Source organism: Setaria viridis, chromosome 2 (genome assembly GCF_005286985.2).
Source record: "Setaria viridis chromosome 2, Setaria_viridis_v4.0, whole genome shotgun sequence".
Lineage (NCBI taxonomy): Eukaryota > Viridiplantae > Streptophyta > Magnoliopsida > Poales > Poaceae > Setaria > Setaria viridis.
In genome coordinates, this window is record NC_048264.2 from 30,537,856 (window position 1) to 30,678,631 (window position 140,776).

The window sequence follows — 140,776 nt, forward strand, 5'->3', positions numbered from 1 at the left end:
TATGTGCCTGCAACCGCCGGTCTTGTCGATCATGGCGCGGCAGCTCGGGCAGCGCGTCCAATTCCGCCCATCGGCGAGCCGGGACATCACGCAACCTTCGCCGCCGTGGCGCTCGTCCCACGGCCCCTCGCACTGCAGGCAGAACGCGCGCGAGCAGGTGGGGCACCTCGCCTCGGTCACGGCGGCATCGGCGGCGTCGAGCACCAGCAGCTCGCCGCAGCCCCGGTAGGGGCACCGCGCGCGGGCCGGCCCGACGGCGCGCTCGCAGAGCGCGACGCACCAGGCGTCGAAGACGTCGATGTCGAGCAGCTTCTTGCACGCCTCCGGGTGCATGGCGCCGTCGCGGCACCCGGGCTCCGGGCAGGGCACGGGCACCGCGCCGTCCGCGACGCGCCCCTCGATGTAGTGGACGACGCACTCGATGCAGAACTCGTGCGCGCAGCCGGCGCGGAACCGGTCGAACACGAGCCTTGTCTCCATGCAGATCCCGCAGCTGAACCAGCCGATCTCGTCGTCGGTGAGCGGAGCCACGCGCGGGCGCGACGACGACGGGCCTGGCACGGATCCGCGGATGAGCTCCTGCAGGTACGCGTCGTCGTCGGCGCCGCGCCCTCCCGCCGCGTTCGCCATGGAATGGGAGTGACCGAGAGGTGGGTGGGGGGGAAAGGCGAGGTGGATCGGCGAAAGACGAAAAGGCAGTGGTGGACTCGTGCAAGTCCTCGTCAGTCGTCACTCGTCAGTTGCGAACGTGCGGTGTGAGCAGTTTTCCGGGTTCCTGGTTCCAGCAATATAGAATTTTTTTCAGAAAAATATTTAATGAAGTCGAAACCAAATCCAACGACTTAACGGCAAACATCAACGCCAAGACAAAAGGAAAAAAACGTTCAGAAAAATATTTAATGAAGTCGAAACCAAATCCAACGACTTAACGGCAAACATCAACGCCAAGACAAAAGGAAAAAAACGAAAATGAACTTAACACTAGCCGCATACATCAACGTCAAATTAAGATATTGGCCAACTGTCACAAACAAAATTACTAAGAATCAACGCTTACATAAAATATTTACATGAAGAAATCATATCTACCGAAGATGTGCACACCAACACCTAACAAAGATCTATGTAACACAAGCGTGCACAATATAACCTAACGAGAGTAAGTAGGGAGATCGAGAAGAGTTAGGAAAAACTAGGGAGGAACCAATTCTCCGTAGCCTTACAACGACAGCGATGTGCTAACCCTAACGCAACAAACCGCAGGGTAAAAAGAGAGAGCTGAGCTAAGGCAACACAAATAAGAAGTGCGGGCGGTAACCCTAGTGCTGGGGAGTGGGTAGTAGTCGCTCACACAACCGGGCTACATGGTACGTACTGCGCAAATTAGACCCAACAAAATGTGCAAGTGAAAGGAGAGAGAGTTGCGAGCGGCAAACCTAGTTCTTATTTGCTTCGCGGTAAACCTAGTGCTGGTGAGTGGGTAGTAGTCACACACACAATTGGGCTATAGGTACAGGCTGCGCAAATCAGGCCCAACAAAATGTGCATACCACACTTAAAAGTGCAAATCATGCCTAATAACATGTGCATGCCACACTTAGCCACTTAGGTAGCCTTCGTTGTTTACAAACACATTTCATTTGTATTTCTCGATAGCTAGGCTAGCGACCTCCTTTTGCATTTCATGGGTTAGATAGGGTGGGGGTTGATCACATGACCTAACATGTTCGAGTTTTTTATTCCTTGCATTTTCCACTTAAATCCCTATTTTTCAGCAACATTGAAATTTTTTAGGGAGATATGTTTAATGAAGTTCAAACCAAATCAAACTACTTAAACTGCAAAAATCAACGGCAAGATAGGAAAAACACGAAATCGAACTCAACACTAGCCGCATCCACCAACGTCAAGTTAAGATATTCACAAAATCAAATTATAAATCTAGTTAGTAGACCTCACAAATAAAATCAACAAGTAAAAGAATCAACGCCCACATATGATATTCACAAAGAAGAAACCAGATCTACACAAGATGTGCACACCAAAACCTAAAAAAATCTATGCAACAATGCAACACAAGGTGTGCACAACATGACCTAACGAGAGCAAGTAGGGAGATTGAAAGGAGTTAGGGAAACTTAGGGAGGAACCAATTCTCCTGCATCCTCCCTACCTGCAAATACAGGGAGGAAGGCAGGGCCACTTCCCGTAGCCTTGTAATGACGACGATGTGGCGGCGCCCTAACCTAGCGCAACAGTCGCGAGGTGAGAGGAGAGAGCTAAGCTGAGGCGGCACAACTAAGAAATGCGGGAGGTAACCCTAGTGCCTAGGGAGGAGGGGTAGTTATTGTCTGCACAACTAGGCTATGGGTATGGGATGCTCAAATCCAGCCCAACAACATGTGCATGCAACACTTAAGGTATAGCTTGTATTATTTAGAAACACAGTCCATCCATGTTTTTGGCTAACTAGGCCCACGACCTCCTTTTGCATTGCGTGGGCCAGGCTAGGGTGAGGTGGCCACAAAACCAAACATGTCCATGGTGCCAGGCAAATGCACGAGTACCCAGTGACAACTTGATGATTTTATCCGAGTTGTCACCCAAATTTCTAACAAATCATAACCAACACGACATATTACTAGTCAGAATTGTATGGACTAGCGGTCAATATTCGGGTGAAAAATAGCTTGTGATTTCACTCAAATTCTTTGCTGGGATTCAATGCAATGGGATAACAAATGCTAATGGAAAATGTAAAGCATTTTTTAATTAACCAACCTGCAATGGTCCTCAATACCCTTTTCTGCATAGACTCGTAGATCTTTGTCAGCTTGCATTGCTACCTAGAGTGAAAAGGCTGCTATATTGAATTTCATTCTAAACATAAGACACATTTTTTCTCACTTTCTTGATTCCTTTAACTGTAAAAAGCTGCAAATTATGTGCTTCTTGATTCATGTCAAGACGGAAGCATTCTCTTTGTGGTTGGATCATATATGTGCATACCGTTTCCCCTAGCTAGAGGACACACTTGATAAGTCTTGAAAACCATTAGATAATACAAATAAATAAATATTAAACGAAAAATGATATATATATTTTTAAAAAATCTAGGGGATGGGAATACAACTTGACTTGGAGACAAAAAATATGAGTGATAAAAAGTACAAACAAGATATAGGGCCTAGCTCTTGCTGCAAAGATGAGCCAAATTAATAAGCCGCATGAAAAAAAAGGAAGATGGGTAAATTTTCCACAAAGAGTATTCCTACAAGAAAACAACAAGCAATCTTCGTCATATATGGGGACAAGATAATATTCTTTAAAAATCCACAATGGTAGAATACGATATGAGGAGAGAATGCAAAATAAGGAATATAGAAGAAATACATCATCAGGAAAAAATGCAATCAAACCACTAGAAATAAATATGAGGAAAAAATTAACGAAACAAGAAATATAAAAAAACATCGGGGAACAAATCCTTAAACCAAACCTTGTCATCGACTACATCAGTCATCACCAATAAAAACCTTAACATGTTTGGTTCAAGGGTTGAAGTGGGTTGGGACGGATCCGACCTAGATGGATCTGTGTTTGGTAGAAAAGTGAAGTGAGTTGAGTCCATCCTTGAGGGGAATATTCCCCTCAGATCTAGGTCTAATCCATCTCTCCAAAACGAAGGAATGGACTCGACCCACTTGAACGGCGTCTCCTCTCTCCCTCTTCGTTCCTCTGCATTGCCTGTTCCTATGCACTCGAGGATGTGTGGCCGTGGCGGGGAGGATGTGTGGTGGCTGGGGCTTGCGCAGCCATGGCGGGGAGGAGCGGGCGGCCACGGAGGGGAAGATGTGCGGTGCTGGCGGGGGAATGTGCTGAGCAGGGAGAGGACGACGGGCAAAGGAGGAGGACGACGTCCGACGCGGCACGGGGCTTGCGCGAAGGAGGAGGGCGACGGCCGGCATGGCGTGGGGCCTGCGTAAAGGAGGAGGGCGGGTGCAAGCGCGAGGGCTCGACTGACGGGGGAAGGCCTGCCGCCGGCTGGCACGGCGTGGCGCGGAGGAGGAGGGCAGGTCATGGCTCCACTGGGGCTCGGCTGGCGGGCGGGCGGTGTGGCACGATGTGAAGGAGGAGGGCGGTGACGGCCGTGTGAGGGAGGCGCAAGGAGCCTGAGGAAGAAGATCCGCAGAAGAAGAAAAAAAAGAGAGGCTGACGGGTGGGCCCCACGGATGACAGGTGGGGCCGCTGAAAATTATTGCTAATGTTAAATTGGCATCCATCCCACATCTCTCAACCCCTCCAACCAAACAAAAAACTGGGTCGAACCCAACCCTCTCAACCAAACACGAGATGGGTCCAACCCAACCCAAAAAAGTGGGACGGAGCCAACCCAACCCACTTGATCCCAAACCAAACATATGCTTAAACATCCGACCATTGGCTCAGTCAAGTGTAATCTAAGTAGTACTACTACTAATAATTTTGTACCATCAGGCGTCAGCATCCACCGCTCCGCTCCGTCTTACGTCCAGTCATAACCCCATACCCTATTGATCTGCCACCGCGTGTGCCACCTCCACTCCCTCTCGATCGTGGCGGCAACGACTGCAGAACCATGACCCCGTACCCTATCGTCAACCCCTCTCACCCGCCAAATGTTCCGCTACCTCTCACCCTCACCTCCATTCTCGGGCAGACACACTGCCTGGAGCCCTCATATGATCGATAGTGGCAACGGCTGCATGTTGTGTGCGGTCCTCCTCGGAGTTGTCCTCCACGCGCCCTCTTTCCCCGGCCAGGTCCAGCGATGCCATGGCCGCATCTCCCCGCACCTGTGCCACATGTCCAGGTGGGCCTGCCACCCTGCCGCACTAGCTGCGTTGGCACTTGGCACCCACCTACGCCACAGCCCGCTCGCTAGCCGAGCCGCTGATTTAGACCTTGTTTGGAGACCGCAACTAAAATTTAGCTGGCTAAAAATTAGCTTTAGGGACTCCAAATGGGTGATGAACTAAACTTTAGTTCTACCCTAACTAAAATTTAGTTCATTATTCCACAAAACCCATCTAATTCCAGCTAAAAGTAGCTAATATGTAGCAAAAGTCACTTTTACCCACCCCACCATCCCATCCCTCCCCTTTCTCTCTTCTCTCCTACTCAAGGGTAAATGGATTTTATGCATCTCCTAGTTGCCTTTTAATCCTAGATCCAAACAGGATAGCTAAACTTTAGTCATCTAAAAGTATTGGCTACTTTTAGCCAACTAAACTTTAGTCCCAACTAAAAATTACTTTTAGATGATCCAAACATGACCTTAATTTGCCCCAAGGAGGAGCTCGTGGTGTTGCTCTCGTGCTTGGCTGGAAGCTGCGGCTGGCTGCTTGTGCGCTTGCTGTTGCTGATTTGGGAAGTGGGAGCAGAGAAGTGGAGCTGCAGTGGATTGAGCTGCAGTGGATTGAGGAATCGAGCAGGAAGAAGGATTGGGAGGAGCTAGCGCTTGTGCACTGGTGCTTCACTGCTTGGCGATGGATTGCTGCTTGGTTGCCTTGGAGAACAAGAACAGACGGAGAATGCTCACGTGCGTTTGAGGGAGAGAAAGCGAGACACCAAAGTGCGTTTGAGGGAGAGACCAAAGTGTTTGGGAGACGGAGAGAAAGATAGAGTAGAGAAAGCACGTACCTTTTCTCGTACAACCATTAAAAAAATATGTTAAAACAGCTATTACTGTTTATATGTAAAATTGTTAATTTGGTAGTTCCAAGATATGAATAATATAGATATGAGTGAAAAAGATAGGAATGAAAATGAGAGTTTGTTAGGGTGCGCAGAAAAGTAGAGAATTGGAATGTGGATGAATGACCCTCATATGGAGGAGTTTAGGAATAGGAACTCGGATCTGAGAGATCGGTTGGAATTGCTCGTACTAAGTTCTTACATATGAAATTAATTTTGATAAAAGACACTATTTAAAATAGTGATGTAAGGGGTGGGCTTGTAGATCGTCCTAAAGTATGATGATTTGTATTGACATAAATACCTGAATTAACTATTAAGTTATGTTTTGCCTGTAGGAAAGCACATATATTTATCTAGTAGTCTACAAACACCAATAACTATAAGTCTCCAAACACCAATAATCAAGAAAGCACATATATTTATCTAGTAGTCTCCGAACACCAATAAGTCTCCAAACACCAATAGTCAACTATGGATATCAGAAATCGAGGACAGAGAAAGTCTAAACTTGTCCCCCAGCAACAATAGAGATGATTATGTGCAAAATGGAGTGATGATTAGGTGAGGAGTCCGGCATTGGATGTGGCGAGGCCCCTACTTTGTGTTTTCATGGTTGCGACTGCAAGACAACCTTGAGTGATCCGGATCTGATGGATTTCTTTGGTCAATTTGGGAGTTGATTTTGCAGCAGCACTACAGCGACGATTTCCTGCATGGTGGCGACCTTTCTCACCATGGCGCGGTCTACTTCTCCTTCGATTTCTGATGTTGTGAAGCCATATCTGGGGTTTTCGACGACTACATGTGTGTGACCTGTGGAGGAGGATGATCTGGTGCTATGATGGCGATTGGCTTTGCATAGTAACGGCCATCTCGACGACCGGCGGGCTGGTGTTATGGTTATTTGGGAGGTACTCCATTTTTGGCGCTCGATATTTCAATACAAGCTCGACATGTTGTGGCGACTAGCGATGATAGAGTTATAGAGTCTTGAGTTTTTTGGTGCCGTGACTTAGTGTTTTTTTTTCTGTTCCTGATTAGAGCCTCTCTTAGAGTTGTATTCTTGTAAACTCTTCTTTTATCAATGAATTTAGCACAGTCCCGTTCGTTAAAAAAAAGAAGATCAGAAAAAAAGGAAGTGAGCTGAGTCATCACACTCATTGATTTTCTATCTCCAGTAAATGGATCGTTCCTAGAACAAGTACCTGCAAATCCGCGCAATAGTAGCTACTGTGCACATAGAGAGAAGCAGAAAAATCTGCGAAGAAACTTTAGCTCAGCGTAGGAGAGATGAGGGTCAAATATGTATTGGGCTTGAAAAATCAACATAAATTGGCCCACAACACACATAGGTGGACTAATAAATTATTTCCCCACCCACAACACGAATCTAGAAACAATCACAGCCATCCAAAACTAAGTGAAATTGTAAAGAAAAAAAACACCATGATATGTAAAAATACCTATGTCGAATTTTTGTACGAACAACTAAGAACAAAGTTTATGTTTAACTAGCTTTAAAACTACCTTGAGGATCGAAAGATAAAAATACCCAAAAAATCAGCTTTAGGATATAAACATAGTATTTTTACATGTAGAACAAAGTTTACGTTTAACTAGCTTTAGGATTGAAAGATAAAAATCCCAAAAGGTGAACATAAATACTAACTAACAAGAGGTGCAAATATCACCAACATGACAAGTAGCATGTCTAACTTTAAAACCACCAAAATATATGTCAATATCACTTAATTAAATACTGCACAATGAACCAATAGTCTTATGCGCACATCTCCTGACAAATTGACCAAGTATTCTTCCAAGCACTCATCAGGATGAGGCAAAGGAAGAACACACAGAACAAAAACAGTTTACCAAATTGACCACCAAATAGAAGTGCTGAAATTAAACGGACAGATACAAGACTTGCTAATCCAGCAAGCCACCACAACATGACATAGGTAAAGCAACCTTGAATTCAAGGCAAGCGACGAAGCTGTCACAAATCCATCAGATTCCTGATGCACGTCGGCTGCCCTTCCTTCTCAGCTCCGGCGAGTCGATGTTGGGGGTTGCGCAGCTTTACTCTTGCCTGATCGCCTGGGTGGGGGGAGCATCAATGGACGTTGCGGCACCGGCACAACTCGGCTCCATCCTGCAATGGCATCATTGAGCGCCCGCAATCGTAGCAGAAGACAGTATGGCACCTGCGGATGGCATCGAAACGATTATTGAGAATTAGAGATTATCTCTGGGCCAAGTACCGAAGACTGAATGACTGATACATCAAATGAGTAGAATTGATAGAAGAAATAAAATGGCATGCATAGACTGGGTGTATGTAAACATATATTGGGATTTAAATTGTATCTCTAAGGTAGAGAACAGCAACTGAAGGCAGGTGAAAAGAAAAAAGCACAGCTAGAAAACAGAGGGAAGGACCTGATTGTTTAACATTTTGCATATTACAACTAAGAAGAGAGTCTAAAGTATAAGTTAGCCATGGCATTGGACCATCATCGATCCCAACCTTCCCTAGTTTCAATAGCAGGAAAGCTTTTATTTTATTTTAGTCTATATATACGACAACTGCTTCATGTTCCAATCTTGCAAAATTCAAGTAGGACTCCTAGGCATAGTATTGGCTTTTTATGTAATGAAAGGACAACTTTTTACACATACCTAAATACTACTTATAAACCATTTACAAAATCAACTTATGCTACCGCATAAATAGTTTCCTCCCCCGAAAACAGGATAAATAATTGGTAGGATGGGAAGTAACAGCCATCAAATAAAGTAGACTTGATAGAAGAAATAAAATGGCATGCACAATCTAAGTCTATGTATCTCTAACATCTGCGCCTATATGAACCTCTAAGGTGGAGAATATCAACTGAAAGCAGGTGAAAAGAAGAAAAAAAAGCACCCAGAAAATAGAGGAAGGGCCTGATTGTTTAGTTTTTGCATATCATAACTACAGACTGTGCTAGGATGTTTGGAATGACATTGAGTCATCACAACCTTTGACAAATATATTAAGCCCTAGTTTAGAAAGCAGCAAAATTTTCTTTTATCTGCTTATGCGACAAGCTGACGATGGTTTCATGTCCAAATCCTACAAAATTCAAGAGGGATTCCAGGCAGTATTGGATTTTATGAAATGAAAGGACAATTTTTTCATACATTAAGAAACTATCCTGCAAAATCAACTTATGCTAGTGCTAGATATGCTCTACCATTTGCATGAAGCTATATGCTAATAGAATCAGGTATATTGATGTTGAAACATATATGGAAAGGTATGAAGATCTAAAACAACAACTAAAATTTCAAAATGCTGGTATTGTGCAGTGCATTTTCAGGTGAGATGAAGTAATGATCTTTTCCCTTAAAATACCATAGGATAAACTAGGCAGTAATCCAGCTAATTAAAGCCTTAACATTGTGTTAATGAAAGCTATTGATAGATGGAGCATGTAATTGAGCAAACACAAGAACTTGAGACAGGTAAACATAATAGAAGAATACCAGGCATAGTATTTTATTTTTATGTAATGAAAGGGCAATTTTACATGCACTAAAATTTATCCTATTTATCAAGCATACGCAAAATCAACTTATGCTAGAACTGGTTAGTCATTTTTATCCCCCAAAACGAGCATAAATAGTTCCAAATGAGTGCAATGTTCTACCATTTACATGAAGCTATATGTTAACAGAATCAAGTATATTATTAATGTTAAAACATATACGTCAAGGTGTACAAAACCAAACAACAATTTCCAAAATGCTATTATGCACTGCATCATCAGGTTTGAGTAATATGCAAATCCTTCAAAATGCAAGAAGGATTCCAGGCGTGGTATTGGCTTTTTATGTAATGAAATGACAATTTTTACATACATTAAACAATATCTTATTTATGAACCATATGCATAATAAGAAAAGAGAGAATAAACAGTTCCAAATAAGTAACAAATATTGTACCATTTAGATGAACCCATACACTAACAAAATCAGGTATATTCATGTTGAAACATATATGGAAATGTATACAGATCCAAACCAACAATTAAAATTTCAAAAATGCTAGTATTATGCTGCGCATTGTCAGGTGAAATGAAGTAATGATGTTCCCCATAAAATACTAGAAGATAAAATTTCAGACACCCCTGTGTTTGATAGGTAGGAGTTGACCAAACTAATTCCTTAAACATTGCATAAAGGAGAGATGTTCATAGACGGTGCATAAATAGTTCTAATAATTGCAATGTTCTACCATTTACATGAAGCTATATGTTATCAAAATCTCTTATACTATTAATGTTAAAACACATATGGCAAGGTGTACAAAATCTAAAACAACAGTTTCCAAAATGCTATATATTATGCACTGCATGATCAGGTGTGAGTAATGTGCAGATCCATCAAAATTCAAGAAGGATTTCCAGGCATGGTATTGGATTTTATGTAATGAAAGGATAATTTTTTACATACTAAAAATAACCTATTTATCAACCATATGCAAAACCAACTTATGCTAGCGCTAGATAGTTCTTTTTATCCCCCGAAAGAGCATAAATAGTTCCAAATAATTACAAATGTTCTACCATTTATGAAGCTATATGCTAAAAGAATGAGGTATATTAATGTTGAGACATATATGGCAATGTATCATATATATCCATAGGATAAAATGTCAGACACCCCTCTGTTTGATAGGCAGGAGTTGAGCAAATACAACAATTAATTGAGATAGGTAAACATGATAAGGCAGAGGTCAATATGTACCTGCAGGTCATCACATCGCAGCCCATGTTCTTCTCCACCAACATCCTGCACCTGGGGCATTGCTTCCACTTGCGCTCGGAGGCGAGCTTCTTCACGAGCATGGCCTCTGCCCCCTCAGCACAGTCGTGCTGGTCGCTACTATCGATGCTCCAGTACAGGCCACACGCCTTGCACATAATGCTGTTGCACGCCGGGCACGACGCCTTGGATGGTGTCTTGTTCGTGCAGGTGGACTCGAGCATGATCCTGCACTCACGGTTGGGGCAATAGATGCGCAGGCTCGGTGGGATAGCGTTCTCAGTGAGCTGGTCACTCCAGCTACAGAACACGGCGAAGTCGATGGACTTCTTGCAGTCCTCCGGGTGCAGGACACCACCGCCATTTCCCTCCTCCTTGCACGCTGGGTCCGGGCACGGGATCGGCACCTCACCGGCACGGGTCCTGCCCTCAATGTAGGTGTCCATGCACCGAGCACAGAACTTGTGGGGGCACGGCATGCCGTGGAAGAGGTCAAAGATGGGAAGCGTCTCGAGACAGATACCACAAGTGAACTTGGCAACCTCGTCGTCAGTGAGAGGGGCCACCCTTGGCTGCCTTGTTGATGGTCCAGGTTCACCTGGGCCAAACTCGGATGGGTGGAGGCCCCATATCTTGCTGATGTCTTGTAGGGACAGCTCAGGGATGTCTTCTTTGGTCGAGGGATGGTGGTTGTTGGGCTCCTCCTTAGCGAGTGCCTCCGATTTGGAAAGTTGTAGCAGCGGGGATGATATTCCGTCGAGTCCTGGATCCTCCATATCCATCCCCTCCATCCCTTTTGTCAAATCCATCCCTTCCATCCCCTCCATCTCTTCCATCCTTTGAGCATCACGGACGATGGAGTCATACCAGCCATTGTCATCCCCTTCCACCATGCCGGCGAAGACGGCTCGGGAGTCAGCACTGGTGAGTAGAGCCTGCCTTGTTGAGTTGAGAGGATCATTGTTGGAAGAGGTTGGCCTCAGTAGCGCTGGTGCTTGAGTCCTTGTTTCCCAAGGGACTGCTCTGAGATGATCATTGTTGGAAGAGGTTGGCCTCAGGAGCTTTGGTGCTTGAGTCCTCGTTTCCCAAGGGACTGCTCTAAGTTGACCATTGTTGGAAGAGGTTGGCCTCAGGAGCGCTGGTGCTTGAGTCCTTGTTTCCCAAGGGTCTGCTCTGGTTTGGTTGCGCCTTAGCAGGGCCATGGCAGTATCTTGGTTGATATAGTCCTCATCGTCAGATTCGAAGAAGCCATTGGCGCCTTGTTCTGCCTCGGCATCATAAGGGTCTGCTGTTGTGGTGTCAGTATTGTTCCCGCGGAAGTGGTGCATCCACTGTTCTAGGGTTATCACCGGCGGAAGGCGCTCCACGATAACCTGATGTTCCACAACCTCCTCCTCCTGCTGCATGATGGCATCTTGCATGTCCGCCTCGAATATGTCTGCTAGGAGCCGCTCTATGTCATCCTCCTCCTCCTCCTCCTCCTCCTGCATGGTGGCGTCCTGCATACCCACCTCCACAATGTCCACTGTAGTGGAGGCATCACGGACGGCTGTTTCTTCCTTCAAATTTGGTGCAGCCACGAGCTCTTGTGTGTTGTTGTGGGCATCCTGCATGCCAGCCTCCTCCATGTCCATGTCCATGACATGGTGGACGACACCTTCCTCCTTTGACTGTTTCTGGTAGCCCACCATGAGATTGTGTTTTTCTTCGTCCATAACACCTCACCAGATTTGGGTTTCAGCAGGCGTTAATTCCTAGACCTTGAGCTGCATAATAATAGAGAAAATCACCAAACTTTCTATAAAAGTTTTTTTTTAATTTTTTTAAATATAAAGAAATGGTATGTCTCTTCTTCAAGCGAAATGGTTTCTTATTTGTAAGTCAAATTTCATAGCAATTGAATCTAGACAAACCATCACATATTAGTTTCCTTTAACCTATCTCTCCATCTCCTCTAACATATCTTTTTTTCCTTTTGATGCCGCCACCCTAACAAATCGAAAAATTGCAGGCCCCTCCCCATCCTTCCACTCCACCTCCAATCGCCCCCTTTGTCAGACATGTAGCTGGTGAGGCCTACCGGTGACCTTACTCCTCCTGTCCCATGCGCCTCTTCTACCCTCGACCAATCAACAACGTCTTCTTCCACTCCAGAATGAGTGGCGCAACTTCATCGCCTTCCACCCAAATCTGACAGCACAACTTCCATCAAGGCCATCACCGTCCACTATCGGTGCCACTACTCAATCGGTGAAAGATACACTGTTGGTAGCCTAATACCCATTGGATGTCCTCCACGATCTCATGGTGGATGCCATTCTCACTGCCTCGCTGTCTTGCTCCGCAATACCACCTATTGGCAAACCTCCTAGGTGCTCCCTCTACTTCGATCGACATGGGTAAGCCTCCAACTCGCGCCGCCACCCCCTCCGAAACTCTAACCCTAACCAAAAATCCCCATCCCTCATCACAAATTCTTGTATAGATCTTGAGAGAGAGAGAGGGAAGAGGAGGATGAAAAGGAAAATCGAAACCAAAATTCATGCTTAAACTCATCCAGAGAGAGAGAGAGAGAGGGAGAGGAGAGAGATCACCTCACTGCTAGCTCCGAAGAAGAGCACGCCACCCGCACCCGTGCAGATCTATCCAGAGAGCGAGGGAGAGGTGGGAGAGACAAATAGGGCAACACTGCCCTCCCCAGCCGCCCACGCCAGTTGTTGTGGTTTAGCAGTCTGCCCACCGATTCATCTCTATGTCTCCCCAATCCATCTCTCTATCTATCTCACTCCTAATATTAATTAAGTGTATATCCCCAGTCAAGATAGGGTCACGAGGACTGTGAAACGAGGGGACAATGGGAAATGACAAGGACAATGATGTGTCAAGGATGGACCGATGGGGAAAAGGAGGGTAGGGTATCAAGTAGGTCCCATGTTTTTTATGCCATCACAACAAAATATTGTGCGAGGGTAGTCTCATGACCACTGACCCTTTAGTAATGAATTTCACCATCCGACCCTACTTGGCAAGCTGCCAATATGCATGGTGACACGTTGAGAACTGCTCAAAGTAGAAACTTTACTTTACTTCATCTAACTCATTTCAATGGTATAGATGCATCTTATATGTCAATATTTTTTTAAAAAAAATCCATGTACAAGCAAAACTAAAAACTAGCTTACCGCCTAAAAGTTAATGCTCGAATACGAGGATTATTCACAACAAGGACATGGTCCTCAGCAAGATAAATGAGTATCGAAGAAGGAATAATGATAACAAACATAATGAGGATAAGTGGAGGTTGTATGTTAGAGGGATGCAATGAGGAAGCCATTTAATCTCAATGGTGGAGACAATAAGAAAAGGGGATAAAAATATGTTGGTGCCGGGGTGTTAGTAGCCATGCAGTAGAAGTTTGTATATATAGAGCAACTACTTAAGGGTGTGAGGTTTACGAGCTATTTCATACAATCTGGCTCTTCTGATAGCATCCAATACTTGAGAGGTAGGAAGTTTAATGTGAGGAACCACCCTAATTAAATTATTATTGCATACAAACTAGATCTGGATCATCATACTTGCAAGAGTTATCCATAGCACTATACATTGAGTGGATGCAAGGAGCTCGTAAAATTTTAAAGTTAAGCAAAGTAATTTGCAAGGGCATTTAAGGAAATAACATAATAAAAAAGACATAGCACCTATAGTTTCAACATAACATACCAACCATTTGTGAAACTTTCGGGAGTACTAGCAATGGCAGCCTAGGTTCACACCCCACTAGTCAAGATCGGAGCAGACTAATACATAGTGCTTGTATTTGGTTGGCACTTGCAAATGAGATGATAAAGGCATTTGATTATGGATCCAATTCTATGATTAAAGGGACTTGCTCCCGACTAATAAATTGATGATGATATTGGGACCCCCTGGCTACATCGGTGGATGGACTTATGAATGACCGTGGACTGCTAGCTTGTATAGGTGCTAGTGTGTTCAAAGCTCCAGTTAAACCATGGCCATGGTTTGAGCTGGCAGATTGTGTTTGGTAAAAGTTTTCATACCTATGCAGGGTATTTGAAACTCTATAGCTATATGTGGTTCATGGTCATGAGCCCACTTTGTTAAAACCATTACTAAAAACAAATTTGCCCTGCAGGGTATTTGAAACTCTATAGCTATATGTGGTTCATGGTCATGAGCCCACTTTGTTAAAACCATTACTAAAAACAAATTTGTAGGCGCGCCCTGATTTTTTTCAGGGACGGCCCAAAAGGTCACCCACCCCTATAAAAGGAGCGGGGTTACTATAGCTTTCGGCCTGCCCCTGGAAAAGCATTTGCAGGGCCGGGCCATGTGTGAGCCGCACGTGGAAATAGGGTCATTTCTAGGGGTAGACAATGGTGTCATTTTCAGGGGCGGGTTATCCCATCATCCGCCCCTGAAAATGGAAACCATTTCTTGGAGCGGCTCCCAAAAATGATTTCTAGGGGCGGGTGATGGCATAGCCCACCCGTCTCACGCAAATAAATACATAACTTTTTCATATGATATCAGATGAACACACTTTATATCAAAATTGTAGAGCTCGATGAGGTCCAAAACTTTGTAGTTGATAACTTTTCCATTTAAGATAATTCAATAGTCCAAAAAATTTATTATATGTTCTCTAATTTTGAAATCTATTTTTAATTTTCCAAATAACCTTAGATGTAAAGCAGCTCTATATCAAAGTTGTAGTGGTAAATGAGATCTAAGTTCATACATTTTTATAGTCACAAGATGTTTTGCTTGTTGTTCCTCCTGATAAATAAGAGTTGTGTGATAATGATTCAGTCGTTCATTTGTCTCAACTAGTTCATACACATGATATCATTTCATTGCAACTATATTCTTGTGCTGAAAATAATGTGTTTATTCCTATTACTAGTGCACATGATGAACTGAAATTGTTATCTTCTTTAAATACTTTGGGTTATATTGAATCTAAGTTATTTGGAGGAGAGAATTTTTGCACATTCTAAATTACCATGCTTGACTAGGAATACGTATCACTTCATTGGCAAATATAATTGTAGAGGAGAATATATGCTACATCGAGTTTATATTTTTTCAAATCTAAATTCTCCTTTTGTTGTACAAGAATGCAAGCAACTAGAGGGTTGCCATAACAATAATATTATCAACCTTGTGATGCCAGGTTCCTCTAGTTTTGTTTTAAAGAAACATGTTAAATCACAAGAAGAGGAACATTGTTGGTCATTATCTATGACATATTCTACAACTACAGTCAAACTGAGGATGGTTTGCTTTCAAGAAGGGGAGAATGATGAGGTCATGACACGCTTAGATACGACCATTCATGCTAATGCTAAAGATAAGGTGAGCTCATTCCTATGTATTCTTTTTAGTTATTTTGAGAATAGATTGGTACCTAAAGATATTATTATAATTAGGAGCTATGGAGAAGACTATGAAATACCTAAAGAGAGGCATGGAGGTGGAGAGGACCAGCAAGGGACGTCCAAGCCAAGTTGGAGGCCAAAACTGATGTGAACCCGTGGGGTTGAATCCCGATCTTTCGATGAGAGAAGGTGAATAACTCGATTTGGGGATGGAGATGACGTTCACGGTCCGACTACAACCATCCAAAGATGCTGCACCTTAGCAACCGATACACCACCTCCAATGGTTGCCGCGATCTTGTGGAGTACGATCAACCAAACCACTAGGGTAATTCCTGCAAGCAATTGAGGAACAAGCAATAACAAGTAGAACAAGCAACTCAATTGCAAATACGGAGATAAAAACCAATCTGGAGTCACAAAATTGAGGTTCTAAATCGAGTAGAATGGATGGTGTAGTCGACACACGCGTCTATAAATAAAATTCTAGTGTTCCTGGTGGCGGCTAAGGTGTATCTTTGAATCAAAAGTGGCCAATATGGTTGTATCCGAGTAGGTAATATCCTCATCAAAAACTATATCAAGTTCGAGTCCGCCTCGGAGTCTAGGAGCAGTCCGCCTTAGAATTCATGCCTAGATCACATACAGAGGGAACATTTTACATATGCATGGAAATCTGAGAAGATACACCTTCCAATGGAATTGGTTTCATGTCAAAATTCCTTCTACGTCAACAGCAAACTTCAAAACAAGTGGGCATACGGAATCTGCCAATAGAGTGTTGTGTCACATTTTATTGGGCCTTGGGGCTTGTAATTTTGCTTGGGACCTAGGCACATGTTCTTGTGCGCTCCGACCAGGAGGAGAACATCTCAATTATGCCGTAGGTCGTCCTCCCCCTTGGCCACCTCCTCTTTGCTATATAAACTTAGTAGCCGCCACCCTATACGCTTGGGTTTTGCTCGGATTGATCTGTGTTTGAACAATTTTGCCGTTTATCGGTTTGTGAGACCCAACTCGTGTCTTTCATATCATTAGCAATATTTCCATTGCATCTACCTTGTTCTTTTTTGTGTTCTTTGATTCGTAGGTAGGGATAATTAGCCTTCGTGGTGAGGTCCTGCGCACGGTTGATAACTAGAGATGAAGTGGTGGTGCGATTGTGGGGTTCGGATCTTGCTGATCGGAATTCGGATCTTGAGTATTATTTCTCCACCAAATTGAGAATTATCCTCACCTGACGGAAGATCGGGCACTTTAGTTCCCATCATGTTGTACTCTATAGTATGATTGTAGTATAAGTGAATGCGAAGTGTTGTACATATGTATTACGATTGTGATATTTTGACCATTTGAAAAAATACTTGAGCTATGTGAAATATATCTTGTGTGAGTATATATAGATATATGTCTATATTTTAAAAGAAAAAAATTAAAAATAAAAATGGAGAAATAATTGTAGTGGCAGGTGACGACGTCACCAGCTCCTAGAAAATTATTTCGAGGGGCGAGCCATGGCATCACCCACTCCTAACTATGTGGTGTGGTGGAGAGGAGAGTACGTGCGAGGCCTAAGGTATGCGGTTCGAACCTCGGTAAATACAAGTGTGCATATTTCGTCCAAAAATTGTACCACCATAGCTGTAGGGATTGTTCGTGGTGTTGCCATGACCGCCCCAAGGCTGGACATGTTACCCGCCCCTACAAACTGCTATTTATAGCTGCGAAAAGGAAGAGCGGGTAACGCACTGCCCTTGCAAATGGTGTTTCATCCAACCAAACCTTTTTGCAGCAGTGAACATTCACGATTAGGTTTTTAAACCTTTCCTTAAAACAACGGATAGTTTTGGAAATGAGCTTGATGCTGTGATGGAGTTAAACTGGTGAGCTATGGCTACACTGACCAACAGTGTTCCAGCAGCCGGATGAGAGAGAGTTGAGCGGTCACCTTCTTAATTGGACCTCCCAAGTGATCTCAAATTCACACAAGCTTTTCAACGAGGTAATAAATAATTAAGAAATGCTCTAAGCATTTGCCCTTGACTGTTGTGACCAAGGACAAGGAGACATACAAAGAAATATAAATGTGTTCCACACCTCCGATCCACACCTCTCTCACAGGCAAAATCTGTTGCAGCAGCCATATAGATCATGGCAGGACGCAGAAGTAGGAGTCCAGGAGATCAGCTGTGGCTACAAGTAGAGAATGCCACAAAAAAAAGCAACTAGGTTCAAGCTGGTCCACAGTTTGAGGCAAACAAAGCAACTAAGTCCAAGCAACCGATGAAGAAGCAGCCGGATGTGTTCTTCATACTTCTGGTACGGTACACGTACGCATCAGCTGTTGTCCTTCCCTCTCAATGGCGGCAGGCGAGATGTGGCGCGCAGCTTACTGGTGTTCATGGGCATGCTCCTGTACAGCTTGGAAGGTGTTGTGGCAGTGACACAGTTCTGCCCCTACCTCCATCCCCATTTGTCGTCCCGTCGGGAGCCCGCAGGCGTAGCAGAAGATGAATTTGCACCTAATTAAAGACAGCACCAGAACATTAGCGCAAGGGGATATAGGGTCATGCAGGAAGTATTTAAGACACGGATAGATCAGTATCAAAATGTTAAAAGTACAGAAAACATGACAAGCTATAGGAACCAGAGAAACTAACTAGCTTTCAGATCAAAATTCAGGATTTTTGATAAGGGATTAATCTAAAACACTCAACCAATCTAAAGCATCAATATGTAAATGAAAAAAAATATGCACTCAAATTCGAGTAGAAGATGACTCCAACATGACTGGTGAGAGTGATCCCATGACTTAAAACTGATATTGTGCACTATAGCATCGGGTGATCAGATGATGTGAAAATCAATAAAGTATGTTGAGAAATCGGCGCACAAACCTTGACATCGACTCACTAGAAGTGGCACCAAGGTGGTGTGACACCACTTCTTCTGTGGATCTTATCCCCACACTACTCTGAGGAGACCTTCACACCGGCACCAACATGAGAGACCAACTCTCTACAACGAAACTCAAATATTTTATTCACCTACTCACAACTTGATACAACACTCACTCTTACATTCTTTATGTGGCTACCCTACCATGACACCACTCCACTACATGGTAACCTTATCATCTTTTCACTTATGGCTCACATGCCACTCTATGCCATGGTATGGCTAGGAGGGAGGGGAGCACCTCTATTTATAGGTGCTCATGATCATTGTGGTGTTGCCATATGGCAACTTTCACACTCTTCTATACAAAATATCCTACCTCTAGAACCTCCTCATCCTTATTTAGTTTCTTATATTTCTACCATGCTAAAATATCTAGTTTTAAAGTATTCTAGACTTCACCATAAAGCATGGTAACTATGGTTCATGCATTTTCTTCAATTTTTTAGAACCTTCTTACCTTGCCATGATCTTATTCTTATACATGACAAAGTTAGTCTCTTGAGGTCTCCACAATCTTCTGGAATGTTCCAAGTATGTATTGCATATTTCAACAAAGTATGACTTAACAAAAAAAGAATTGTATGCCTTGCCAACCAGTTTTCTCAAAAAGTGAGGACCAATAAAGCATGGAGCAGCAAAGATTTTGTATACCCTGTTGGAGTTATTGGCAGCAATACATTTAATTACGCTCCCAGATTCAAATATTGGATTGGCCTGGTCCAGTTTTGTAAGAACAATCACTAATTACCACGATTTATACTAACTAAACTAAGCAAACACAAAGTGGTCATGACGGAATAATTAATTTGCATAAACAAAATGGTTAACTTGAGGCAAATAAACAGGAGAAGATCGAGCGCCATACCTGCAACGCATGACATTGCACCCATAGATCTTCTCAACAAGCATTTTGCATCTTGGGCACTGCTTCCATCGACGCCCCTCAGCGAGCTTCTTCACGAGGGCGGCACTCGGCCCCTCAAAGCAGTCGTGCTGGCCGCTGTCATCCTTGCTCCAATCCACGCCGCATGTGGCACACATCGGGTGGCTGCACACCGGGCAGAATGCCATGACCGGGGTCTTACCACCTGTGGCCTCCAGCATCACCCCACACTGGCGGTTCGGGCAGTAGGCGCGCCGGTTCTGCGGGATGGCGCTCTCGGTCAGGCGGTAACCCCAGCTGACGAACGCGGCGAAGTCGATGGATTTCTTGCACTCCTCGGGGTGCAGGACGAGGCTGTCCTCCCCCAGCTCCCTGCACGCCGGGTCCGGGCACGGGATCGGCACCTCGCAGTCGTGGATCCTACCCTCGATGTACGTGGCCATGCACTCCACGCAGAACCTGTGCTCGCACTGCATGCCGTGGAAGAGGTCCAGGATAGGGAGGGTCTCCATGCAGATGCCGCACTTGAACTTGGGCACTTCATCGTCGGCGAGAGGGGGCACCCTGGCCGGCCTCACCATCGACGGGCCGGGCTCGTCGGGGTCGAGATCAGACGCGATGAAGCCCAATCCCTCGGTGGAGTTGTAGTTCAAGGGTTCCTCTCTGGGCTCCTGCTGGGGGCGTGGAAGTTGTGTCTGGAAATAAGATACCTCATAGAGTCCCGGCTCCTCCTCCATCTGCTCCATCCTCTGGGCTTCGCGGCGGATGGACTCGTACCATCTGTTGTCGTGCTCTTCCTCCATGCCGGCGAGGACGACCGGGGAGGAACCATCGCCGAGCACGGCCTGCCTTGCCGAGATGACAGCATCTGCCCGTTTCCTTATTTCCAAACGGATGGTTACGGCTTCGACGCGCCAACGGGCTGGCCATGGCGCGTCGTCTGGTTGAAGGCTCTGGGGCCGCCTCTTGCCGGGGCGGCAAGCTGGTTGTTGGCGTTGGCCTCGGCGGCGGCGAAGAATTGCAGATCCTCCATAGCAGCGACGTGGTCGGCGAGCTCCTGCATGTCGATGCCGCCTCCTGCAGGAGGAGCTAAGACTACCCTGTTCGCGTTAGCCTGGGCGGCGGCGGCGGCGGAGCTGTCGAAGACGCGCGGCCCTCCTGCGAACTGATGATGGAAGGCCTGTCCCGCCGGCGCGGCGCGGACGGCCGCCGGTCCTTCAGCGCCGGCAAAGACGCCGGCGGGGAGCTGCGGATCCTCGAGCTCGAAGCGGCGCAGGTCCCAGTCCTCCACCTGCACGAGCTCCTCCATGTACATGGCTAGCTTGCGCCATGGTCTCGTCCTGCGCGATGGCGGCGTCGAGATCGAGATCCACCCGATCTGCGCCAGCGCCAACCTCCTCCGCGGCCACGACCTCCTCCTTCCATGCGTCCGCGGCGGCCCGCGCCTGCGCTGCCTCCTCCCATGCGTGCGCGGCCTCCTCCCATGGGTTCGCGGCGGCATCGCGGACTGCTTCCTCCTCTGACTGACGCTTGTGACGACCATGGTTGGGTTTTTCTCCTTCCATTGCAGCCTCTCGAGATTATTAGGGTCGCAGGCGACGTTAATCCTGCGTAAAAATAGGAAAGGAGACGCGTCTGAGACCGTGTAAGAGCAACTCCAAGAGTATCTAAAAAATTCTTTCCCAAAATTATATATTAGGGGTTCTTCAAAAAAATTTCCCCCAAAAACATATCAGTCCACAGCAGATCGCTAATAAATAGCTCCTAATATTTCAAACACAGGTCACGTCATCGTATTGGGCCCATCGGAAGGGACGCGCGGGCGTGCGGGATTCAGGATGGGGGGAGGAACGCCAACGCTAAAATATACGCGGTGGTAGGCTGTTTTTTAGTGTCACTAAAAAATTGGGGAAGGTTTAGGTGGATTGTTGAAGTTCATTTTCTCTCTCTTTTTTCCTAAAAAAGTATTAGGGGTAAGATTAGCAGCCTCTTGAAGCTGCTCTAAGGTGTTACGAGTGTGCGGCAGAATACGAGTACGAGATGGTCGGAAAAAAAGAAGAAGAGGAAGAATACGAGTAGGAGTACGAGAGACGCCAACACAAACGTTCCTCTAAATCGTGGTCGGTGGTAACACAGAGAAAACACACGTCGTTATACGAAACAAAAATGTCAAATGTGACAACAACTAATAAAGAAGTTTATTTTCATTCCACAAGTGTATCTTACATACATTTTGATCCAATAATTCTAGTTTTTCTCTACCTTCATTGGCTTTCAGCGATTGGATGAGAATCCAATGGCCTATAGCGTGAAGATGTGCTCGTCATGACCTACGTGGCGTCCCCGCCGCCATCATCTTATTCTCATGCTAACTTAGACTTTTTCTTGCCCACGCACCAACTCTTACGGTCTTACCAACAGACGCTCCCCAAAGCCGGTGCCGCACCCATCAACCAGCCACCGCCCACCACCAACTAGGTCTCCCTTCATCCCAGACAACCTTCTCTGATGCCGGTAATGGTGAACCCCCTCCCTCTTTCCCACCCAAAAAACATAAATCTTCATATCCAATCGACAACATATATGTCTAGATAGATTTATTCCCAAAAATAAAATCGAATTCCTCACCTCACAATCGATGACGATATTCATCAGGACTCCTCCTACTACATTTCTATTGTTCTCCATGAAGTTCGACAAGATTTTTAGGGTTAAGGTTTGGTTTTGGATTCGACTTGGGATCTGGGATTTAGGAACTTTTCTTTGCGCCTTTCGAGGCCATTGGCTTGGTGGCGGCGGCGGCGGCGGCGGGTGGATAGGTGGGTGGGATTGGTGGCCGGGGTCAGGCTTTATATTGTGGTTAGCGAGGAGGGTGTCATCTTAACCTAGAAGCAAGGAAATTCCAACACGGAAGGAAAGTGGCAGCAGTAGTCGGATGTTTGTGGGTCTAGGTCATACCGCATTGGGAAAGTAGCGGCTATCGACCAAATCAAGCTAGAAGGGGGTACAGAGGTAAGTCGTGGATCCTCATCTGACGGTCCCAAATCTGGCTGATTTTGAGGAAGGTAATGGTTAGTGGACATAATATTTTTTGTGTTCACAGAACATTTGGAAATTGTGTGTTCACACTATTATTGTGAATATGCAATACAGTTTTTAGACACTGTGCTTGAAAATATTAGTCAATGAAGGAAATAATTTATCGTACGTTTATCCCACTAAATTTGTATGGTGGAACCAATTGTTATAAATATCGTTTTGTTTGGAATGAGATGTTTTCCTCCATTTTTGTGTGGGGACCAGATTGTAGCATGTGAAATCCTGCAAAACTCCAATAAAATTTCCGGCCTCCAAAATTGTCAATACACGGCACAACTACACAACTATCATGAATGTTTATTTGAAATTAGTTTTTTTATATTGGAACCTGTGATTTGAAAAAAAAAGAGTGAAACCCCTCTTTCCTCCATTGAGCCCTCAAAGAAAAAAGTAATTTGAGCACGGACAATCAACAAGGTAACTAATGATTAAAACCTATGTAAAAATGTAAACACATTATAGATAAATCTTGTAAGCTCATGCACTACTCACTCCGTCCCAAAATATAAAATCTGATTTGGCATGGTCTCCATAACTAGCCTTTGATTCTAAATTTTTCCTGCTATATTACAATGTTTATAGCAAAAAAAATCATATTCATATAAAAAATATTTTTAAATGCCAATCCAATGATATTATTTTTCTCAAAATGTTACACTACGTGAGGCTAATGATTAGCCAATAATTATAAATCTGAATTCTGGGATGGAAGGAGTAATTATTTCGGACAAAGATATTCCTGCTATTAGTAAATGTATCACATTCTAGAAAGCATGGAAACCAAACATCTGAATTTAACTATTGGTTTAAGAAAAAGTTAGATCGGCCATTTCAACAAAGTATTGTACGTATTAGTTGTGTGGATGCTATATTTTAATAATTCGATAATTTCTCAAATCATTTAACCATTTTGCATATTGAAGGCCACGTTGATGTCCATAATATCATATTTTTACAAATGATGGGACTATTTCTAGATTTCGGATCACCTGTGCAAAAGAAAAGGTGTGGAGGTTGAATAATCATTATGCGCAACTGTAATCATAGTCTCATATATGGGTCTGTTTAGAACACAGATGTTTAAAGTAACTTTGAACAAAACATTTTAATCCGATCCAATTAAAAAAATACATTGTTTCAAACATAGGCTACATTAGTCAATACTAGTGTCGCACACTATAGGCCGGATGACAAAGCCGAGCAGCCACCTCATCTGCGTAGCTGCCCGTCCAAGTGATGCTCCATCTTCTCTCTCAAGGATCTCAGATTCACACAAACTTTTCACGAAAGGAATAAAGGCAAGTGAAGTATTTGCACGAGGCTTGCGACCAAGGAGAAGGGGAGGAGCCCATGCTTCCCCTCGCTTTGTGTGCAAACGAAAACATATATATGCATCTCGCTCCTCTGATCCATGCCTACTCGACGATCCCGCCGGCAAACTGCTGCCGTAGCTAGCCATGGATCTTGGTGCCAGCAGCCGCAGCAGCAGGCGAGGGCACAGCAGCTACAAGGCGAGCAGCCATGGCCACTGGCACCATCCACACTCCGCCAGATGCCTCTGCCTCTACCTTCTCCTCTCGGTCACCCTCCTGATCGCCGTCGCCGCCGTGCTCCTCGTCGTCTTCGTCACGAGGCTCAAGAAGCCGGCGTTCTACCTGCAGTCCGTCCAGATGGACCGGTCCTTCAGCCTCCGGTTGCCGTCGTCATCGGCGGCGTCGAACCGCAGCGCGAACGCGACAATGGCAGCGCCGTGCGCGGTGGCGTCGCTGGTGTTCGCCGCGCAGAACCTGAACGGCCTCGGGATACGGTACGGCGCGGCGGTGCTGGGCGTGTCGTACGCGAACGAGTCGGTCGGCGCCATGGACGTGCCGGCGTTCTACCAGCCGCCGCGGAGCGGCAACGTGACGGTGATCGTGCACGCCGCGCTCGCGGAGCGGAACGTGACGCGGCTCCTCGTGCGCGAGCTGTCGGCGCAGCGGAGCTACATGGAGGTCAGGGTCACCGGGAGCATCGACGCCCGGACGCACGTCATGAACTTCCCGCTGCCAAAAGTTCAGGTTCGTCAGACTCCACCACAGTTGTGGTCTTACTTCCGAATTGCAGTGATTCTTGCTTGCTGTGGCTTAAGACTCTCTGAAGTCAGAACAGTGATTCTTGCTTGCTTGTTTGTTTTTTAACAAAAGTTGGTTATGTTTCAGAAATTCTGAAATTCGATCGTATTTTGGGGGTGCAGTTTTCGCTGGATTGCAGGTTTGGAACCAACTACACCGACATTGTGCTGCGGGAAGGAATCGAGTCCATGATGACACGCAAGGTATTTGCCTATTGTACGTTCAGACGCGCATGCTTCCGTCAGACGATTGATGTTAAATTTTCGTGGCTCCTTGTGCAGGCTCTCCTTGTATCTTCACTGCCTCACCTCTCACAGAAGTGCTCTATCAAGATTGACTTGAGGTCCAGACGAAAGAGGGCTAGTCTTGACGATCTAGGATGCTGGTAGTCTCACAGATTCAGATTCTTTTACCTTTGTGAAAATTTTTACCTTAGGCAAAAGAATTCCTTTCACGTGTCCCCAAGATGTAAATACAGTCGACTTAGCCAATCGTGTATGTTCATCTGCATCTAGTAAAATGATTAGTCTTTTTTTAATGAAAAAGGACATAAGCACTGCCATTCGATTAAGAAAACGTACATAACGTGGAACATCACCACACCAAGTCTGGGAAGGATATACTCTCTCCGTTTCAAATTGTAGATCATTTTGATATTTTTAGATTCATAAATGTTACTATGCATCTAGTTATATACTTATGGCTAGATACATAGCCGACTTTTTTATTTTGTAGTCCTTTTTTGAAAGATTCTCACAAATAGGTCCCTGACGAAACATTACAGAATCTGGACCCTTAGCTTGGCGCCAGCATGGATGGCGCAAAACTTACACGTCTCGGCACCAGCATACCTTCTGACGTCTAGGTCGCTGCGCAGCTGGTGACGTGGCTGCTGACTAACACATAAAAGTTAAAATAATCATCAGAGAGAAGCACTAGACGAAAAAAGCATACCTTCTCCACATATACCTCAGGGAGTCCACATTGTATCTTCTGTTCAAGTAAAGTAAGCTCTGCATCATGAAGATTTTTAACTTGCAGTCCATGCAATGGCCGTATGACCTTTCTGCATAACAGACAGTTCATTCTATTCAGAACCGTCGGGAAAAAAACACGTGGCACGTCAACAAACCACAAGGTGATTAAATTACCTAATATAAAAATGAACTCATGCTGCGGCTCAATTAGTGATCAGTAGTGAAAAGGTGCAAATAAGTATCATAATACATACTTGAAGTCTTTAAAATGCTGCAAACACTTCAACACAATGAAACTTGGAAGAAAAGGGTTCCTTTTTTGTCATAGAAGTTCATTCCAATTACATTTCCATCAAAATCCATCACAGGGCTGCCAACACCTCTCTGCAATGTTGAACTGATCATTTGTAAGAAAAGCAGGTACCAATGTAGGAAAGATGTATGATACAAATACAGAATTTTGTTGATTTTCAGCAACATGCGGTGTGGGCAGTAGATTTTGACAGTGCCACTGAGTGGAAGATTAGGAAAAATGAGCACTTTGAGAAGATGATTGGATCTAGACTAAATGAGAAAATGGCACATGTTGTTGTTGAAGTAGTTGATAAGGCTGGATATCAACCACTGCATAGTTCAACTTGGTCCAAAGCCAGTTCTGGTGTAACTAGTCATGCTGATCCAGTATGTCCTCCATCTCATGCTGAAGGTGCAGATGACATATTTACCTCTACATAAGAGTTAGAATAGATAGCTGAACTTGTTGATTGGAGTCAATTGACTATTATCCCTGATCCTGATCAAGATGGAGAACCTTCTGTGTTGGCTTGGCTAATGAGGAAACTGTATTTGAAGCAATGGGATTCAAAGTAGCAGATGAGAGAGCAGCACAAGCAGTTGAGCAAGTTGCTATTCCAGTCATTCCAGAAGACCTTCTATATGATATGAATGAGGCAGGTATTGATGTACATGACAATGAGCATTCAAATCCAGTGTTGGATTGGGATAGGGACAACCTAAAGATGGCAATGGGTACTGTATATCCTTGCATGGTTGATTTCAGATTTGTTAGATTTCTCTGTTCCAAGCTCAAATAAACGACAAGGATCACAAGTGTGCTTCAAGAAGCAGAGTGTGTGGCACAATAGCCAGCCAAGCTTGGATTGCTAAAAGGGCAATTCCCCTTTTGAAGAGGAAGCCAAATTTGGGTGCTAAAGAAGTGAAGGAGGCTTTGGAGGACAAGTACAGAATCCAGATTAACTATCAGACAGTGTGGTATGGGAGAAAGAGAGCGGCAGATAAACTTTTTTGTAAGTGGGATGATTCATTTGACTGGTTGTATAGGTTCAAAGCAGAGGTGGAATTGAGAGCACCTAGTAGTGTAGTTGAGATAGACAGTGTTGAAATTGGCAACAAGAGTGTTGACGGTCCTTATGTCGGAAATCCGACTGTCACACTACTCAAAGAATAAAGGAAAACTAACATTTCTTACTCGTATATTTGTTATCAATAACCTAGCTCCACATGTATTGGCAAATAAGTTATTTCAGGGACACAAGTCTGTACAAGAGAGGAAACGTGCGCAAACGCGGATGAAATACACAGAACAACACTAAATGTGTACACGACAGACAAGAGGGCCCACGTGCCAGAGCAAACTAGCCCAATCCAGCATGGGTCCACAAGGGAAAGCGCCAAGGCCCAACTAGCAGCCCACCAAACAAAGGCGGTAGTGAGGAGGCCTAGCCCAGGGTCGGCCGAACCTGGACAGGTCCCCTCGCCCTTATCTTCCACGTGGCGGTCGCTGGTGGACTCCCTATGGCGGTTGGGGAAGATTCCACGAAGCCTCTCTCCTTCTCTCTATTGCTACTCTTGTAATCCTTAGACTAGTGGAGCTAGGCTAGAGCTGAACAGATTGTTTTGCAGGAAAAGAACCAAGAAGAGCATTGTCAAGGCTTGAAGGAAAAAGGCCAAGAAAGACTCTTCTTCAGAGACAATGTTAACAACTCCTAGGACAAGAGCAGCAGCAGCTAGGGAAGCAGAAGCAACAACCAAGGAAGCAGAAGCAACAACGTCAATACAATCCGCTAAGAGGTAATACTTGTTACATGTCACATACTAAAACCTGTTGTTAATTCTTTCTGTTCCATACTAAAACCTACTGTTAACTCTTTTTGTTCCATACTAACACTTGCCCAGGAGGCTAGCTTTTGGAGGCACCACTGGCTTTGGAGGCACCACTAGCTTTGGAGGCACTGCCATACCTGGAGGAAGCAACAAATGTGGCTAAGAAGATGACACCTAGGAAGAAACAGCTGGCCACCAAGGTGAAAAGGAAGTCACCGGCAAAGAAGTTGAAGCTTTGAGTTGTATGCTTTTGCTTGAACTATGCCATGAAGTTGAAGTTTTTGAGTTATGGCAAAAATAAACAATGTCATGTATAGCAATGTGTTCTGTAATCTTGGCATGAACAATGTGATGTATGCCAGTATGTTTGCCCATGAAGTATGTGTTCTGTTAGATGGCCATGAACAATGTCATGTATGGCTGGATGTTAATTCTTCATGAATGACCAAAGAAGTGGAGGGAAAGCTAAGACTATGTTATTACCATTGTTATGCATGTGATGTCTGTTGTTTAAATCTGTGTGCGATCGATCTTTCAATATGTCAGTTTGTTAACTGCAGGTCATTTATCTGAATTTCTACATCATCCATGCTTTTCCTGACTGTGTTTCCTTGTGTTTGCAACTTTGCATATACTGTTCGCAGCTGTTCTGTATGTGGTGCTGGAAAAAAAGTATGTTGGAAATAAAGAAACTACCGCTTTCGTTGAAAAAAGATGAATAAACTACTGTTTTTTCTTTTTGTTGCGCTGTTAGTTTCACTCCGTTTAGACACTGGGATGTTTAAGCATAGGGGGATAAGCAGAAGGCAGAGTCAAAGAGCGGCTCGTGGCCGGGTTCAGGTGGGCTGGTGGGGCTGAAAGGATAAGGCATGGATAATTTGATCATTTCATGTCCCAATCTATGGTGGCAGGGGTGAATTGGTGCGCCACATGCGAAAAATGATAAAAATATAATTTTGTTCAAGGGGGCCGTAAGGAGAGCAACCGAAATCGAGTGGTATTCGTATTCATAATAAGGATGTCAAATAGTCCCGGATCCCACGCCCGTCGATCCCGCACAGAGATCGTCGATCCCTCCACCGCCCGGCTCTCTCCCTCTCCGTTCCTCTCTACCGCACACCACGACGCCTCCGCTCATCTGTCAGTCGGTCCTTCGGTAAGTGCTTTTAGCTTCCTTAGATTGATTCTTTATCCTAAGAGTTGGATTTGTTGTCCACAACACCGGGTCATTTTTCCCTCAACACATGTACCTTTTGGGTTCTTATGCTGCGTGCGTGGTGCCCTACTAATCCAAATTCGCCCCATTCGTTCCTAAGAATGTTCAAACAACAACTTGGAAGCATCGAATGATCTGAAATATTGTCATTAATTAGAACAAGTTTAACGTTCACCTGAGAATGAATTTTCTTCTCTAGTTGTTTAGCTCTCTTTCGTGTAATTGGACCCACAATATTGGTTGCATCCTTATTCTTTATAATATTAGTGTCGATGTTAGGGATGTCCTCATCAGAAGGTGATCAGTGACTTTGCTAGGAGCCACAAGGCAACCAAAGCAATGCTAGCTTACAATGGTACTCCTCCATCCACATACATAAATAGCTTAATTTTGATTTAAAAAGTCAAACTTCAACGGGTTCGACCATCAATTATTCTGTTAGTTAAATTAGACATGTTTAAGGTGGTGCAGGTGGTACTCATATATTTATACTTTTCAAGTGCTTATAACATGGTATAGATTTAAGAACCACGCTGGTAGCCGATCAAAATTTGTCTTTAAAAAATGGGCCAACCGAAGTGACAAGGAGGAGCCACGCCACACCCGGCAGCCGGCACCATGGTACACTCGCTTGAAGCTCCCCTTTCTCCCCGTAGTCGTGCGTGGCCGCCAACGTGCGGCGCCACGCGATCGTTGCCGAACCACCTCACCACCCACTCGCACGGTCCCACTCCCACCCGCAAATCCCGCCCCTCTTCCCGGCCCCATGGGCTCGGCGCCCCACCACGCCGCCTCCCCGCGCGAGCCACCGCCCACCGGCGCCGTACGCTTCGCTCTCTCGCGGACTGCGGACACAAGCAGTCAGGCATTCCACCAATGCCATGGACCCCACCGGTCGGTGACCCAACCCGTGGCCCCGTCGACGCCACGACAACGAACAGCGGGAGCTTTTCGCTCGAAAAGCCGCGAGCCTTCGTCGCTCGCCGTCGACGTCCCGCTTCCCTTTTTTCCCCCATCCGCTCCGCGCCTCCCTCCACCACCGCTTCCCTCGCCGCCGCCGCGTTCTCACTCCTGAGGGCTTTGCCGCGTGGCGTCTCGCCGCACCCGCCGCTGATGCTCCTCTCCTCCCGACCCCCTCCTCCTCCTTACCTCCCTCGCGGGGGCGCCGCGCCCACCCCCACCGCCCCCTTCGTCCTCGTGCTCCAGCGCCGGCAGCGGAGGCGGCGCCACAAACACCGGCCACACAGCATCGTCCCCCGCGCCTCCATCTCGGACCTCCTCGCCAGCCTCCCTTCCTCCCTCGCGCTCGTCGGCCCCGCCGCACTCGCCGCCGCGGCCGCTCTCGCCACCTCCTTCTCCGCCTGGTCCTCCTCCTCGTCCCGGAACAGCCTACCGCCTCCGTCCCAGGACCCCGAGGACTACCGCGCGTGCGGGGATGTCGCGGGCGAGTGGATTCTCTTCACCAGTCCGACCCCGTTCAACCGGTGCGTGCTCCTGCGGTGCCCGTCCGTCTCGTTCGAGGACGGCGGCTTGCTGCTCGACGGCGTCAACGAGCGCCTGCTCACGGAGGAGCGGCACTACGTGAACCTGAGCCGGGGCCGCATCCCCGCGGCGCGCGGCGGGGACGGCGCCTGCGACATCTCCTACCAGAGGATTTGCGTCGCGCTGGAGGACGGCGGGGTGATCGCGCTCGATTGGCCCGATAATTTGGACTTGGACAAGGAGCATGGGTTGGATTCTACGGTGCTCGTGGTGCCGGGAACGCCTGAGGGGAGCATGGAGAGGAGCATCAAGGTGTTCGTGGTGGATGCGCTGAAGAATGGGTACTTCCCTATTGTGATGAATCCCAGAGGCTGCGGTGGTTCCCCACTCACTACAGCAAGGTGAAAATTCTTCTGCACATATGGGTCTCTGAATTCTTGCCCTTTTCTGTAATTTGAATGTGTTGGGAGTAACTCATTGCCTTTCACAAGAAGTTCATTAGTACCAGAACTAGAAGCTCGCAGTTACTTTTTAGGTGTCCATTGCACTTAAAACTTCTCAATTTTGTTCATTGCTTGATGTATAGCACCATAATTGTGACTGTTCGCCCTGTGCTGATATATGGTCAATTCAAAATAAGTGTGCCACATATATGCTAATATTACTGCTGTCCATTCTGAAGCCAGCGTACAAAGAGTTTAGACATAGTATTGCTTATGCAACCTAGTGATTGTAAGTACTGAAATGCCACAGAACGTATCTGGATGAATCTGTAGTACAAAATCTTTGTCACTGGAGCACCATGACTGCCAAGTTCAGATAATGTCAACCATAAGTGTTATCTTCTTACCTTCTATTCTACTGAGCCATTACCAATCATTGCTTACACTGAAAATCTTGTGATGTTGGAGCATCATGGACTCCATTGCGATCAATCATGCACTCACCTTATTTATTAATTCATTGCATTAGCGTACCTCCTGATGCTTGTACATATGTTTTAATGTGGCAGTGATGGATATTAGATTGTAGGGCTTCTAAACTACCTGCTTATGTAGGTTATTTACGGCAGCTGACAGTGATGATATCTGCACAGCAGTACGGTTTATAAACAGCAAGAGGCCTTGGACAACACTAATGGGTGTTGGATGGGGATATGGTGCAAATATGCTGACGAAGTACCTTGTGGAAGTTGGAGAGTCTACTCCTCTTACCGCTGCTGTTTGTATTGACAACCCTTTTGACCTGCAAGAAGCAACAAGATCATTTCCTCATCATATTGCTCTTGATCAAAAGCTCACGGCTGGCTTGGTGGATATTCTGCGTGCTAATAAGGTTGTGATCACCACTGCTCTCCCAAAAAAATTGTCCCCCTTTCTACCATGTGTTTTCATGTGCACACAATCTCCTCTGAGGTGGGCATGTGAATATATCAATCCACTGAATATGTGGAAGGTCATTATAGAAAGTAGTCGTACTAGTCTCACTTCAGTTTTTTTTTTCCTAACTAGGAATGTAAGCTGTACAAGTTGAGTTACTTAACCAACCAGCCGCTCTTGTGGTGATGTCTATGATTCATGGCACTTTCGCAAGTATACCCTTTTCCCTGAAGTGTATTTTGCTGAACAACTGATATCGTATTCTTTCAGGAACTCTTTCAAGGTAAAGCTAAAGACTTCGATGTCCAAAAGGCTTTATCAGCCAGGAGTTTACGTGATTTTGATGGAGCGATATCCATGGTATCACATGGATTTTATACTCTAGATGACTTCTATTCTGAAAATAGCACAAGGTTATCAATTGCCCGTGTGAAAATACCTCTACTGTTTATACAGGTATAGTTCTAAACGTAGTCAACATAAGCATTAACACTTTTCATTAGAACAAAATCCAGTGCATGCATTGTTAACACTATCTTTCAAGTTATCTAATTTGAAGATATGCTGTACTGCAGAGTGATGATGGGACTGTGCCACTTCTTTCAGTACCGCGCAGTTCAATATCAGAAAATCCTTTTACAAGCCTTCTCCTTTGTTCTTGTGCACATTCCAGTATCTTTACCTTTCAGAGATACACAGTGTTCTGGTGCCAGAATCTTGCTTTAGAGGTAAGCATTGTTTTATTTATTTTCTCTGAGACTCCAAATGGAAGCATTCTTGCACCACCGTCAAGCAGTAGACATGTATATTTTGGTGTTATTAACAAGATTTCTTTACAAAAACTGCCAGCAACTGATTTTGTAGAAGTATTCCGTCTAAAAATAGATAATTTGTTGAAGTACCAGTAACATACTCCCTCCGTTTCAAAATGTAGGTCGTTTTGGCTTTTCTAGATACATAGATTTTCCTATGCATCTAACTATAGGATTATGTCTAGATACATAGTAAAATCTATGTACCTAGAAAAGCTAAAACGACCTACATTTTGAAATGGAGGGAGTAAATAAGATTGATATAGACCCACAATCTCAATTCCTTTTTTTTTCTCTTGCCTCTACAAGTGTTATAGCATTCATGACTATTGTAAGCAAAATTATTCAGTTGTGTTACTTGCACTGCCCCTTGGATTTAACATTGTTATGTATCTGTCCTGCACATGCTTCTTCCATTATGTGCATTTTCAGCTGGCAAGCTAAATTGTTATTTTGATTTATGCAGTGGTTGTCAGCAGTAGAGTTTGCTCTTCTGAAGGGTCGCCATCCACTTATAAAAGATGTAGACATCACAATTAACCCATCCAAAGGTCTAGCATTTGTTGAACCTCAAGTGAATGAGAGGAAAGCTCAAAAAGGCAGTAGTTTTCGCCCTCCATCTGAGCTTATTTTGTATAATAATGTTCCTCATGGAATTAATGGCCTGCTAATCGATTCTGCAAAAGAGTATTCCGGTGCTGAAAACAAAGAAAAGGGGCAGTTGAAAAATATTGGTGACATAGAAAGTGTAAACATAGATCCAGAAGAAGAGTCAGAAGAGAGTTCTGAAGATGTTGAAAAAGGCCAGGCACTTCAATCAGCAAGTCTTGTGATGAATATGCTAGATGCTACAATGCCTGGTACTCTTGATGATGATCAGAAGAAGAAGGTATGCAGACATATTATAAATCTGTACAGTTTGTATCTGCAGTTTTCCTGAAGATAAAAAAATTCTAGTCACCCCTCTGTCCTAAATATAGGGTATTGGATGGAGTATTGTATTAGCTTCTAAGTTTGCTTTATTTTCCCCCTTTTGTGCTTTTACTCTAATTGCATAAACTATAATTTAATGTAGTTTGTCTTATCCTTTTCTCTTTTTTTATGCTATTTTTTGAGTGAGTACATAAGAGTGATGATTTTTTTCATAAGTATACAAATTTTGTTTAACAACTAAAACTATGATTGATTGTTTCTGGGGAAGGTATAAATATTGCCTGCTAGAGTCTTGTGACGTATATTGAGATTTTGCTTACATTTCTGTTTCTTGTTATAAGGTTCTGGTTGCAGTGGAGCAAGGTGAAACTCTTGTGAAAGCTCTAGAGGAAGCTGTACCTGAAGATGTGCGTGGAAAACTTACAGCTTCTGTGACTGAAATTTTGCATTCCAAACGAGAAAATTTCAGTTTGGATGCATTGAAGCGACTTGGCTGGAACAATGTAAGACCAACCACCACTAAGGCAGTGGCCCAGGAAAAGCTCAAAGATTCAGATCATGAAAGTGGGCTTAAGGATGCCAAAATGGCTGATCAGAACAGGAGTTCTGCAACTGCTGGTGATGGGGGTCAGAAAGACATTAACATAACAAATGATGACAATCCGGGAGAAAGCATCGATTTATCACAAGGAAAGCCTTCCCAAACTTCTGGATCTGTTGGAACTGCAAGAGAAACGGGAAATGAACAAACCCAACCCAATACATCAGATAAATCTAACTCAGGAACCAATGATAGCAGTGAAGAACAGCATAGGACAGAGCAGGGCAGTGAAACGACTCCAAAAAAGCCTTCCCAAACTTCTGGACCTGTTGAAACTGCAACAGAAACGGGAAGTGAACAAACCCAACCCAATACATCAGATAAATCTAACTTAGGAACCAACGATAGCAGTGAAGAGCAGCATAGAACAGAGCAGGGCAGTGAAACGACTACAAAGAAAGCTTCCAATGATCATTCAGCAGCCAACTCAAATGGGGCTCCTACAGAAAGGGGGCATCCAGTCGATCCTACAACAGACCAGAACCCACAATCCCATGCAATAGAAAAGGAAGGTGACACAATTCGCACGAGTGAAGATAAGGCTGCTCATAATATGGATGATCAAAGCACGCAAGTCTCTAAAACAGAAGAATCAAAACCTTCCCCAATTACTATGACCCAGGCTTTGGATGCATTAACTGGATTTGATGACTCAACTCAAATGGCTGTCACTAGTGTATTTGGAGTCCTTGAAAATATGATCGATCAGTTTCAGAAACAACAGGACTCTGAGAATGGGGAAAATTCTGATGAAAATGATGGTGACCCTTCCGTGGATGAGACAGAATCTCATGGAAAGGAGGATATGAAGAATGCATCAAGTGGAGAAGATAAAATCCAATCATCTCAGCAACCAGAAGATAGCAGTCCTGGATTAAGTCATTCAATCATGTCTAAGCATGATTACGCTTTTGCTGAGGAAAATCCCAATTTAAGCATTGTTTCATCTGGTCGAGGAAAAATGAGATATTATCGAGGACATGAAGCTGGTGATCATGTGGATACTGATGGTATGAAGCAGGTCGGTAGCTTACCTGATTATTTATTAGATATAGCTGTCAACTCTTACTTGAAGGCACAGTATACAATGTACCTTCATGAATTTCTTAATACACAATTGCAACTCAAATCACCAGAGCCTAATTCAGCAACAGATCTTGTTCTCGATCCACAAGAGGGTAAATGGAAAATAGCAGATCAGATGCACAATGTGCATAATGACATTTCTAAATCTGGTAGATATAATGGAGCCATGGAGGAGGTCAGTTATGCTGGATCCACAGAAGAGCCATCTAAAGTGGACAATGTTGTTGAGCCACCCTACTTCATACCAGGAAAGTTTCCAGACCCAGCATACAAGTCAAATGCATTCAAAAATACAGTAGCAGCCAAATCAAAACCTGGTGATGATTTGAGGGAGGCACTTGCATGCTTCATCAGAGATGAACTATTAAGCGCCCTCAAAATTGAAGTTGGTCGCAAAATAGGGATAACAGATACTAGCCAACTTGAAAGAGGTCTTGCAAATGATTTAGAACACGTTGCTGCTGAAGTCTCCAAGCTTATCGTGCTTAACTGCGAGTTATATTCAGCGGCACATGTGCAAAGAAGTCCAACAACTGTCAAATTTGGTTCAACATACGGAAAACATGTCGTTCAAGCTGTAGCTACTGCAGTTCAGCAATCTCAGCATCTGAGGATCATTCTTCCTGTGGGTGTCATAGTTGGTGTAACTTTGGCATGTTTGAGAAATTACTTCCATGTTGATGTCTCTAAGCATGATGACCATATGAAAGCCAATGTGAAGTCGAATATTTTGAGTGAGGATCTTATTGTTCAGGATATCAGCAGAGCAAATATTCAGGATAGTGGTGAAGCAAATACAGATAATAATATTGAAAACGCTCGTGAGGACAACCATCAGGAGGTGACAAGGACAAAGGGTCAAGGTATGATGGTAGGGGCAGTCACGGCTGCCCTAGGTGCTTCCGCTTTGGTAGCACATCATCAGGTAAGTAAACTAATATCCAGGTTCATTTTTTTTATTATACTGCATTAGAGTCATGCTGAATTTTTTAGATTATCTAACCTTGCTCCTTCTTGTTGGAACATTCCCTTCTAATACATGCAACTTTCATAAGCAGGAAAATAAGGATGAAAATAATGATGGCAAGGATGAAATTCAGAATGCCAAGCATGAGGAAACTACACAGGAAAAGGGCCAGAACAATTTGATGAGAAGTTTTACTGAGAAAGCCCTATCTGTTGCAGCGCCGGTAGTTCCCACAAAGGGTGATGGTGAGGTTGATCATGAAAGGTATGTTAATGTTACAGTTTTTTTCTCCTTTTCCATTATCCTTTTTTTTTCCTTTGTTCTCTGTCAATGCGCTTATCATGTTTTGACTTTCTGCAAGCAGGATTGTTGCAGTTTTAGCTGAACTTGGACAAAAAGGTGGAATTTTGAGGTTCGTTGGAAAATTTGCTCTACTCTGGGGCGGAATTCGTGGTGCTATGAGCTTAACAGATAGGCTTATCTCATTCTTACGTATCAGCGAACGACCCTTATATCAGAGGTTAGTTCTATGTTTTAACGCGCAAGAGACAAACAATTGAATAGAAAATGAGCATTTAATTCATGTTCCTTAATCAGATGGATTATGTTAGTAGTTAATAAAATTTCTAATATATCCTGGTGCATCTGAGTTTCTCTCGTATACTATTTTGAGTGTCCACGCCTGTTCGTGTTGAGTCTGGGTTTGACATGCTTTTGTGTGACAATGGTGGTGCATGATTAGTGTTTTTCAGGTGTTCCTCCTCCCTGTGGGAGTCTGCCTGGGATGGTTAAGTTGTGCACACCATTTATCTTTCCAATGAATGGACAAAGCTCCAGCCCGACCTCTTTCAAATAGATATAGATACATTTCCTCTGTTCTCGTTGAAAAAATAATTATTGGCATTTCTATTGTTCTCATTTTAATTGTTATTTTGTGTTTTCATTTCCCTGAAAAAAAATGTATGTCTACCAAAAGCATAATGACTCTTTGTTGTTGATTCAATTTCGCTAGAGATGATCAATCATAGACCACTGTCCCTGTCTTGCCTTCTAGCAACTTAGCCAAGCCAAAATCATTAAAAAAAAAATACTTGAATGGTCCTCCCGAAATGCCAGAATGTAGTAAAAATTTAGCAGGCCCTAGATTCTTCTGTTATAACTACTAGGTTGAATTCTTTTGGTTTGATTTTGCTAATTTATGTAATTGTGTTTTTTTCCGAATACCCTAATTTATGTTTTCTTCTGTACTAGTTCCAATATGTTTTCTTCTGTACTAGCTCCAATATGTTTTCTTTGCCTTCATTTGATATGGGTGCTGACAGATGTTGCCCTTTTAAGTTTTCTTTTGGGTAAGCAAACAACAGGCAAACATTTTTTAATGCTGAAACTTTACTTTCTAAAGAAAATTCCATGACCATTAATTTCACCTTTGTGCATCAAAAAGTCAGAGCCTTACATTTAATTTTTTTGCTATAAGAAGCAGTTGGAGTGCTATCAGTCATTGGCTCATTCTTGAGTAGCACTACAGTAGTAGTAGTAGTTGTTGTTACTTGAGCCATGGTTTTGGTAGACTTAGTTCTCTACCTGTTACTGTCATTGTATAATACAAGTTTGTCGCTTGATGGATTAGTCAGGTGAATTTTCACCATTGTAGGCATGTCATACTTTTTGTTCCTAGGCTGTCGTTAACTTGTGCCTTCTTTGCATTCATAGGATTATGGGCTTTTCTTTAATGGTTCTCGTCCTATGGTCCCCTGTTGTGATTCCTCTACTGCCAACACTTGTTCAAAGTTGGACAATAAGCGCTTCAACTGGGATTATTGGATATGCTTGCATTGTTGGATTGTATGTATCTATAATGATACTTGTCATGCTATGGGGCAAAAGGATACGGGGCTATGAGGATCCAGTTGAGCAATATGGGATGAACGTTTGGTCTGCATCTAGGGTATAGAGTTCTCATCTCTTATAGCCAACTTGTTTTTCTTAGAAGAACTCAGAGTGATGATTTATGCATGTATATAACAACTAACTTTTTGTTGCAGCTGCAAGAATTTTTTCAAGGTCTGGTTGGAGGTGTAATTATTGTAGGATTGGTGCACTCAATAAGCATTCTGCTTGGTTTTGCAACCTATCGGACAGGGTTACCTTCATCTTTATCTAGACCCCTTGATCTTATCAAGTCTTCTAGTAATGTGTTCATGCTAGCACTTAGAGGGTTCGCAACAGCAACTAGCATTGCCGTGGTGGAAGAAATGGTTTTCAGATCGTGGCTTCCAGAGGAAATTGCTGTTGACCTCGGTTACTACAATGCCATTCTGATATCTGGACTTGTGTTTTCTCTAATTCATCGGTATGTCAATTCTTTCCCACTATCACCTGTTTTGTCACCGCTTTATTGATCTGTACGTGGTTCATGCCACTGCTGGACTGCTGGTGAATGCTTAAGGCAGTCATTACTAGACTTACCGCATTTAATCATTATGCTACTAAGTATTAATTCTGTGATGCATATATATGAACTCATTTTGGTAGTACACAAGCATGATTCACTTGTGTGAAGCATTAAAAAAGTTTGTGACAACAATACGATTGAATGGCAGGTCACTACCCTCAGTACCAGGTTTCTTGCTACTTTCTCTGGTGCTTTTTGGACTTAAGCAGAGGACACAAGGGAAGCTTGCCGCACCTATTGGCCTGCGTTCTGGAATTATGACTGCTAATTATCTAATACAAAGCAGTCGTGTTATAATATCCAAACCTGAAACTCCATTTTGGATTATTGGCACCTACCATCTGCATCCTTTCGATGGTGTTATTGGCTTAAGTATCTGCTCTTTGCTTGCTATACTTTTCTTCCCCCAAAAGCCTGTTCAGAAGGATAAATCTGTGTGATGAGAATCTAAAGAGTAAATATTACTCTTGATATATAGCTGATGGAGTGAGCTTTGAACAAGGAATCACCTCTGCACATGTGAGCAATGAAGGGTTGCTCTTGTACACCATGTTAAACTGCAGCTCGATGTTTTGATGCACCACAAAAGGTACACTCACAGTTAGCTCCTTGCTCATCAGACCAAGAGGCCTGCTGAATGGAATGGCTTCGGATATGTTATTGGAGCATTCAGGCGTTTATGCTTGGCAAGTGTGTATACTACTCTTTTCTGGACTATCCAAACGGGTATGGTTTCTTCCCTGCGTTGTAAGGTTTGTATCTTAAGTACAGTTTTACTTTCATATTTGGACGGGAAATTGACCTTTCATTTTACTGCCCTAAAAATTTCTAACTCTTTCCCCTGTTACCATGAATGCAGGCAGGGTTGAATGAAATGACCTAATTGGTTGTATATGCTTAAGGGAGAGAAACTAGCAGATAATAAGAGTCGCTCCTGACTTAGATCTATGATTTCTTCACACCGATTGACTTCTAGGTTTTGTCTGTTGATTACAAACTGTACTTGTGTTCATGAATCTTTGAACACGAGCACACCAAAGTTTTGAGATAGCAAATTTTGCCAACATATACTGTGTATAGAAAGTAGCTCCGGTATAAGGACAGTGTTAGCTGATTAGTTGGTGCATCTCCCCGCACCCCTGGTTCAGTCAATGTTACTGTATAGCTGTAATGTTACTCCAACTGTATATATAACTGTAAAGCTGAATGTAGTGAGGTTTGCATGGGAAATGGCCATGCGTCATACCTGCAATGCTTTTAGGTAATTTCTCATTCAGAAAGTCATGTCTTTCGTCCTTGGCATAATCTTCTGTAAAATTATAGCACTGTTCGTAGTGTGCATCTGAGTTCTGATTCAGCTTGGCCTTTGCAGTTTTGTAATGTTGCCAAGAAATCAGGACGAGATGATGCCGCATCCGGTTAATGTGGGAATTTTACCTGAATTTTACAGGTCATTGCTCAAAAGTTCTGTACGAATTATACAAGTAATGGCTTAGATTTGCGGGATTCGAAGGTCCCGTGGCATCGATTTATCCGGAAGCCGGCAGAGGAGAAATCTGGAAGAAGCAGCTACGCAACAGGCAACGCAGGTTTCGTCGATGCGTGGCTTGCAGAGCCATTGGACGGGCCGAAGTCCTTGGCTGACAGCCTCCGGCGTGATCGGACGATTGCCACGAAGACAAGTGGCGTCGCAGGTCCACGGCAGAAAGGCGCGGCCGCGCCGCGGGCCTCGTGGCGAAACCGTCAGCTCGTGTTCATTTCCGCTCCCCGCCTCACCTCACCGCGCTCACCTGCTCTTATCATGGCGGCGGCGGCGGCGGCGGCTGCTCACCTCCTCTGCCCCGCACCGGCCGCCTCTCCAGCAAAATCCCGGCAATTCCCTACCCGCGGCCGCCGCGCCAAACCTTCGAGATGCTTCTCCTGCCGCGCGTCCCTCGGCCCCGACGGCTCGCTGGCCATGCTCGGGGTCCCCACTCCCAGGCCGGCGCCGCCGATGATGAGGCCGTACCTGCGGGAGCACTCTTGCCTCATCTTTCCGCCCCCGCGGGGCCGCCGCCCACTCGCGGTCGTCAAGTTCCTCGGCGGAGCCTTCATCGGCGCCGTCCCCGAGGTCACCTACGGGTAAGTGCGTTGCGCCAGCGTATGGGGTTCCAACTTCCATCCGATCGCACTGGAACGCGAAACGTGTTGATTCGGTTTTGGCTCGCATCCGTCGGCTTGTGGCTCATTCGCGCGGCTGGTTTGCTCTGCTCGCAGCTACCTGCTGGAGCTCCTGGCGCGGGAGGGCTTCCTCGTGGTGTGCGTGCCGTACAACGTCACCTTCGACCACGAGGCCGCCGCGAGGGAGGTCTTCGGCAGGTTCCACGCCTGCTACGACGCGCTCCTCGCCTCGGGGCTCCCGGAGGCCGGGCTGACCGCTCCGGACATCACGGAACTCCCGCTCTACTCTGTTGGACATAGGTGGTTCCAGCGCGCGCCACTTGTTCGATGTTTTGACAGAGGAAATCTCGAGCTCTGTTTTGTTGGTGGCGTGTACGATGCTTGTTTAATTATTGTATTGATGGTTTGCAGCAACGGGGCGCTGCTTCAGCTGCTGGTGGGGAGCTACTTCTCAGAAAGGATACCAAAGGTCTGCTTATGTTTTGTTGGATAAAGAATCCGCATAAGTTTCTGTTTTCTTGAATAGTTTAGTATAATGAGTGGGCAAGCTTGAGTTCCTTAAAATTGCATATAATCTGATATTGTTCTGACTGCTGAGTGGCTTTGATCTTATTTCTCCATTGGGTTCTGCTCATTTTAGGCTAACGCCATTGTCTCATTCAACAATAGGCCAGCTTCGGAGGCTGTTCCTTACTTTGAACAGGTATTTAGTCTGGGCTTTCTTACGTCTTACCTTATGATTGATGTGGGTGCCTTTTTCCGTTTCATGACTTACAATTTTCCCTACATAAGACTCATGCTACCAAGTTACTGATGCTGACTATCAAGCATAGAAATCAGAGTAAGTTTCTGGAATTATCTGTAAGGACCAGTAGAGAAATTGATACTGAACTTTATAATTAACTGTGACTAGGAGAAAATCTGGACCTAAAATTAGTAGTAGGCATAAAAGTTACCGGTTCAACTCGTCTTACTAGTCAGTAGTACCTGAAAATTAAGGAAAGAAGGTTATTGATTGTAGGCTAACTGAGTGCCAATGTAATGTTTAACAATGTAATGTTTTTCTAATTGAACATAATGCGTCTGTGTGACCAAGTAGTTGACACTTGAATATCTAAATTTGAGCTGCCCCCCACACCCCCCCGGGCGCCCCCACCCACCCAAACCCCCCACCCCCCTTCCCTCCCTCCTCCCAAATGTGCATGAGAGCTGTGAATCATTGCATTAAGCATAAAACTAGCTTCAAGTTTTCAGACATGCTACAGTAACAGTGTAGTCAATGTGGCAACAGATTGGCTTAACATCATAGTCAATAATATTTGACACTGGCTAGGCCAACCTGTGCTCATGCGTCTGACCTTGCTTCAAACTGTGCTTATGTCGATCACACCTGCGATCCCCTCATAACCCCCAAAATGTAGCTGTTATCTGATATTGTACCACAGCCATTACTATCATGTGCTTTGTTTGTCTGATGTTTTTTGTGGATTAGCATTGTCACTTTCAGCCAAAAAGGTAAATTAAAATACTTCCATTGCAGTTGGCCGTCGAAAGCATTTTGTGTTCACATTCAGCCAGTCCATTGTGAAGTGGGGGCAAAAGTTCTGGATCAGTTAGCAAAAAGCATCATGAGCCTGCAGCATTTTTTGGCAACGAAAAAGTCTTAGCATTGTATCTGAGGAACATATGCAAATCAATACTTCAATTCCAAGTTTCCAAAACACAATTTGCATTTAGAGCTGATTTCAGTCTAAAATGTTAAATGCTTCCTTGTGTTCCTACTGTTCTTTTGAAGTTATACTCTCTTAATAGTATATTTTTTTTGAGTAAAGTCCATTTTTAACCATCCAATTATCACCTAAGTTTGGTTTTGATCATCGAACACCAAAACCAGAAATTTTCGACCATCCAACTATCAAAACCATTCACATTTGACTATCGGGCTGTTTTGGTGGGTGGTTTTGCTGACGTTGATGCCACACAGCAATGGGACCCACATGCCATCACATCTTCTCTCTTCTCTCCACCTCAACAGTTGGGCCCCACACGTCATCCCCTTCCTCTTCCTCCTTCCCCTTCCTCTCTCCCCCTCCGCCTGCTGCTAGCCTGGTGCGCGCGGGCGCCGAGGTGTAGTGGGGTGGTGGTCCCTCGTCAGGCGCGTGCGCGCGAAGGTGAAGCCCGCGGCTCCGGCGCTGCAGCGGCGACGCGGAGCCCAGGGACCGCGGCTCCGGCGCAGCAAGGGGTGGGCCCCCACTCTCAGCCGGCCAGCAAGCGACATGGCGGCGGCTGGGCCCTGCAAACACGACATGGCGGCAGCAGCTGGTAGCGGGCAAAGGAGTAGAGAGAGGAAGGCGCTTACGAGCTTGCGAACAGTAGGCGCGAGGGAGGCGAGCGAGGTCATGGCGTAGGGGAGGACGCGATCGAGCACCGCCGCGAGACGGGCGTCGTTGGCGAGGGCCAGCTGCGTGAGCATCCGATCCAGGGCATCCATCCTCTCCGCTTCTGTCTGCTCCACGACGGCGGGTGCGGCCCCGGTGGATGGCGCCGGCTACTCCGCCTTTTTTCCGTCGGATGGGTGTTGGAGTCGCGCCTCGCCAGCGCCCCCCTTTTTTTGGCACAAGAAGGTGAGAAGAGAAGAGGAAGGGGAAGGGGAAGGAGGAAGAGGAAGGGGATGACGTGTGGGGCCCAACCGTCAGCGAGGTGGAGAGAGAAGAGAGAAGATGTGCTGACATGTGGGTCCCATTGCTATGTGGCATCCACGTCAGCAAAACCACCCACCAAAACAGCCAAAACCACCCACCAAAACAGCTCGATGGTTAAATGTAAACGGTTTTGATAGTTGGATGGTCGAAGGTTTCTGGTTTTGGCGTTCGATGACCAAAACCAAACTTAGGCGATAATTGGACGGTCAAAAATGAACTTACCAGTTTTTTTTTTATACAGATAGGCCCTCTTTTTAGTCAATTGATGCCTATGATGGAGGCCTCGTCAGTTTACTCAGTGGCCAGAAATGCATCAGGTGATTGTTGGTTTACTACTTACCTTCTCACGTTATCTGTCATTTATCCATTTGGTCAAAATTTCTTCTGGCTGAAAGCGCCATAAAATACTTATGCTTTAACGCAAGCTTTCCATATGGATCCAACAATCAAGCAACCTGAAAACCGCGTCTGGGGTTGATGTCTTGCTCTTAATTATAGATTGTAGCTTCTTGAGTTCAGTGCTTCATGGTATTATTGCTGCTGCCTTGTGTAATGACATAATTTTGTGAGGTGGTAAAAGTGCAACTTGTATGCTGACATTTGTTAAATGAAAGAGTGAGAATGGGACGTGAACTTTTGCTTGATATGCTTCATGAACTGTTATAAAACAATGTTATGCCATGACTCTAGGAGATGCATGGAAAGCTCTATTTGATTTAGCTGGAGGTTTTATACGTGAGTATGATCAAGAAGCTATGGTATCCCTGAGCAAATTTGTTGATCAGTTACCATCGGTAATGAATCAGGTACTGTATGATCTAAGTTTGTCTATTATTATTTTTTGCAGAGTAGTTCTTCTTTTTCTTATTTAACTGTGCTTTGGTGCTACCTTGCTGTGGTAGACTTCTAGTGAGCTTCAGTGCATATTTGTCATGATGATCGCTGTTTCCCATATTATGTACAGGTTACAGAAGGTGTGTCTGAATTCAAACCAACACCACCTGAAAACCGTGAATTCTGCAAGAATTCATACAGCGTACCCAATACATTATTGGTACTGACAAACTTGCATCTGCTAAATTTAACCTCTGGCTGTTATAGTGTAGTGTTAAAAAATTTTATGTATGTCTTTGTAGGTCAAATTCAGTGTTGATGCTATTGATGATACAGACATAGTTGAAGATGTCCTGAGACCCCGAGTAGACTCATTTGGTGGACAAATAAAGAAAATCGTACTGCTGGGGACACATCTAACTCCATGTATACAGGTATAATATGTGCATGAGCATCACCCTGCTATTCATTCACCCCCAATAATAGTCTCCACTTGTTGACAGAATTAGGAGTGGAAGCAAGCAAACTGATGTTTAATTAGATCATTGCTTCATACTAAAGAGAGTTTATGTGCTCGTCTACCATTTCCGAAAACTATTGTGTGTTTCAGGCGTATCAGGCACTCACCTTTACTGGTTTACAGGATGTGAAATGGCAAGTTGGTTCAGAATACACTCCAGCAGATGCTCTTGCCCAGGGATTGAAATCATTGGCTCTGAATGAAACAAGGGTCCTCTCAAGAACTATTGCTGATTGGTTTAGATCCCTTTAAAATTTTGAATTAGTCAATACATCCATTGAAGTTCGGAATTCTTCTTACATAGGTATGTACTGATGTATCTAGAGTTCAAATTCACTGGTTCAATTTACAATTACAGAATTTCAAACCTTTGGGTTATGTTACTTGGGTAAATACATCAGGACTAGGAGAAACCAACTGCATCACTCATCCAGTTACTATCTTGAAAAATGATTTACTTACGTCGGATCTTGGAGAAATCTATGTAGAATCAATCGTATGGTCTCATTTACATCCAACTAACTTTGGTGCATGCATCAGGAATGCTTCATCAGTTCTCCCACTTTGCTGATGCAGTCGACTGAGGCTGGCATTGTAACAAGATATCAGAGTACAATGTATGCATCCTCTTAATTAAAAAAGCGGCGGTGCGGTCTGCTCCTTCCCGTCAAGTTTTTTTTTAGAGTACAATGTATGGTACATAAGAGCAGTGCATTTGGGGTGTGTGCTGATTTGGTCGTGCTCGCCCACAGGCAGCCGCCGTACTACAAATATCTATCTGATCAAGATGGGGTGTTTCATGTTTGGGGCCTACTCGGATTGTAGTTGCAGGCTATACAATGCACTCAACCCAAAGTCCAAGAAACATGATCCTGTTTGAGGTACGGTGCCAGCAAGGCCAAGTTGGCCAAATGCCCCCTGCTACACCCGGACAAGCACAATCCGGCTTGCTGCAGGCTGGCGAAAAGGCGTCATAGGTGTAACAGGAAATGTGTATATATTGCCACATTGTATTTTCTGGGCATGCACTTAATAATCTAGCTCACCGACTCACCGTATAGCTCAGGCAATTGGATTGTTTGGGGGTTTTCGATTGCTGTGTGCACTAGCAGACTGGTTCTGTATCGAGTATGTTCATCCCGTGCATATGCTGCAAGGACTGGATGCTGGCCTGGAAACTGACCGATTTGGCTGACGTTTCCTGTTGTTTCAACTTTCAAGTTTGTGCAGGTACAGGAATCCGTCTACGTCCAGGAATTGTACGAGGTTAATACGGTCTACAAATACAATGAGCCTGTTCGCTTCAGCTTATTCAGCCGGCTTATCAGCCACCAAACAGTATTTTCCTCTCACAACAAATCAGCCGTTTCAGCTTTTCAGCCGGCTTATAAGCTGAAGCGAACAGGCTGAATAGGGTCTGATTTTCATCAGCAGCATCAGTGCAGTTTTGATAAACGTCCAGCAAATGGGACCAGCGTCTCGTCGTAAGCCGACCAAATCTCTGGGGAAATCTGGCCAGTTCAGGATATGCTGGGATCGGGCACCCCCAGGCCAATCAGATAGTCTGGGTACAGCGCTTAGGGGTGTTGGGGAGGAGGGCTTAGGGGTGTTGGGTAGGAGGGCTTAGGGGTGTTGGGTAGGAGGGGGTTAAATTTTAGCTCCCGTCACATCGAATGTTTGGACATCAATTAGGAGTATTAAATCTAAATTAATTACAAAACTAATTACACAACCCCTAGGCTAAATCGTGAGACGAATCTATTAAGCCTAATTAGTCCATGATTTGATAATATGGTGCTACAGTAACCATTCACTAATGATGGATTAATTAGGCTTAATAAATTCGTCTCGCGATTTAGTCTAGGGGTTCTACAACTTATGTTTAATCCTTCTAATTAGTATTCGAATATCCGATAAGCTCTCCTCCCAAACACCCCTTGCCGCGGGTCACGTCATCGAATAGAACATGAAGACTGGACTGCGTTTGAAAATGACAGGCATCTCGCTATCAGTGTCGATCATATTGCAGAGCAGAGGTCCTCACTGCACGTCATGTCACCTTGCACGCTGCGAGATTATTTAGCTCTAAAGGTAGAGGGTGTTTGGGAACACCCTGTTAAAGTTTAACACCTGTCACATCAGATGTTTGAATGCTAATTAGGAGTATTAAACATAGGCTAATTACAAAACTAATTGCACAGATGGAGTATAATTCGCGAGACGAATCTATTAAGCCTAATTAGTCCATGATTTGACAATGTGGTGCTACAGTAATCATTTGCTAAGGATGGATTAATTAGGCTTAATAGACAATTAGTTTTATAATTAGCTCATGTTTAATCCTCCTAATTAGCATCCGAACATCCGATGTGACACTGTTAAAGTTTAGCATCTCGTATCCAAACAACCCGTAGTCTAAAGGTAGTAGTAAGGTACGTACATACCCCAACTGAAACCGTATATTTCCCGTGTGACGGCCCAGTGCTCTCATTGTACGTGCCTGCCCGTCTATACTCGTATTTGCAGTTCTACTACTAGTAGGTTATTGTGAAGAGAGCATTCACTGCAGTGTGCACGCTCACCTATGAACCGCATCGGCGAACCGAACAATCCAGGGAGCTGAGACGTGACAGGCAACGCCCCCCATACTGCACGCAACTTGGCCGACCGCGGCGCGCGCCGTCGCGTCGATGCGCCCTCACGTACCGTGCACATCGGAGACGCGATTCCCCGTGCCCGATCCCGGCAGCTTGCGAGCGCCCCAAATCGCAACGAGAGAGAACACGCGCGGCGGCGCGTTGTCCGCGGCATGGTGCGGACTCGATCATGAGATACGCTGGTGAATGGTGCTATCCTCGCGCCGTCGGCCGGGTCGCGGATGACATGGCATGGCATGTGCAGGGCTGCGGTTTAGGGCGTTAGGATTCTCAAGCAAGCCTGCTTACGCTTCAGGCTACCCTCGCCGGCCGGCGGCTACCGGACGACGGGATGGGCCGCCGTTCACAGCGAGGCAGGGTCACATCACGCCGCCCCGATCTCATGCGCGTGCACATGCACTTGCACGCACGTCTCGTAGACACTCTAGGGAAAATATTGGGTACGTGCACGTATGTTGTGTACAAGTCCTCAAGCAACATGAGTTCGTGCTTTCTCACGCTGAACATGAGAAACACATAATGCTTAATTCTTGTATAGGCAAGCTGTGGACCATAACACACCAGCCATCTGGCCAGGCCAAACTCCTACCAGTTGAAGGCTCCAAGATTTGAAGGCTCGATCCAGCAGCTAGCTAGCTAATGCTGATGAGTACGCATTAATGCAGCCGAACTTCCACACACCTCTTTTGGCAAAGCAACCCGAGGAAGGAACTGGCTGCATTGCCCTGTACGACTAGCTCACCGATAACACTCGAGCTTATACAAGCACGCTGCACACGCAGCAGCACATGCCGAGCTAGGAACCCAAACCGGGAGGAACATGGCCGGGTCGATACGATGCACGTGTCCTGCTACCAGATACCAATTCCCTGGCGTCGCATACGGTACGTGCCGCTGGCGTTCAACAACAAAACATTGACCCGCTGCGTGCCCTGCATGTTCCTCTGTCGAGCGAATCCGATGCATGCAACCGTGTTCATAGCGCGAGAGCGACTAAACGTGGACGGGCGCTTCATTCTTCGCCACACACTGCACGTCGGTGCAACGCAACCGGCGGCCAATCGAAACGTTTCTCGGGATCGGCGCGAGCTGCTGCTGGTGGCTGCTGTGCTGCGACGGCGCGTCGTCGTGTCCTCTTATCTCTTCGCTGGCCGCCTGCCAGCAAAGGTGATGACCCGACATGGCACATTGCGCGCCCACTCGCCGCTCCATGGTCCCCTTAACAATGCATCTGTTTCAGCAGAATAGCATGCAATTGCACTGTGTTATCACGGCCTTTGCTAATATGAGTCCGAGTTGCTATATATATAAAGTTGCACAAAATTCCCCTTCTTTCTTTATTTCTTTTTCTGTTTTGTTTTCTGATGAAAGAGACCCTACATATACTTTGCTACCGAAATTTGCAATAAACTCCACAAATTCTGAAAACTCTTGCAAAGCTAGATTGACTTTATTTCAAGTGTTAATTTGAGTTATAGGTACACCAACAATATACTCCCTCCGTTTCAAATTGTCGGCTATTTTTGCTCATAGTTTTTTTTAATATGCTAGATACATAGAAAAATCCATGTCAGATACGTAGATACAATTTGAAACGGAGGGAGTATATTATATTGCCAGTGCAGATATATGTATGGTCCAAACCAATGCTGCCAATGGTATGACAAAATGTCAGACGCATATGTGGACATCTGAAAAACAAAGTAAGATACTGAGTATGGAGGAGGCGACTACCTAGCGCTAATTTACATCCAACAAAAAAAAACGTCCTTGTTGTTGTTATCCTTATTCTGTCTTGTACCTGCAAATTTGAATGATTGGTAGTTGCAGTTGCAGCCGCGCCGCTTGGATCATTTGATCGGTGGCATTCTATAAGATGCAAAAAGAAAAAAAAAGGATACACACACACATACGCCTCCGTGTGCACGTTCGTTCAACAGTCGTCTAGTACCGATCGGATAACTGCACGCCAAGGTACACGTAGGCCACCGTTTATACCTGCCATCTGATTCAATCAGATCCACGTTCTCAGCTCCGATCCGTAGCTACAGAAGCACTGTCGTCGTCTCGCCTGCGTCGTCCATTGTACATGCACGCATGCTAAATTCTCATTTTGTGTGGACAGACCTGATTTGCTTCCCTTTTCTTTTTCTTTTTTTTGTAGGTGTGCGCGTGCTTGCATTGAAACGCTTACATTTTGGTCACCTGGAAAGGAACGTACACGTACCGACGGATCGGCGCGTTTGGCTCCGTCACAATTCCCGAGGGCGTACGACGGACGAAGTGGGTAGTAAAAATGTGCGCACGTCCAAAATTACCAGATAGATGTCCAGATGCACGTCATCGCAGTTGTTGCAGCGCTTAGCTTCCTCCATGATGATTCCCCGCTTGATCTCAGCCGCTGCTCACTAGCTACTGCAACCAAGCAGTGGCGCCAGTGTACCACCCCACATGCCCCAACTGCCGTCTGTCTGCCGAGCGTCGATATATATACACCACCGCACTGCACCACGTGCACGCCAGTTAATTAAATCGGCACACCAGTCTAATTTTTCTTTGAAATACACTACCCGCGCTGGTACTTATTAGCCACGTCACGAGGAGTGTCATTGACTCGTAATCTGAGAAGCTGAGAACCTCCACGTAGGCAGTCGGCTATGTTTCATTTTGAATTCTGACCCAACGTCTCTGCATGCAGGGGACAGGTGTTGGGACACTGGGTGAGCCACATACGCATCGATCACATGCCCTAACTTTGTCGTGTACTAATATATGCAGTATCCATTATATTGTATATAATTGTTCGATCGATCACATCGCTGAGGAAACCAGCGTACGTACGTGAACCAAATCCCGACCCTTATCGAGATCGGCCGCTCTTCCAATTGATTAGTCTTGATTAATTAGTCGCTGATGCTCTCCCTGACCACTGCTAGATAGCTAATCGCCCATGTCTCCGCCGCGCCGAACCGGCCGCCGGCCGGTCGCCGCGCCGAGCAAACGGCGCGGCGATCCCGCCCCGCGCGGCCCTTGTTGTCATCTGCACGTGCTGCATATGGGCCGCCCGGCCTGTGCGTGCATGCTCCGACGACTCCGATCCTCCATGCATGGCTTGCTCATGGCCGCATCGGGAGGCGCGCCGCGGGCACCAGGCCCCTACGGCGCCTACGTTGCGTAGAGGAGGTGGCCAGCGGCCAGCCAGATCGATGGATGGTGGATGCCTGCTGCCTGGACCTGTACCTGTGCAGTGGGCGCATGCAGTATACTGAGTGACGGGATACTGATCCTGATCTGACCACGGCATCAATGCGTCAACCCGTTCACCGGCCGGTGGATGCGCGAGTGTATTGATGGCCGAAATGCCTGCGTGAACGAACAAAGTACAGGTCACATTTATGTTACGGTTATATACTTATATTTCTAGGAGCTATAGCCTAGCTAGTAAACTAAGCAGCCGTGCTGTACACGCACCCGTGGTCTTACTGTTGACGAGCTTATTGGAGTTCAACGTGATGGTTATTATGCATCGTATCGCGGACCAGATCAACAAACAGGCTCGCTACAAGCCAGCCGATCGGTATCTAGCTTGGATCCCATGGCGCGCCAGGCGTCGCATCCCGCACGTCGTCCCTGTCGATCTGGCCGGCCGCCGTACTCCCAAGTTGCCCGCTCCGGCCGGCCGAGAGTACGCGCGCGCGCCCATGCGCACCGGAAAGCCCGGCGTGCCATAAATGAGAGCGGATGTGGATGCCCCGGCCGGCCGGCCGGCGGCGCTGTAGTCTGTACGTACCCCCTGTGCAGTGCGTGCGCGAGCGTACGGCGGCGGGGCTCGAATTGAACGCGCGGCGGCGGCGGGCAACGGGCAATTGGCCGGCCGGCCCAGTTGCGCGCGGGCGCGGCCACTTATTATTGATCGCGCGGCCTCCGCCGTGGATCGCGTTGCGGCTGGGGTATGGGTCGCGCGCACAGGTGCTTGCGTCCACCTGCCGTGCATGAGTCAGATCAGATCAATGGCGTGGCGCTGGCGCCATGCAGGGTGCAGGTCGATCCGACACCTCGACGACGTTTGGCCGTTAATCTCGGGGAGATACCGACACGAACACGATCGCCTGCACCGAGAAGATAGCAGCCGCTGCCATACGCTGGGTAACATGCGGTGCCTATAAGGCTTTAACGAATACAAGGACCATTTTTCTCTTAAACGACTTTAATTTATCAGCGAAGGCAAAGTCGGTGAAGCCAACAAAACTCTTCACCTGACTTTCCGTTCATTTTTTCTTTCATTTGTGAAATAAATTCATGCTACAATTTAATACGTTGATTTGCGTAAAATAGGTGAAGCCGAAGCCGCTACAAGTCCTTGTTAAATTGTAGCATGAACAGCGATTGGCTGCTGTGATGCGGTTATTCCTAGCGGTTTGTTACACCATCCCTGCCAGTTTCACTCTGTCGGGTTAAAAAGGAGACCCTAGCAGGAAATCAATAGCTCTTACTTTGTTATTTTGATGCTATCAGTAGCTTATCCGCAGAGTTATATATGATATAGATGGAATAATGTTTCTACGACTAGTGACCGCATTTTTCTACTCAGATAATTAGGCCACTAGTTTTGGAAGGTGTAGGAGAGCCATACGCCCATACCTTCTCCGTCTACTTCAGTTCCTCCCCAACTCTTAGTTCTACATCGATGAACAAAACAATAATAAGGAAAAATAGGTGAGTAAATAATTATCAAAGCACACTTCTAGTCTATAGTCTCAAGCTGCACTTCATTTTGAAACCTCTAAAACTCGCAGCATTTATATATGGTTCTGCACAGAAAGGTATGCAAATCGTAGCTAATTATACAGCATATTAGATTTCTCAGCATTGAAAATTTAAACTTTATGCACACCTGGTGCCTTTCTGTCTATACCTTTCCACAGAGCTGTGATTGCGCAACAAGAACTACTCCATGCTTAGAAATCTAAAGCACTAACGACAGAGAAGCATGCCCTTGTCATTTCCTTCGGCAGTTTTGCTACCTTCTGATTAATCTAATTCATAGTTTTTATAATCATCGACAAAAACTATTGGTATGTCCTGCACTTGCTCAGGCATCGGTTTCCTCAGGGTGCCACGTCCTAAATCCCTCCAAATAGAATATTATCGTCGATCTGAACCAATCGTCGATTAGAAAATTTAAAAGAAAATGTGTGTTGAGGATTCAAAAACAGATATAATACACAAGTATTAAAAAATAGAGATACCGCTTTTCGTATTCGTGGTACTCCTTCAATGTCGATTATTTTTTTAATAGGTCGAGTATCATGATAATAGGTTGAGTACACGAGAAATTGTGTAGTACTATTTTCTAGGGACATAATCCTTTGACATACTCTCTCATTTTTAAATATATGACAATTGTTTTTTCGAAATTAAATATATGACAGTTAATCAGTTTATTTTTAAATATTTAGCTTGTACCAGACATTGTATATTTAAAAATGATGGAGTATGAATTTATAGGTATGTTTCTTCTTATCTTAGACCATAATCAAAGTTCCATAATGAACATCAGGAAAAAAAAAACTACATGTAGTCAATGACATAGGAAGTGTAACTTAGTTCAAAAATCAAGGTGAGGTGTCCTATGATTGCTATGTTCATGCACGTTGTCTTGTAGGGAATCAAATCCTACTACGTGACAAAGAGCGACATAATTTTTATTTGACGAGGACACCCTTCAACCACTCTCTTCTAACACTAGACTACTATTGTTTAGGTACCAAATGCTATGCCAGTTTAAAAAAGCATCATTGGAGGTTGGAAATTGAAGAGTCTAAAACAAAGGACCCGCTAGCTAGATGCCTTTGTCAAATCACCCAGCAGCCAGATGAGGGAAATATCAATTTGCATGATAGGGAAAACAGAGTGCAGCTCCTGTTTTTGTTGCTTAGTTTGGTCATTCCTGTGATTGGACTGTGTAGTGTTTTTTTTTAACAAAGAACAACTGCCTATTCTTTTTGTGTTTCTTTTTCATGATGCCATTTTTCAACCACCACATATAAGTTGAACCATGTACGACGTAGGAATGTAAGTGGGTTTATTAGAAGCCGCATACATATCATTTTTAGGGGAGGTTCCACTAAATCCAACTAAAAAAATAAACTATATGCGGATTCGTGGACAAATCCACCAATATTCCTACAGCCTTCCTTGCTGAGGAAGCATTTTATGGTAATGCCACTACGTTATGCGCCACACTTTGAATGGTGGATAAATTTTCACAGTGTTGTTGTTTTAATTTTTTAGGCTCAGCCCTTTTGTTTTGTTAAAAAAAAATCTTCTTCTCTATCAATAAAAGAACCACTCTCATGCTTGTTTTTCTTTAAAAAATTCCACCATCAAAACAACTCAATATAATGTACATAATCACATAACTTGACCACCCTCTAGCCAACTTTTAATTTAGGCCATACTTTTAGCCGCATATAACCAAACACCACTTTAGGTTCACTGTATGGGCTAAAAAAGAAATCTATCTCAAGAAAAGATTCATTCATAACTAAGGGTATTGTAATGGAAGTTTGGCTCTGGCTCTCTGACGCCGCAAATGGTGGTTGGTCCAAAATAAAGAGACCGGAGAATCTATTTGGGGGTTCAGAACTAACTAACGACCTTTGCAGATTGAATGGTCGCACACACGCAGCCGTTGGAACCCTGACACGTATAGCCTCTACAAAGTTTATGGCCAGCTGGGGGTTGCAAAGGCAGACGCAATCTAATGCCTGATCCTGCTACGAAACAAAGGTGCCACGAGCGTCTGAATCAGCAATTCAGCATAGGGAATATTGGTGGGAAAGTGTGTGTGCACATACTCCTTCCATTAGGTCATTTTAACTTTTTTTTAGTTTATAGATATTATTATACACTTAGACATATAGTATATCTAGATGCATAATAATTTCTATGAATCTAGAAAAGTCAAAACGATCTACAATTTGGAGCGGAGGGAGTACAGAACAAGATAGTGCTTCAGATTGGAGTGGAGGGGTAAAAATGTATCATCGTGCAATCTTAATCATAAATATGCATGATAAGCATCACATTCTTGATCGAGCACTGTCTCCTGCGGGCTACAGGAGTCCTGGATTAGTTATTGCCAATTTGCCATGGCGCCGGGACAATGCGGCATCTGAATCTTATTTGGAGTTTGCATTGGCATGTAGAAACTAGTCGGTATTTTTTATGTTCTACTGATACTCTGATACTGTTTTGATTACTCAAAAATCTGATTTCGAACTTCATGATTCTTTAGCAAATCGGTCGGCACACAAGTTGTGCCTCAATTTCATCGCAGGTCAATCGACAAATTGATCCACTCGACACTTGTAATGCAAAGCAATACATAAATGTGAAGAGATCTTTTTTTTTAAAAAAAAAGTGATGTCAGAGGTCAAACTATGTCTACACCAATATGGAGTTGGAAGTCTCCATTTAACATTTAGTCTATCTATATCTAAACTATAAAGGCATGAAGGATTCTTGAGGTGGCGGAGTACTTTTTATCTAATGGTTGATGGTTAACCACGCACTTTATTTGGAATAAAATGAATTAAGTGATTTTGAAGACAATTACACCAGACGGTTAATTTAGAAAGTAATTAATTATTTTTCACTAGAACTATATCAAATGTTGAAAATATAATATTCGAATAATCTGTCTGAGTGTGTCAAACTTCATTCATTTATAAAGTTCTTAATCGTCCATAATAAACACAATACCCCAAGTAGTGGATGTGTAAAATATTATCACCCAAGTAGAAAAAGGGAACTAGTTGTGCGAGCTGGTTAAGAATACACACTGACATGTACGTAGAGCACTTCTACTCCTTTATTGCTCTACGGAGTACACATACAAACAAGCTATTATTCTTTCATACAGACACAGTTATCCCCTACAGTTGGATACATTATTCGGTCCATTCAAACCTAGGACCCCATTTCAATGAACAAAAGCCACACGAATTTATCATGAGTAAGTGCTCACTCACTACGTCCCAAAATTAAATCAATTTTTTAGAGTTGTCCTAAGTTAACTTATTTAAATTTGACCTACTTTATAGTGCTCTATCATACTCCCTCTGTCACAAAATAAATGCTTTACTAGTAATTTCAGACACATTACTGGTCATGAATAATAACAATTACCCCTAATTGACCATAGCAGTTGTGATTGAAAGTTGCATTTTCTGATAAATGTGCGTGCATTGTAAATGGAAAAAGTAGTATCGATTAGTCATTTGATTGGCTACATATGTTTCTCCTTTTTTAAATTGGTGTGGGCATTCTTTTAATTAGACGCGCCTCACTAGAAGCTAAAAGTATAAAATTTAAACTTCAAAAAGCACTTATTTTAGAACGTAGTGAGTATAAGTTTTTTAAATTTAAGATATATAGCTTGACTTCAGACAATTTCATAGATTGATTTATATTAGGATAGAGGGAGTAGTCATTAGTCTTTACCTAATTATAAAGCGAGTAACGCTTCTGTCAACAATTTTTGTATGTCGTTGACCGACGGGGCACGTTGACTGATGGGAGAAGTGGAACTCATGTAAAACTGGAAGTTCTAACACTAAATCGCTGAACTGGAGAAAACTGCAGTCCACGCAAACCGAGGGAGAGAAAAATGCGCAAAACCGAGGGTCCAGAAGTTCTGGTGCAAAAATCGGAGTCACAGCATGGCGTCCAGAAGGAAAAAAAGAAATTAATAGCAGTGCTCAGGTTTCGAACTTGCAACCTGTTGTTTATAATAAAGAAGGAATTGCTACTATTTGACCATTTTGAAACATGGGACCATGCTTTTGAACTAATGGGTCAATACATGCAACAATCCGGAATCATAAACGGTTCAGTAATCAGCCGGTCCTATTAACTATGCTTTCCGGGTACACGTGATCATCACCGAGTTAAAATGTCCTCTGCAACAGAAGCGTGCAAAGATTTTGCTTCAAATTTCTTGAACGTATATACCAAGGTCAAGCACATATTATGATTAATTCTGAACTTGATTTATCAATATCAGGTATATTTTATCTTGAAGATTTATTTTTAACCGTAAGTCTAGTATTTTCTCATTGCTTTTCTAACAATGTGTATCAAATGGACAAAACATCCATAGTTACATGATGAATACATAACTCTAAAAATATATCTAATGTTCATGTTGGTGAATATAACAAAATTAGTATTTAACCGTAGCAACGCAGGGTATTGTGCTAGTACATAAAAAGTTACGAAATTCTTGTGTCTCAAAGTGGGGCAAGGTATCGAAGACTAGCACTTTAACAAAATTATTTTTTCACACTGAATCGCAAATTAATTCATACTATAGCATAATCAAGTGTTGACACTTCTTTCGCTCTCTTTTGAGCTGCCCATCAGCCAACCAGGGAGAAAGGGAGATTCATAGTAGTACGCCCATCCAACGCATCACGTACAGACAGATCGGCCACTTGCCTCCCTACGGTTGCTTTCCGGGCCCACCCGCCAGGTATTACCCCTCCCCGACACCTGGGCCCCGCCTCCCATGTCCCCGACCCGCCACGTGGCCCCCTCCTTCCCGCTATATAAGCACCCACCTCTCCGGCCTCCACCTTGCCACGACCAGACGACCTTGCCTCGCCTCCTCTGCTCTCTTAATTCTTAAAGCTTCTATCTCTCTGCTTCTTGATCGGGACGGCAATGGCGAAGGGCGGGCTGAGCAAGCTCAAGTGCATGATCAAGAGGTGGCACTCCTCGAGCAGGATCTCGCGCACGCCAACGGGTTGCTCGGCGCGCTCGCACGACGGCGCCGGCGCCGGCTTCGTCCTGGAGGACTCGTGGAGGCGGGGCGTCGCGCCCTCGTCGGTCGTCGCCATCGGCGGAGGAGGCAGGGGGTCGGTGTCGTTCCACGGCGCGGACGGCGTGCCCCCGGGCCTCCACCCGGTGTACGTCGGCAAGTCGCGCCGCCGCTACCTCATCGCCGCGGACCTCGTCGGCCACCCCCTGTTCCAGAACCTCGTCGACCGCTCGGGCGGAGCCGGCGTCGGCGCCGGCGGCACCGTCGTGGGCTGCGAGGTCGTGCTGTTCGAGCACCTCCTCTGGATGCTCGAGAACGCCGAGCCGCAGCCGGAATCGCTCGACGAGCTCGTCGAGTACTACGCGTGCTGACCGCCTAGTTGCTCACGGAGGAATGCCGGCCGCGCGCGGCGGCGCCGAGGCCGAGCTCGCCGGAGTCGAGGGGTAATTTGGGTAATCTGGTTATTTATTTCTTAAGGTTAGGGGTAGAGTTGTAATATACGCCAGGTTGCGAGGGCGAGGAGTAAGACATGTGGAGATTTAGTTAACCTTGGGGTGTTTGTGGTGATTATCTCGAGATTAGCCGTGTAATCGCCGTGCGCCCAAGACAATGCCCTCTCGGGGCAGTTAATTACTTCTCTAATGTAATGGCTTGCATGCTACTTCTTCTTCTGCTGCTATTTCTTTTGAGCAGAATTGAATAAGGTTTTAGGCTTTTAGGAATGGATGCATTCATGTACATTTTCATCAGTGTATAAAGTCCATGCCCATTTCTTTCTTGTGGTTGTTCTTCTGAGATTCTTTCACTTGGGCCATGCATATTGACGGAATTGGAGTCACATAAACTTCAGAACTTTTACAAAGGTGAGCTTAAGGCTTCATTTAGTTTGCAAATAATTTTGGAGTTCTCAATGAAAGCTGGAGCATGTAGCTAGGCCAGACCGGGCCGGGCATTTTGGAGTTCATTAAGTTATTTTAAAGTTGTTACAGGTGGCCATCCTCTCAACTGAAGGCACTAACCAACGAGCTAGCTAGTGCTCCGCTCACACCCGTATGTCCCACACATTCCTGACATGTAGTGATCTAGCTAGTCCATAAACCCAGAAACGCAATTTGATCCAATCCAATGATTAATTAGCCATCATGTGCGTGATGAAAGCAACATAAGCTTGATTATTACCAAATCTTTGTATTCTATAATCAGAGGTTTTAAATTGGAGTTTGGTGCACACGATTAGACGAGTTCAAGTCCTCGCTGTCACAGCCTCTTTCCCGTCCCCTTTTTGCATGGTGTGTATGCATGCTTAATCATGCGTGCTTAATTAATCCCTTTGATTGACTGGATGATGATAATCTCTCAGACATGCATTTGGACTAACTAGGGCCACTTCAATAGGTAGGTAAAGGAAAGCGTCTTGGTCCCCTGAAATCGTTGGACCATGAATATTTTTTCTAAACCTAATTTGGATGCTAGTTTTTCTTCTAAAATTGTTAATGATTCCTATACCTTTAGTACTAGGTGGGATAGATAAAACTTGATCTCATCATTCGCAAGAAGTATTCTTATCTGTATCATCAAGTACAGCATCATCAATGTTACTCTCTTTTTTTCACAAATGAATTGAGATGTTGAAATCAATTTGTTATCATCTAATGATTCTCATCAATACCACAACTCCTCCCAACTATTTTGGTCAGGTCCGACGATTAGAACACGAACCCGACAGGCAAACAAGAGATCCTATTTCGCGACATTCCGAATTGACGATCTCGACCCCAACGGCCCAGCAACAAAAAAAAAAGACAGTAAAATGCTCATGCCAATGATTGATTGCGTTGCGGTGGGACTCCGAAGACTAAAGGCGAGGCTGGGGACAAACAGAAGGCCTGCACTGTTGGATTAAAAAGATGGTAGGCCAATCCTTTGCTGTTTTAGTGTTATTGTTGCGAATTTAAAGAGCTGCTAGCCCTGATTAAGAAAAGAGCCCCGGCCCTCCCTCCTCCAACGCTCTGACCCCATTAATATAAGCTCCTATGAGTACTACTACCGCTTACTTTAACCTACTTAATTTCCATTCGAGCACTGATTAAAAGTGCTCCATGGCATGAGCTGCTAGCATAGCAACCATGCGTTTCTTGCAAAACCATGGCCCCCTGGCCCCTGGGGCCTGCCTCATAAAGCATGGCACGGCGAGACGAGCTCATTGTAGCTGCTGCTACGCTAGAAGGATCCCCAACCACAATGGCCGGCACAATCCCTTTTCATTAGCTTCACCAGAACGTCAAGCAAAAACAGATGGTCCTTGCATGCGCTGCCAGTACAGTGATCATGGGGCTTGAGAATGTTCGGCTTCAATTGGCCCCTCCCTCCCCCAGTGGGTGGTGGTTTTTGACGGTTGGGTTCTTCTCAAGTTCTGATCCACGGCGTACGTACGTACGCGCAGGCGGTGCATCGCCGGCCGGGCCGGCTCAATCAGGTTAGCTGGCTCTGGCCGCTCCCCAGGGTTGGTCGCGCGTCCACTTCCCTGACCGACCCGTCCGTTACACTGTCTCCGGCGGTATCATAGCATCATCCTGCATGGTAGTTTGGGGCCATCGAAATCCAGTAGAGATCCTACACCAATTAGAGGTGCTTCTAATTCGCCTTCGCATTTGTTTAGGGCTAGCTGCTCATTACATCAGCGTCGTCGTGTGCTAAGTGTACTTTGGCAGGCACTTGTGCATCTACTTACTGACAAATCACGATCCTTTATTGTGTTCAGTCAACTGATGACTTTGTCTCTGCAAGGACGAGTACGTAGCTAGGAGTGCGATCGTTCGATGGAGTTCCTGAGCTAAGGATCGGTGCGCAGTTCTCGACCATTGGCGTTGCAATTGCAGCAACACCGTCGTCGTCCTTAATGCCGATCAGCCTGTTTATTGCCATTATTAATAATACCGCTAAACTAAGCAGACGTTAACTGAGGCTCTCTATCTTAGCTGGTTTCCGGATGCGCGCGTATCGCTGCGATCGCGACGCTGTAGTGTCGGCCAGCTGACGCTCGGCGCTGGCATGCATCTCTCTCTCTCTCCAACAGCTAGCAAAGTCTGACACATGAAGCTGTAGAGAAAGAGAACGGGGAGAGATGAGCTTCGTTCGTTCCTGACGAGGCGTACACATCATCAGCTTAATCTTTTGATCTCCTCGAATTCGTACTGGTAATGGTATCTCTCAACGGTTAACGGGTAGCATCGACTTGGGTACGGCAGTGTGCAACGTTCCAACCATCTAGGCGCAGTAATGCTGGAGAGTTGATGGACGCCGTTAAGACAGGGAACGGTCGTGCGTTGAAGTACTGCGTGTAGTACTCCCCCGGTACAGCACAGTACAGTATTGTCGTACGTGAGGCGAGAGCAGGAGAAAAAGACGGAGAGCAACCAGTGACCGACCGGCGGTCCTCTACTCTAGCAGACGAATAAATTTGTCTATTTTCCGTGGATCGGAGCTTGTCCACAACCTGGGTGTTTAGAGAGAGCAGTGTCCGGGGGATCGATCGGAAAAGCGCGCAGCAGCCAGTGGCCGATCGTCGTCAGCAGTTAACGTGGCCGATGGCGACGGCGCGCGTGCGCGCGCGCATGGCAGCGTGCGCTGAAGGCGACGTCGCACACAGTATCTGGCCGGGCGAATGCATCGGCGTTGGCGGGCCGAAACGGTTGCTGCCGCGCCGCAGCCGCATGTTCTCCGATCCGCGCGGGCGATGCGACCTGCCTCTGCTACGTCCACGGGGCGAGATCGACGTAGCCGCGGTGGCGCAGAGCCAGCCTGATGGTCACGGCCGGGCACTGTCGCGTAGCAATGCGTCGCATGATCATTGCCGGCGGGCGGGCGCGTTTGGTTGCGGTTGCACCGTCGCGGTAGCGGGCCGCGCGGCGCCATGTGCGCGCTGCGCGGAACACGGACCAGGGCACCAGGCCTCCGCTCCGTCGCCGTGCGAGACCACTTGCTTGTGCGGCTAGCCGGCCGAGAGCGAGGCGCGGCGTCGTCGCGGCGCTCGCCGAGCGGGCGGACGGGCACCATACCGGCCTAATGAGCAGAGGCAGAGCAAGCAAAGGTACGAGTACGAGACCCCTGCTACTGGCTGCCGCGGGCGGCCGGCCGGCCGGGTGGACCAGCCGTGAGTGACGTCTACGCCACCGCATTTATGCCGGCGTCCCCCCGGCCGGGGCCGGTAGGTCGCGCCTGCCTTTCGCGCGCGCCCGTGCACGTGCCTGTCGGGGCGGAGGGGCATGCATGGATGCATGGTCAGTAAGCAGACACCGGCCAATGCGATTGAACCGAGCCGATGATCTCGCTCATCAGGCTCAGCCCACACTACCCATCCCGGTAACCAAAGCATCCTTCGAGGCAGCTAGCCTAATCGATGGACGTCGCGACTCGCGAGAGACGTGCATGCACCAGAACGAAAGACATGGCGCGTGCGCGAGCGCAGGCCGCCGTGCGTCCTCCCGACCGGCCGGCCGGCGTACGGGGTTTCCTGCGGCTACACGACACGCGGTCGATCGAATTTGCCTTGCCTCTGCCTGGGCTGGGGGGCAGGCGCTTTCACTCTCGAACCGCAGCAACTACCCCTCTCCGCGCGCATTCAATCGCCCCACGAGGACGCGCAGGTGGCCGTGCGTGACGAAACCAACAGGCGCGCGGCCAGATTCAGGAGCTGAGCAGCCTACGTACGTCGTGACCGCCAGAGTCCAGAGGGTTCTGTGTGTGTGTGTGTCTTTTTACAGTTACTTCTGATGAGTTCAAGTGGTACTGTATAAGAGTACCTTTGCCTTGGGTAGGTAGCGACCTGAAAATGGTAGCGCTATGCTTTGCTTGCCTGTTCTGGAGGAGTACACTACGTACACATCATTCAAAGAAGTGTAATCATACTGTGTATTACTGTGTATACTTCATTGAAGTTGCGTACATGCATCGGGGGGGGGGGGGGGGGGGGGGGGGGGGGGGGGGGGGAGCTTCACTGTTGGAGCCATCAGCAATATATGTCGACGGAAGCTGCAGCCAAAAACGAAGTTCCAAGTCCAACGCACACCAGTTTCATTCGGCACGGGTCCACGAAGGGCATGTTTAGTTCCTCCCAAAATTCTAACTTTGGCACTATGTAAAAAGAAGATTCTCCATCACATCAAACTTGTGGTACATGCATGGAATACTAAATGTAGACGAAATAAAAAACTAATTGCACAGTTTTGTTGTACTTTGCGAGACGAATCTTTTGAGCCTAATTAGTCAATGTTTGGACAATAATTCACAAATACAAACGAAATGCTACAGTTGCGCATTTATGGAAAAATGCAAATTTTGCACTCCTAATTTGGGAACTAAATAAGGCCGAAATTTAAGTGGAGCTATAGGTGTACCGGATGGTAATAAATGAACTGTATCTATGTTTCATGAACGTTCTGGTATAATGGCATTCACTCAACAATAATGGTTGATTCGTCAAATCAAAGGTGTTACCGTAGGATGTAAACGTGTTTAGGGGGTGTTTGGTTCTACCTTGCTAAACTTTAGTTGCTAAAGTTTAGCAACTTTTAGCTGCTAAATTGCCAAACACCCTTGCTAAAACTTGCTAAAGTTTAGCACTTTAGCAAGATTTTGGTTGCTAAACTTGCTAAAAGGTTGGGCTGGACACCCTATACCCCTCATTTATTTTTGTCTGGTGCGCACCCACATTCCCGCACTCGCACCCCACCCGCGTCTGCCGCACTCCTCTGCTCCCAGCATCCTCCATTCCTCCCTACCCCTCCCGCACTCGCACTCCTCTGCTCCTCGCATCCGCCGCCGCCGCCACCATGCATCCACCGCCGTCGCTTGACGCATCCACCGCCGTCGGCTCCTGCAGTCCAGCCCCGCCGCCGGTGCTCGCACCCCATCCGCCGTAGGTCCCGGATTCATCCCCATCTCCGCATCCCATCTTCCCCCTCCCCCCACCTCCCACCCTGGATCTGTCCCGCTGCCACACCCCGGATCCGCCATCCTCGCCGCTGCAACCCCCGGATCCATTCCTATCGCCGCCGCCAACAGCCTCTGCTCCATCCTCCTCCCCGTCGGCGCCTCTCCCTATTCCATCTCCATAGCCGGCGCAAATATCCCCAGCCCCATCCCCACCGCAGCCACCAACGTCCCCCTGCACCATCCCCATCGCCGCCGCCACCTCCCCTTGCCCCATCCCCACCGCAACCGCTCCGAGCAGATGGATGGATACCGTGATTGGTTTTCGCAGGGTGCTTCATCCTCGGCGGCCCCTTCTTTCCCTACTCCTGCTGCCATACCCAATCCAGACGAGTTGGAGTTCCTGTCCCAAGGCCCGTCGCGCGCTCGGGCGGCTCCATCTCTCTCGGTTGGGAGGGTTAACATGCAGGATCTTGACCTCAACTCCCAGGATGAGGCATTCCCCTTCCTCGATGAGTACTCCGATATTCTGGAGTCTGGAAGAGGACGCGGCGATGGTGGTCGTCTCGGCCGGGGAAGGGGTGTCACTGCACGTGGTCGTTGCCGTGGCCGTGGAAGGAGTGCTACTGCTTCACTTTCGCCGCCTGCAGGTTTACCTTTTTTTTGATGAATTGGTTTGTCTTGGTGGATGTTCTTGGTGATTTGTCGTTGCTGGTTCTGATTGTTGCTCCTCTTACATTTCAGATGCTAGTCCTCCTATCCGGCAACCTGTTCGGGGGAGGTTGGGACGAGGCCCAGCCTCTGCCGCCTTTTCATCATCCATGAACACAGAGGATGCTGAAGAATTGGACGACGAAACTAGGGACGAACCTTATGTAAACGTCATGTCCTCTTAGAGTAGTGTGCATCTCTTGTTTTGTTAGAGTATTTATGTTTTGCATTTTGTGTTAGAACAAATATGACAAAGCAAACTGGAGCGAAAAAAATGCAGGCATTTTTTGTGAATTATCTGTGGAACAAATCCGGTTAGGCAATGCACCAGGTGGGGTGGTGAATTCTAGAGGTTTCAAGGAAATAGCTGCAAAATTCAGGGAAAGGACTAACCTCAAGCATGAAATCAAGCAATTCAGAAATAGGTGGACATAATGCAGGAAATTATATGAATTTTACAATTTGGCGATGAAACAATCAGGTTTAGGTAGAAAAAGTAATGGAGCAATTTCAGCTTCGAAGAAATGGTGGAAAGAAAACAGCAAGGAAAGAAATTTGATGGACCCTTTCGGGAATCTAAAATGTATAGTTTGTTGCCATTCTAAAATGTATTTTCAATAGACTTGTTCAGAATTAGAAGAATTTGAGTAACATCTTTAGATTTTGGAAATTAACTTGTTTCACTCCATCTCCAAACCGAGTCATGGTTAGTAACGCAATTGGCAACATATTGTACCGTTTTTTACTTAAGAAGAAGAAAAATGTATGTAGAATCCACCAAGTGGAGCCATTTGGAGAAGCTACCTCAACCAGCATCATCTCCTTTTTTTTTTTGCCCCCTAGAACACCATCCTGGTTGCGCTGGATAATTTTGAGCACCTCAATGTAGCCCATATTGTGCCGTATGTGGTATTGGGCTAGAAAAAAGCCTGGTGGTGAGGCGTTTTGGGGTTTTGTCATCCCATCATCCAGCAGGCCAGCAACAACAAAAATACTCTCTCTGGCGGCGAGAGGACGCGGACGGGCCGGACCACAACGGACGATAGGCGGTCCTATACATCTTGTGGAAGATTTTTAAGCATAGCAACTATAAAGCCCATTAGGCCCAGTTATAACCCACCTCCTCTTAAGCCTGATAGCTTCTCCGGTTCTATTTCAAGGATGTTTAACAAAGCACAGACTTTTTTAATGTTGGTTGACTTTTTTTCTAACATTTTTTTCCTGGACGCCGTTCCGAGGATGACTGGCGAAGCGCTGAGTTCTTCCGTGCTAATAGACTTTTTTCCGCGCGATTTTCTTCTCCGATTGAATATTACAGATATTTTAACTCTATTTTCTCTTTAATTTTCATCTAATTTTCTATTTTTAAATCTATTTTATTAACCCACTATATTTATAATTCTGTGCTTTCAACATTTTGAATGACCGGACCCAACAACTTTTAATACCCATTCAACAATTTGAAAAAAAAAGTGCTTTCAACATTTCGAATGACTAGACTTAACAATTTTTAAAACCCTGTTCAACAATTTGAAAAAAAAGCTAATTCAAAATTTATGTGAAAAATGTTGAATAGTATATAATTACTAGTCAACATTTCAAAATATTAGATCCAACATTGTTTTAAGCCTAGTTCAACATTTTGAAAGGCTATTTCAACATTTTCATGTAAATGTTGAGGCAACATTTATTTATAATTATGTGCTTTCAACATTTCGAATGACTAGACTCAACCATTTTCAAAACCTTGCTCAATGATTTGAAAAAAACACTAATTCAACATTTATGTGAAAATGTTGAATAGTATATAATTACTAGTCAACATTTCAAAAAATTAAATCCAACATCTCTTTAAGCATAGTTCAACATTTTTGAAAGGCTATTTCAACATTTTCATGAAAAATGTTGAAATAGTATATGAAAAATAGTTAAACAATTCTCGAAACCCTGCTCAACAATTTAGAAAAACTACCTCAACATTTATATGAAAAATGTTGGAAAATATCATATTCAAAATTTCTTAAGATCTAGTTCAACATTTTTTTGCAAAAATTGTTTCAACATTTGTAGTAAATGTTGAGGTAATATAGAAAAAATATTGAAATAGTATAAAAATGTTGAAACAATTAATATAAATGTTGAAATGGTTCTGGCGAAATGTTGAATATTTATTTTTTATTAAAAAATTGTATATTGGATCTCATTTTGTTACACTAATTTTAAATAATCTCACGGTTCAAATGGATTCGAAAAATGATGAGCAGTTTAAGAGATAAATAATTTTGAATCTTGATCGTGTCACGTCCTACTTTTCCATCCCACAACTGAGCGTCTGGGCCTACGACAAGTGACAGCGACATGCCTGGCAAGTGTGTGAGATGAAGAAAAAAACCAGCACTGTTCACTTTGCCCACGCGCATAAATCTCAAAGTGGAAGATTACCTTGCAGAAGATAGATAGGATTTGCAACAGACGATATGCCAGGCAGGTTCGCAGACCTCGGGAGGAAAACGGACGCAACCCAATTACCCAAAGGGGGTGGTTATGTCATCCCCTCCCACGCGTGGACGGGTCCATGCGGTGGGAATATCACCAGGTTCGTGGTACGGTGCCACGTTCCCTGTCCCGGAAATAGTCGTAATCGTACCAAGGAAAATGGTTGCAAAACCTCTCTTAACATACCGTGAGTGTAACCGTACCTCGACCCACGTTCCTCGATCCATCGATCCGGAAACTTTTGTGACACGGACACACGGTCCGCGGACGGTGGTTTCCTGCCTTGGCTACCAAGGTTGCCAAGCGAGACGCCCGTAGGTTGCTCGCGCACGCGGCGTGGGTGCGGCCGACCGGGCGTGGGTCAAGAGGCACAAACGGGCGGGGCCGCGCGGCTGGAACTCGGTTGCGGGCTTGGCGCGTGGCTGCCGGTTGCTTCGTGGGTGCTGGGCGGCGCGTGGTTTGACTCCACGGCTGGGGGTCGGACGGTGGGCGCGGCGGGAGGTTGCACGCCAAAGGCAAAAGAAGGAAGAAACGCCCGGCCGCGGCAGGTCCGTTGGGTGCGATACCGCGCGCAGCGTGCACCGAATCGAACCCATATATCCCTGGCTTTCAGAGGACGGCAAAGCAAAACTAGAGTGACGAGTTGGCTGCCGCCGACCGGGATTCTACGCGGTCAGACGCACCAGACCTGACATGCCCCGATTGAGGACATACGAGACGAGTTGGCTGGAGGAGATCGTGTTGGATTTAGGCCGAGGTGCGGCTCAGTCTGAAAAATTTCAAAGTATGCACAACCTTTAATCCTATATTGATAATTTAAGGAGAAGTTATCTTACTTAAATATAGAAGTTTCCTCTCTATACAAAATAGGTGCGTATAAGAGAAGGAGACCATTGCTATACGCACGCTCAGCTCGTGCGTATTTTTATGAAAAATCGCGTGAATGTGACTTGCTCGTCGCGTATGTGTACAGCAGACTATTATTCATGCGATTTTTATTGTTCTATATGCTGAGCTTAATGGCGCTTCAATGGATTGAAACTGCCGTTTTAAACAGCAATAAGGTGTGTCAGCTTCTACTATTTGATTGCAGCCATTTTTATCATTCAAATGAGTAGTTTCTACTGTTTGATGAGAGGAATTGATGCCCTATGAGGCTAATAATATCAGGAGATGTCCTGGTTGAAAGGCACGCTTCCACACGCTCGTCTCCCCACTCGCGCACTCTATTTTCGCTGTTTTGAACCTCTTGCTGCTGCGCCTCATCTACCTTTGAATTTGGCTTGCACCAGATTTGAAGGAAAGCGGGATCTCTGAAACCACTGCCGCAAGACTCCTGCACGGGGCAACAATCAGGTTTTTGGACAGCATCTACACGCGACCGCTTGGTGATTCTGCCACATCTATTTCAACACGTTCGACTTCGTTCTACGCGGAATCATTGAGTAATTTCTTTGCGCAATCATGTTCTAGTCAGTATGTTGCCTATTTATATGTGTTATATGCTTGCATCATTTTTTATCTATATATTTTTCCTTCAAATAAAATCTGGACCGTATGTTAGGCACATATTTCCAACAAATCGAGTCCTCGGCGGATGCCGATTCGCGGAAGCTATAATAAACCGAATAATGCGATCCCATAAGGCCATAACAGTGTTAAAATAATTGCAGCTTGCAGGAGACATGCGCGATTGTTTAGCGTTTTCAGATCTTCAGGATCAGTCAGAGACTCAAGAGGTTATGTACTACGTGACTGACTGAAGCGCATCGAGGGGATCGGAACAGATTGCAGGACCTTTTCTTGGCAGCATCAGAAATCATTCGATCTGCTCTGCTTGTAGGGCACTGTCAGCTCACTAACCGAAAGAAATAAGCAGGGCAAGTTGCCATTGCAGACTAACCGAGTTTTTCACAACCAAGTACAACTTTGTGATTAGCAGGACTGCCAGTGACGGACAGATCAATTTGAATTCCTGACCTTACAAACAATGTCCTCAATACCAGACATCATACACACCAGTCCTTTAGCTTCAAAAAATAAAATGAAGAAAAGAATACAAGTAGCAGTGTACATCACATTGCAATACAAACACCATCTAGTCTAGGATCTAAGCATGGTGCATCGCCGGTTCTTGCTCCAGCGCCATGCCCGGGTGGCTCGCTTCTGCAAAAATTTTCAAATAAAAAGCATCAGAAATGAATCCGTCGAGACCAAGATCAAACTGCCCTGGCCGGCGAATCAGCTATGTGATGAACTGATGGTAGTAAGACCATTCTCAATGCAAGTATCACATGAGTTTTATTCTTATTAAATGGCATGGCACACAGGCAAAAGTGATGACATGACATTAAATTTAAGAAGAAAGAGAAGAATTAAGTTTCATGGGGATGAAACTAGATGTACATGGTTACTTGGAGCCATGAAACTAGGATGAAACTTCATTGAGAGGATTTGAGTTTCATCTCCACACATGCATCAACTCCCATTGGTCATTTGGATGAAAGATTTAAATGATATGCTAACATATGAAATCGTGAAATGAAACTTTGCATTGAGAGACTTAGTTTCATTCATCAAGTCACTGATTGTTAGATGACGTGGTACTTTTGAAAATCACGCAACGAAACCTTACATTGAGAATGGCCCTGCTAGCTACTAGTATGCAGCATGCGCGTACCGTCGGCGGCGAGGCCCTTGTCGTGTCGCTCGACGCACTGGAGGATGTACTTGAATGCCTCGGTCTCGCAGGGGATGGCGAGCGCGCCCTCGTGCCGGAACCCGAACTCCTCCTCGGCCTTCTCCAGCAGGAGCCGGAACACGGGGTGCGCCAGGTAGGTCGTCGGGATCACGAACCGCCGCTGCTCGGGCCCCACGTACACGGGGCAGTACCCGCGGGGCACGTCCGGAGGCGGCTCCGGGCTGTGGCAGCTCTCGTCGTCCGACAGCACCGAGTCCGCCGTGTCCGCACGCCGCAGCCGCCGCAGCACGAACGGCGGGATCGCCGACGCCACCATCTCCTCATCCGCATCCGGCACCTCATCCTCCCGCTGCTGCTTGTTGGCCCCCAGCGCCATGGTCTGCCACTTGTGCAGCAGCTCCCGCAGCCGCGCGATCTGCTTCATGCCCGTCGCCGCCTTCGTCGCGCCGTCGTCACCCATCACGCACGCACGGAGGTCCTTCGCTGCTTCACAGCAGAGAGTTGGTTTCCTGGATCTCGAGAGAGCTTGAGAAATTGATGCGATGGAACAAGGGATGATGGAGAGAGTCTGGCATGCAGGAGCAGGGGCGATTATATAATCAGCTCTCGTACTCGTTCGTACTCCATCGATCAAGGGTAACATGGCGGAATATATAACAAAAAAGATTCCTTTGCGCGGTTTGGATTATAAAAACTGGCGTGTCGCTCAAGAATGCCCGGCCTCGCTCTAGCTAGCTAGCTTAGCTTAGCTTGTTCAAACTTCCTTTTGGTGGCAAATTAACGATGGATGGGGGGAAGGGAGCTGATTACTGCTAGTGTTGCTTTGCAAGTTATCTGGAATTTTAGGACGTTTAGTTTTCTGAATCTGGACAGCACAAAAGCTGGAGGTGTGCTGGAGATATCTATGATCCACGACGAACCTTTGCAGTTTTCACACACTGTGCACGAGAACGTGGCCGCATAATTGCGCTGGACCGATGCCAGTGTTCAGGGCATCATCATGCCGGTGCATGCATATGTTTTGTGTAATCATCGGTAAAATATATTGTCCGCGAATTTTGTTCGTTTATTTTTTTTAATATATTGTGAGTTTGTGACCCGACACGCAGGAACAAAATCCCGCGACACAGTGACGCTGCATGCCAACAAAGTTTAAGCAGAAATTAGAATAACTAATGACTTGGGGTGGCAGGCAGTGTCTGCTCTGGCAGATTAGCAAAGAAGGATAAAGGTATATTCTTCCCAGGGTTTGCATACATCGCTTAACGCGCCAAACAACCGTTAACACATCGGCAGTACAAAACCATAAAATACTCGTCATGTTTTTAGTATGCCGTAACAGCAAACCGTCCCAAAGTTCCTCATAGATTAAAGCAATGGGAACTTACTAATTAAGTTACTCGCGATCTGCAGCTTGCTTTTGTGGTGGTGATATATTGCTCTGCAAGTCGATCACCTAGCTACGTGTTGGCCGACCATGCTAGGCCTTCAGATAAGGCCAGGGCCGTGGCTTGGAAAGCTGGCCGCGGCAACGTGCGAGCACATGACCGACGAACTCGCTAGCCCATCGCTTCTCCCTCCCAGGTCACACACGCATGAGACGTCGTTGATCCGCTTGTCGCGTCGCGTGCCACCAAAAGCGACGACGACGAGCCAGAGCGCCAAGCGGAAAGATAGCCATGGCCCATGTGACGGCGGAGCTGCCTTCTGCTTTGGCTCTTGGTTATTCGGCGGTTAGTAGTTAATTGTTGACCGTGATCAGTCGCTAACCGGTGCAGCCCCGGCCCAGCTGCCTGCCAGAGAGTGTGCCTGCGTGTTTGGTCCGAATCATAACGGGCAACCAACGAAAGGCCGCACCTTGATCATACTTGTTCCTTTCGTGAAATGTTTTCTGTTTGTGAATGGGCGTGGTGACTCTTGAGAATGGAAGCTGCTCAGCTGAATGCAGGAGAATCTCTCCTATCTCCAGCTGCACAGACAGGGTTTCTGCAGGCTAGCTACTGCAACTTTTGTATAAGCTAGATTCCTGAAATAAAGGAGGCTTTGCATACCTGGCGTGTGCGTAAAGTGACCACCGACTAGCGGTCGGATTAGCTAGGACAAATACGAACCGTCGAAATATTTCGATGCTTTCACGCCTTGTTTAGTTGCCAAAGTTTGGAGGTGCCAAATTACTGTTACAGCACCGTAGCACACTGTTGCGTTTCGTTTGTATTTGTGAATTATTGTCCAAACATTGACTAATTAGGCTCAAAAGATTCGTCTCGCAAAGTACAATAAAATTGTGCAATTAGTTTTTAATTTCGTCTACATTTAGGACTCCATGCATGTACCGCAAGTTTGATGTGATGGGGAATCTTCTTTTTTGCATAGTGTTAAAGTTGGAAGTTGGGAGTGAACTAAACAGGGCTCAGTTGCGTTGCGCCGTCATGGGTTCGTGACTTTGGAGAAAGGAATATGCATTTGCCTGCCTCACCAGACAGTCATGCAGCTACAGTGCCACAGAACGGCCCGTACCTGCACAGCTGTGTCTAGGCAGGAAAGGAATAAAGGATGGATGGTCCGGGCGGGTGTGTGAGGGATAAGCTAAATACTCAAATTAAATCTTCAGACGCTGCCGGTGGCGGTGGCCGGTGGGTGTTTGGCTGAAACTGCTGGGGAGAAATTAGAGGGGAAGCCACCTTAGCTTGGCTAGAATCAAATGGGCTAAATCTGTTGCTTTTACCGTTTTTGGGCCTTAGCCCGACCCAGAGAACATTGCAGCCCGCTGATCGTGCCATCATGGGCCTGAACCCATCTAATGAGAGATGCTACTTAGGGCTGGCCATCTGAACCTCTCTCTCTGTCTCTGGTGCATGTACATTTTCTTCTCCTCCTTGTCTTTGTACTGAATGAACGGCTGAACTGCATCCGTGTCCATGATCTGTGGAATCAGTCTGAAGAGCATCCAATCTGCTGTAGGCACACCCAAAAGCGCCTAAATATCTCTAGATCACACCACACGGGTCACTGTCGATCTTTGTGTGTACTGAGGTTGGCACAAGAAGTGTAGCCACACGTACGGTGAGCACGGCTAAACTAGGACCGTGACCCGCCATGTAATCCAAAGAGCCAGCACTCTCCAAGCTTCTCTCCATGCATGAATGCATGATTGGTCGTTTGCCTATTCTCTTCTCTCTCTCTTGTTTTGGGCGCCTCTTTTGCTTTCGCTGAAGCTTTTTACCTAATCCGAGCGAGAAGTACTTCCTCCAATGCGGATTAAGTTGGGTGCTTTGGCAACTAGCTAGGGCGACCGGACCTCCACTGACATCCCACCAAGTGCGGTGACAATGGAGCCGACTGTCATCTCAACCAGTTTCCAGGAATGCTGTCTACTGAATATGCCTACACGACCAAAAGCCTTGATACATTGGTGTGGCCTTGAGCCTTCTACGCTGCATGACTGCATCTGCATACATTGGTGTGGCCATTGCGGATCGATGACCTGATGGGTGGGTACTGTGCGAAAAAGAATACTGTAGTGGCTGGTGTTGGATTCGGTCAGCAACTTCCTCCGTTTCAAATTATAAATCGTTTTAACTTTTTAATTTATAGATATTATTATACATAAATATTGTTCGTGGAATTCGAGACTCCGACCTTGCATGATCCCTCCCTCTGCTCTTTTCGTGACTCGCCATTGCAGACTTGCAGTTGCAGTGCATCTTGACAGGATCCAGGCATCCAGCTCCGTAGTCTGATTTCGGAGCCCTACTTAATAAATCAACTAATCAAAGCCTGTCACGAGCAAATATCTTAAGAAATGCTTGTCAGTGGATGAGGCCACTGCCCACTGCTGACTGGACCTCTAGAGATTTCGACTTTCAGTTCGTCCCCTCTGCTGCTGGGTCGCCTGCATGGGGCCCGAATCCAACGGCTCAGAAGCGCCCGTACAACGTACAAGGTCTCGTGTCATCTCATAAACCCAGTGGGCCCCGGTGCGTGCCGCGCTTTCTCCTCGACGCGAGGGCGTCCGGCTCCTTCCCAAATCGTGGCGTGCTGGAGTAGGCTGCTCAGCAGTGGATCTTATCTGCTCCCGGAAACTCGTGGCCTGGTGGGCCCGGGCATGAGTATTATGTCAGCCCGGCCATATTTTGGTCTCATTTTGTGAGATCTGCAATCTGCTATTCTGCGAAAGACAGGTGACTCGAACCCTCCAAATAATTGGGAACCCTACTACGTGGTCAGAGAAAATTGTCACGCACACTAACATTTAGGATTCACACTTAACCATCGATAGGGTTTATACTAAAATATATTCTCTCCGGTGTCAAAATATTTATCACTCTTAACTTTTACTTATAACTTTTAATCATTTGTCTTGTTAAAAAATTATTGTAAATATAAAAGATAAATTATGCTTAAAGTACAAAATAAGTCACAAATAAAATAAATAATACTTATATAGCTTTTCTAATAAGGTGAATGGTCAAACGAGGTGATCAAAAGTCAAGCGGTACAAAAAATATTCCGATACGAAGGTGGCACATTTTAGGATTTTCGAATGTTGGAATTGATTCATCGAGTCTCAACTCCCAACCAAATGATGGCCAGAGTTGACCGAGTTTTAACTTGAGAAGTTTAGACAGAAATTAAATCAAATATACCAACCCATGCTTAACTGCAAACGTTGTATGCCCGTATCCTTCACATATACATAGATAGATCGTGAATGTGCTGGAGTATTGCTCGCCCCTAGTATTTCTGATTCCAGCAATAATAATCCTAGGCCATGCACAGGTGTGTTAGCTTGCGGCTGCGCTAGGTGTGTTACTGGATGTAGACTCCTAGGATTAGAAATTTCTTTATTTGAACCGAAAGCTCGATCGATCTAGAACACTGAATGTTGCTTCCAAAATTCTGAAGTTTCATTTCAGAAACTCGGTTGTAAGTTTGAACTTCCACGTCGGAAATGGTGGCCGATGAGCGAAACACTTGTGACCTTCCTTTTTATGTGAAAAAAAATCAAATCCATGAATTCATCAGTTGGGATTCGAATATATTTTCAACGAGATTACCTGTGGTGATCACGTACGGGCGGCTCGCTTGGGCTGTAAGTTAGCCTGTAACTGTAAACAAACCGGGCTCCCCCTCGGTCACGGCCTGGGCCTTGTTTAGTTCAGCGAAGTTGGCGCCGTCAAAATCACTGCACGCACTGCAGCACACTGTAACGTTTCGTTTGTATTTATGAATTATTGTCCAAATATTGACTAATTAGGCTCAAAAGATTCATCTCACAAAGTACAACCAAATTGTGCAATCAGTTTTTAATTTCGTCAACATTTAGTACTCCATACATGTACCGTAAGTTTAATGTGACGGGGAATCTTCTTTTTGCATAGTGCCAAAATTTGGATTCTGGGGGAACTAAATATGGCCTCGATGTATGTCTCAACAACAAACGACCATCCATCCATCCATCCATCCATCCATGATCCATGCAAGGTGCTCGGTGCATGTACTGAGACGGGAAGAAGAGAGGTACGGAGTAGAGCAGAAGAAAGAAGCTATAAGCATGTGAGTATGTGATAGGGGTCACACATTTCAAGGGGGTTCATACGGGATCCGTTGCCGCACAATTTCATGATCTGACATGCGTGCAGAGCTATGGTAGCAATTGATCCAAGAAATGGTGGAAGAAGCCAGAAGGTCCAGTATGGGGAAATTGGAATAATGCCTAGCTCGTTGGAAATAATATGCTTAGACGAGTGGTTTCGTCTTGTCAGATGTTATGCAACACACAAGCGTTCTTCTGTAAACACAAGGAGTTTAGATTTGTGGTAGTTCTGACGGTAACAGCCTGATTTTTGTGAGATTTACAACTGTCATCCTACACTCTCACACCAAATGCGGTAAGGAGAATCCATATGGCGGCGAACCAAGATGCATGGAGCCGAGCCCAGCCACCCAGCCTTAGCCAAGAAAGAAAAGGAAAAAGAAAAAGAAAAAGTGTACCCAAAATTACACATGGCCCCCCAAATATCTCACCTAAATGCTCTCTCCACCCGACCACCCCCCAGACTCCTCTATAAAGCTCCCCTGCCTTCCTCCAAGAAGAAAGGAGAACAGAGCAACAGGAAGGACTCTGCCAGATCGAGCCTTCTTCTCCCTCTCAATATCTCTTCGGACACCGGAGAGAGCAGAGCAAGAGGATCTCAGTCTTAACTTCTTAAGCAAAAAACGCACGCACGTAGAGATCAGAGAACGCGCAGGGCGTGCACGGTGCATGGGTCTCCTGGACCAGCTTTGGGACGACACGGTGGCCGGGCCTCGCCCGGACTCCGGCCTCGGCAAGCTCCGCAAGTACGCCTCCTTCTCGCCCTCCTCCTCCTCCTCGGTGTCCGCGGCCGCGGCCTCGCCGCCGGCCGCTGAGGGGGCGAGCCGCGCCGTGCCCGTGCCTCCCGTGACGCGCAGCATCACCATGCTCCGCCCCTCGGCGCTGTCCGTCGCCACGTCGCCGCGCAGCGAGTCCAGCTCCGCGCCGTCTTCGCCGGCCAGCGGCGCCCCGGACTCGCCCTTCGGCGCAGGTGACCGGCCACCCTTTTCCTTTCCTTGGTTTCTTTGGTGTTCCATTTCCTTTGTGCACTCGCACATAGGCAAAAAGAAAAAGAAAGAAAGAAAATTACAGGCACAGATGAAACAAAATTTACGGTTCCATGCATAGCGCCTGGATTTTAGAGATCTATTGGGATCTATGCTACTTCGATGTTGGATCTTTTAATTTTTAGATAATGAAAGCACACATGTTCACATCAGGACGACTCTTTACACGTGGTATCTTGTCTCTTGGTGCAGCCACGACGCCCAAGGGAGAGGGCTGGAAGAAGCTGCGCCGGAAAGGCAGGATGGCCGCCGCCGACGGCGCCGACACCCCCGGCACGCCGAGGAGCCCCACCGTCTACGACTGGTGCGTGCCTCAACTTGCCTCCAAACAGCTACGAAGTACTAGTATCTAAAACTCCAACATGCATATCTAGCTAGCTGCTTATCGTGTCACTGAAGATCCAAAAGCATAAATCACTGATATTTCTGAACGTATACTAAGATGGTTTACGTACAACGACCAAGACACGCAAGAACCTTGCTTGGATAATTGGATTTGATACGATGTTGTCTGATCTGCGTGTCTCGGCCGGACTCTGGCGGCAGGGTGGTGATCAGCTCGCTGGACCGGTGAAGTAGCCGACCGGGCCCAGCTGCTGCCCAAGACACAAGAACTGAACTGCACAAGGAAACCATCAGCAGCTAGCAAACTGAAGACGGATTCCTCTTTCAGAGCTTCTGATGATGGTTCTATGTGCTGTATATGTTAAAAATATGCCATCTTCTTGTAAATCCCCGTGTGAGTTGCTGCTAGTTCTGTAAGCTCTACTAGTAAAGCTCCTCAGCAGCTCGTGCATGTCACCGTATCCGTGTACAAAGCTGCCCAAGCCTTGAAGTGAAAGCAGAACCTGATGTCGCTGATGCTGGCGAGGTCGATGTAGCAGAGTCGTGGCAACGCTGTATGAGTGACCGCGTAGCGTCCCCTGCTTTGTAAGGCGCTACTCGCCTACTCCAGCACGAGCTGCTGCTGTGTAGAAAGTAAAAAAGAGTACTCGGCAATAATGCGTGTGGTTGGGTGTTCTGGATAAATGTAAATCCGGTAGAACACTTTCGCCAATGTCTTATCATGCTTATCCCAGGAATATCTTGTCATGGGCGGCGTTGATTGTTTACCAATAATTCAGTCCGTCCATCGCGATCCTGACGTCAAAGCGATGCCAAGTTTATCCGGAAAGTCCCAAGTGTCACAGTGTTGTTACTACTGCGAGGTCAAAAGGGTTAACTTCAGTGATGTGTGACGGATCTTTTGGTGCATTTGCCAGCGACGACAAAATCCGGTGCACACATCGCTGCTCGCCGTGCGCTTCGTGGCGCTGGGGCAGGTGGTGACGCACGGATGGATGGTCCCGGCGAGGGTGCGAGATGCTGTTGCTGTCTCCTCCCGTCGATCCGATCCTTTGCTCTTGCTCGCTCCCCCTGCCGGTACGGGATGGCACAGCGTTGCCGCTGCCTGTCTCCGTTTCTGCAGCTCCTTTTCCAACGGCCAGTGGCACTGCTTTCCTTTTCGCAATTGATTGAGCAATCGAAATCATGGATTAATGGGCTAACGCTAATCTCGTGGCTTGGCTCCAACAACTAACCGTCAGGACATCATGAATCATGAATGTAATTCGGGGATAGGTCCATTTTTGCATCAGGATTCAGAACAAGGTATTGGATAGTTTGGGTGTAAAACAACTCGAGTTTTTTATTTGGGGTCCGTCAGCCAAAATAGATTGTCGACAAGAGCAAAACGGATTTCTTCTATGCAAAACGGATTGCCAAAATAATGGAGTAAAATGTATGATGTTTAAAAACAACTTAAATTATTTAGCTCATATATTTTTGAGTTAAATATATTGGCGTTCTCAAACTTGTTCCACCGCATCACTTTGATCCACGAACTAGCAAAATGCTTTTCGTGAGTTGGTGAACCTAAGTAGTACAGCAAAACAAGTTCAAGGGCTGCTAGTGTGTTTAATTCTGTATTTAAAATGGACTGAGTATATATCTAAATTATATAAAAATGCAATTAGTTCAGCTCTTTGGAGTGTAATATATCTGTTACATTATTGAAGCGTATTCTTAGGTACACTGCACACATACATGCATCACCTCTGGTTCCAATCATTTATTGTAGAAAAAGCATATAATTACTTTAACAATCCATCAGCCATGATAACTGACCATACCAATAGGAAATATTTTTGCATAGAGAAACAAAAATCTTATTGACACTGGAAGTCATAAGTTCATAGTGCAGTACTACTGATTCGTATGTAGTACTACTTATTGGTTGCTAGATTAGGCAGTCGCCAATTTATACGTAGAACTCAATCTCTCTTCCAAATAGTCGCCACTCTTGATAGGTGGAAACCTGAAAAATTGTCAAAGTTTGAAAGAAAATATGTGAGGAGTGGGTACCGATAAACAAAACCTGTCAATTGTTAGAATCGTCAAAGGGGACCTTGGTGGATATGCCTCATTGCAACAACTCTCCATGCATTGGATCACTAAATTTGGGCTTGGATCAATGAAGAAAGCAACCTGATCGTAATGAAAAACATAAAAGCTTAAGACGATGAAACATCGAATTAAGTAAGTGCACTTAGTTACTCACAGAATATCGCTCTTTGCCAACAGGGACAACACGATGCAATGTAGATCTGAAAGTTCCAATAGAAGCACATTAGAAGATATTGACATACAATCTTTTTTATTCTTGTAGGTACAACATGGCAAAGAAATGATAAGGAATCAAAAGAAGACAACTCCAAAGCAACCTTGCTAAATACTCCCTCCGTTCCAATTATAGATCATTTTAGCTTTTTTAATTCATAGATATTACTATGCATCTAGTGTATGTCAAAAGTCAAAATGACCTATAATTTGGAACGGAGGGAGTAGGATGCATCATGCATGAAACTGAGATGCCATTTACGAAGACATTTAGAATATTACCTAAAAGTTGTATGCAAGACGATGTTAAATATGAATCAAAATCAAAGAAACCATTATGTTTTTAATGATATATAGATCTGTGAAGAATTGTAGAAAACAATGTTTCAAGTTGCCAATATACTTTTACGCCTAAAATAGTACGACAGAGAGTCAAAGATGATTGCTTCCATGTGCATGATCGCAAAATAGATAAACATAAGAAAGAAAGAAATGATGATACCTGAATACACAATTAGTCCACCTTTCCAACAGATCACCAATATTAACAATAAGGGACCTGCAATTAAATCAGAATAAGACCACGTACATACATGCATGCATGCATACATACATACACACACAAATGTACGTACGTATATACATGCATACATACACACACGCATACACACACGCACACACATACACACACACATACACATACACATACACATACATACATACATAACGGGAATCATCTAAAGATCATACAAAACAGAGTCAACCAGTTTAAGAAAGCATATCAGCCAAAGAGATACAAAAGCAAATTAAAGCACTTGAAATTACTTGACTTTCTAGACCATTATATCAAATAACTATTCATCAAAATCATGGAATAAGTATTACCCATTAATGTGGTGAACATCTTCCCAAAGCTGAGGATGCCTATCTTTCTCTCTGCATATCTACAAAGTGCAAGGGTCCAGATTTACAAGAGAGAATCTAAATGACGATTTTATTTTTATTTTGGGCGAATATATTGTTTACACTAGTGATTGTGTAAAATGGATGATAATATTGACTTTTCAATTAAAATTTTAAGAAAAATGTCATGCCTGCAGGCCAGGTGTACCATCTGTTGCTAAAAGGGTCAGCATTCCATAATCTGAATGAGCTGCTGCACCAATATTTCGATCATCAGAAGCATTTACGTTACCTGCCATGAATCAATCACATGTTATACCATTTGATAGAACAAGCTGTACAAAAATAATACAAAGTCGTTCAACTCACCATATAAATTAAGAATGTTCACGTGCTCTCTAATAACAAATGGTAGGATGATGCAAAGTTTTACTATCAAATAATACAGGGCCGCTTTACTAAAGACTTGTCTTGGGTATCACTTGGTAGTGTCTTGTCAAGACTTGGCAATATCTGATTGTTTATTAGTTCCCTACCCATTAATACAACCAAGACACTCTAGAGGATCCATGTTCTCCTTGCTTTATAATGACAAATATTTTTCACAAAAAAAATATGCTTCATCCATAAATGTCCAATGTAAACAAATTTTTTATGCAAAAATATACGTTTTCCACATACTATATAGTCCATGAGGAACCAAGAAATGGCAAGAGAAACCAAAGGGCAACATTTCAATTGCATATAACCTAGAACAAAACTTTAATTGTTTCGTACGAAAGAGAAGGAAAGCTACCTGCATAGTGTAATAATCGAAGAACTGCTGTTGGGATTTCAAAAGCACCATTCTTTTGAAAGAATTCAGCATCAAGGTCCAAACTCAAAGCAATAAGAGACAATATTCTTTTGCCAGTAACCCTGAAAAGGAAGAATAATCCAAAAGATAGAGATAAATAGCTAATGGAATACAATAGTGAAACCATGAGAGATTGTATTAAAAAGTGTTGAAATTGTTTGTTGGATAGTGCAAAAACAAGGAAACTTACAGTGCATTTGCATGGTATGACATCATTGTCTTTCTCCAAGATGGAAAACATTCTGAAATGTGTGTGGAGAGAACAATCCTTTGTTAGTGTACAAATTACTAAATGGATATCCCATTAAAGGAGTGATGTGGATTACATATTTTTTAGAATGGTAGTCAAGACAAATAAAAACCTTCAGAAGGCCATTGATTAACATTGTTATGTGAATCATCGTCCTCTTCAGGCCCAATGTAGAAAGTCTCCTTGGAGTCTCCTACATAGGTAATCACCAATCAGTAACTCACAATCTCAAGTATGAAACAACAGCCTATTTTAAACTGGAAAACATGTAAGTTTTGAGATTAGTAGGATCACCATTAAATTATGAAACAATAGCCTATTTTAAACATATCTTGAGATTGACAAAGTCACATGGGTACATCGATGTCATGGACTCATCACCTACCATTGAAAGAATAATTCACCGTAAATACGAATTGGAGACTTGAACCCAGGTGATCAAGTTCCACTACAAGGAACATAACCAATTGAGCTATGCTGAGCTTATGCTCATTATTATTCTTATTTTCCCATGCTTGTTAAATTGCAAATTACAACAAACCAAATGAAAGTCACGGTTTGTATTGTTTGTTTTTTTCCTTTTGAATTCTTGTTCTTAGTGTTTTCCATTGGAAGATGCTTATATACTGTTGCATCATATTCAAAAATCATGTCATGAATTTGGGTCCGAAAACCTCATTGTTACGCAGCCTTGCATATGTCGGGTTTAACATGCATCTTCCGGTTGATTTGGCCCTAAATAGCTGCCCCCATGAGATACTCATACTCTAAAATTGAATAAGTGAAGAACTGTGTTGTAATGTAGAAGTGCGTGATGTTGACCTATAATCTCGTTGGTGCCTCTGTGGACAACATACATAGGAGTATTCACTTACTCCCTCCGTTCCAAATTATAGGTCGTTTTGGCTTTTATAGATTCATAGACTTTGTTATACACTTAGATATACCCTATGTCTAGATGTCTAATAATATCTATGCTTCTATAAAAACCAAAACGACGTATAATTTGGGACGGATGGAACGCACCTTTACACGTGAGTTCCATATGAGGCATAGCTCTTTTTTCCCCTCCCAAAACTGGACTAATAGGTTCAAAAATTAACTCACGCATGTCCCTCGCGTCTACGTTTTCACTGTTCTTGCACTTGCACGCATATTTCAGGGCTTCAAACGCTGGCACCCGGCCTCTTCCCTAATCCCTCTGTTCCCTAACGATTCTTCTGGGCAAGGACAATGTTTTTCAACATGCACCGGCCGGCATGATCCATCATCATTCATGCTATATTAGCATAAAGCGGGCTTTTGTTCCGGCAACATGGGAACAAGGGCGTAAATAAACAAGTTACCACCTCGGGAGTCGGGGTTGTCGTCGACCTTCTCGGAGTAGGGCGCGGTGTATCCCCGGTGGCTGCTGTTCTTCCGCAGCGCCATCTTCTCCTCCACGGGGCGCTCGAAGAACTTGCGGCTCTCGGCGAGCACCCGCTCCATCAGGGCGCGCTCGATCCCGTGGTTGACCACGTAGAAGAAGCCGTACTCCACGCACGCCTGCAATGCATTGCGTACCGTGGTGATCAATCCATTAATAGAAGAAAGAAATTTCGACGGAGAAGAAGTTCAGATCAGGCTCGGACGTCGGACCTGGCGGATGGACGTGGCGGCGGCGCGGAGGTCGGGGGACGCGAGGTCCACCACGGGGAGGTCCAGGCGGCGACCGGCGCCGGCCATTGATCGATCTCTCCCGCTCGCTCAGCCTACTTGCAGCCTTGGAGGGAACGTAACGAGCAGTGCGGCGAGCTCAACTTTCTTGTAATGAGCCTGCTCCTTGTGCTTTTCACCTGCTGATCGCGTGGCCGGCGAGGCGAGAGTTTAATAGCACGTTCCGCGTACGCGCGGAGTCAGACCGAGACATGTGCCCGGCGTGAGTCGCGCGGGGACTAGAGAACTGCGCACGCGACCCACGCTGACAACGAAACACGGCTTCACGGGTCGCCCCAAGATCGTGGACACGACGATTATATTGTATAGTAGGTGGTTCCGCTGCTCTGTGTCTGAATGATGATCAGCGGGACTAGCTGTTCACGGGCCAAACCGCAACATGATTGCCCCGTGTTGCAGCATTATTCAAAGCTGCAGGATCGGAACTCGGCGAAGGCGTTGATTCGACGCGAGTAGCATCAAATCGAACATCCGACACGATCCGGATGCCGAGCAAGGCAGCGCCCCTATCTGCTCCTTGCCGGATCCAACTGAATAATTGATGCCACCGGCTCACCGCATTTGGTACTACTACTTCATTAGCTGCAGGTCGCTGATCCAGTGCTATAGGGCGCTGACGTGTCGCACGAGTTAACTATTAATTCAAGAAATTAAACCTGAACAAACATCATGGGGACGTAGCTCATATGGTAGAGCGCTCGCTTCGCATGCGAGAGGCACGGGGTTCGATTCCCCGCGTCTCCAGAAGCTCAATTTTTTTTAAATTTATGTCCCCTTTTTTTTTTATTTCCATCTTTTATTTTCTTTTTTTATTCCTCATCTTGCCAATGCAAATTGCGTCTCTGTTTTTATTTGCTTCTCTTCTTTTCTTTTTTGTTTATTCCTCATCCTGCCAATGCCAATTGCGTCTCTAGCCTTCCTCCTTTTTTTTTTAAAGTGGATGCTCATTCTTTATTCAACAGACGAGGGGTCTGTGTGATCACGACCCATCAAAGTGCTTACAAAACGTGGGAGGGGATCATTCCAAATGCATGGATTGTCCGGGTCCCGAGCTAAGCCTGAATGAGCTAACTCACGCGCACACTGATTACACGATTACACGAACGTGGAATACAGGAAACATCCAGTAGAACAAAGTGCATAGCTAGGAGATCTCAAGCTTCCCTGAAATAACACCACCTGGTGCTTGGTCAAAAGTGGACGACCGCAGAGCAGAAGCTAAAGCTCCGTTTGGCTGGTTGAATCAGTTCCGATTCTTTTTTTGAATCACTGGAAACGCTGCCAAACGGTCACAGAAGGCATCGGTTCCAGCTAGAAATGTTTCCAGTGTTTCTGTTTTTTTCTACTATGGATCAGAATCACCATCCAGGTAGTTTCTGGTGATTCCGATTCTTGTTGTACTACCTCCCATCTAATCTATAAACATTTCTTGATCCTTTTTAAGCGCAACAAGTTAAAATGGGTCGCATTTTAAACGTTCTTCACTAAAAAATTAATATTTTCTTGTAAATATATCAATTTCTATAATTTTTTTCATATAAATATATTGTTTTTAACTGCCTTTTAAGAATCCGAATCTAGCCAGTTATTCATACGAGAAATATTTTCAAAGAGAATCCGGATTCAAAATGTTTCTACGAGAATCTGGATCCCTACCAAATGCGCCCTAAATTTAAAGAGTCAGTCTATGATAACGCGGGACATACCCCTGTCCATGGCAGCTTCAAGGGCAGCTAGGCAGGCTTCTCCCTCGGCACTTAGCACATCATTCACTGCCAGCAATTGTCCTGATCCTGCAAGAACTCCATGACCATCACTGTCCCTGATCACAAAGCCCCATGCACCATCCTTCTCTTTTCTCTCCGAATGCTCCATCAGTATTGATCTTTAAGCACATCTGATGGTGGAGGAATCTGTACTTTTGTTTTCAGTGTGAAAACTCAGAGGCGCTAGGAGGAATGTCGCCCTTGCTCTAGGGTCGACGATTGCGTGTTAATTGAATGACTCAGAACAGCCCCGGTCGTGGCTTTACATAGGCGCAGATAACAACTAGGCAGCAGGGGCTAGAGATGTTTGTTACAGATAGATTTTATCTAGCTAATAACTCAACTACTCAAACTATATCTCCAGCCCGATTACAACTCAGGTTGTTAATCTGTTACAATTTAGAGATAACTCACGCACGAATATGGCTGAATCCTGATCTCATCTTAACACCTTCCCTCAGTCATAACCGTGTTAGGTTAAGATTGGCCTTGAAATTTTCAAGTAACCTTACCGATAGAGCTTTTGTAAATCCATCAGCAACTTGATCGCCTGAAGAAACATATTCAACATCTAGTAGCTTTTGTGATACCCTTTCTCTCACAAAATGATAGTCTACCTCAATATGTTTTGTTCTAGCGTGAAAAACTGGATTGGCCGATAAAAATTTAGCACCCATATTATCACACCACAATCTAGCTGTCTTAGGACTTTTAATCCCTAACTCACGCAGCAAGATTTGCACCCATATTACTTCAGCTGTCGCATTTGCAATTGCTTTATATTCAGACTCCGTACTAGACCTTGACACTGTTGCTTGCTTGCGAGCACTCCAAGATATCAAGTTGGAACCCAAGAAGATAGCAAAACCTCCAGTTGATCTCCTGTCATCAACACTGCCTGCCCAATCAGCATCTGGAAAAGCACTCACCAGAGTTGACGGTGACTTGTGTATTCTGAGTCCCAACCGAGACATTGCTTCACATATCTTAAAATTCTTTTCACAGCTGCCCAATGAATAGTTGTAGGAGTACGTAGAAACTGGCATACTTTGTTAACAGAGAAAGCAATGTCTGGTCTAGTAAGAGTAAGATACTGAAGAGCACCTACAATACTTCTATATTGAGTTGCATCTTCAGGACCTAAAAGTACACCTTCATGAACAGAAAGTTTTTCGCTGGTAGACAGGGGTGTTGCAACTGGCTTACAATCCAACATTCCAACTCTCTTTAATAAATCTAAGGCATACTTATCTTGTGTTAACACTATTCCATCACATACCTTGGTTACTTCAATACCCAGAAAATAATGAAGTTCCCCCAAGTCCTTAAGAGAAAATTCTTTATTCAGATCTTGCAGTAAAGCTGTTGTGGCCTTCTCAGTTGAATTGGCAACTATTATGTCATCCACATAGACCAACACAAATATAGTTACACCTCCTTTGTTATAAAAGAATAATGAAGTGTCAGCTTTAGATGCATGAAAGCCAAGACTAATTAGCTTTACACTTAGCCTTGAATACCAAGCTCTAGGGGCTTGTTTCAACCCATATAAAGCATTATCAAGCCTGCATACATATCCTTGCTTAGACTTATCCTCAAAACCAGGAGGTTGTTGCATATAAACTTCTTCATCCAGAAATCCATGAAGAAAAGCATTATTGACATCAAGCTATCTTAGACTCCAACCACAAGATATAGCCACAGATAAAATAATTCTAATTGTAGCAGCCTTAACCACCAGACTAAAGGTGTCTTCATAATCAATTCCATATTGTTGTTTAAACCCTTTTGCTACAAATCTTGCTTTATATCTATCTAAGCTTCCATCAGACTTTCTTTTGATTTTGTACACCCATTTGCAACCTATTACATTTCTCCCTTTTTGAGGTGGAACAAGATGCCAGGTCTTATTTTTCATGAGTGCATCATATTCAAGTTCCATAGCATGTTTCCAATTAGTGTCAGCTAAAGCCTCATCTACAGTACGTGGTTCACCAGTAGCAGCAAAAAAATCATATTTTATTGTACCATCACCATATTTTATTGTACCATCAGTATAAACCTTTTCCTTTCGAATACCAGATTGCAACCGGGTTCTAGGACGAGTCATACCAGGGTCTGTCACAGCTGATCCAGCAGCATCCACAGAAGATCCTAGCGTCGCCTGTCCCTCCTGTCGCATGCCGCTTTCTGGCAGGCCGTCACCACCGCCATCATCATTGCATGCACCAGCAGATTCACCAGCTTGTCCCCCCATTGCTCCCGATAGTGGGTGTGTGGCATCTCCCGGTAGGCTGACAGGACAGTGCACAGGTGAAGGCGCCGGTGATGCAGTCTGTTGCACTGTTGGAGGATGCGATCCCAAGGCTGATTCTGTTTGCTGCTGCTCCAAATCAGCTTCGTGCTCCGAGTCGCTGGACCCATTATTTGCTACCGTATTTGACATCTCCATGAGTTCATTTGACTCCAAATGTTCTGCATCATTCTCAACAGGGTCATTAGTAAAGTTTGATGAATTATTAGCATGCTAATCCACTACGTGTTCTACCCCCACATAGGCTAAAATCAGGATTTAGGAGTGAGGGAGAGAGATTGGTAATTTCAGATCTTAACCGAGCCCCTAAATTGGAATGCAACTGAGAAAACGGAAATACACTCTCATCGAATATGACATCACGAGATATGTAAATCCAGCCTGTAGATACCTCTAGGCATTTGAACCCTTTGTGAAGACTGCTATAACCAAGAAAGACACACTGCTTGGAATGGAATTGGAGTTTGTGAGTATTACATGGACGTAAATGAGGCCAACAGGCACGTCCGAAGGTTCTCTTTGCAGAGTAATCTAGTTTTTGATTATATAAACGCTCTAGAGGTGTAGATAGGTCAATGACCTTACTAGGAACTCGATTAATGAGGTAGACAGCAGCAAGAAAGGCTTCATCCCAAAATTTTAAGGGTATAGAAGCATGAGAGAGTAGAGATAGACCAACCTCTACTATGTGGTGATGCTTTCTTTCAGCAGAGCCATTTTGCTAGTGTGTGTGAGGACATGAGACATGGTGAACAATGCCAACTTTAGAGAAAAAGTAATTAAGTTTTTCATACTCGCCTCCCCAATCTGATTGCATGACAAGAATTTTTCTATCAAATAATCTTTCTACCGTATCTTGGAATTCTTGAAATTTTTGGAAAACGTCAGATTTGTATTTGAGGAAATAGATCCAAGTAAACTTGCTAAAATCATCGATGAAACTGACATAATAACGTTTTCTCCCAACAGACTCTGGTGCTGGACCCCAAACATCTGAGAAAATAAGTTCAAGAGGGAATCTAGAGACACTTGGGGATTTAGCATAGGGGAGCTGATGACTCTTAGCTTGTTGGCAAGCATTACACATAGTGTTACTAGATTCATCTAAACATGGGAGTTTATTCCTACTGATAGCTTGCTTAACAATAAATGACGAAAGATGACCCAAACGACTATGCCACCTTGAGAGAGGAATCTTGGTGGTGACACACACTTGCTTTAAAGATGATGCAGGAAGAGGGTAGAGACCATTGCGGCACCTCCCTTCAAGAATTGTGTTCTTCATGTCCTGATCCTTGATTAAAAAGAAGTTTGGGTGAAATTCAGGAAAGATATTATTATCAGTAGTAAGACGATGAACAGAGACAAGATTCTTGGAGGCTTTTGGAACATAAAGAATATTGTTTAAATAAATAGGACGATTGGGGGTACGGACAATAGTATGACCAACATGGCTAATATCCATACCTGACCCGTCGGCTGTGTGAATTGTATCCCCACCATTATACTTTTCTCTAATATGTAGCTTCTCCAATTCTCCAGTGACATGATCAGATGCATCACTATCTGCGTACCAGTTTGTGTCCACCGTGTAGGAACGATTTGTGGCGGCGACAAACCTTTTGTCCGGGACAAAATCCTCTTCAAACCGATGCCAGCAAGCTTCTGTGGTATGACCCTTTTTATAGCATACCTGGTAGATTGGCCTTTCATTATTGGAGTTGCCGCATGATGACTTGTGTAGTAGTAGTTGTTGTTGCTGCCTTGCCTTGCGCTGGAGGAGCCACCGTGATAGCTTCCACGACCACGACCAAGAGGAGGACCCTGGCCACGTCCACGACCAGATGTGCGCCCACGAGATCCTCCATAGCCATCACAACTGGAGTAGTTTGCTGACCCTCCTTGCTTGCCATAGACTAACTCCATGCGAGTCCCGAAATTTAGGAGCTGTGAGTACAACTCCTTGATCGAGATCGGTTCCACCCTAGCAACCAGGGCAGACACAAGGGGAATGAATTCTTCATCTAGCCCGGTGAGAATATACTCAACAAGCTCTTCATCTTCAAGCGGCCTTCCTGCTGCCGCCATATCATCACTGAGACTTGTCATCTTCATGAAATATTCAGCAACCAACGAGCTTCCCTTCTTTGTGTTAGATAACGCAATGCGCATGTTCACGGCCCTCACTCGGGACCACGACGCGAAGATCTCCTCAATGACTGCCCATGCCTTGGCCACTGTTGTCGTCGAGGAGGCTTGAGAGAGGATGTCCTTGGACAGAGATGAAAGGAGGTAGCTCAGGACCTGTTGGTCCCTCGCCTCCCACTCTTCAAAGGCCGGATTTGGCTCTTTCTTCTCCTTATCACCATCTGTGACGGTGATTTCTGCTGCAGGTTGCTTTGCCTCACCAATGAGGTGCCCCATGAGACGCGTGCCGCGCATGGTAGCACGGACTTAGGCCTTCCACATCTTGTGGTTGGTCTTGGTGAGCTTCTCAGCGACCGGTTGCCCGATTAGCATGTTCGTCGGGAACGCGGAGGAGGAACTTGACGCCATGGCTGGAGCTCTACCAATCTAAATGGCTCTGATTACCATGTGAAAACTCAGAGGCGCTAGGAGGAACGTCGCCCTTGCTCTAGGGTCGACGATTGCGTGTAAATTGAATGACTCGGAACAGCCCCAGTCGTGGCTTTACATAGGCGCAGATAACAACCAGGCGGCAGGGGCTAGAGATGTTTGTTACAGATAGATTTTATCTAGCTAATAACTCAACTACTCAAACTATATCTCCAGCCCGATTACAACTCAGGTTGTTAATCTGTTACAATTTAGAGATAACTCACGCACGAATATGGCTGAACCCTAGTCTCATCTTAACATTCAGAAACTGGATGTTGTATGCCATCTCCTTGGCTCTGTGTACCACCTCTTCTGTCGACAATATGTGTTTTCTCCTGCATTGGCCTTGTTTCTAGCATCCCACCTGTTAACGCTCATTATTGACACACTTTTAGTGCCATTTAACTAGTGTTTTCAGGCATATTCTTATACTAACCTGCCACTTGGCACCTGAAATAACCCCATATTCGCATGTGTGTTGTGTTTTGGATCATATTGCAAAATCACAGGAAATATGACATAAATGAAGGGTTTTTCTACGAGTTGGATTTGGATCCGGACTTTGGATATTGGAAGGCCCATACACGAACATTGAACTGCAGGCCCACAGGAAGAGCTGAAACTTGCATGGAACATATCTTCCTCATTCGAACTCCAATTGAGGTGAATTTACAGGAAAAATTGCATAGCTCGACGAGATCTACAACTTTCGTATGAAGCGCTCGAGCATTGAAGGCCAAAACAGGGCAAGCGGATCGGCTCAGAGGGGTCTAGGCCAATCGACCTAGCCCGTTTTTGGCTCCGATCATTGAGCCCTTCCACCAGGAGGAAGCCTGCGATGTCTCTAGGGTTATTTTCCAGATACTTGGATTCGAAGGCACCCCAACCGACACCGGCAACTATAAATACCCAAGACATCCAACAAGGAGGAGAATCCCGATGAGTTTAGACCTGGCCGTCGCCACCACAAGATGAAAAACAGGGATTAGATCAGTTCACCGTGACGACCAACGCCGGTGGGAGTCAGGAGGCGCAAGGAAGCCCTCAGGATGATCGGCCTAAGGAGCCCTAGGCTGATCGGCCTAGGGTGTTCCTGCACCCCCTCGCCGCCATCTTCGGTGACAACGTTCTCCAGAGTTTCCTTTACCCCTTTTTGCATCAATCTATGTAAGATTTTGGGGTAAAGCCTCTGTTCATCCCTAGGATTATTTGGATCCTTGATATGTAACTGCTACATATACTTCATGCCTATCAATTCTTCATGATCTATGTCTTTGCAATGCTTCATTCATATGTGTTCTAATTAACATATATTCTTAGTAGAGTTTGTGGTATCGTGATGATTAGCGTAACTCTGCGGATGCTTTGATATAGATGTGGGAGCGGAGTTGTTGAGTATCCCTGCTTAGTGACGGTATGCAGGAGGGAAAGAGCCGAGCGAGCACATGATCTCTGTGATAGCTAGTGAAGGCAGCACCTATTTGTGTAGTAGATGCATATTCATGTGAATCTAGATCCTAGGGAGGGAACGTATATCTATCTCTGTTATCTATCTTGTATCAGCCTTTGCTTCTTGTTCCTTTGTTTAGTTTAGATTGGTTTGTCTCTCTACACAACCCATATTGCTTGATCTCGTTAGTAAGATTAGTATAAAGTGAGAGCCAGCGTCTCACTTGTTTCACGGATTGATAAACCTTGGAGGAATACTGTAAGAGAAAAGTTACAGCTGATCCGTGCGCTTGTGGTTTACAAATTGGCGCGCTAACTGCCGTCAATACTACCATATCCATAAGAAGTTGGATACTAGGATCATTTCCTCCTCTTTCATATTCAGAATGTGCCTTACCACTTCACGCGCAGAATTCATGGATAATAGACAAATGCGCACATCCTCCGAATCCATGGCCAGCCAACGCTTCCTCATCAAAGCGTCAGCACACAGGGCATCTAGTGTCGACCTCATCCACCCCCCCTACGCTTAATGTTCATCCGAATAGGCAAACTATTATGGGCCAAACGCCATAGGAATTGCTTCACCTTTGGCAAGCAAGGGAGTTTCCAGAGTTGCATCCAATGAAAGTTGCCTTCCAGGCTCGATGTAGAACTTGATGAGCCCGTTTATCTTGATTGTTGCTGTTCTCGGTTATCCTCCAGCACATGGTAGGCCGATTTCACATTGAAGACGCCCTTCGCGTCATAGTGCAAGGCAATTGTATCCTCCTTTCCTCCCTTAATAGGTATTCCCTCCGTTCCAAATTAGTATTTGTTTTAGTTTTTCTAGATACGTAGCTTTTGCTACGTATCTAGATATACATGTATTTAGATCTATAGCAAAAGCTACGTATCTATATATCTAAAAAATTAAAATGAATAGTAATTTGGGATGGAGGGAGTGCAGCGAAACGAATAGTAATTTTGGGACGGAGGGAGTGCAGCGAGCATGTGTTTCACATCATCCTCCCGAAAGATGTCCTCGACAAGCTCCCTGTTCTACTTGAATCTAACACAACATTTCCAGGTTAGCTGATTGCATTCATTTTTTTTTCTGCCACGAATCCAGCATGTAAATTGGGTTAGAAGGCGTAGGCTTATCTACTGGACGTTTGAATTTGGCCCAATATAGACAAGCCTAGGCCTAGGCCCGCAGCAGCCTGCTTCTTCTACACAAGCCCGGTTTGTGCCAATTTGGGCTCTCGAGCGCCTTGGACCAGCCCACACGACCCATCATCGCCTCCACCCGCATCGTCCTTCCCAAAAGTAGCGCAACCACGCACCGCCGGCGCCGCTCGCCCTCCCTCTCTCGACCGGCATCAGGCGACGCTGCTTGCTACCCCAGCGTCTGCTTCGGTTCGCCTCGGCGGATCCAGATGCTGTCGAGGCTCTCTCGCGCCGGCCTCCAGGCCCTGAACCGGGCGAGACCAGGTCCGTCATGCACCTTTCGCCTCGGTCCTCCTCGCAGCGAGCGGTCCCGTTCGCCGTTCTGCTGCTGCGTGTCTCCCCCAACGCGACAGGCTTTCGATGTGTGCGCGTGTGCTGTTCACGAGGTGCTCACTGGATACTACCACGAGGTTTTCACGGACTATAGGTCCGGTGCGCTCGTCGATTAGCTATCGGATGTGCTCGCTGAGGCTATGGACTTTGAATTCGATTCGTTTCGTGCAAAGCGTACCAAGCTTCAAGTAGTGTATGTGCGGATAGTCTCTGTCTCGGGTTGGGGCTTAGTTTGTAAACACCTATGGTGAATTGTTGGCCTGCTGTGGTTAAACAGCTAACCGTAGCTCTTGATTTTCTGTTACACGGTGAGTTCCTGGATTACTAGCTTTGGCAGACATCAGTTAGTTCATTTTGTTTTCCTTTTTGTTGCGCGTGTGGAATTGATATTTGTACTCATGGCATGGAATTTGGAGGTGATTTCTGTGCTGGAGTGCCTGATGATTCATTGTCATTTGAACTGATATTGTGTCTCACTGCTTCCTCTGATTTTTTTTTTTGTTGATAAATCATGCCCCCAATATTCAATCAGATAACCTTTGGGGCAATTCATATAATTTAGCCATTTGACCTACTAGCACCCTTGAATTTATGCTTGGACCTTGTATTTTCGTTTTGAATGGAGTGCAGTTGCTCCATGCATCTTTGATCTGTTGCCTAGTTAGTAACTGGGATTCTCTTTACAATAGTATAAAGGGTGTATGCATTTGGACTAGCATTTCTCCTGCCAAAGTTTATTAGGACCTCTTATTTTGGATTTTATACAAGTTAAATACACTTCAGAAAAAATACTTCTATCCCTTGTTTTTATTTTGAAACTAGTGGTTGAAGTAAATTTCAGCTTTCTTTCTTTTTTTTTTCTTATTGGTGCATGTTTTAAAGTGGCGCGTTCCACAATTTCTGTGACTACATTTGCTCCATGTGACCTGCCTAAATTTTTCTGACCGTATACCAGGTCAAAATTCAGTTCCTTCAAGGAGCCATGAAGTACAGGCAATTAGCACTTATATGATCCGTGCGGTTAGTTGACTTTCTTTTATAGCACTTAATGTCCTTTAATGTTATAGAGTTTGTACTTCCTATTGCAATATGAAATTTACTTCTTTAGCAATTTCTCCTAGTGACCGGATTTATGAAATTGTGTGCATTTGTTGCCAGCATGTACTAGATATGCCTTCATTGCAACTGTAAATTTGTGTTAATCTGATCTCCAATCTCTTGAACTTGTTTCTTCATTCAAAATGTCAGATATACCCTGTCAGCTTTATATGAAGATGAATTTCAAATATATCTCATATGCTTAACTTTCTACATGCTCTAATGGTCTTCATCAGCTGCCTACTGCAAATAATTTGTTAACTATGGAATAATGAATGGAATTAAAAATTCTTTCAGGGGAGGAATTTATTCTGTTCTTCCACAAACGCTACAACAGGTGACAGTAACAACAAACCGGAAGCTAGGTGAGTTTTTTCACTTCCTGCGAAGAAATTAACTGCTGCTGTTTGTATGTATTTCTTGCTTACAAACCAGTATATCAGCTTGCCCCTGAAAGAAACCTTAATTATATACTGATTACAAATAGTATCTAATTGCTATATCAGCTTGCCCCTGAAAGAAACCTTAATTATATACTGATTACAAATAGTATCTAATTGCCCCTAAATCTTGATTTCAATGTTTAATGCCTATGCACTAGGACCATTACAATCATATTTCAGATGATGATTGAGCGGATTTAAATTGACGACTATGAATCTAGGGTATAAAAATGAACCAATGCGATAGCTTTTGCTGCTACGTTGGCTAGCAGTTGCACATCTCTTTGATATTACCGGCAATGGTGTGAGCCAGTGAGTCAGGAATCAGGGCCTAAGGGGCATACTCGCACCTGAATGATGTCTTTTTTCCATCAGATTTCTTCTATAAAATGTGCAATCAGATTGTTATGTTAGCCTCTATCTAAAGCAGTTCGAGGTACTGTTTTTTAGTCTAAAATGTGAACAGGCAGGTGACTCCCTTAGACATCCCCCCCCCCCCCCCCCCCCCCTCCCCAAGTGTGTCTTCAGGCACACTGGATTTCCATTTTCTAAATAGGTAAAGAACCTGTTAAAGAAGGTAACAAAGTACAGGATCGATGTTATACAAAATTAAGGACATGACTCATAGTTAATTCAATACATGTGGCATATATATTTGGACAAATTAAGCAAATGAGCTTAACCTAATAGAAATAAGTACCCAAGAGACCTCTAGATGCAATTCTGTTTCGAATTTGATTGCCAAACTCTTTGGGAACTACATGATTAAACATTTCTCCACCTATAAGCCACAGCCTACTGAGCATTTGAGCAACTCTTCATAAGTTGCCCTCCATATGTTGCCATTGGACATGTCATGCTTGTTGCCCCTTCTATGCTAGTGATGTTAAAATCTGCTGTCAGCCTTATAGTTTGGTTGCCATTTGTATGCTACCCAGTTACAGTTCCAATAGCCAGCCTGTTTCAGCACCTACATTTCCCAAACCTTTTTTTTAAAGGCAATCCTCTAGAGTGTAGAGTCTCCATTTGTGCATTGTCAATGTGAGTGTAGTCAATCTTCACTGAACACCGAAAGCAGTCCATCTAGGTGTGGTTTGTGAATATTCTTGATTCTTTCGAACACCAACGTGTAGCCCTCTGCCTGAGTGTATTTCATAAATATATGGAATTTATCCCTCCTGACACTAGCCAGAATCTTTCTTCTGAGACTCTGGATAAGATGATATATGCGAATTGCTGAGATATCTTGATTTTGAAGAAAGTTTGAGGCAGTTGTACAAGTCAGTAAGGCATTCCTATAGGGTCTATCGGTTTCACTTTGCTTCTTAATTATTTTTTTTGTTCCCACCATCTTAAGTATGAACTATAAAAGGCATTACATGTTCCATTGACTAATCACAAACATAAACTCAAAGGTCATGACTTGTTACCCTCTTCTCTTGGATTGTTTTTTTATGTGTTCCATCTAATGACTTACGTATAATTTTGAGTTACCTTAACAATTGCAGTTCAGTACCAATGACTAGTCTCTACTTTGCAGAATATCTGTGACTTTTGTCGATAAGGATGGTGAGGAAACGCTCGTTAAAGTTCCTGTTGGAATGTCAATGCTAGAGGCTGCCCATGAGAATGATATAGAACTTGAAGGTCCCTTGCATTGCTGCTTTTAAAAGCTTTATTCATTTTTGTTTTTTTAGTTCTAGTGCATACTCAGTATGCTTACATTCAGCTTGGTTTCCATGTGCCTCCTTAGGCGTGCTGTTAGTTAAAGGAGGCCTTTTCTATCGAATTTTGCTTTAGATACCTTAGCATGCTTCTATTTCATCCAGTTATTATACATGTCCTTTGACTGGCCAACCTATTAACATTTTGCTTTTCTGTAAAAGCTGTTTCTTGTTGGTTTTACATATAAAAAAAGTGTAAATTCCTTGCTGTGTGTCATTTAGTCTGAAAACACCTGTTGTTATGTAACCAGGAGCATGTGAGGGCTCTCTTGCATGTTCAACATGCCATGTGATCGTAACGGTATGTCAATCTATACACAATGTTTTTATGAGTTGAGACAGCTATATGTTTAGTTTGATATGAAAGGGTCTATTCAGGATGTAAACTACTACAACAAAATGGAAGATCCTGTGGATGAAGAAAATGATATGCTGGACCTTGCTTTTGGGCTTACAGAGACGTATGTGTATTTTCTTTCTGAATCCTAGAAAACTTATTATTTTGGTTTGACTAACTCTATCTTGTCTCAGATCTCGGCTTGGTTGCCAAGTAATTGCAAGCCCTGAGCTTGATGGCATACGCTTGGCACTGCCAGCAGCAACCAGAAATTTTGCTGTTGATGAGTATGTTGCAAAATCACACTGACTGACCAAGAACACTTATTTCATGAAAGTCACATGTTGGAATTTGGATACCTGCTCAGTTTGACAGAATAAGAGAATGAGATATATTGTTTGTTACGCTCGTCTTGTCATATCTTCAATTCTGGATTTCACATTAAACTGGTTTCCTTCTCTAATTTTGGAGAGATGGAAAATCTGTCAGTTTACTATTTCAGTAACTTCTTGAGGATGCAGAAGTCATACATTAATGATCATACTGTTGATTATATAGAATTTCAAATGCTTGAAAACATCATCTTTGTTGACTATAAGTTATTCTGTTCTTATGCAACGCGCCAATGACAAAACCACCTAGAGGGTTATGAAGTGTGCATATTAGCTAACCATGTACCATTGCTTTCCAAAAAGAATGTGTCGTCACCCATCATCCAATAAATTCTGGAAAGAGCTATGACTTAATCATTCTTGTGTTGAATTACTAAAACACTTTCTTTTGAACATATCCAATTAAAGATAAGTGCAATGTCTCATTGAGTAGAGTGCTGACTTGTATTGTCATGGAAAACGTGACCTATAATTTGAAGTCATTATGATGACACTTTTCTATGGTTTTCAACAAGGGACCTGGATATGAATTGTGTTACCTATAGACAGATGTGAGAAATGTGCAAGTGTCAAGAACTCTTCCTGCTATACAGTATTCCTATGAGCCACTGAGATTGGCGCTGCTTTTGACTGCCTTGTTCTTTCTGCAAAATATGTGGTGCTTTGTATATTCTTTTAGCTCAAAGTTCTTTTCTTTTATATGGGCTAGAGGTGCCTTTGGGATATCTTGTACTACTAAAATGTGAATAATAGAAGCGCATATATGAAATGTTGTTTTCTGAATAGACGTGCCTTTATGGTAAGAAAGCATCCAACTGAAGCTGACATATTCTTTGGTTGTTATTTGTGATCATTATTGAACCAAAGATCACATCTGAAGAATAAACAAATACAATATCCAAGTTCAGTTCTCTATTACCTGAGAATCATGGCAACCACATATGGAGGCCCTACTACCCTACTGACAGGGTTGCTCCCTGTCGTTGTTTTCACTTGGGAAAATATCAGATCGAGTTGTCTGTTCTACAAGTGATACTATTTCTTTTCTAGGTGCTGTCACTTGAGTTATCACCTACCCGCTGAAGTCTCTCTCTTGATGCTAAACTGTTGATGTCATATTTTGCAATTCTTTCGCTGCTTTTGAGCGTTCATTTTCAGCTTTCTGAATCATGTCCTATGGTCAGCGTTTGCGATGTTGACGTCCAAAATTTTGCCATTCATCTGAGCAGTCTTGCCATGCTAATTCCATCTGAATATTTGTCATTGTGGCAACTGGCAAGCGCATACTGTCCCTCACAGCATCCGCATTGTGGATGTGGACAATAGGTGGCAGGTGGCATGTTTTTTTTTGTATGCTCGAGTTGATTGCAGTGGTGCCTTGTTATGTGCTTCAAGTGCTGTTTATTGGCACAGTTGACTTGACAAGCTGCTGTTCTGGCGCTGGTTCTGTCCACCTCTTCTAGAAGCAAATCTTTCTACAAAATGTCTCGTAGTTTTGGGGGGGTTCAGCGATTCACAAGGTTTCTATGAATTTTGTTAAAGTGCCTCTTCATGGACGTGAATCCAGGTATTCGTACAAGAACGTGACTGTCTCTTGCTAGTTCTTTTCAATCGTTCGACACCCGATGAAAATTTTGGGGTTTTACTGATTGCTCTTTCTTGTGCCTAACTCGTATATATCCACCTGCTGTATGGGTTGGTTTAATGGTTCGTTGGCCTTCATCGCGTTAAAAGTTGGCAAGGGACAGGGTAACTACCGTTTGCATACTTTCTCGTAGACTGCAACGTCTATTCACTTTCACCAGGATGTGATCCGAGAAATACCATTTGGAGACGTTGCGTCACTTGCGTTTAGGTGAAGAGTTACTGTCACTTTGATCTGCCAATTACTGTGGCCGGCAAGAGATGCCGATACAGTGGCAGTGACATGGCAAGAGGGGGTACTGATGAGAGGGAGACAAGTTCCAAAAGTTTTTCTTGTGGATACGCCTGGGACAAGTGGGCAGGTGTCGTATGAAGTTCTTCAGACTCCCAACAGATGCACTGAAGACTCTTCTCTCCGTACCTGAAATTTTTTTGTGTCTTTATGTGACGTGTCGATCGTCTGATATCCATCCACACGTGCTGCATCGGCTCTGGTTGCACGCTTGCATCCCTCTCCAGTTTTCTGACTGTCGGTCCTGTTTCAGATGGTCCTTGATGAATGAACGGTCACAATCTGAGAATGTCTGGCAAAACACCTGCTAGGGTACTGCACGACTGTTCATTCGCTTACTGTTGATGCAGTAGCAGCACACATCATGGGAAGTTCTGGGAGATTTCCAACTGGCTGATGGTCCAGCTCGATGGCACTATCACATGGTAAAAAAAATCGAAACATGCTTCCCTGTTTTTTTCACTTCTATGGACGAAAATCTGGATTGAAAGGACGCATGACCTATGATTTGTTAATGATGGCGGCATCCGGGCGCGATTGTCCTCGAGACCTTGCATGTTTTTTTTTATCATTGCATTTTGGAATCTTAATGCGTTGATCCCTTTGAAATCACGCGAAAATTAAAGGTCACCGTGCCGTCCCAGTCCCTCGGCCGTGGAAGTCCTGCTTATTGACTTTTTTTTGCTGGTTTATTTTTAGTAGCTTTTGCAGTCGATTACCTACCCCCTGTGAGTGAGCTCTGTGAAAGCGAATGTTTTGTACTGCTGCTTTTGTTCCGGATGTGGTTTTTTAAGGAAAAAAATTCATGATACCCAGTTCTAGAGACTAGAGGCGTGCATAATCACAATTTACAAAAGGGTTTAGGCACCGTTCGGATCCAATCAGATTGTGAAAAGGCTGGTTAAATTGTTAAAAGCTGGATTGTAGAAGCTAAAACTTTTAAAAGCTGGATTCCACGCAATCTGGATGGATTCAAACATGCTCTTAGATATTTGCTCATGTGCAAATCATGTTTCTGGACCATATTGGAGTTTTAAAACTCTAAACATACTTTAATGTCTCATGGTTTTCACAACTACAAGATTTGTTGCATGCAAATACCTTGTACTCCCTCCATTCTTTTTTGGTAGAGTTATTTTCAAATCTGAAAATTCTCTTTTGATAGTCTTATTTCAATCCAATTGTCCATCCATTTAATAGATGTCTTGGGTTTGACGTGCGACCCTTCATTCCTCCACGTGAGATTGGCTAAGGTATGAAGAAGTCTGAGTCCTAATGAATCACTTGTTTTACGAGAAATAACTAATAGTATGATTAAATGGATGATAAGCAGGATTATCTTTCCTTGTTCATTGTGTAAAGGTGAAATAGAACTATCAAAAGAGGATGGAGGGAGTAGTTTCCAAACCATAGTATTTAGAAACTCAAACTTTATATCCAAACAACATGCTCTACCTATTTCTGTCATGCTTCGTTTGCAGTTTTGTAGCACCAATTCAATCCACTAGGGATTAAAGAAAAACCAGTGGGCGAACACACTGAGATTTGAGCTCTAGAAAATGCGCTTGGAGTAGCCGGTAGCCACGGGTTCATCTTCTGGGGACACTGCAAGTCCGCAAGCGGCCACGTCCATCTCATCTACATCAGTAGGGCAAATTAAGAAATCAAGCTAGGAACGCATACAGGGGTTGGATGAAGCCGCTAGTAGATCGCAACGTCAGCCGCGGTTGGTAAACGTCCAATTCATCACGGCATTGTTTATATCGTCTCTCAACGCCATTGCCCGATCCATCTTCGTCCATCTGATGCTGATAGTTCAAGTTGTCTTTCCAATTTCCATCATACCGTACTACCTTGATTATCGTTGCGACCTTGGCATCGATGAGACCTGAAACATGTGGTGTCTGCGAATGCAGCGTTTTGGTATTGCGAGCGATCGTTTCAGCAACCTGCGTGTGCGATCCTCGTTTTGGTACGGGTCATGCCAACAGATCAAACTCTGAAGATCTGCTGCATGTAGCGCTGCTGGTTGCTTTGATCAAATAGCTGTTGGAAACTCATGTATCACACAGGCAATATGCATATCACAAGTGTATTACTCCCTTCGAATTGTAGGTAGTTTTGATTTTTCTAGTGCATAGATGTTTGTATGCACCTAAGTATAGTGTATGTCTAGATGCATACAAACATCTATGAACATAGAAAAGTCAAAACAACCTACAATTTGAAACGGAGGGAGTATGACTTTGCAATGACTCTAGAGATGGATAGAAATTCATACTACTAGGGAACTACTAGCTTACCAGAACACTTGGAATTTTGCTCAGGAATTCCCACAAGGTCAAGGTCGAGACAACGGACCGAGTTTAACTTTGTGAATGATTGAGGAATTAACCGCTCAACAACTACTTTGTCATTTTACGGCAATGGCACTGGATGCTTTTCACAGGTATGTTGTCTTAGTTTTCTAGATGCGTGCCAAGAAAAATGGGGGAGAGGTTATCTCTTTAAATAATTGAAAGAATTGAAAAAAAAGGTCATTTTGAAAAATGATAAATAAAAAGGGAAAAGGAGCTAAATGAGTGGCCTCCTTTGCGGGCAGCAACCTCTTGCTGCGCTATTAAGTTCCTGGCAAGCGTAGAAACGGGAAAGCAAATATGTTGTACTCATCTTTCTCTTGCTCAAAAGTTAAAAACAAATAAGAAAACAGAAAGGAAAGGGGGAAAATGGATCTCAGATCCCTCCACTAGTGTCAGAAATTGATGAACCAAAAGTTGTTACCACTGAGGCAATGCAGGAAAAGAAATGAGTGAGCAAAAGTCTTGTTTTTTTTTTTTACAAAAAAGTTCGTTGGTGTTAATTGGATATGTTTAGGTTTATATACTATTGATAAATCTAGTTCATGTATACATGAGTGGAAGAAGCTTTTGTCCTGTCTTTGTGTGTATATAAACCATGCATGTCTCACAAAGGAATCCAATGCCTGTCTTCTTTCAACCATATGTGGAATAATTTTCCATGCCAACAGTAGTTGTGTAAACGTGTTCATATCTTTCCTTGCGTGACTTTGAAATAGAAGTTTGGACACATTTAGCAAAAGAACAACTCAGTGTATATCATTTTTATGTGCAATTTTTTTATTGTGGTATATTAATCTTATACCACTAAAAATTCAAAAGGTTATCAACTGATGCTTCACTATAGTTATTGTGAGTTGATAATGATTCATCAATCTAACAAATAGTATGATTATTTTATATTCACTTCAGCCAGCTTATTATTTACGTGTTAACATGGATAGGAACAGAGAAGAGGAACGAAAGAACAAATGAAAAGTATCATCCAAAAGTCCAAAACTTGAAGTATCTTAGCCATATGTACCTCACCTTAGTTTAATTTTTCATATGTGCCCTGTCTTGATTTCTCTTCGAACAGTGCAAAACTGATATCCACGAGTCCACAATTATTTTTAACAAGACAAATAGGGTACCGTACTTCGCTTTCTCCTACTCCCCCAAGTGGGAGGAAGTTGGAGGTGGAAGAAGTTGACAATTATTAGTATGCATTAACCAACCTTGATGGCAAAATTCTGAAATCATACGTGTTTCTAGGTTACTACTGGCTAGAGGTTATATATTGACAACTAGCTAAAATAAGCTGTTGGTGTTTCGATTTCGACCCCTTTTTTTCATCTGAACTAAATAATTACACTGCCAATCAATCAAAGATAAGTATACTGAGAACGAGCTAGATCATGTGTGGCATTCTGACATATTACCTATTTATTATTCTTCAATATACTTCCAATATCATAAATGAATTGTAGAACGATTCCAGTTGGGCAGTAAGGCAACAAAACCCTGAATTGACGCCTAAAACTAGGAGTTGTCCTCTAAAATTAAACCAACCTGATGGGTGACCTTGACAGGGTATGCAAGAATGAGCAGTAGCAATCTTTTCAGAGATTGGCCTTCAACTAGATTAATCAAACCGCTGTCTTTGTTAACCCTAAAACCATTGTTAGCGATGGATTAAGGCATATATCTTGTTCCAGTGTCTGGCTACAAATCCCGACCAACGACTTGTTATGAGGGGGCTCTTAATATCCTCTACTTCGTCACAAGAAAAGTCTTAACCATCTATAAGTTTAGATGGCTTCCCATACTGATCACCAACCATCCGATTCTCCAAACTTTTCATAGTTCATAAACTTCAAAATCTAGACAATCTTTTTTTCATTTTGAAAAATGGATCTATGCATTATGTTTTTTTCTAGAGAAGCTAGAAGCCATTCGATCTGCGAAATAGTAAATGACAACTTCTAAGGTAGTCCAAATGGACAATCCCTTTCAAGTGATGCTCAGAGCAGTACTAACTGATTATCCATGGCCAACATCAACAAAATAATTGAAATGGAGATAGAGAAGGGGATGAGACCAGTACACACGTATGTTTTCACCTACTGATGACATTTTATACGCACATGCGTACTTAGCCTCACCTAACATCTCTCGCTCTCCACCCAAACAAAAAGATCGGTCAGCAACTTGATCGACCGGCAGCCTAAGCAAAAGCATAGAATAAACAACGTACTTTTATGCTAAAACAAAAACAAAACAGAAAAAGATCGCAGGGATCTTTATGCATGGTGCGTTAGCTTTCTCCACATACACGCTCAGCCATTGGATTCCCCATCACAGTCCATCCGGCTCTCTTCAACGGCATCTAGAAGCCTGTCAATTCGCCGTGTCCTCAATTTCTGCAGTGGACCAGGACCATCATACAAGGTCATCACACATCTATCAGTGTGCTGCATCAGTGTGATTATTATCTACACATTGATTAGTTGATCAAGCATACCGGTCAGCTATGTGTGTTTGGTTTGGAGCCATGTCATTAGCGTCTTGTGATGACACCTGCAATAAGATTTGGCCGGCTTGGAACATCGTCGCCTAGCTTGTCGTCGCCCCCGGCCGGTTACTGCGCGCATATGGAGAAATGGGGACATGTCCTTAGGTAGGAGATGATGGAGCTAGCCCGTTCTCTTGCTTCGGGCAGTAGCTTTTGCCTCATCAGGAAAAAAGAAGCTTTGCCCTGGAGTCGTCAGAGCGTTGTTCCATCGTCGATTCTGACGGGAGCACAAAGATTAGGGACACGCCGGCGCCGGCCATGTCTTCAGTTGGCAACTCGTGCCGTGCTTTATCAATCACACTGACCTAGCTGCAGGCAACAAGGTCCAGAACTCCAGACCAGACACACGTCTCGGACGACAAAGATCCAGGCTAACGGGTCTTGAAAAGATCCAGACGAGACTAAAACGGCGATGAACCAATCGGTGGACCGTCCGTGCGTGCCAGTGGCTGGCCGGCTGGCCGTAGGTTGCACGGCAGTTCTAGTACGTTGAGTCGTCGATCGCATGCCAAAAACCGCGTGATCCTCATCTCTCTCGATCTTGTTCCGGCCGCCGTGTACGTGCAACGGAGTTCCCGGAGCATCTGCGGCTTCCGGCCGCTATCGGGTTAGTTGGGGATCGTATCACCGTGTCCTTGTAGACTTGTACTCTGCTGGTGTGAAGACGATGGGATCGGACGGGGGCGGCGGCGACCGTATCGATCGTTTGCATTCCTTGGTTCCATTTGTCATTGCAGAATACGGTCGAGAGCGTTTAGAGCCGTATACATATATGGCGCCGTGCGTACTCTCGTCTCTCTATTGCCATTTGCTCCTCGATCTGTCCAAAACAAATTAGTTCAAGTACATTAGTGTTATCAGAAAATTGTTATGTTGTTCGATTGTCAATCTCAAATTCGAGGAGGGTATGTCTTTGCACCAAATTCATTATTTCAAAAAAAATGTTTTTGCATTGCACCAAGTTGCTCATTGGTTAGTTCTAGTCAAGCAAACAACAATAACTGAAACGCATTACAGCGGACGTCGTCTCAACTTTGGAAGATTCCAAATGCGTGTACCACCAACTAGCTATATGCACATTTTTTTCTCCAGGCAAAAGAGGTTTGTAGCCACTACTACAAAGCTAGACTTTGACTTCAAGGTAAAACCAGGATACCAGGCATACCACTGCTATACTGAGCCCTGAAAGATTTTGGGCCACGCAATTTAATTTTTCGGCCTGGTCGCCGACGTGCTCCTCACGGTACTTGACGTCAACAGTGGTGGTGGTGGACTGGTGGTAGTGCTCTCTCACCTTCACCTTCCTTTTTTTTTTGTTTGAATAGACTCTGCTATGTACTAGTCTTTTCTAGTGCAATTTTTCTTGACTCATTAGTGACCTTAACCTGCATGTACTCGATAACTAAGCATATTATCATATGTACCCCCCAACCCCCCCTCCACACACACAATTTGTTTGATTTGAATAATGAATATGGACGAGACGGCCAGATCCTCCTTGTATGGTACTATGAGTAAGGATGGGCACACCAAAAAGTACAATTAATGAAAATCTGGATTCTAGCTTGCAAGCGATGAAAAACTTTCAGCATGGAGTATCAGAAATTTAATAGCATAGTATACAGGAGTACTAGCAGTATACCTCCCATCAGAAGCTTCTAGAAGGATCTCCGAGATGAGATCTTTAACGATGCGTGATCCAACTAATTGATTGCTCGCAAAGCTTGCAATCGCAAAGGTAGCTAGCCATTGGCCGAAATCACTCGACGCATCGACGAAATTACTAATTTACCCTTTTAGGGTACCTACTAATTTACCCTCTTTGGGGTACCCCTACATGTACATCTGCAAATGCTTATTCTACGGGTGCCCGTAAGCTCGCTTGCGACAGGTCGATGTCCACTGCCCCTCCTCAACAGACAAGCACATGGTGGCGCCCGCACACCTTATCACTTCCGTAGAGTGCATCGCCTTCTCTCTGCTCTCTTCCAATCCAGATTGCTCCTCTCCATGCTCAACCTCTTTGCCCTTCCGTGGATTCGGCGAGCCAGCCGCGGCAAGCTTCTGCCCTCGCTGAGCGGCGACATGCCCCCTCCGGGGCGAGCTCCAGCCCCGGCCGGGAGTGGTGGTGTGCGACCTCCCAGGGCGAGCTCCCCCGCCGAGCGAGTGCGAGCCCCAGCAGCAAGCTCCGCCACCTGGAGTGCTGGTGCGGGCCTGAGGTGAGCTCCCCCACTAGCGGCGTCCCGCAGCCTCCCGAGCTAGCGCCCATCCCAGCGGCGAGCTCCGCCGCCCTCCAGGCTGGTGCGGGCTCGAGGCGAGCTCCCCCGCCGGCCCCTGAAGCGAGCTCCCCCACCGCCAGCAGCGGCGCCAGGGCGATTTGTTATTATTTTGCCTTTCTCGTTTCTTTCTTTCCAAATTTTTTTTCTCTAAATTAGATCTTTTCCCATGAATCTTTTGTGAAAAAATTTTGCTCACAAATTTTTGTTTCATTTTTTTAAAAAAATTTGGAGCATATTTTTTCTAATTTTTTTCAAAACTTTTCTTTCCAAATTTTTTTCACAATTTTTTCTACAAAAGTTCGTTCACAAACTTTTGCATGAAAATAATCTTGTACGGAAATTGTGTGCATAAAATTTATGTGTAAAAGTTTATATATATTTTTCTCACAAATTTTCCGTAGAAACGTACTATATCTGGTCTGTCGGGAGTCGCCCGGACGGAAGCGATCACCCCGCAAACTTGTTAGCCTCACGTACATCTACTCCCAGTAGCATGCAATGTTTTTTCTTTACATTATTTTTTATGACGATGATGAAAACGAGAGGCATGACAGCCGTGCTTTGCACGGTGCAATTAGTGGCAGACCGTTGATCACCTTGTTAAGTTAACAGTCTTCCGAGCTTTGCTTTCGTTGACGTCAGTTTCTGATCTCTCAAGGCGAATGACAGCGGTCTCTTCCCCCGTCATTCCCTTTCCGGTAGTTAAAAATCATGAAACTTTTTTACCAACCCTCGCCGGCCTGTCACCCTCGTCGCTTCGGTGGTAGGTTGGCGGCCGCGTTGATTCGCCCTGGAGAAACTGCTCTCACCATTTTTTGAAGGACAAACCGACGAAGTCACCACTCAGTAACCACTGATAAACCAATTTTTTCATGGAAAAGATTTTGGATGCCGATTTCTTACCTATATTGACCTATCAAAAGTGTGAAATGTTATGGTGAAGAAAATTGGAATGCTAGCTGGTATGTTCACCTGACTAAAAACACAAGCCTTTTTCAGTCAACCCATGCTGCGCTCCCCTGTTCTCACCAGTCTCCCTGTACTAGCTAGATTGTCTCCACTAAGGCACTAACCCCTTTCAACAACGTCCTCCATCCCCACCCTAGAGCATTGCTAGGGATGCGAGTTCCACTTATTTTTTTACAAGCTATTGGATTGACAAAGAAGACTTGCTAAAATAAACAAAAATGACATACTTCGTAATTAATTTAGAGGGATGTAAACTAAATTACTACCTGACCCAGACTGAGGTCCGGAAGCAGTCACTGAAACGTTCTAGCTCCGTCAACTGAGAAAGTTCTGCGTTTCCATTCGATTCATGAGGTCCGTAAAAACAAATTCCTAAAACTGCAAACAAGATTATAGTGCCATTTTCCATTTCATCGCACGTTGACAATCAGTCCTCTACCCGGCACGCTCACTGCCGATCATGACACTGAAAGTACCCATGAGACCCGTAATCGAGGCTGCAAACTTCTGTCCCAGATCAGGTATACCGATGGTTTTTCTGCACATGCTTCGCATTCGTTACTGTTCCAAATGCTCAGGTGATTGCTAACTCCGATCAGTAGAGGCAGCGCGAGCATCAGGGAGTTGTTGAGCTTCTTGCCGCGCGTCCGGACTCCGGCCGCTACTAAGCAGCTTCAGTCCGGCCGGTTAGCTCACCAACGTCCCGGCGGCGACTAAGCAACGACTAAAAGTAGCAAGTGAGCAAATCAAATCTGGTAGCAAGAAGCAAAGAACAGGTCTGATGTCATTCCCGGGCAACTGGCAATTCTCACTGCATTTTCACTCCGCCGACGAATGAGCAAGGAGAGTAAAAAAAAAAGAATATAAAGAAATACCTAATACTCCCCTTTGCGGAGCAAAACCTTGAGGGAGCACCAAACACATGGTGTGCCGTCATCTTATGACCCCGGATAGTTGACCCGGCCTGCTTATTCATTTAAAACCTCTCCCTCAAGCAACCAGCCCAACAAGTGTCCACTACAGTCTACAGATTACTATTTCACACATGGTCTACCTGACCTGAGCACCTAGGTAATTCGTTAACAAATTTCCAAATTACAGTTCGAAACCACTCTGCGACCCCTCGCTTCAAGAGAAGTAGAAATCCCCCTCCATTTACACGTCGTGTTTGAAGCGAATGAAAATCGTACAAGCTAAAACGTCGTTTCTTTTAAGACTCATTTTTAAAACGAAGGGATTACTAAGACAGTAGGAATCATGCTGGATTCTCGTATGATTTTGCCCCCGGGTTGGGTTGGGTTGGCGCGGGGCACCGCCGCAGGCAGAGTGGCCACCGCATCTCGCTCATTTTGGAAGCGTCTGAGGTTCTCCAAATCCGCACCAGACCACAGCCCACCGACCGCGTCCCCCACGTCCCCGAAGGCCCGAACCCGGCACCGCACCGCGGACTCGTGGCGAGCGGAGCTCGTTTCAGGGGCGCGCCGGCGACCCTGCGCGGCTGCATTCGCATTCGCCACGCCAGCCAGCCGCTGCAGCCCCCCGGCCGCCAAAAAGCGCTGCTCGTTTCGGCACGCGATATAAAGATAAAGCGGGCGGGCGACACAGCCAAAAAGCTAAGCTATCCCAGCGCCCGCCCGAGGCAGGACGCAACAGCTAGCAGGCGGAGCACCGCACCGCGAAGCAAACCAGAGGACGAGGGGGGGAAAAGAGGCCGCGCCCGCGAGGGAATCACCGGCCCGGGCGCGGGCCGCCCACCGCCCACGCCCAGCCGCCGCCGCCTTCGCCGCTGCTGCCCACGGGATAAACCACCCGTAGCCTCCCCTGACGGGCGCATTGCGGCTTGCGGTGCGGTGCGGACTACGACGGGACGGGTGCCGAGGGAATAAAAGGGCCGGGCCTGGCGGGGCGGTGCGCGCAACCACCGCCGTGCCGCCAGCCTCATCCTCCTCGTCGCGGCGATGTGGACGCCGACGCGCGGGAGCAACGCGCGGCGCAGCGGCCACCGCCGCATCGCGGACTACCTGGCCGACGACCAGACCACCACCACCGACGCCTCCGACAACGAGTCCTACACCACCGCCTATGGGGAGGAGTTCTTCGCCGCCGCGGCCGGGAGCGGCGGCGGCGGCATGCTGCCGGCATTCCTCGCGGACCAGGGCGACCTGGTGGAGGTCATGCTGGAGCTGGACGAGGAGTCCATGGTGGTGCGCAGCGTCACGCCCACCGCCGCCGCGCTCTACGGCGCCGCCTCGCTCCCGGCGCCGCCGCCCGCGGGGATCGGCGTGTCGCCGTCGCCGCGCCACACGCCGTCCGAGGGCGGCGGCGGGCGCCTGAGCCGGTGCTCGTCCACGTCATCGCGGATACGGAGGAAGTTCGCGTGGCTGCGGTCGCCGTCCCCGTCCCCGTCCCCGGCGCACCGCCCCACGCCCGCCGAGCTGCAGCGGGAGGCCGCCATGGCGGCGCGCGAGCGGCGGAGGGAGCAGGCGCAGCTCAACCGATCCCGCGCGGGGGCACGGCGCGCGCTCAAGGGACTCCGCTTCATCAGCCGCACCACGGGCTCCGTCGAGGCCGCCGAGCTCTGGCAACGCGTCGAGGACCGCTTCAACGGCCTCGCGCGCGAGGGGCTCCTCTCCCGCGACGACTTCGGCGAATGCATCGGTACGACGCCGGCCACTATCACGCATCTCGCTCTCCGTGCCGCCGCTCCTCCTCCTTCCTCTTCTTCTTCTTCCCTGGCCACAATTCGCATTGTTATCCCCACCGCACATGCGACAAGGACAGCTCGATCGCAATCGCGACGTCCCTGGCCGCGCATGGCGCTCACCACCTCACCCACTCGGCGTCCTTGCTCGCGCAGGAATGGTGGACTCCAAGGAGTTCGCGGTGGGCATCTTCGACGCGCTGGCGCGGCGGCGGCGCCAGAACCTGGAGCGGATCACCAAGGAGGAGCTCTACGACTTCTGGCTCCAGATCTCCGATCAGAGCTTCGACGCGCGGCTCCAGATCTTCTTCGACATGTACTGAGCTAATTTCACACGCCCCCTCATTTTTTCCTTTCTTTCCCCGGATCCCAAGTAACGTTACAAATCGATCGATCCGTCCCAATTCCCGATGCGCGCGCACCTGCGCTGCGCTACGCTTTCCTTCCCCGCAGATTCTTGATAAGCTTCTTCTTCTTCCTCTGCCGTTCGCGGCCCCAAATTCAGGGTGGACACCAACGTGGACGGGAGGATAACGAGGGAGGAAGTACAAGAGGTGACTTTGTTTAACCACTTTTTTCATAATGAAGGTTTTTTTTTTTCACTCCACTCCGTGCATGATGCATCTCTGTTTTTAGCTCAACTGCCACCCCACAAGAGAGCAGAGCACTCTTCTGGCAGTGGCAGCATTAGAACCTTCTTCTTGCGGGCACCTTGCTCTCATTACCAAACCACTGCTTCTACTAGTGTAGTGTAGCTTACTACTCTTGTTTATTAGTACTAGTTGATTAGTATTTTACTGTGGTAAACTGTCGCGGTTTGTTACCGTTGACCACGTGCTCCGCCGCTAATCCAGCGAGTCGTTTGGCTTGGCCTCCCTCTCTCTCCTGCCACCGCAGCTGATCGTGCTCAGCGCCTCCGCCAACAAGCTGGCCAAGCTCAAGGAGCAGGCGGAGGAGTACGCGGCGCTCATCATGGAGGAGCTCGACCCGGAGAAGCTCGGCTACATTGAGGTACGCGCGTTCATTGTTCATGGCCGTATACTCTACGTATACGACAGGCAGCTCTTCTTTTTCTTTTTTTTTTCTCGAGCAGCGGAGTAATCCGTACATGTGCTGCCGTGCTGACACGTGTTCCGCCTCTCCCCTCGCTCGCCAAGCTGTGGCAGCTGGAGGCGCTGCTGCTCCAGCGCGACACCTACATGAACTACAGCCGCCCGCTCAGCACGGCCAGCGGGGCCCAGTGGAGCCAGAACCTCGGCGTCGGCGGCGGCGGCACGCTGACGGTCACGGGGGGAGGAGGCGGAGGAGCGGACGGCGGCTGCGGCGCCGACGGCGACCAGGCAGGGGTTCCGCGGGAGCGGCGGCGCCGGGGCTGGGGCGTGCGGAGGGCGGCGGCGCGCGTGCGCGTTGCGGCGGAGGAGAACTGGCGGCGCGCGTGGGTGCTGGCGCTGTGGTTCGCGGCCATGGCGGCGCTGTTCGTGTGGAAGTTCGTGCAGTACCGGCGCACGGCGGCGTTCCAGGTGATGGGCTACTGCCTCCCCACGGCCAAGGGCGCCGCCGAGACGCTCAAGCTCAACATGGCGCTCGTGCTCCTCCCCGTCTGCCGCAACACGCTGACGTGGCTGCGCTCCTCCTGGGCCCGCTTCTTCGTCCCCTTCGACGACAACATCACCTTCCACAAGGTACGGGCTCTCTACCCTACTCGACTGTCCACTCCATGTCCATGGCTCCTCCCCAGCCGCTACCACAAATATCGTCGCGGTCCGACGTGGCGTTGCCACCGAATCACGGTAGATTCGCCTCCAGTGATGGTAAATACTAATCCGACGGCCCGGGGGGTCGGTGGTTGGTTCGGCCGTCGCCGTCGGGGACGAGGCGCGGCGGCCCTGTCGTACGCGGCGGGAACGTGGCGCGCAATGATTGGCCGGCCACGTGGGGGATCCCGGATCCCGTGTGGAAGGGCCGCTACCCGGCTGCGCCCCCATGTGGTAGCTCGAGACTTTGGGTTACCGCCCGCCAATGTACTCTCACTCTCCCGCCGGCGATCCCGGCGACGACGCGCTTGGCGTACACCGTACTTGGCAGTTAGCACGCCGGGCCGGGGTCCCAGATACGCAGAGGACAAGTCTCCATCCCATGTTCCGTGACGCGGCCCAATGATTCCGTCGCGGCGGCGACTGGGACACGCCACAGAAGATCCCTTGCCCCCGGTGAGGACAAGCACGTAGTAGTGCTCCGTAAACGATCCAGTCAAAAGTCAGAGCCGCTTCCCGGTCGGTGAAAGTCCTACTTGGACCGACAACTCGTCCCTGTCGTGTGGGCCCTCTCCCCGGAATCCTGTGTGGGTCCCAGCAGAGGTTCCGGTCCTGGTGGAAAGTAACCGGGCACTGTCCGGTAACTAACCTATCAGTCACCGTTAGGTAGGTGGTGACTCGTGACCGGAGCAGAGACCAACCATGACGTGCGTTCACCGCCGTCACGTCACTAGCATCGCGAAATTACCAAGAGAAGAAACGTTTGCTGATTAATTACTGCATGCTAATTTTTGTCGTGTCGTTGACTCTGTTCTCCTCTCCCCTGTGTGTGTTTCAGATGATCGCGACGGCGATCGTGGTGGGGATCACGCTGCACGCGGGGAACCACCTGGCGTGCGACTTCCCGCGGGTGATCGCGGCGAGCCCCGAGGAGTACGCCCTGGTGGCCGGCGCGTTCGGCCCCGGCAAGCCCACCTACGCGGGCCTCCTGTCGGGCACCGAGGGCATCACGGGCCTCGCCATGGTGGTGCTCATGACCGTCTCCTTCACGCTCGCCACGCACCCCTTCCGCAAGGGCGAGCCCAAGGCCGGCGGCTCCGGCTCCGGCGCCGGCAGCGGCGCGGCCGCCGTCACGTCCCGGCTCCCCGCGCCGCTGAACCGGCTCACCGGCTTCAACGCCTTCTGGTACTCGCACCACCTCCTCGGCATCGTGTACGCGCTCCTGCTCGTGCACGGCTACTACCTCTTCCTGGTCCACCGGTGGTACGAGAAAACGGTACGTGCCCCACGGCCACAAAACCTTTTTTTATTATTCCCCCCCTGTGATTATTATTATTACTCGTTGCTGGGTGAGTGTGAGCGTGGGGGTGGTTGGTTGCGGCGTCGTGGCTTTCGGGAGGGCGACGGTTTTCTGTTTGGCCCGTCGCGAAGGCAAAGCGTGATGGTAACCGCCCCGTGCGCTTTGCTTTTCCTGGGACACGCCCCTGTCGCGGGCCTCGCCCGATCGCGAGCTCGCGCGGCTGCTCCTGCTGCTTTATGTTGCATTCTTCTAGAGAACGCCTCGTGGCAGGCAATGCCAATTATCCGGCCGCGGAAAAGGAAAAAAAAGGAACAAAAGGGAAAAGGAAAATATGCCACGAATAATCCAAGGCAGGAAGAAGACAGGAGGGGTTCCGTGGGCCTGTCTGGCTCTCTCTGCAGAGACGCAGAGTCAATCGCTTCGTGGTTAGCTAGATGACAGTCTACTAGACGATGACAGTCTACTAGACGCTAGTAGGTGAGGTGAGCTACAACGACGCGCGTGTTGGTGCATGAAGGCCGGAGGGCCGTTTGACGCGGGTACAGGGGGGCGCTCTAGTGTCGGTGTCGCCGGAGTCAAACCGGAGCCATCCCATGCTTGCCAGCCCTGGGCCGAGATCGTCAAAGGAAGCGTCCGCGTCCGGGTCGGGTCCGTCCGGCTAGGCTCTTAAATACTGCGAACCACTGCTCGGCAGGCCGCGTTAAAAGTCTTGGTAATGGTATAGCGGTGGCGGTGGGGATAGCGGTGGCGGCGGCGTCGGTCGTCGTCGCTGTGAGCTGTCGCGGGCGCGCGGGCAGGTGGTGGTGTGCTCCACAGCTCCGTGCCGGGTGCCGCCGCGCAGCAGCGACGTGTGGACTTTGGAGTCATGATCGGCAGATCTATGGACGGATCGAACTGCGGGTTCAGGAATTCTGGCCCCCTGGCACGGTAGCACTGCACCGTCAGTCCCCCATCCATGCACGGATCCTGTCAGGGGTTCAGGTGTGGGCTACCATACCACCAACCAGGTCCGCCCCTGCCATGCCAGCCCGAACGTGTTGAAAAATCATGCTGTCTTTAAGGCGAGGCCCGGCCAACTACATCATTTTCAGCAGATGATCATAATATACTACAAGCCAAATTTTCCTCTTTTCTTTTTTCTTTGTTTTAAACGTAGGTCCGGTACGGTCGTAGACTCGTAGTACTGTTGCTACACGCCTACACGTATGAGTGTTTATGATGGTCCTACACACACACACACTTGCTGGTGGATCTAGTGTTGCGCTCGCTTTACAGGGCACTTTCATTCGGATCTGGCGTTGAAAATAGGTGGGGATTGCGCTAACACCAATTATAATCGATGTATTAGATAGACCTGTTAGTGCTATCAATGCCCACAAATGCCCCCTTGCTTTACAGGGTGGAAGCACTGTTTCTACTACCCCGAATATAAATCCCCCATCTACTTCTGGTACTGCTCCATTCATCGCTGGATAACTCATTCGAAATGGATGTGCGATTCCCTCCATGAAACGGACGCGTAGACATGATCCATCCATCCAAAAAGCCTACCAGCTTTACACGAGGGGAAGCGGTTACAATGATCTCGCTTTACTTTTACCACTGCTCTGCGCCATCCCCACCACACGGCACCCCGAATCTGCAAGCGACGCCCGGGCATGCCTTAGCCTCTAAGCTTCCAATGATGGAATGGAACGCGCAGCAGGGAAGGGAAGCTTCTCCTAGCTGTTTTTTTTGCTTGCTCCATTTAATTTGTTCATGGTGGTAGTATACCGGCCGGCACTTCTTTTCTTTCGTCCCACATTTAGGGGTTGGTTCGACTAGAGATCACATGGGACCCCGGCATAGTATAATCCCCGGCCGCTCTCACCTACTTGCCCCCAAGGCCGGCAGCAGGCGACGCGGCGAGCCTCCACATTTGCCACGAACCCGTCACTCCCCTAATGGCTTTCGTACATGTGGGTGGTGGCCTAGACTTTCTCCGCTTGCACTCGCGCCACTAAAACATGGCATGGCGCGGCGTGTCTCGGTGCCCATTACCATCTCACTATCTCACCAAACTTCTTCCAGGTTAATTAGTTACATGGCTTTCTGATGGCCATGCGTGTGTGCGTGCGAACGGTGACACTGACACGCACTTAGCACTAAGAAATGGCGATCGATAGAAATGCGCCCGGGCCCCTGTCACATGTAGGCGGTGTGGCAGCGGCACGACGCTGTCCAATTATTGCCGTGCTATCTGGGGGCAAGGCCGCGGGAGCCCTGAGTTGTAAAGGGGGCGCAGCATGGGGCATGGGGTATTCTTATTGAGGTGAGGGGTGTTGCTGCTGCCGACGGGCGACGGCATCTCATTCTCTCCGTCTTGGGATCGATTCGGATTAAAGAGCCCTGTCTATGCCTAGTGAAAGGCAAAAGAGAAACACCTCAGGACGGAAAGAAAAGAAGAAGAAAAAAAAGGAAGAGACTGTAGTTCTAGTACTAGGCACCACTCGCCCCTAGAAAGAAACTTGCCCGCCATGTCTGACCATGGATGAAACTTCCCATGCAGTTCAGATTCGCCGGAGCTGAGTGCGTGGCACGGGGCGTTCACTGCTCGTCGCCGGCTGCTTTTCTTTTGTTGGCAGGGTGGTGTTGTAGTGGGAGCCTTGTTGTGACTGCGAGGGGCATCAGGACAGACAGGACCACCCTGCATTTCGAGGGAGGGGAAAATGCGGGGGGTCCTCAGATGCATCTCGCGAGTCGCGATTTTGCTTTTCCATAGGCGGAATTGGGTAACAGGCGTTGGATTCTGTTCGGTCCCGGCTGCAGGTGCGTTAGGTTCGGCACACACCGTGATGTTGATGTCAGTCACGTAGCTAGAGTACACGGCTCAAGAAAAGGAGTTACCCGCAAATAGTGCCCTTTTTTTTTTATCAAGAGCTTGACCGGGCAAGCATTCCACTAAGAATCCGTAAAGAATGCCTTTTGGGATCCCTTTGATCAGTATGGTCTTTCCCGAATTTCAGTTACTTTGGTATAGGTGAGCAACTTGACAAACACGTCTAGAGAAATTCAGTTGTGCAGTTTCTGAACAATTTATTTGATTTCCTATGGATACATGCCATTTGCACAGTACTGAAGGTCCAGATGTTAGAAAGCACACTCCAGTTTCCAGGATACTGCTTGGTAGTTAGAGCTATCCTGTACGGAAATACAAGCCTAGTACTACATGTTTATTAAGCTAAAATTTCTCTAATATATTCGTGGGGATAAATGATTCAAGTATTAAACATACCGTGCTGCGGCGTTCTAGAAGCGCGGGAATCTGACAGCTGCCAAGCCGAGTGGTTCCACTTGTTAGTTTAGTGCACATTGTTTATCTCATCTCCTTTGGAACAATACCGTAAGGAAATTTCCTCTCGGAAACATTCTCATGTGAAAAACAGCGGTGCTGGTTGCCTGTCATGACTTTTGCACTTCCTGTAATCATTGCAGCAGCTCTTGTTTCAGCAGCAGATGTTGTGTTTAAGTGCGTTTTTATTTAAAAAAATGTGCTGACACTGTGATCTCTTGGTGATTTCAGACATGGATGTACATTTCTGTCCCATTGGTGCTCTACGTTGGTGAAAGGATGCTACGAGCCTTGAGGTCAAATGCTTATACCGTAAAAATTCTCAAGGTAAGTACTTAGTAGAGTAAGATTGGACTAGAAAGGTTACCATAAAAACTTCGAGAAATTACACTCGAAGAAAGATAGAAAATAACAACTTGCAACGATTCGGTAATTAATGACCATCACAAAGATCCAATTCCATGGAGTTGTATCCATCATTTTAGCATGGGTGACCAATTTAGTGACATAAAGAAATGTGCATGTGGACAGGAGCGATGGAGAATGTCGTAGCCTAGTCATGCTGGCACTACTAGGACATCTACAAAAGAATATAGGCCCTGCTCGAACATTTCTCTCCTTTAGAAATTGCCTGTCACTCTCTAATGATTTTCATGTCTCGAAAGTCCATGCTTTCTGGTTGATTGTCTATTACTCTATTCTTTCCTGGGTGCTCTTCTGCCCATCACAGCATCAAATATGTTTTCGCTCACGGTCTCACCAGATACGTAGGTGTAATAGGTTCTAGCATCTACAATTTGATTGATACATTTCTGCTTTTTTTTTGGTACGTTAGATTTGAATTAATGTCTTAGTATTACTATTAGGTGCTGCTGTAATCGTAACAAAGTGTCAAAACAAGAAACAAGCATGTGCATGCGGACATTATAAATTTAAAAGAATATTGTTTGCGACAAAATAACACAATGTTTTGCCAAAATTAATACGATTCATGCATATGTTCTTATGTAAGTTTGATTACTTCAGGTGTGCCTTCTACCTGGAAATGTATTGACTATAACAATGTCAAAGCCCTATGGATTTCGGTACAGAAGTGGACAGTACATATTTCTTCAGTGTCCAATGATATCTCCTTTTGAATGGTTTGTATGACCTCCGATTTAAATGTCCTCAACTTACTCTTAGTTTCTGGTTTAGAAGAAGCTCACCTGCTGGTGCTTTGTGTTTGCAGGCACCCATTCTCCATCACCTCAGCTCCTGGAGATGACTACCTCAGTGTTCATATCCGAACAAACGGCGACTGGACACAGGAGCTCAAGCGCATGTTTGTCGAGAACTACTTCCCACCACATCTTAACAGAAGAGCTTCATTTAGCGAGCTAGGTGCGGCAGAACCAAGAAGGTCCATTGATCTCTTTTCCCACGGCTGCTTCTTTTACATACCTGATAGAACTGAAACTGAACATGTCTGTTTTCTGTGCCACAGCTTGCCAAAGTTGCTTGTAGATGGTCCTTATGGTGCCCCTGCACAGGATTTCAGAAACTACGATGTCCTACTTCTTGTCGGCCTTGGAATTGGTGCAACACCGTTCATAAGCATTCTAAGGGATTTGCTTAACAACATAAAGATAGCTGACGAGTTAATGGTACTGCTTCATCCTGTGTTTTTTCCATTTCGACATGTTGCGAAGATGCTTCTGCCTTTCTGCGTGGTTATAGCTAATATGGTTTTATGCTTCTATTAGGACTTGGCAATGGAGACTAGCAGGTCTGAGGACAGTGCCAACAGCTTCAGCGTCTCAACAGCAAGTAGCAACCGGAAGAGAGCATACAGAACAAGTCGTGCACATTTCTACTGGGTCACCCGAGAAGCCGGTTCATTTGAATGGTTCAAAGGGGTGATGAATGAGGTTGCTGAGATGGATAAGAAGGTAAGATCGCAGCATGCCAAACTTCCATCAATATCTCTGTTCTCTGCTTAAGTGTCTTCTGTCTGGAATACCCTGTGCTGTTATTATACTGACAACAATGTGCTCGTTGAAACCAGGGTGTCATAGAGTTGCACAATTACCTCACGAGTGTTTACGAGGAGCGTGATGCTCGGACAACTCTACTGTCGATGGTGCAGGCTCTGAACCATGCCAAGCATGGCGTCGACATCGTCTCAGGGACCAGGGTAAACTTAATTCTCCGAGACTCTGAAAAGCCTGTCTCCTGTTCTAGAGAACAGTTTTAGCGAAAGCAATAAGTCACTGTAAGCCAATCTGTCCATGTGTAACTCTGAACTGACCCTGTTCTGTGAACTTGGCAGGTGAGGACACATTTCGCCAGACCCAACTGGAATGAAGTCTTCACGAGGATCGCCTCCAAGCATCCGAATTCGACAGTTGGTAATCCTCTTGGCCCAGACAACCAATTCCCTCGAAGCAACTCTGAACCATCTTTCCTCACCGGACTGTCTCTGAATTCTAATGCTCCCAGGAGTGTTCTACTGCGGCGCGCCAACGCTGGCCAAAGAGCTGAAGACACTGGCGCACGAGATGAGCCACAAGACGGGCACTCGCTTCCACTTCCACAAGGAGTACTTCTGATAGAGGACTTGTTTCATCTGATCTGATCTCTCCATAGTGTTAGGCACCGGTAAAGAAGACAGAGAAAGGGAAAATTTTGCACAGATGCAAGACAAACCAAGCTGACCTCTCCTCCTGATCTGGAACTGTACATAGCATAAAGCAGCACAGGATAGTTAGTACTAGTACTTAGCAGAATTTATAAGTATTGACAAAAAAAAAGAAGAAGAAGAAAAGGGAAAGGGCAGGGTAGAGGCTGTTGACTCGAAGGTATTGGTAGACATGGTATACATGTACACAGTATAGTTAGGTAGGTCGTAGCTGTATGGACGGATGAATATACGAGGAGCCACATGCTGCCATTCTGAAATGTGAATGTGCATTGTTCAGGCATGTTCATTGGCTGCCCCCATGTGGAGATGTGATGCTTGGAACGATCCGTAGGCAAAGCTGGAGAAGACGGCGTGTGCTCTGCCATGTGAATCTTCTCCGCGCGTGACGCGTGCGAGCGTCCACGTCTCCGCGGCCCGGGGCGCTGGCGGTCTTGTCATGTGCCCGCCCGGCCGGAGGCGGTTCGCCTTCGGCACGTCTCCATCTGAGGCAGCGCGTCCCGGCGGAAGCTCCTCGTGCCCCTGGGCGCGGACGCAGCCGGCGGCGGCGCACGGCCGGCACCCGGCTCCCGGCAGCTTGCGGCAACTGGGCTGATTTTGCTCTGCAGGGGCCGCCTCTGAGTGGGCTGATTTTGATCTGCGAGCCCAACGCGGTTGGACCTTAAGTTTGGCCCGCGGCGCGCGGACGTAGGCCGAAACCTCCACTCGGAGCAAGCCCATCAGTATTCAGTATGAGGCACAGATGGGCCATGCCCAGTTTGCTTGGGCACTTGAGCTTGTTCGTGCTGCGCCTCTCTCTCGGCGCCCTTTTTGGTTGCAAGTGGTCGACGCGCCTAAAAATCGCTCCCCTGCCTGCCTGGAATATCGATGTGCGTCGCCGATATTACGAGGCAGGCGTCACGCCAGCGCCAGCCGCCAGGAGGCTCCAGCGGCAAGCCAGCAACGACACAACCACACAGCTAAAAGCTACCGCGAGACGTCGACGTCAAGCGCGCGGGACGCCATGCCGAGGCCGCATCATGCGATCCTAATTCCACAACTAGTTCACCGATGCGCGACGCGAAACGAAAGCGACTCCCTTGTTGCGCTGCGCCTCTCTTAGGCAGCTGTAGGGATCGAGACGATGCTCGGATGCAGACACTGGCCTGATGGGGCTGCCTGCCCAAGATTGGCTAAACCCATCTCGTTTTGGAAAAACAGAGCAACGATTTTTGTTCTCTCTGTTTTTTTTTGGCACCACACTGGGAAACCGTTAGGTTCAGTTCACCTGACGTTAAACCGCTCCAAATTCCGATATACAGTATACATAAGCATTCCTGATCAATTCCTTATCCATGGATGTCGATCACATTATGAGCTAATCCGGCCGGCTTGCTATCCAGCTTGCAAAGATGGTCGGCACAAGGGTAGCATTCATCAGGTTGCAAAACAAAAACCAAAGTTTTGCAACTTGCAAGTCAAGCTTTGGTCTCTCCCTGGTAAAGAGGGCTTACATGATGTGAAATTCAGGGGGTAGTGACAAACAAGTGATGTGGATGGACAGACACATCACGCAGTGAATCCAATCATATCGAGGTGAGCTCGTGTCACGTCCACTGAATCTCAAAGATGCCTGCGCCTTGCAGGAATAAACCTGTGTCTGAACGATCAAATATGCTTGCCATGACGGAGTATGCTGGAGTAGCATATATGGCAAGCATATTCCTGTGGTATCACTCGCAGCAGCTATAGCACATACATCTCGATCGACATGAGTAGATAAATCATCTCGTTTTGCATTGTGTTGTAGCCGCAGACACCAAAGCCCATCGCAATCACTTAATCATGGTCCCATACTAGAACAGCATCAACCACTGATTTGCAGAATTGTTGTTTGCTTCGAATTCGACACCACCAAATCCACTAGCTAGCCTTTGTGGCTTGTGGTGCTATATGCTGGCGACAACAAGAACAGGCTAAATCGACTGCAAATTTCCGGGTATCCAGCAAAGTATATTAACATCCATTACGAATTTAATGAAGCATCAGCCAGCGTCTTTTCGTACCTTTTATTCTATTTTTTAGTGAAGGAAGCGTATGACGACTAGTCCTAACTCCTGAACACACCTTCATCTCCTGCTGCTAGCCGACGAGTAGGATGCAACTTGTTCTTGGAAGATCTTTGCGGACGATAATGATGTTTTATACAAGTGCAGGGCTATCCGCATTTTGCTCTCTAAAGCTCTGAATAATCTCAGGCCTTTGTACATCTGATGTTGTATTGTCGCTTCCTAATCCTTGTATATTGTTGCATGGTATATTGAATGAACAGAGAAAAGCAGGGGAGCATTATGTTGTCTTCCACTATGAAATTCCAGGGTAGCTCTCACTAAATTCAATGAGTGCTCAATCAGGATGGACATCGATTTTTGTTTAACAACGTTATTAATTGGTGTCCTGTTAATTAATAAGCCGGTTCGGACTATTATATGCAATCAAGTCCTATAGTGTCTCTTAACCGGCATACATGACGTGTACGTTCAACCATATATGAAAAAACATTTTCCTGAGGCACTGAATATTATGTTCTCAGCCAAGATCTGGGCATGTTATAATTTGACATCTTCTAAATCTTGTTTTTTGCGCCTTGCTTTGCACGGTAGTGGGCTATTGGTAATGATCGAATTATTCCAAATACTTTTGGTGTTTCGCTAACTACCTTCTTCTAATCCACAATGAACAACAAGACAATATGTCACCACCCAACCACTGAATAACACAATTTGATAGGCTTTTCAAGAAAGCCATTGACTTTGGCTTGGAATCAAAGACTTTTCGAATAGAGGAAAATATATTTAAAAAATGAACAAAACATATACCAAGATTTTTCTGTACGTAACATAATTTTCATCGGGTAATTGAAGAGCCATTATTATCTAGTATTACTGTATGCATATCCATTTCTGCCGATGGCATGTTTAATATATTGAATTGCCGAGCAATTCATTCCATCGGAGATGAAGATAGCACAGCTTAGTTGCCCGGCAAGGCAGTAAGAGCGCAAATGGTGTGCTTTACCGACATAGCAGATGGTACTACTAATACCTATAGAGTGAAATCGCGGCACCTACAAATGGATGAGAAATGATCCACGCAATGGGAAGGAGGAATAGAGGATGAAGAAGAAATCAAGTGTAAGATGAAGCGATGTTGGCCCCCTCGCATAAATCATCACTAGACTATATAGAACACGTCCCAACCATGGCAGCATGAGCCACTGGTGAGAAACCTAAACACTAGTATTTTGCCAAACATGCTTTCCCTTCATACTGGAACTGGAATTGATAGGTCAGTAAAAAAAATAGTACAACCGATAAAACTAAATGCGTTCTGAAGCACCACTTCTAATGTAAACATGCAAGAAAATCAAAATAAAAGAAGAAGAAGCAGCAGCAGCAGCAGCTAGACACCATGGATGCAAGGATCTGAGCTAGGATACCACTGACATTTATCAGTTTCCAATTGTGCCATCGCACACAAAGAGCCCATCTTCGCCCTTTGGCCTTGGCCATAACTTACGACAATATCAAAGGGCAAAATTGCCATATCCACCTAATAACATCATTCCATTACTCCTACAACAACAATATACAGATTAACCATATGCCATCTCTAAAATGACAACTGTAATTCCAATCCTGCCCTCCTCCTCCGCGCTCTCGGCGAGGCCGTCAGCTCGCCGTCCCACAGCTTCACGACGCTGCCGTCGAGCGCCGCCATGTCGAGGTGGCGGTACCACCCCAGGTCGCCCCTCCGCCTCACGGCCATCTCCCTCTCCTCCCACGGCGCCGCCGCCGCCAGGGCCTTCGCCCTTCTTCTCTCCGGCGCCGACGCCGTCCTTCGCAGGACCGCGTCTACCTCGCCGTCGACCCTGTCGTCGTCGTCCGCGCATCTCCGAACGCCGTCCACAACTCCGTCGTTGGCGTCTCCCGAAACACCGTAGTACACCGTGAACCGGACCTTGGACGGCGTGCTCGGCTCGCCGCTCGGGGACGCCGGCTCGGCCGGAGCCGCCAGCCGCGGCTCTTCGATGGCAGGAGACGGCGAAGGAGACTGGGCCTTCGACTTGTCATCGACGATGGCGCTGCCTCTGCGAACGCCGGCGCTGACCGCGCGGATGCGCCAGAGACCTACGGCGGCAGCGAGCGCGGCGACGAGCCAGGCGTAGTACAGCGAGGCGGCGGCGGCTACCGCTGCGGGGAGGGAGTAGAGGCGCAGCGCGATGGCGTCCGCGGGCACCATGTCGAGGAGCTCCATTCGCGGCGTTTCGATGGTAAGTGGTGGTGGGGAGGTCTCGGCGGTGGTTGGAGAGCGAGAGAGGAGGTGGGGGATGACCCTGGTGCGGTGTGGAGGAATGGAGGATGGGTTCGGCCGTTCGGGTGGGAAGCGTATATATAGGAGGCGGACTGGGAATGACGGCATTGGTGAACTGCCTTGAATTTTTGTAGGTTTCACCTGCACACTTGAGCATTTTGTAATTTAAAATTTGCATTTTTTTGATTTGTTTTAGTCGGCAAAAAAGTTTTTTTGTGGGATTATTGAGACTCATTTTGATATCAATCTTAGTTAGCACATAAATTGTTGAATACAAAGGACAGGGACGTGGCAAATACGATTACCAATCCCATTCACCAAGTTAAATTGGACATGTCCGTGCTTGTGAATTCTAGAACAACAATTATTGCTAATATGCTCCTGTAGACCAATTAATTGTACCCTCCTCTATTATTTAGTTTTGATCTATACGATTGAATCATTAGTGGAGCTGAGGTAGAGGTACTGAACTCGCACTCATCTCAACTAATTATCAAAATGTAATATCCATCTCCTCAGCAGAAATTCAACAGATGCTGAGGTACTCGCACGTGAAAAGACAAATGGCTCTCCAGGTAATATGCCTTCATGCGTAATGGTGCGGGCAAAACTGCTGGGGAAACGGCATCGGTGGGGGATCTCGCGGGGAGATTCTGGGAATCGAGGTCGGGAGATGCCGGGTGAGATACCCGTTTCTCCAGCTGGGACTGGGAAGAAATTCAGGACGCCGCCAGCGTGTGAGAGCGCCGTTCTCTCAGCTTGCGGTGGGCGTGGGGACGCGTTGGGGCGCTCCCGATTGCATCTCGTGGGCCTGAGATCTACTTCGTGGCTTAGATTAGACGTGGCCCTCCCACCCAAGAGATATATGAATCTTTATGGCAAAATAAGTATATTGGTCCCTCAACTTTATCCCGAGGGTCAAGTTCGTCCCATAACTTTTAGATTGACTATGTTAGTCCCTCAACTTTCTTTTTTCGCGTCAAATTCGTTCTTACGCTGATGTGGTACTCTATGAAAACTCCTTTTTACCCTTGACTTCCTCTTCACAAGCCAGTAGCCATAGTCTGAAATCCTCAAAACTAAAATGATCATTCTTCTCTGCAACTCGATCGGCAGCTCTGATCGGATGAGATGATTCACAATTCGTAAGGTTCTTTTCTAGTTTTGTTTTACTTCTATATCATTGCAGATCACAAGAGTGTTCTACATGCCTCGTACCTATGACAAAGCTTCAAAAGTACTGCACTACAGGTCCTCATGGAAATTGAGGAGGGAAGACAGAGCCAAGGGTAGAAAGGATATTTTGCATTAGTTTCATACAAGTATGGAGTGCCACATCAGTAAGGGATGAATTTGATCCAAAAATAAAAGTTAAGGGACTAGATTGACCGGTTTGAAAGTTGCGGAACTAATTTGACCCTCGGGATAAGGTTGAGGGACCAAATTGAGCAATTACCTTTGATTTGCTAGTTCAACGATTTGTTGCGCCCCTGAGACGGTCTTTCTCTTCCTCAAGTTGCTGGATGCGGTTACGGTACTCAGTGGCAGCTCCATCATACTTCATTAGCAGTCGGGAGGAGTACTCCCTCTCCTTGGCAAGCTCTTTCTCAAGGGCCTCAGCACGGAGTACTGTGTCCCCATAGCCTTCAAACATCTGAGACTTGCGACGGGAGCGCTTGATGACATCCTCGCCACACAATAAGTACTCGTACCAAGGAATGGGTACTAATTGCAAACTATGTGTCAATGGAACAAATCGGAACAAGCATACCTCTGCGTAAGCACCGATACGACGGTGCATCTCCATCATTCCAGCAACCACATCCACGCGCGTCGATCAGTTGGATTTCTTCAAGATGAATTTCTCCCAGAGAATCCGCATGAGCTTCAGAATTAGTTGTGTTGTGCGAAACCACGGCAAGATTTGTCGACGGACCTGGCTCGGAGGACGGGTCGGTAGCCATGACTTCCAAAACTGTTGCCGCTTCAATTTCCACCTCTGGCTTGATGGCTACGAGTGTAGCCATGGTGCTAGAAGTAGTCGCCACCACTTCTTTAGGTACTTGTCACTCGGGGACTAGCGGCATAACATCGGTTGACGATGCCAACACCTCATGTATAAGAGCCGCCATGGTAGACGTAGCCCTTGGAGTAGATGGTTTCTCTACAATTTGCTTCTATGGTGGAAGGACTATTTGAGCCTAGATGATGTCTCGGGTTGAACGGCTATCATCATCAGCTGAAGGACCAGAGTCAGGTCTAGAAAAATCCATGTTTGAAGATTTCCTAAACAGATAAGCTTTTGTCAAATAGATAGAAAAGGGAGTTACAATAAATACTCAAAGGAGCAACAAGAAATACCTTGTAGATCTCCTCAACTTAAAGAGGGTTCTCCAGTAAGGCGCAGAGGTTTGATGGTAGGAGATGGTCTCTTTGGTGCGGCTTGAATGGTTGCAGCACGATCATTGCCAGCCTTAGCTACCGCCTCTGCTGTTCGAGTTATTCTTGCGCCGGCAGGGTCCACCACCAATCCAGATGTGTTGCTATCAACAGCAACATGAGACTCCAGATCATCTTCAATGTTGATCACCTCCTCGATGACCGGCGACTTGTCTTGCACAGCTAGAGCAGTAGCCTTTTCAGCATCCATCGCTGGTGTTATCTGGAGTAGACACGGTGGTGACATCGGAAATATCCTTTGCGAGTACATGATAATCAGGATCTTGTCCTTCCTCATAGGTAATTACCTTGGGAGGCACATTATTTGCTGCTATAGACTTCCTCGTGCCCTGTTTCTCTATGATGGTCCTCTTTTTCTTCGATGGCGGAGGGATTGCGGCTTCAAGCTCATCTAGTGCAGAGTGTTTCTTCACCGTAGTGGAAGACCTAGCCTTAGCAGACGGTTGAGCCCTGACTTCATCTGCGGCATCAGAACTAGTGTTGCTGGAGGACTCAGCTACCTCTTCCTCTTGGTCATTGCCTCTCATGACTTCCCGCGTAAACAAGCGAGGAGCGGCTTCACATACATTTTCAGATTCGGGAGGAGGAGTAGAGAAGTACAAAGCAATATCTTTGTGCAAAATGAGACAAGTCAGTTGACTAGGACATTCAAAATAAGTACTCGGGGGCTAAGGCCACGGGTATTTACAGGCTTCGGTGGGTGTGAGGCGCTGAATTCCTGCACAATAGTGGGGATTTCTCCTACGTTCTTGAACATTCGCTTGAGCCTCATCATGACTTCATCCGTGCTGATTTCATCAGAAGAGAATCAGGATGGATCATTGAGGCTGGTATACTCATAGCTGTAATGGCACCACTGTTGTAGAGGTTGGATGCAGCGCTTCATAAAGCTAAAGGCCACTCCTACTCCAGTAAGGCCTTCTTGTTTCAGCTAGCAATTCTACCCATCAAATCGGGCAATTGTAGGCAATCACAATGCTTTGGCTCATCAAGCTACCAGTTGTTCAAGGAGGTACGGTGTCCTGTCAGCTTGGGGAGTTTCGGATCATGGTTGCCAATGTAGCACCATTTTTCCTTCCACCCGGCATTGGAGTCTATCAACTTGTAATCCAAATACTGGCTGCCGACTGTCTCCCGCATCTGAATTCCGGCGCCCCCGACCAAAAGCATGTGTTTCCTCGAGGGTTGTGGCTTCACACGAAAAAACTTCCAAAATAATTGAAAATATGGCCTGATCCCTAGAAAAACTTCGCAAAAATGTACGTAGATCGCAATGTGGAAGATTCCATTGGGGTTCAGATGAACTGACTCCAACTTATAGAAATGTAGCAAGTCTCAAAAGAAATCAGAAGTTGGCAATGCAAGACCCCACTCAATAAAGTGAGCGAATATTACCGTGTCATTGGGATAGGTCTCCAAAGGGCAGTCGGTTCCATATGCAAATTGCTAGTTGATGAAGTCCTGATCTTGGAGTAAATTGGCGACTACGAGCGCTTTGATATCCTCCTCCTTCAGAGTTGACCATTTCTAGGCACAGACAGGATTTGGGAGCATGGTCTGATCGGTTTTCCCGTATTTGGGCGCCAGCAATTGCGGCTCTTTCTTCTTATCAGATGTCTTCTTCTTCTCGCCTTCGTCTGATTTGGACACAGCAACTTTCCTACCCATCTTTGATGTCATGAGCTTCTTCTGTCGCATATGCTCGGGGGCTGCTTGGTGTGGGGACGGTGGCGCTAGTGTTTGGAGATCGAACAATGGTGGCGGCGCTAGGGTTAAAGTGTGGAAGTTGGAACGGCAAATGGCAAGGGTAAAACAGATGTGATAACTTCCTCTATTATTTATAACAATGGAACGGTAAAAACTACGCAAATAAATGGATTTTGATTTAAAGGATCCCTAGAATTTTGGGCACCTAATTGGCAATTACCTTTATTTCAAGAGGAGGTAAGATCTCCTTTCAGAGATGGTCACGTTGACCAAAGGTTGACCCTTATACCCACCAAACTAGTCGGCTAAAGGCTCGGGAGTTGTGTGCCATGTGTCCATGGTTAAATTTTTCTTTTCAGGTTTTAAAGGGAAAGTGACGTGAATTACAGATTGACCCTCAGTCTGATTCTTCGATTAAACCTAAGGCTCGGGGGTTACTCCATATGGAGTGCGACTTTCATCACACTTCCATATAAAATTCAACATTGAAGGATATGGGACTGAGTTAAATGAGGTTTGAGCACATTCTAGCTGCATGACAGTTTTTGGGTACCTTTGAAGATTCAACCAGATGAAGTACTCAAAGAGCACCAAAACTAGTCGGTGAAGTCTACAAAAGTACTCGAAACTGCTGTATTCAACTAAAAAGTACTCGGAGGCTTGTCGTACATACATCTATGGGTCCACTAGATGGTTTGGATAGTTCTAAATATGGGGCTGGACACCGAGGTGCATCCGACATGGAGACCATGGCGTAGAATGGCATAGTCTACATGGAAAGAAAGGAACTAGTCGAGGATTAGGAAAGTACTCATTGTAATAAGAGTAGAACTCCTCTAGTCGGGTCGTGTCCAATTAGTATTCTTGTAACCAACCGACCTGTAACCTTGCCTCCGGCAATATAAGGAGAGGCAGGGACCCCCTTCAAAGCAATTCAATCGAACCAACACATAGGATGTTGGTATTACGCAATCTAGCGGCACGAACTTGTCTGAATCGTATGTCTGCATTTACCTTTGAGTTCCGGGTCTAAACACCGACAGCTGCCGGCCACCCTCCTCCCTTGCGAGTCCGCCGTCGCTGTCATCCCCATGCCGGACCTCGCCGTCGTCCACCCTCGTGCGAGGCTGCTGCTGCAGCTACAGCTGATACCCGCGCCAGGCCGCAGCCACCATACGTCCGAGCCAGGTCACTGCCATCCACCCTCGCGTTGGGCTCCGCTGTCCTCCCCCGTGTCGAGCCGCTGCCGGCGACTCCGCTTGCGCCGGGCCACGGCCACCGTCCTCCCCGTGGGGCCACCGCTACCGCCTCGACAGTGAGCCCAAGGGTGGTGCTGCTACCAGCACTGGAGCCAAAGAAAGAAGTTAGAGAAGAAAGAGAAGAAAAAAATAGTACCTAACATGTGGGTCCATTGCCATGTGTCGTCCATATGTGCAAAACCACCCATGAAAATAGATAGATGATCAATTTTGAATGGTTTTGACAGTTGAGTGGTCGAAGATTCTTAATTTTGAAATTGGATGACCAAACTCAAATGGAGGCAATAGTTGAATGGTCAAAAATGAACTTTTCTCGATGGAAACTCAGTTCGAGTCTTTCTTGCAGGCAGAGTATTTAGGCTGTTTGTAAGAGTCAACATGATGGATTGTTAAAACAAATAAGTTTTTCGCTATATAATACCCTTCCGTGGTATGTACATATATGTCAGCTTGGGTTAAAAAGAGGGGAGAGAGCCAAATGGAGAGGGAAGGTGAGATGAAGAGATTCGTAAAGTTACAAGAACTTATTTAAGGAATTTCAAAAGAAAAGGATGTATGCTTCACTGGGGGTGAAAACGGGAAGAGATTTAGGGATGAAAATAGGATAGGAAAATCATGTACTGACCAATACCGTATACCACAATTTACAAGACATATTTCATATTTTTTGTTAAATCGGCTATAATCCAGGAAACTTCAGTAGGAGTCTGGACTGGTTGGACATATTCCCGATCGAATTTTATCAAAAAAATATCAAGTTATTCCTTTTTTTATCCCAACGTTAAATTTTATATTGAACCGAGGTCAGGAGTGGCACAGGTGACACCTATCTCTGCTGGCTGTGGCTAAAGTCTGTCCACACCTCCTTCTTGAGGCTCACGAGGTGGGACTAATGTTAGCAACATGGCAGCGTGCACCCGCATATAGAGGTGCGGAGCTGTTGTTTGCTCAGAAAATCTATGCATCTTCCGGAAGATAATTTCTTATTGAACTTCTGCTTTAAGATTCATGCCTGTAACTGAATCCAATGGTTGTCGAGCATTCTTCCTTCCTCCACTTCTCATCCAGATGTGCCAGCACCATTGCTTGCCATCTGCTGCTTCGGGTTGAAGGATGGCCCAATGGCGGCGGTTCATCTGACAGTGGAGGCAAGGTGGCACAGGGGTGAAAGTGCATCTTGGCCCCCTAATCTGTTTTTGGTGTTGATGAAATGCATAATTAAGGGACTAATGTTTTTATTGAGAAATTGATAGGCTTAAAGGTATGAAGAAGGATCCCAAAATATTTTGAAGCACGGTGTTGGAGCATATAAGAAGAATGATTTATAATTTTCTAATTTTGAAATTGAGAATAGGAACGCCGTAGGGACACGGCTGGTTGTCTTGGAGATGCCAAAGTGCTATTTTGAGATGCTAACCACCCATGAGAGAAACATTAGTCCCTTAATTATGCTATTTTTAACATGTTTCTCACAGTTTCTATGTGTGTCGGAAGTTCCGACGTGGGGTTGGAAGTGTTGACACTTTTCGGAAGTCTTGGGTAACTTACGACAAGGGGTGCTCAGTGAATTTTATTTTTATAGCGTCGGAAGTTCCGATAGGCACTTTAACAGCACAATAACAACTAGTTTTTGGGGGTCGAGTATTCATACCCCCTCACCTCCCTCTTGACTTGTTGCTGATTTAATCTAAGACAAACACCTCCTTAAGCATTCAATACTCCCTCCCACTCCCTTCTTGAGATAATCCTTATGAGATTTGAGCTAGGGCTTGGGTGATAGGAAGGTTTGAGGTGTGTGATTCTAGCTTTGAGTGTGAGGTCAACCTTGTTCATCTCAACATCACTTGAAGCATCTTCGGTCTTTGATTCATGTTTGTTACCCTTGAATCTTGCTTCTAGATGGTTAGGCGTTGCCTATTTGAGCGCCCTCGTTGTGGTGCGCTCAGGAAGTTTGTATTGCCCATCCTCTCTAAGGATTCATAGTGACTGACGTAATCTTCCTTTGTGGTTGATTTGGAGAGGTAAAGGGTTAGTGAGGACCCAGCTCTTTGTGAGCTCCTCAACGGAGACATAGCTTCCTTTGTGGGAGTGAACTTCGGTAAAAAAATCATTTGTCTCGTGTGCATTTTGTTTTCTTCAAGTTCTTATTAACTTAGAACTTGTTTGGTCCTGATCCATGAGTTTGTGATTTTTCTCTTGTAGGGATCACCTGCAGAAGTATATCTACATCTTTGATGAACTTTTGATTCAAATATATTCTAATAAAACAAGTTTGCATTTGAAATTCATATAGTGCTTTATCTGCTGTTGGAAGTTCCGACACTGTTGGAAGTTCCAGCATATTTGACACCGCTATGAAGAATTTTTAGATACAACCTATTCACCCACCTCTAGGCATCAGACGGTGTAGGTTTGCTGGCGGGAGGACAAAAGATCGACTGATACACGACATTTTTTCTCCTTCTCTCTTTTATTATTAAGTATAATAGATAGTAGATCTCTCTTTTATTAGTAGTAGATAGATTTTGTTGCCTGCCCTTTGAACTCTGGTTCTGTTGCAATGATTTCCTGGAGAAAGATACCATCAAACCATGGTGAAAATTGATGTAACGTTTCGCTGTGAATGTGCCATGGATCAGGACTTACTTCATAATATTTCACTTTTTCTAGGGTTTTTTATAAACATTTCTAATTGGATGATTTGCTCATAGCATGGTAGCACCTAAATGTGCTGTAGCACTGGATACATAGCCCTTCTTCATGTTCATCTGATTCTGGAAGCGTTTCCTGGGAAGAGTCCTACCCAGCTACCCCCCTCCCTTCCTCTGCCTCCTCCTCCCTCTCTTTCTCCAGGTAAGCAATGGCCAGGGGATCCTATGCTGCTCCACCCTGCGCCGCGCCTTCTAAGGCCGGACACCAGGTACGTGCATCGACCTCCTCATCCCTTCCACTTGTGTGACTTCAGGCACCTGAAGCCCTAGATCTGACCTAAAAATTCTTGCGGTGGGAAAGGGGAACACCGAAATCAGGTTGATTAGGTGGTACAGTATTGGTGTTCTTTGTTTAGAGACCTGCTTAAAGAATCTAATATGATTTCTAATCAATAAGCAGCACTACCAGAGTAACAGTAGCACATGGAATATCCTTGCGCAGTTTCAGATTAGTTCCATAGTGTTCCTTTTTAAATCATCAAGAGCTTGTTTCAGCTACCCCGGGCGCCTTTTATGTTACAAAACCTCCCTACCTGTTTGCATTGCCTCTTGTAGAGTGAGGAGAGGAAATCTTAAAAATGAGAGTTTTTCATTTCTGCGACTGCATATACAGCTGCTTGACTGCTTCTATGGTGGTTTTGCATTCCTGGTCTAGATTATGTAGCAGAAGAGAACATGTTACATATAGTCCAATTGAAGGTAAAGCCTAGGTTTGACTACCTTAATCCAAGTGTACTACAACATGCACAAAAGAAAATGAGGCTTAAGTGAGCTCTTTTCTTTCAGTTGTCTTTGTGGTAACACCCTTTGCTCCAAGATGATACCATACATGTATGTTTTGGGGGAGCAAGTTGGCACCTAGACATTGTCACACCATGAAATTTTTGAATTTCAGGATGTGATTCAAAAGAATAATTAAATAAAAATTTCCCATAATTTTAAAATTTTTTCCAAACATTTATTTTTCTTGATAGAAAATTTAGTATAGGAAAACAATTGGTTGTTTTATAAAATTAAATTAATTGATTTAAGGTTGTTGCATGTGTGCTGCATTCCTTTCGATGCATTTTGGTGTTTCATGAGTGCAAAGGTTTTAAAGATATATTTCTATAATGATCAGGTTTTTCTGAGAATTTCCAGATTTTTTTGTGATTTATTCTCATTTTTCTGGAGCTTGCTTAGGCTGCAATTACATCGACAGCTGCAAGAGCAGGCCGAAGCCCAACTCCTATCATCGATGACATTCATCCACCAACACCTTTGACCTCAGCGTCATCTGTTCTAGGCGCCAAGCAATTTACCCCTGTCCTCCTGACGTTTTGAACGAAACAAGTATAATTATTCCGAGGAGTGTGCAACAAACTACACTCTAGTTCAACTGGTTAGGATGTGGGCTTCTTATTCTAAAGACCTGAGTTCAAACCCTGAGTTCAAACCACTCACAACTTACGGGAAGAAAGAACGCGGCCAGGGAGTAAGGAGCTGGTGGTGCCACTACTAGATCCTTGTGCATTACCCCGAGCATTGGGTCAAGGTTACGACAGGCTGCACTGGAAGTGTGAGGAAGCGGGTGGCTGCAGCGAGTGGGCATGTGGGCCAGCGCGTGGCATTGCCAGTTAGCTGCTGTGGCAGGTAAGCGGTGGTTTGCACCATGCTGCATCAGCACGCATGAGGATGAGGGTGGCGGCAACAAGAGGAAGACGCCGAGAGTAGATGTGGACAATGGATGATGGTGTGGCCATCCTAGTCATCAAAACAAGCAAATCCACCGTCCAAGTGGCCAAAACTGATTTTAGCTGGGTGTCAAAGGTGAAAAGTGTGCTGGTTTTGGAAACCTCGAGGGTCAAGTAAACTGTTTTATAATTTAGTGAGTCATGCGGACTTGATCCATAGTTGGAGAATTCCATATTTACCCTTCTCTCGAGCCATCCAAATACTCATCTCTTCCGCCGCTTCTTCTTCCTCCGAGCGAAAAGGGTTTCCTTTCCAGCGAATCGTCTCCCAACGCACTCCGGCGACCTTGTTTGTGCCGCCTCTAGGCGCATCCCAGTGTGCTCTAGTGACTCACTCCCATTCTTCATCGACCGACCGGCTCCCAAGTTTCAATGGCGGCACCCATAGCTACCATGGCCTTCGTTCCTGAGGTAAATCTTCTAGGCTTTCCTCACCTTTTCGCGATTTCTGGATCTGTTCTTAGTCCTTCTTCGCATTTGTTTAGGAACTCTGGCAGAGAATTACCATCCCCATGGCCGACACCCCTGGACTCATTGGTCTTGGCCCTATGAGAGATCCCAACCCAACCGATTTGATTAGTCTAGAAACTCATAGGATCCCATTTAAATAATCAACCATGGATTTGGACAATTGGACGAACACCTTCAAGTCTTGGCCGAATCAAACCCCCGGATGGAGAGATTGGTTTTTTAGGATGTCAAATACCAATAGTCTTTTGGGATGAGCGAAAAATCGGTCATTGCATAAATCTATCTCTATCTCATATGGAGAAGAATGATTCTCTGCTCATCGCGGCATCTCACTTCTGGTCCGACGCTCTCAATGCATTTCTTTTCAGCCATGGACCAATGGCTCCAACCTTGGCCGATGTCTTGATGCTGACTGGCCTCGATATTTCCTCCGCTAATTCACCTTTTGATTTTTTAATCAAACCCACCCATCGGTTGGAGACGAAAGCCATCGGCGGATGGAAAGGCTTTATCAAGAAGAACATGAGGACCAAACCCATTAAGAAAAGGAGCACACGACCTTCTTGATGATGTGGTGCTAAAAACATCTCTTCTGTGGCAAATTGGCTAGTGCTACTTCCAACACACAAGCTTTGGCTAAAGCACTAGTCAGAGGGGCCGCAGTCCCTTTGGGAAAACACTTGCTAGGGTCATTGTACTTTATGTTGCATCAAGTCGTTGTGAAGCTGTCATCTGGGGAACCTATTGGGAACCCTGGTGGTCCCTGGTGGTTTATCAATCTTTGGCTCAACTTATACATGAGCGAAATCTTCAAGGAGCGGATTGAGACCAAGACTTTCCCCAATGTCGAATCAGAGACTAACCCATCAGCAAAACGCCGCTGCACCTCCTTCGGCGAAGCTGTATCTTCTTTCCCAGACGGCAAGTTTGCTTCCTCAAGAATAGCCGAGCACTTCAGATGCTTTTATAACGGCTTCAGAGAAGAAGTGACAAACTGGTATCCGTATCAGAGAGAAAATTCAACTTTTGAAAATCCTGACTGCTTTGACTCGGGTACCAACACTTTTGAAGAGGGAATCATGGACATCCTGATCAAACCTGGGATTCTGCCAGTGAACTTCTTTTCTGGGAAGGACTCCCCAACATACGAGTTCTACAACCCGGTAGTGGCCAGACAATTTGGCTTGGGACAAATGTCAATTGGAGTTCACTTCATCGGCCGAGTGAAATTTCGAGAACCGGTTTCAAGAGGACTGGAATACAATAGATTATGCAATCTGTCACCGGATTCCAACACCATTGATTTGAGCGCTTGGCTGGTGGTTCCCTTCTCCACTCAGCAATTCAAATTATGGTGGGCCGAGTGGAAACAATACCTTTTCTGTGCAGTCCCTGTAGTGTATTGCAATCAACTGGACCCCGCTCACGTTGATCCGAATGCAGAGGTAACAATACTTTTTCTGCTGACTCTTTACTTACAATTCTCACATGCCGCAAAATTCTCTTATCGTTATCCTTTTCTTCTGCGCAGGTTGATAGCCAATTGCCTCCAACGCACAGTCGGAGCGGCAGACTGGTAGAGACCCATCATCCATACACGCCGTACCCTCTCATCGGCTACCATGCCCCATCAATGGAAGACATAGCCACCTGCCGAGTGAAGCACAAGATCAAAATGTCTACCACAAAGAAAATGAGTCGCAGGGTATGAGCTCGCACTGAATCGACGACATTTCGGATAGCCTACCAATCGGCAGCAACATCGGCCAAGCCCTCAGCCGCACCAATTCAAGCAGATGTTTTGCCGGCAATTCAGGACATTGATCCCCTGGTAGCATCATAAGCTGGATCGGCGATTGCATCACGCCTGGTGGAAGCCATACAAGTAATCTTTCTGCTCTAACTTCCTCAAATGTATTATCAATACTAAATTTACTTCTTTTCAATAGGCCGCACAACCTATCCCGGAGCAGACTGTTCCTCAATCGGCCGATCCCCGAGCCGAAATTGTGTCACCAGCAAATCTTCAGATTGAGGTAAAGAACATGCTCTTCACTTAATCTCCATAACTCTTCAGATAAAATCAGCCGATTCTTAGCACAGGATGCTCCTGACACATCGATCGTTCCCCTTGAGCGACTATCGGCTGCGCGATTCCCAGAGGTGAAAAAACCAAGACTCATACCTAGATCCAATATTCTTTTATACTCACAAATGCTTCCCTTTCCCTTTTCCAGGAAGCTGGTCCTAGCACATTACCGGCTATTACCAGAGAGCCGATTATCGTCGAATCTTCTCCCTCTGATGAACTACCTTCGCCAATTTCTAAGATGAGAGTAGCGATTCTGTCAACCCAGGCAGAAGAGATTCGTTTTATGGAGGTAAGAACCTTCTGTTTTTACCAGCCGATTTCTTACTCTTGTCGGCTAAAACGTTTTCCCACATCCCTGCGGGAACAAGATACACCAAACAACAGCCTCTTCTCTTTTGCAGTTGCGGTCTCAGATAATGAAGAAGGCACATCGTGCCAGATAACTCTGAGCTCAATACCAGAAGATCTCCGCATCAAGCTCCAAAATATGCGAACCCTTCTTCAGGAAAAGATCAGCCAATTGGTGGAGGATGCCGAACCGATACGACGGACATTCATTGAAATCAAAGGCCAAGTCCCAGAAGATGCAGAAGAGGCTCTCACACCCGCAGCATACATCGAAACCTTGCGGGTTCTAGTGTTTAGAGCCTTGCGGCACATGGCCAACCATGCTAAACTAGAGATGGTGCGTCAAGAAGAAGAATCCTACAAGCACCGTGCACAAGAGGTACACTGATGGATCAACATCCTTGAGACCTCCCATCCAAGCATCATCAGTGCAATAGACCAGCTCAAATGGCGTAGAGCAGAGCTTGCCAAAGAGATGGAACAGGTCGTAAAAGCTATCGCCGCTGAAGAAAAGAAGCTTGAAGATCTTCCAACTGTCATCACTGATTTGAAACAAGAAAGATAATCCCTCACTCATGAGGCCATCCGTCTCCATCGCAACGTGCCAGAAGTCCCAGGATCGGCCGACGACGATCGGCGAGTATTGGATGCGGCTGACCAAGTTTGTTTGCGAGCAATTGAGGCCATAAACAATCTCCTCGGATAGTTGTAATGAACTTAAAAAGCCTTTAAATATCTTGTATAACATTGATACTTTTGGTGTTTCTATCTTGAATGCGAGTCTGAACGGTTCTCCTGTAGCCTTTTGAGCCAACGGTTACTTTCTTTAAATGCCCTCCTTTTACCAACCATTGTCCATCGCCATCTTGTTCTATAAATATGACCCCCTCGCATCCCTTCTGAAGGCACTCGCACAGCACCCATTAACTCGTTCCTTGTACACACTTCCAAGTCTTCGATCAGGCAACCAAGATGGCTTCCTCCTCTTCTGTCAATCAGGTATGAAGTTAACTCCATCCCTCTTGATTGATTTTTCTATCAATTGACCATCCATTACTCTTACAGCCAAACCAGCTCAGCCCCGATCTTGAACAAGCCATTGAGATCATGCACTCCGATGAACCGCTCACTCAGGCTGACAAAGATCTGATCCAAACTCATCGCGAGGATCTCAAAGATCACCTTCCCACGAACATCAAGAGGATTGTAGACGACATCTAGGCCAAAGCCTCTAGAAGGCAAACTCAGCAACCAGTTGAAAGAAGCCATCAACTGCCTCGTCAAGTTGCCCTTGAAGATGACATGGCAGAAGTGGAGGAGAAGAACGCCCATCTTCAGATCGAATTAGATCGACTTCAGAAAGAGATTGACATGAATAAAGCTCAATTGAAACGCCGTTGAATCATTGTAACTTATGATTGTGTTGGTACTTTTTATCTGAGGGCAACTTGTACCATGTTGGCCATATATCCAGTTGATGTACCGAATAATGATCGGTTTATTTGTGTACATACTTTTTCACCTCTTTTTGATCTTAAGGCAATGCTCCGTGCATCGGCTATATAAACATGAATCAGTATGCGTCGGCTGTGAAAGCCCAATATGCCACATCATCGGCTAAGCGCCTACCCATATACTGGGATAATATCTTTTCAAATATCTTCCATTCAGAGCCCTTGTAAACTCTTCTCCCTCAAAAGTCTCCAGTATGTATGCATTGCCTGGAGCACATTGGCTAATCTGATATGACCCTTCCCAAGTAGGCGACCATTTTCCATACTTGGGATCTTTAGATCCTATCGGCAGTACCAACTTCCAGACTAAATCCCCTTGGGAAAACTTTTTGACCTTGACCTTCTTGTCATACCATCTGGCGACTCTTTTCTTATTTTCCTCAATGTTGATCAAAGCTCTTAGCCGCTGATTCGCCAAATCTTTCGATTCTCCCCTCATGAGGGTGGAATAGTCATTAGCCGACAACTGATCCTGAAGCGACACGCGTCTAGACCCAACCTTCAACTCCCAAGGCAATACTGCTTCATGCCCATACACTAACTAATAAGGGGACACCTTGGTGGTGCCGTGGCAAGCCATCCGATAAGCCCACAAGGACTAATTCAGCATCGTATGCCACTGTCTTGGTTGTTCTTCGATCTTTCTCTTAATCAGCTTAATAACCCCTTTGTTGGACGATTCGGCCTGACCATTGGCCTGAGCATAATACGGAGAAGAATTCAACAGCTTAATCCCCATGTTGGCAGTGAACTCCTCGAACTCCCCTGAGGTAAACATTGACCCCTGATCCGTCGTGATAGTCTGATGAATACCAAATCGATAAATAATGTGCTTCTTCACGAATTCGATCATGTTGGCCGACGTCACAACTTTCAAAGGAACCGCCTCAACCCACTTGGTGAAGTAGTCAGTCGCCACCAATATGAACTTATGCCCTTTGCTTGACGGTAGATAGATCTGGCCAAAGATCAATTCCCCAGCCTCTAAATGGCCACGGATTTATTATCGGGTTCATAGCCAAGGCCGAAGCTCGTTGCACATTGTCGAATTTTTGACAATCCTGATAGCCTTTATAATATTTAAAACAATCTTCAAGTATTGTCGGCCAGTAATACCCATTGTTTCTAATAATCCATTTCATCTTGAAAACCGATTGATGGGCCCTACATACACCTTCATGAATCTCACCCATCAAAATCTTTGCTTCCTCCATGTCGAGGCATTTGAGTAACACTCCATCAATCGTCCAATAAAACAAGTCATCTTCAAGTAATACGTACTTTGTGGCTTGGAAGTGTATCCGCCGATCAACTTTCTTGGACGGATCCTTTAGATAATCAGCGATCTCCTTCCTCCAGTTGTTGGCTGCCAGCTCTAGAGCCAAAGCGCCATGAATCGTACGGTAACTAGAAGCATGCTCGGCAAGTCTATTGGCTTCTTCGTTGTAATCTCTGGGGATATGTTCAATAACTACAGTGTTGAATTCTTTGAGTAACTAGAGGCATTCCTCACAAAAAATCCTCAGAATATCATCCTTGCACTCACACTTTCCAGTCAACTGATCTACGATAAGCATGGAATCCCCAAATATTTCCACCGCGTCAGCCTTGACCTCCCTCAACAGTTGGATGCCTTTTAAGACAGCCCGATACTCTACTTGATTATTAGTGGCGAAAGCCTCAATCGGCAGAGAGAAATCATAACTTGCCCCCCCTCCTGAGGCGATATGAGGATTATGCTGATTCCGGATCCAACCCCACACGAATATCCATCAAAGTACAAAGTTCACAGAGCCGGCTCGATTCAGTAATCTCTGGTCCACAATGTTGGGTAACGAAGTCAGCCATTACCTGACCGTTGACGGCCTTCGCCGATTCGTACCTCAAATCAAATTCTGAGAGGGCCAGAATCCATTTTCCAATCCTCCCGTTCAAAATCGTTAGTGATAACATGTACTTGACGACATCGTCTTTACACATGACCACACATTCCACCGACAATTGGTAGTGCTTGACTTTAGTGCAAGAGAAATATAGGTAAAGGCACAACCTCTCCATCGGAGAATACCTGGTTTCAGGATCCAAGAGTCTTCTGCTGACGTAATAAATCACCCTTTCTTTTCCTTCAAACTCCTGGACCAGCGCCGAACCAATAGCTTGTTCATCGGCCAATAGATACAATCTGAAAGCTTTATCAGCCCGAGGAGGAACCAACATGGAAGGGGACACTAGATATTGTTTGATGTTGTCTAATTCTTTCTATTGTTCCTCACCCCAAACAAATTCTTGGTCGGGCTTCAACTTCAACAATCGGCTGAAAGCTTGAATTCGTCCGGATAGGTTTGATATGAATCTCCGGAGGAAGTTGATCTTGCCGATTAAGGATTGCAACTCAGTCTTGTCTTGTGGGGCTACAACTTTGTTGATGGCAGTTATAATCTTTTGGTTGATCTCGATACCGCGCTTGTGGACCATGAAACCCAGGAACTGACCAGCCAAAACGCTAAAAACGCACTTGTTCAGATTCATTTTCAACCCATGCTTCCTTGTGCACTCTAGCACCTTGCGCAAATCAGCCAAATGTTGTCGATATTCCTTTGACTTGACAACGACATCATCGATGTAAGTTTCTACCAGAACACCAATAAGCTTGTGGAATATATAATTCATGGCCCTCTGATATGTAGCTCCAGCGTTTTTCAAACCGAAAGTCATGACTACCCATTCGAACAAGCTGAGATGACCAAAACACCTGAAGGCCATTTTGGAGATATCTTCTTTGGCCATTAATACTTGATTATATCCGACGTTACCGTCCTTGAAGCTGATAACCTTGTGTCCCGCAGCAGCATCTATCAATACATCGTCCGTCGGCATCGGGTATCCATCCATCGGCGTAGCTTCGTTAAGATTCCTAAAATCAATGCAAACACATAGTTTTCCGTTTTTCTTGTACATAGGAACAATAATAGAAATCCAATCGGCATATCGACATTTCCGAATGAACCTTGCTTCAAACAATCTTGTGATTTTGGCCTTTATATCAGGTAGAATTTTCAGATTACAACGTCGCGCAGGTTGATGATGTGGCCGATACCCTAGTTTTATGGGCAACTGATGTTCGACAATCGACTGCTCTAGACTAGGCATTTCATGATACTTCCAAGCAAAGCAATCTTTGAACTCCCTCAACAAATCCACTAACACACGCTTATACTCAGGATCTAATTTAGCACTAATATACGTCGGTCTTGGCTTGCTTCCATCTCCAAGGTCCACCATCTCTAACGAAACGGCTGACGTGAACCCGTGCCCAAGCTTTCCATCTTCTCAAACAAACTCATCCATCAAGATGATTCTTCTAAGCCGACTGCTTGGATCGACTGTAGAAAGAAATCGGACACCTTCAAGAAGTCAGTGTCCCAGGTCCTGCCAGATATGCATCTGACGTGTTTGTAGCTCCACTGTTGCGCGTCGGCTGCAGCAACGCTGTAAGAGGAGTTGGCGGTGACCACTTCAATCGTGTCGCCGATCCTAGACGGGATGCAGCAATTTGCATGGATCCAGTCTGGTCCAAGCAACATGTTATAGGACCCCTTACCATTAATGACAAAGAAGGTGGTAGGTTGGGTCTTACTACCAATGGTGAGGTCGACGCAGAGTGGCCCCCGGGCTGGAAATATGTTGCCTTCGAAGTCCTTGAGCAGCATGTCCATCTTCATCAAGTCTTCCTTACCCTTGCCAAGCTTTCGGAACATGGCATATGGCATGATATTCACGGCTGCGCCTCCATCTACCAACAGCTTGGTGACTGGTCTTCCGTCGACTTGCCCCTTGAGGAATAGAGCCTTGAGATGCTAGTGTTTTTCATCTTTGGGTTTATCAAAAGTGGCAGTCATTGGCTCTAAAGCCAATTGTGCAATCCGCTCTTCCGCCTCTGTTGCGCTATCGCGGTCAGCGGGAGCCATGAACTCTATT

The 140,776-nt window shown here is 45.8% G+C and overlaps 11 protein-coding genes and 2 non-coding genes across 25 annotated transcripts in view; 8 read left to right on the forward strand and 5 right to left on the reverse strand.

The window, feature by feature from the left end:
- LOC117843293 (uncharacterized) overlaps positions 1-728 on the reverse strand; it is a 1,330-nt gene extending 602 nt beyond the window's left edge. Inside the window, exon 1 of the mRNA XM_072291964.1 lies at positions 1-728. This exon is cut by the window's left edge and continues 8 nt beyond it. Coding sequence (XP_072148065.1) covers positions 1-630 — 630 coding nt within the window. The 5' untranslated portion in view covers positions 631-728.
- Positions 729-24,090: 23,362 nt separating this feature from the next.
- Positions 24,091-26,053, forward strand: LOC117846228 (uncharacterized). 2 transcript variants are annotated; one of them, XM_034727354.2, is made up of 3 exons: positions 24,091-24,956; positions 25,133-25,213; positions 25,292-26,053. In XM_034727354.2, the coding sequence occupies exons 1-3, from the start codon at positions 24,357-24,359 to the stop codon at positions 25,397-25,399; spliced, it is 789 nt and encodes a 262-aa protein (XP_034583245.1). In that variant the 5' UTR covers positions 24,091-24,356; the 3' UTR covers positions 25,400-26,053. The 2 variants fall into 2 exon arrangements, with proteins under 2 accessions (XP_034583245.1, XP_072148066.1); XM_072291965.1 differs by having other exon boundaries at positions 25,133-26,053.
- Positions 26,054-30,313: 4,260 nt separating this feature from the next.
- LOC117846444 (uncharacterized) lies at positions 30,314-40,307 on the forward strand. 6 transcript variants are annotated; one of them, XM_034727601.2, is made up of 12 exons: positions 30,319-31,210; positions 31,868-32,144; positions 32,459-32,644; positions 32,764-32,916; positions 33,467-33,889; positions 34,275-36,545; positions 36,679-36,851; positions 36,952-37,107; positions 38,301-38,535; positions 38,633-38,940; positions 39,191-39,794; positions 39,902-40,307. In XM_034727601.2, the coding sequence occupies exons 1-11, from the start codon at positions 30,441-30,443 to the stop codon at positions 39,480-39,482; spliced, it is 5,244 nt and encodes a 1,747-aa protein (XP_034583492.1). In that variant the 5' UTR covers positions 30,319-30,440; the 3' UTR covers positions 39,483-39,794; positions 39,902-40,307. The 6 variants fall into 6 exon arrangements, with proteins under 6 accessions (XP_034583494.1, XP_034583492.1, XP_034583493.1 ...); XM_034727602.2 differs by having other exon boundaries at positions 39,191-39,768; XM_034727606.2 differs by having other exon boundaries at positions 31,069-31,210; positions 31,906-32,144.
- A 438-nt stretch (positions 40,308-40,745) lies between these two features.
- Positions 40,746-46,328, forward strand: LOC117846445 (uncharacterized). 2 transcript variants are annotated; one of them, XM_034727608.2, is made up of 11 exons: positions 40,746-41,163; positions 41,299-41,502; positions 41,614-41,671; positions 41,843-41,905; positions 44,146-44,221; positions 44,595-44,710; positions 44,869-44,958; positions 45,041-45,172; positions 45,382-45,562; positions 45,799-45,905; positions 46,011-46,328. In XM_034727608.2, exons 1-9 carry the CDS (start codon positions 40,844-40,846, stop codon positions 45,508-45,510), a joined length of 1,188 nt encoding a protein of 395 aa, XP_034583499.1. In that variant the 5' UTR covers positions 40,746-40,843; the 3' UTR covers positions 45,511-45,562; positions 45,799-45,905; positions 46,011-46,328. The 2 variants fall into 2 exon arrangements, with proteins under 2 accessions (XP_034583499.1, XP_034583498.1); XM_034727607.2 differs by having other exon boundaries at positions 45,799-46,328.
- An 11,237-nt stretch (positions 46,329-57,565) lies between these two features.
- On the forward strand, positions 57,566-58,519 carry LOC117842803 (auxin-responsive protein SAUR76). Its single transcript, XM_034723316.1, has one exon. The coding sequence runs from the start codon at positions 57,645-57,647 to the stop codon at positions 58,110-58,112; it is 468 nt and encodes a 155-aa protein (XP_034579207.1). The 5' UTR covers positions 57,566-57,644; the 3' UTR covers positions 58,113-58,519.
- A 10,232-nt stretch (positions 58,520-68,751) lies between these two features.
- LOC117843044 (uncharacterized) lies at positions 68,752-70,395 on the reverse strand. Of its 2 annotated transcripts, none has more exons than XM_034723606.2 (2): positions 69,515-70,395; positions 68,752-69,045 (listed from the first exon to the last, which is right to left on the reverse strand). In XM_034723606.2, the coding sequence occupies exon 1, from the start codon at positions 70,221-70,223 to the stop codon at positions 69,531-69,533; it is 693 nt and encodes a 230-aa protein (XP_034579497.1). In that variant the 5' UTR covers positions 70,224-70,395; the 3' UTR covers positions 68,752-69,045; positions 69,515-69,530. The 2 variants fall into 2 exon arrangements, with proteins under 2 accessions (XP_034579497.1, XP_034579496.1); XM_034723605.2 differs by having other exon boundaries at positions 69,560-70,392.
- A 5,261-nt stretch (positions 70,396-75,656) lies between these two features.
- Positions 75,657-79,586, forward strand: LOC117845403 (dormancy-associated protein homolog 3). 4 transcript variants are annotated; one of them, XM_034726432.2, is made up of 3 exons: positions 75,657-76,146; positions 76,415-76,526; positions 78,930-79,586. In XM_034726432.2, exons 1-3 carry the CDS (start codon positions 75,846-75,848, stop codon positions 78,949-78,951), a joined length of 435 nt encoding a protein of 144 aa, XP_034582323.1. In that variant the 5' UTR covers positions 75,657-75,845; the 3' UTR covers positions 78,952-79,586. The 4 variants fall into 4 exon arrangements, with proteins under 4 accessions (XP_034582323.1, XP_034582325.1, XP_034582321.1 ...); XM_034726434.2 differs by lacking the exon at positions 78,930-79,586 and adding an exon at positions 76,665-77,279 and having other exon boundaries at positions 75,658-76,146; XM_034726431.2 differs by lacking the exon at positions 78,930-79,586 and adding an exon at positions 76,769-77,279 and having other exon boundaries at positions 75,661-76,146.
- Positions 78,305-82,737, reverse strand: LOC117845402 (kihadalactone A synthase LFS). Its single transcript, XM_034726429.2, has 11 exons — positions 82,528-82,737; positions 82,239-82,434; positions 81,002-81,082; positions 80,830-80,881; positions 80,580-80,701; positions 79,975-80,075; positions 79,766-79,824; positions 79,383-79,439; positions 78,822-78,867; positions 78,669-78,748; positions 78,305-78,578 (listed from the first exon to the last, which is right to left on the reverse strand). Exons 1-11 carry the CDS (start codon positions 82,612-82,614, stop codon positions 78,506-78,508), a joined length of 954 nt encoding a protein of 317 aa, XP_034582320.1. The 5' UTR covers positions 82,615-82,737; the 3' UTR covers positions 78,305-78,505.
- Positions 82,738-83,276: 539 nt separating this feature from the next.
- Positions 83,277-83,349, forward strand: TRNAA-CGC (transfer RNA alanine (anticodon CGC)). The gene has a single exon. It is a non-coding gene; the product is annotated as a tRNA-Ala (tRNA).
- Positions 83,350-88,616: 5,267 nt separating this feature from the next.
- Positions 88,617-88,755, reverse strand: LOC117846654 (small nucleolar RNA Z247). The gene has a single exon (XR_004638382.1). It is a non-coding gene; the product is annotated as a small nucleolar RNA Z247 (small nucleolar RNA).
- A 3,295-nt stretch (positions 88,756-92,050) lies between these two features.
- LOC117842086 (uncharacterized) lies at positions 92,051-96,479 on the forward strand. The gene is made up of 7 exons (XM_034722436.2): positions 92,051-92,226; positions 93,251-93,315; positions 93,691-93,758; positions 95,377-95,483; positions 95,812-95,861; positions 95,939-96,021; positions 96,092-96,479. Exons 1-7 carry the CDS (start codon positions 92,172-92,174, stop codon positions 96,204-96,206), a joined length of 543 nt encoding a protein of 180 aa, XP_034578327.1. The 5' UTR covers positions 92,051-92,171; the 3' UTR covers positions 96,207-96,479.
- Positions 96,480-107,834: 11,355 nt separating this feature from the next.
- On the forward strand, positions 107,835-118,433 carry LOC117845271 (respiratory burst oxidase homolog protein E). Of its 2 annotated transcripts, XM_034726242.2 has the most exons (14): positions 107,979-109,042; positions 109,242-109,401; positions 109,591-109,639; positions 109,983-110,096; positions 110,243-110,767; positions 111,678-112,115; positions 115,702-115,797; positions 116,497-116,612; positions 116,702-116,872; positions 116,957-117,116; positions 117,216-117,401; positions 117,518-117,646; positions 117,782-117,860; positions 117,952-118,433. In XM_034726242.2, exons 1-14 carry the CDS (start codon positions 108,343-108,345, stop codon positions 118,059-118,061), a joined length of 3,033 nt encoding a protein of 1,010 aa, XP_034582133.1. In that variant the 5' UTR covers positions 107,979-108,342; the 3' UTR covers positions 118,062-118,433. The 2 variants fall into 2 exon arrangements, with proteins under 2 accessions (XP_072148335.1, XP_034582133.1); XM_072292234.1 differs by lacking the exons at positions 117,216-117,401; positions 117,518-117,646; positions 117,782-117,860; positions 117,952-118,433 and having other exon boundaries at positions 107,835-109,042; positions 116,702-116,853; positions 116,957-117,110.
- Positions 118,434-121,605: 3,172 nt separating this feature from the next.
- LOC117842727 (uncharacterized) lies at positions 121,606-122,552 on the reverse strand. The gene has a single exon (XM_034723231.2). The coding sequence runs from the start codon at positions 122,444-122,446 to the stop codon at positions 121,802-121,804; it is 645 nt and encodes a 214-aa protein (XP_034579122.1). The 5' UTR covers positions 122,447-122,552; the 3' UTR covers positions 121,606-121,801.
- Between the last annotated feature and the right edge of the window lie 18,224 nt (positions 122,553-140,776).

Excerpts from the sequence above, each read along its gene's own strand:
- LOC117846228 (XM_072291965.1), top strand. The coding sequence starts at position 24,357 with ATGGATCTTGGTGCCAGCAGCCGCAGCAGCAGGCGAGGGCACAGCAGC. Across the intron at positions 24,957-25,132 it reads TCCCGCTGCCAAAAGTTCAG|TTTTCGCTGGATTGCAGGTT; the intron begins GTTCGTCAGACT and ends TTGGGGGTGCAG.
- LOC117846444 (XM_034727601.2), top strand. The coding sequence starts at position 30,441 with ATGCTCCTCTCCTCCCGACCCCCTCCTCCTCCTTACCTCCCTCGCGGG. Across the intron at positions 31,211-31,867 it reads TCCCCACTCACTACAGCAAG|GTTATTTACGGCAGCTGACA; the intron begins GTGAAAATTCTT and ends CTGCTTATGTAG. Across the intron at positions 36,546-36,678 it reads CTTTGGTAGCACATCATCAG|GAAAATAAGGATGAAAATAA; the intron begins GTAAGTAAACTA and ends TTTCATAAGCAG.
- LOC117846445 (XM_034727607.2), top strand. The coding sequence starts at position 40,844 with ATGGCGGCGGCGGCGGCGGCGGCTGCTCACCTCCTCTGCCCCGCACCG. Across the intron at positions 41,503-41,613 it reads CTCTACTCTGTTGGACATAG|CAACGGGGCGCTGCTTCAGC; the intron begins GTGGTTCCAGCG and ends GATGGTTTGCAG. Across the intron at positions 44,222-44,594 it reads AGTGGCCAGAAATGCATCAG|GAGATGCATGGAAAGCTCTA; the intron begins GTGATTGTTGGT and ends CCATGACTCTAG.
- LOC117842803 (XM_034723316.1), top strand. The coding sequence starts at position 57,645 with ATGGCGAAGGGCGGGCTGAGCAAGCTCAAGTGCATGATCAAGAGGTGG.
- LOC117843044 (XM_034723605.2), bottom strand. The coding sequence starts at position 70,223 with ATGTTACCCTTGATCGATGGAGTACGAACGAGTACGAGAGCTGATTAT. Across the intron at positions 69,046-69,559 it reads CAAGGGCCTCGCCGCCGACG|AAGCGAGCCACCCGGGCATG; the intron begins GTACGCGCATGC and ends AAATTTTTGCAG.
- LOC117845403 (XM_034726430.2), top strand. The coding sequence starts at position 75,846 with ATGGGTCTCCTGGACCAGCTTTGGGACGACACGGTGGCCGGGCCTCGC. Across the intron at positions 76,147-76,414 it reads GGACTCGCCCTTCGGCGCAG|CCACGACGCCCAAGGGAGAG; the intron begins GTGACCGGCCAC and ends CTCTTGGTGCAG.
- LOC117845402 (XM_034726429.2), bottom strand. The coding sequence starts at position 82,614 with ATGGCCGGCGCCGGTCGCCGCCTGGACCTCCCCGTGGTGGACCTCGCG. Across the intron at positions 81,083-82,238 it reads CGACAACCCCGACTCCCGAG|GAGACTCCAAGGAGACTTTC; the intron begins GTGGTAACTTGT and ends TTACCTATGTAG. Across the intron at positions 79,825-79,974 it reads ATGGTACACCTGGCCTGCAG|ATATGCAGAGAGAAAGATAG; the intron begins GCATGACATTTT and ends TGCACTTTGTAG.
- LOC117842086 (XM_034722436.2), top strand. The coding sequence starts at position 92,172 with ATGCTGTCGAGGCTCTCTCGCGCCGGCCTCCAGGCCCTGAACCGGGCG. Across the intron at positions 92,227-93,250 it reads CCTGAACCGGGCGAGACCAG|GTCAAAATTCAGTTCCTTCA; the intron begins GTCCGTCATGCA and ends ACCGTATACCAG. Across the intron at positions 95,484-95,811 it reads GAATGATATAGAACTTGAAG|GAGCATGTGAGGGCTCTCTT; the intron begins GTCCCTTGCATT and ends TTATGTAACCAG.
- LOC117845271 (XM_034726242.2), top strand. The coding sequence starts at position 108,343 with ATGTGGACGCCGACGCGCGGGAGCAACGCGCGGCGCAGCGGCCACCGC. Across the intron at positions 110,097-110,242 it reads AGAAGCTCGGCTACATTGAG|CTGTGGCAGCTGGAGGCGCT; the intron begins GTACGCGCGTTC and ends TCGCTCGCCAAG. Across the intron at positions 110,768-111,677 it reads ACAACATCACCTTCCACAAG|ATGATCGCGACGGCGATCGT; the intron begins GTACGGGCTCTC and ends TGTGTGTTTCAG.
- LOC117842727 (XM_034723231.2), bottom strand. The coding sequence starts at position 122,446 with ATGGAGCTCCTCGACATGGTGCCCGCGGACGCCATCGCGCTGCGCCTC.